Raw genomic sequence first — 120,102 nt, forward strand, 5'->3', positions numbered from 1 at the left:
AGAATTCAACTTTAAAAATCACTTTGTAGAGTTGTGGTTAGCATGAATTAAAGTTCACATCATATTTGGTTTAGTTCAATCCACCACGTGTCTGCATTTTGGTGACTGAGAATGGGTGGAATGGTTTTCCGTTAAAGGTGACATTTTTTCTAAGACATTTCTTTCTAAAAACAAAAATAATAGCGTAAAAGTATTGGGATATGGTAACTACGATTGTTTGGAAGATATTAAGGTGCATCTAAGTCATCATATTAACTTCTTTTTACCCCGTCGCCAATGCATTTAATCGTACTCTTTTAAGATTTGGTTGTTCAAACATCAACCCTCCTTTTAGCCTTTCAATTGTTTCTACAAAAATTTAGTGCATTAATGATAACAATAAACCACCCTATCTTGCCCATTCAACCTTTGCCATCAAGTTCTGTTGTTGTTCTTAACATTGACACCTTGGAATTCTAAAAAATTTAGCAACTTGAATAATGTGTATATTTGGATAAACTTTTTTATAAGAATATTTAGAAAAGAAAAAAAATCTTCATAAATTAAAATTACTTTATACACAAGTTAAAAATTAAAAAAGCTATGTAAGAGAATCTCTACAGATTAGTTTATATATAAATTAATTTTAATTTATGGAGTTACTTATTTCCTTTTTTCATATTTTTTTATTCTAAAAGTCCCTATGAAGAAGTTTTCTTTAACATACTCCATCTTGAAAGAGAACTTGTTTTTATTCATTTTAAACTGGGTCCAAATTCTTGAAAGAAACTTTTAACTATTTAGGAATAAGAAGATAAAGTGGTCTCTGTTTATAGCCTAACATGTTATGGAATCTAAACTTGGATTTATTCAAAAGACTTCATCTAAACTTTAAAAAAAGAAATAGAGCACACAAGAATTTATTTATAAACTAATATCGATTAATGTGCTTTAAGTATTAGATATGCGTTATTTAGTATAATAATTACATCATAAAAAATAAAGCGGTATTTAGTATAATAGTTACATTAAAAAAAAGAAAGAAAGAAAGATAGACTAGGAATAAGTTATGACAAAAGAAACTCCGACTTACTTCTATCTTTATTTTTAATTTTTTAATCTATTGTATAAAATATATATTATAATTAATTTGGAGTTAGATTGTTGAATGAAATGTAATTCGGTAGCATGAAATTAGGAAGGGTTTAGGGTTTAGGGTTTAGCAGAGAATCAGAAATTGTGTTTTGAATGAAGCGATTGCCTTTCTCGCTTAACGAAACTTTTTTGTTTCTTTTCTTACTTTGTTCTCTCATCTTGCTTCTTCTACACCAATTTCCCCTCGAATCTATGCCAACGCAGACCCAAGTTCAAGGACCAAGAGAATTCAAAGATGGCAACAGAACATAAACAACAGATGTTGAAGATCTCTTTTTCTTCATTTTAATTATTAGCCAGTACACCCATAACCGACCGACTTGCTTTCTTTTAAGAAATTCGGCTAATTTATCAGTTTGTACCACTTTCATTGCCTTCCATGTCTCATACAATCAGATGTTTGCGCCACTTAATTGACGTATTCTATAACATTCCAGCTGCTTCCAACCAAGTTTTAAATCGGTATACACATAAAAGTGACTTCTAAATTTAGTAAACGTGGTCGTTCTGACTTGGCCTAATTCTTAGGCTCTACACAAATATTACAATAAATCAATAATTAGCGCACATTATTAAGTTTACTTTCATTGAAATAGTATTATGAAACAAATATTAATCTACTTCAACATAAATTCAATTATTTTAATAAAAAATCAATTATTCAAACTTGCATTTACACACCAAGTCATTCAAAAGACCAAAAAGAATATCAACTTTGGCATTCTTAACGCTCGGTAAAAAGATTTCAGCTTTACCAATCACAAATGAAACAGCTTTCTCGCAATGCGCAAAATCACCTCACTATTTTGCAGCAAAATAGTAAATACATAATTCAATTTACAAGGATAGAAGAGAAGGGAGGGAAGGTGAAGAATCCCTCTACACAATAGAGAAAATTGCACATGCTTCCTAGTTACTAATCCAGGAGCAAGTATATAACGAAACTGTACAGTGTACTATACAAGTATAGGCTTGGGTATACTGCGTCACGTAAAAATGTCTTACTGTTCTACTATAGAAGCTGATCCTGCTTACCATTGAAGTCAGATGACGGAGGAGTTCTGGAAGTAGTGGATTGTGGTGGCGCAGTAAGGGCATAAGTGAGTCTCGACGATGATGAATTTTCTATAAGACCAGCAATGCCAGCAGCTGCAGATTGAGCATTTGAAGGGAGGAATAGGTCATGCTTCTGGTCTTTGTAAGCACTCCAAACCTGGAAAGCAGGAGGGAAAATGATTGTAGAAGGTAAAAACTAAGATATGGATAGTAGTATGCTTGCAACAGGAAGCAGCAAAATGCAGAAACAATGTTTCAGCTGCCGAGAGGCAAAAGCCAAAAACTAAAACAACCATGTTATATTGCTAGTAAAAAATGTGTTGAGACTTACATCAGAATTATTCAATAATTCTCGCACTTTAGTGCAATGGGCCCCTTCAGTAGCAAAGGCATGCAAGACCTGATTAAGGAGATGAGTAACTTGTCAAAAACAATTGTTGAACCATCAACAGAATATTGGGACAAATTCATTAATACAGAATATTTTTGTCGAGAAACAACCACAGCTGCAAGTACCTTCTTCAATGTTTGCCAAATTGGGAAAAATTACTAACGAAAAAGAAATAAAATCCCGGCAGAAAGAAATACAAAATATAAACTCGAGTACATGCATCAATTATTAATTTAAAGAGCAAAATGTCATAATTAAGAAACTAAAACATAATCGTTGATTTTATGGAAACTCATACTATTACTAACAAAATGTGAATTGGTTAAAAACCACTAAAACACTGGGTGCGGTTTTACTTGGTAAGTAGACTGGAACATACAAGAAGACATTTTTTAAGTTAAAGAAAATACTTGTAATGAAGAAAATATGCAAAAGAGAGCCTCAAACTAAAGAGGAAGAATAAAATTGACTCAGATTACAACCTCAATTGCAAGCACCCTGCCAATAGATGCTTCAGATTCATTCCACTTCATCTGAGAACAAAAGCCATTCCTTCCACCAGCCCTCCAATCAAGAAGACCAAGAAGAACTTCAACCAGACCAACTCTGCATTGTTTGCAAAATTTATTTTAGTATTGAGTTCGTGAATCAGTCCCACAAACATACAAGATAGTCTTCAAGCATGTAGTTGTTACAAAGCAACTATTGTGTGGCTCCAAAGCCATTCATGACCTTCCTAATATGTAGTAGGTAAATTCATTTTTCTACATTTCCCCAGTTATAGACCATCCAAACATCTTTCAACAGTCTCATTACAAGGAAAATAGTAAAAATTCAAAATCAAACAGACAGATACAGCACAAAAACAAAAATTTCAAGACCATAAGGTTAACTTCAAAAATATCACTCAATCTATATAATTTTTTTTTTAATTTTACATGACACTTTAATCCAAGAACCTATTATTTTTTTGGTTAAAATCGTGTTCTTGTAAAATTCCTAAACTATTAAATACTAGCTTTAAAATTTTTTGTATTATTTTGTCCTCTAAAATTTAAATATATTTCTTAGGAACCTCTAAAATTTACACATTTTTTAAGTCCTTGTTAGTGTAAAATTAATAGATGAAAATATTATGAGGACGACAGTCTTAACATAGTTTTAATTAAACATCTAACCAAAATCACATTTCACTGTACCATTTACATGTTAGAACCGTCATCCATATGAATTTCTGTTTATTTCAATAACTAATAAAAACCTAAAAAATATGTTCAAAATTTTAGAGACCAAAATAATACAAAAAAAATGTGGGACACATTTAATGTATTCGAAATTTTACAGGACAAAAAATGTATTTTACCCAATTATTTTTTATTCACATCTTTTTCTATTTTGATATGTAAATATAGATAGAAAAGGATGTTAATTAGTCAGTCACGGTTAGTTTCACAGCTATTGGCTAGCTGCCTGTAGATAAGGCGTACTGTTGTATTTTAGACTAAGACTGAATGATAATGACAGAAGTGCATTGCAAATTTGATCTCTGTTTCTCTCTTCTTTCCCTTCATCCTCTCTGTTCTGTTTTCTTCTGTCTTCCCCTCTTTCTTTTTCTTTCCCTACTAAATTCTATCATATTTCCGTTAAGTGAAAAGTGAGAGAGAGCACTAATGGATGCGAGGGTAATTGAATAAAATGCAGTTATGTTCCTATAGAGAAAATAATGAGGGTGTCATACATTTGATACAGGTGAGATGGTTAAAATGAAAAAAAAAAAAAAAAGATAGAGTTATTGGTGATAGGAAAGTACCGACCAAATTCAAAGGAAAGTTGAACATGTTGGTATATGCTATATTCTATGGTAGTAAATGTTGGGCTTTAAAGGTATAACAAGAGAAAAAGGTGAGAAAAACAAAAATGAATATTAAGATGAATGTGTACTAATACAAAAAGGACACAATACAAACTATTGTATACAAAGTGGTGATTCTACGAACAACAATGGAAGAAAAGACGGAAAATTGTATAAGATGGTTTTGACACATTGATAGGAACTTGGGTATTATGTGGTGCCCAAGTTCCACATTGAGTAGTATGGAATACTATGTGGAGTAGTTAAGTGTCTTTCCCCCCTTAATGGCTAACTTTTGAGGGTGAGTTCCATAAGTGTTTGGATATTTTTCAAGTGTTATCAGAAATGGTTGTAGATGTATCGGAAAAGGCTACCTAGACGTTGGCTGGTGTGCTATGATAGGAATTCAGAATTATAGTATCAAAGTCCCACATCAAGTAGTATGTGATGCTCGATAGAGTATATAAGTGTTTGGTTATCCCCTTAATAACTAGCTAACTTTTGAAGGTAGGTTCCCCAAGTGCTTAGGTACTAATCTTGATAAAAACTATATTGCATTGTGTTGGACATCGATTAGAGATATGTACAAATTATAATATATAAGTGGGGTGCAAATCTCTTTTACCGATCTGGTTTGGTGAGATTGTGTTACTTGAAATCCACTTTCTAAGATAGTATCAAAACCTACCCTAGCAAGGTTTGTTGGACCTATCATGTTACCCACTATCGAGCCTGCTCTATTCTCACACTCGAGATGTCCCATCCTTGACATAAGGGAGTATGTTGAAGGTCTAAAAAATATGTTCAAATTATAATATATATCAAGCTGATTTGTGAGGACGAGTTAGTCTTACCCTTTTTTAAGACATGGTTTTTAGTCTTGTAAAAAAGAAATGGGAGACCAAGCAAGAATTCATGGTGAATAATATATCTGACTAATTTGTCTTTAACCTAGTGAGATTGTGGGATTCATGTAGCGAACTGCTGATATCTGCAATTATATTTCTGTAAAATTAAGGGGCATTTAGTAATCTTTAATTTCTGATCCAATTTTCAAACTCTTCATTTCTGATTCAATTTTCAAACTCTTCATCACGCATCACTATCATGACTGAACTTCAATTCTACCAGAAACAAGAGGAAGTCAAAGGCATAACCCATGTTTCTATAAAAGGAAATAGTAAGGCCTTATAATTGAAATTGATGTGATGAGTTTCTCTTTCACTTGCATCTTGTTGAAGTTGTCTGCAACTAATGCAATTTTCTATCATGAATTTGGATCTCAAAGTCATAAAATATTGAATCAGTTAAAAGTAAATTAATTTCAATTATACAAGGTACTCACTTCAGTCCTTGTGCAACAAGAGCATCTCTGGCTCGGTTACCAGCAACCACAACACGTTTTAGAGTCTCAAGAGCTAAAATACTTCCACCTTGCCACCCTATAGCTTTCATCAGCAGTGGAACAACCTGGAAGAAGAAATTTAAATATTTTTGTTTGTTTGGTCAAATACAGTTAAAAAGTAGGTCAGTGAAAATTATATTTATGTATATAGGAAACACCAGCAACAAAAGCATTCTAACATTATCAAAAAGAATCTAAAACCCTCTTTAAAGCATGAGACTGAATATGTAAACTTTACAAATACTTTTTTCCATACTCACAAGCTAAGTCACTCAATATCAACTTCAGTTGATTGGTATGTCCTCCCCACATTATGTAAAGCTAAGTCACTCCATACAAGACCACACATTTGCCATTGAGTGACTAGGGAAGTTCAAAACTAGGATTGGAAGCTAATAAACTGTTGAAAAAGGTCAATAGTTGCTTCTTTGGTGAACCAAGATAACAATTCACACACTATCCCCAGAGAGATTCTGGGGATACAGGTATTAGAGAGGGATGATCCCTGAGATGAACAAAGGAAATTCTGACAGACAAGCAAGTGTCTTGGTAATCACATTATCTACAGCAGAAAATTGCATAAGCAGCATAAAAGAATGTAAATTGCATATTAGCAGATTCACATAGAACTTGTCTTGTCAGATACCTGAGGTGTTCCGACACTCGTTGCAGCCATAGCTTCAGCACAGGTGGTACTAGCTGCAAGTTGATGCAAGACACGCAAACAACTCAGGCGCACCCGTTCCTGAGGTGTTTGTGTGTTCTCTGCTGATTCAATGTCTGGGTCAAATGTTTGTTCTGCATGTCTCTCATTGTTTACCTCACCCGATGACATTGTTTCTCTCCTTCCCTCAAATGCAACAGCAGCAACTAGTTTCGGTACATATCCAAGATACCCAACGTGATCTGCTAGTGCAGGGTGCACACGCAATAAGGAAACTAGTGCGGCAGACAGAAGCAAAGGAAGCTCTGGATCAACAACCTGTGCTTCATAATGTGTGGCAGCAATGGATGACAAATACTGATCCAGTAGACCTTCCAAGAACCTTTTAGGGTTTCTAAGAGGGAATTTGGGATCTTTCAAAAACAGCCGAACATAGATGCCACCAACCTGCAACGGCACAAAATTTTAGTTCATCTATGAGAATATAAATTATTCATCATACCATGTTATAAAAACAACAAATTTAAATATCACATATATTACACAATACCTGTGGCTCGTCTCTCATTTCCTGCTGTCCAGATGCCTGCTCAGGTACATCCCAATCAACAACACGTCCTTTCATCTGCTCACGGTATAGCTCTGATGACATAGTGGAAATTTGTGCAGACAAGGAAGCTGCCATTGCTGGCGTCCATACAAGTTCTGGTGTTTCTGTAGTCTGCTCAAGGGCAACTACAACAGCTTCACCAGGTCCATCCTTAATTACTGATACAAGGCCGTCAGGGAGAAACCTTGCAAGTGTTATAGCAACTCTTGGTCCATGCATTGGTTGGCCAACAAGCTTTCCCAACAAGGAAGCTGCCATAGCTCTTTGCTGGAGTGGAATTTCTTCTGCATGGAATTATGAATATTGTCAATACAAAAAATTCAGAAAATAAAATATAGAGGTGAGAATAATAAAAAAGACCAACTAAGGAGTACATGTCTCCTACCCTTCAAAGGCAAGAGCAATTCAAGAATGTAGACAACACCACCATGCTTGGCAACAGCCCAGGCAAGTTCGGGTGTGCTTGCCAATGCATAGAGAACATGGAGGGACCCTTCACGACAACTTCGGGCTGAGTGAAGCATTTGTAACAAAAGCAGAAGACTAGACCCATCCGCAACCATGGCTTGCAAACAAGGAGCATGTGCAGTTAAGAGTGACAACACTGCTAGGCAAAGTTGAGGAATATTACAGACTGATGCTTCAGGCACAGAAAAGCATTCAAAAAGTGGCAGTAACTTGTCTTTATTAGAAAATATGGATGCCAAAATGGGATTATTAGTCAGAAGGTTCTGCAGAAAATAAACAAGATTAGTCAGACATGTCAACCAAAAAAGCATTTCACTACAAAATAAAATAGTAAGAATTAACCTGAAGGGAGGTCAACGCAGAATGCAGACTTTTAATCAGCTCAAACTCTTCCTTTCCCACAGATTGTTCTTCAGACATTGTGCCAGAATTATCATGAGCATGCTGCTCTTTCACGGATTCATCAACAGCCTCAAGTGTATCCTCGGAAGTCTTAGAGGTATCTTCAACATTATGATAGGCATCTTCAACAATATGATTGGCATCTTCAACATTATGATTGGCATCTTCAACATTACGATTGGCATCTTCAACATTATGACTGGCAACTTCACATTGATTGTGCACAAGATAAGAAATAAAATCAATCAGAGCAAGGCAAAAAGTTTCTGGTTCACTAATTTCAAAGTCCGGTTGATCATTGTAGACTCTCAAGTAAACATTTCCAATGAATAATTCTCTGGATAGTGCTTTATAGACAAAATTGTGTGAATCCTTAATATCGTATGAGCCATCTGGACCTTGAGCTGAACGTTGCTGATCCACAAATTTTAGCAACTCTGCTCGCGTTGAAGAGTTCCAGATAATCTGCAGAGTGTTCAAAGATAGTATCAACAAGCAAATACAACCAAGAGACAGCTTAATTTCGTTTTTGTAAATTTGAAGCATTAATATTCTAAACCAACAAAATGGCCAATTATTTGCGACAAATTCATGGATTATATCATTGAACACCACAGGCAGTCAGTAGGTAGAATCTATTAAATTTCCAGGAAAACTAGTGACTAAAAGAAACAACAAATAACCATATAAACAAATTAGAAAACTCTTGGGAGCCTAGCCAAGATGTCAGAATTCATAAATAGCATTTTTTTTATTAAAAAAAATTGTATCACTGTATATACCATTAGGGAGGACAACAGGACAGGGCGGATGCGAGTTTGACTATCTCATCCCCATCACCGAAATAAAAATTCATCCTCATCCCTAACAGGTATGAATTTTTTGTTTCATCCTCATTCCTATCGGGAAACGGGTATATACCCGTACCCGCACTGTATCTACCCCCTTAGTGTTTCAAAATTAATTAAAAATATATAAAAAATAAAAATCACAGCGAAAGAAACATAATATTATCAAGTATTCAATGTCAAAAGCAACCACATTTTCTTTTCTCCAATGTCAAATATCAAGAAAGAAATTATAATTGTATAAAAGGATCAAATAACAATTGGATAAAGGTCAAATAATTATAAAATAAAAAGTAAACAAATCGATCAAATGTATGACAGAAATATGTTATGAAACTAAGGACCAAAGAAAAATTAATATAAGTTTTTGAAGTTATCTAATAAATTAAATGTGTTTTAGTAATTTAAAAAGGAGACGGGTATGAGGACGCGAATGGGTACGGGGACGGAGACGGGGCAAATAATGGACGGGTTCATTTGTAATCCCTATATACCATACAACAGCCAGGTACATTTTCCATTTGTGCCTTTTCTTCTTTTGGGGGAAAGGGGTGTCATTCACTAACCATTTAAGTCAGTAACAATGTGGTACAGATATTTTACCAACTTTAGGTTACATAATTTTGAATTTTAATTACTGTCGTGAACTAGCAAAGCCGCAAGATCAAAATGAGTTGAAGGCTCTAAAAATTTGCTGAATCAGTTTTAGTATAAAAACTTTATTTCTAATGTGCAAGGCTTTTCCAGAAAGCCCATGTCATTTTCCCTGTGCCATAGATCTCTACAGCCCATTGTTTTCTCAAAAAAAAATTAAGCTCTTATTTAATCTGAAGATCTTTTTACCAAAATGACAAGGTTTTTCCTTTTTCTTTTTTATCTTCAGCTCAAAATCTGCTGATTTTTTCAACACATCACAGGCAGCAACCAGATAGGTCGCATGTGGTGGCATCACCTGTGGCTTGACTGCAGCAGCTATGATTACTGAACCAGAAAGTTGTGTTTTGGGTTGCAGCTTGTAGTTTAGGATTTTTAATTTTCGGTTGGGTTGTATGGACACAACCCTTTGAAAAATAACTATTGGGTTTGGATTGGGTCAGGACACAGAACAGTTTTCAAAACAAGGAAATTGGGGTTGCATGGGACTCGGGTCGGGTTGAGCTGACCCGTGACTTTATCTTCTTCCTCAGGTTGAGCCGATTTCCACTATGACCATTCCACAACACCATTCTGTGATGTCGAAAGCTGCCATGATGCATTGCCACAAAAAACTCATTCACCACGGCCATGCTGTGGCAGCCCGTGACAAATCTGTCACTATTGCACCTTTATGGCCGTTTTTCCATAACACTGAATAATCTTTTGACTGATTTAGAAATGAATAAAAACTAAATCCTAGCCACTATTTCCTACTAATGACTCTCCATATAGCTTCTTGTCAAACAGATTAGTCACTTAAATTACATTCCAAACCAATAATCTGTGCAATGGAATCAGACATTAATTGAAACCTTTACAGAGCAAAACAAGAAAATAAGTGTCATGCCATCATCAAAACATTTCTTCCGTACACAATTAAGGATTATGAGAAAATAATACCTCTGGTGATTCCAGGTTTGCATTTAATTTGGACAGTAAATCTTTGGGCATTTGGTCTTTTAACATGCTAGAGAGCTTGGGAGTTAGCAAAACTCGGAGGGCATCAGCCGATGCCTGATTGTAGGGTGTTGCACTCTCATCACTACACAGACCACTTAGTCTTGACAAGGCCAGAGATGCTCTTATGGCATGCATGTTTTTGGCAATTTGAACACTAGCTCCAACACCATGTGATTCTGTTGCATCAGATTCTTCTGCAGTTGAGTCGTACTGAAGCAACAATGGCAAAAGGTACCTACCATGAACCATATTAAACAGATGAATCCAAACTTATTTTCAAATATAACTAAATAGGATAAATTATATTTTTTCGGTGCCATAAATAATTGATGTCAATATATAAAATTTAGAGCTCATTAGCAAACAAAAAACTCAAGAAGTCAATACTTCAGGGTTTAACTGAGTTTAAATTATAATACTAGGTTAGAGTCAGATGGTATTATTAGTAGGTAAATTCTGTTTCCTTATGCCTACTATAACAAGATGTAGAGCTTTACTAGATGATGTCAACTTTCACTTAATGCTCAGTGCAGCCCATTTAGTGAGGTATTAGATCAACACGAACAAAAGTCAGATTCCAAACAGATTATCACAGACGGGAATAACTCCCCAATTTAAGGGAACCTAGTGTTGAGAAAACGCTATATGTCACGCCTTATTTGCTGATGTAAGTTTCATGCATTCGGGAGAAGAGTATTGTTCCCATGCCTTAGCAGGTAAACCTATTACTGGCAACAATTATGAGTGAGACCAATAACTATAGTTTGGCTAATCATTTACAGGGAGTATTCCTCTTAATCCTTCCTTTCTTTCCCTTGTCAGTAGTTCCCACATCATTGTCCCATCCTTGTTTGCCTAGCTCAGCTACGAAGTTCAATGTTGTTTGTTCTATTACATGGGAACAACATGAAATATAAGGTTTAGGTGATGGAATCCTACTTTAGAAGGAGATTGAAAGAGTGAGGAATGTCTCTAGAGATGCCGGTTAAAAAAAAGAAAATCTGATACAAACCGGCTACAGTTTGAGAAAGTCAGGAAATTACTAGTTTCTATAAGGATCTCCAAACTGAGACACTAGTAAGAAAATTACTGTTTCAGAAATTTCTGAGAACCAGAGTTGGAAAGCACTTATAACAGCCAACACATGTAACAAACACTACTTAAATATGCACTTATTGAAGATACTTATCCTATTTACTCTCTAGACTCATCCTCCTCTGAACTTGAAATTGATATAAAATAATTTTCTCAATAAAACAATAATTGAAGAGGCATACCATAAGACACCAGCCTTCAATAAAGCATCTTGCAATTCAGAGGAAATAGAAACATTGGCAATAGTCTGTATAGCAGCATCAACTGCTGCAGGTACAAGTTCAAATTCGGTGCAGTGCACAATGTCCTCAACTAATCCAGAAAACTCAAGTATCTCAGCTCTGGCAGCCTCAAATTGACTAAGAACTGAAAATGTTCGCATGATGTTTGTAACAATGATGGCAGATGGTTCATTTCCAGGAGTAGTTGGCTGAACGACACCCATGCAACGGGAAAGAAGAGTTGCAAGAAGATGTACCCCTCCATCTCTTACCAGCTCTTCACCATTCAATTTAGAAGATGCACATCTAACCATATGAAAATTCAAGGAAAGAACAAAGGTTACCAGATGTTTAAATCTAATAGCATTATGGTTCTTACAAAGTGGTATAGGCTTAACTCAACCCCCACTTCGTAAGAATGGTGAACCCTAACAAAAAGAACAGGGAACTCTTACGTCAGCCAGACCAGCTCTGACGCAGCAACAAGGAGAGGTGCTCTATCTGAAGAGAGAAAATTGTTATCATCCTTGTCCACAGTAACAGCACTCAGCAACATCGGATAGCCAGCATATTTGAATGGCTCCAATACATCTCCATGTCTTCTGTATAAAATACATTGCCCCTTCAACAAAAGTAGCAATCTCCACGGCTGCGGACCTTGCAACCCTTGCATGGTAGCCTATGTTCACAAAATGTATAATTTAACAAATTATGAAAGGCATAAATATAAACCAATTCATTGTAATGGAGGGTATATTCATGAACCAATAAATCATACTGAAAATGAATGAGCATTATGATTTTGATGGACCATTTTTGTGCTTGTATATAACATTGTCAGCTTGAACGAATGATTTTCTAGTGGCGGCTTACTAGAACATTAAAATATATAAGCTAAATAAACATGCATAAATACATATTTTCCCTATCAGGATTTTAAGTCAATAACATACCCAAGAAAAATCACAATTCCATTGCCAACTCTAGATAAAAAAGCAAATATACAGATTCCAGATTTTATTGAACAAGATACTTGATTTCAGAATTTATTGCTTAAGACAGCACTGCTCTTCATAATTTTTCTGCTGAGATACTTATAGAAGTATGGAAACCGTTACTTAGAAAACTAGAAAGAACCATGCTGCTTTAGTGACACTTGTTGAAACAAGATTCCAAAGAAGCCTGAGTATGACATGGAAACATTTAACTACCTGGAGACGTTCATAGGCCTTTTGTATGGCAAGAAACTTATCCCTCCCTTCTGGATTTTTGTCAGGATGATATTTCATAGCAAGTTTCCGATATTGTCGCTTTAATTTTTCTTCATCAATGTTCTCAATCTGCTTTGATAAGCTAGATGCTTCATCTGCAATCTCCGAAGAATTTCTTTTATTTACATAGTCACTAGATATATCCTCAAAGGATATTTCAAGGATCTTGCAAGCTTCTTCTTCAGATAAATCCATAGGCTTTCTAGTCAACTCTTCACGCCACATTACAAGTAATGACTGAAGAAACTCTACATGTTCAACAATTGGCCAATTTGGAAAACGAATATCATCACATAGGTTCCTGAGGTAATATCGGTGACACCACATTTCATCTCTCAATTCTGGGTATGTCACTGGAGGCATGGGGGCATAGTCATACAAAACATGGCAATGCTGTGACAATTTTTGTGGAAAATCGCCAAGATGCTGCAAAACCTGATGAAGAGCAAAGGAGAATCAAATCAATTCCACTATGGGAATGAACCAAGTGAATATATACTCTTGTAAAATTAAGGAAAAATAAAATTCATCAAAGTGGCTACTACAAAGTTTATATTACCTGACGAATTAGATTTTCTGCCCTCATTTTGTGAGTCCATATTATCTCTGGGGTGTCAGAATCTGAAACCATTGCAGCAGCAAATGCTGCTGGACCACTACGCTCCAGTACATACAGCAAAGATTCAGGGAGAAGTCCACCAAGAACACTACGTTTTGCTAAAGGCAATGAAGTTGAAACTGCAGCCTCCTCCCCACCATGAAATGCTTGATGGACATGGGTGACAGAAAAGAGTTGCCCAATTGAAAGTAGATTAGATCCAGGATATGCCAGTGCAAAATAAAATGCACCAGTGCTGTACAGACGGATCATAGCTTTTGGATTCCGGGTAACAATGGCCTTAAGCAATGCAGCAGCTGCCTCAACAATACTTGGTTCCCCAGAAAGAATGGCCTATCCCCACCCCCCACCCCACCAAATGAAAAAATGGAAATAATATAATACTTGAATTTGTTTAGAAGTTGGAACCGTAGAATAACAACGGAAATCTTTCCTATTTTCATCATATTGTTCTCTCCTAGAAATCTTTCTGGAGAAGGTCGTCCAAACAGAAAAATATGTAAGTCACAACACCAATATTCTCCGACACAGCTGGTTAACAAAGGTACAGTTCCTACAATTACCTGTGCAATATGTGGAAAGCAGCGTGGACTTGACAAGATTCGTTTTACTCTAGGAGTTGGAGTAACAATCTCTCCAGCATCATCTAAATCTGAATGTGCCGACACCATGCTATGCAATATGGACAAAGCTGTCTCCCCAACCTGAATATAAGCAAAATAAAATTAAAGTGAATGTCAAAAAACTGTTTTTGATACAACTAATTATCCTCTCTTCACTTTAGGTTGATTTCCAAATGGGTTTACAGTTATCAACAATTCAACATAACAGAACCTTAACATTGGTAGCCAATCTCAACAGTTCCCCAAAACAATCAAGTAATTCAGATAAAACAAATGAGAACATGTCTAGATTAACAAAAAATAAGGTTGAGAAAAAAAATTACAGACCACTCCACAAAAAATGGGAAGAAAAAAACAATAGCTACAGAAAACATCACAACAGCAATTATTACTGATATTATCTTCCAGCTTCAACAAGATTCTACCTGAGGCGGGGTAAGGACAGGAACTCTAAGGGCAAGCGCCCAACGAAGTTCACGGATATCCCGCAGCTTCTTCCAATCTAGCATCCCAGAAGCCCAAAACCTTGTCGTCCAATCAATAGCCTTCTTGGACCACAACCTTCTAATACCATCCTTTTCCATGGGTCCAATTTGAGCACCATCTTTTTCAATATACATCCATTCCTTAAGGGGTTCCATAAAAGCACTAGCAGCAATTAAATTTGATTGCAAGGGAATAGATGTCCTCTCTGAAGTTTCATGGACCACAGTAAGCAGATCAACAGCTAATACGCAGCCTCCAACTAGGACACAAGCCTCCACATTTGATAAAACCTTCATCAATGCCTGAAATTCAGTAAATCATAGTTAATTTAAATTTTCAAACCATAGAATTGAAAAAACCGCAATGTTCACATAAGTGTTTATAAAACTTAATTCCATTTAGAATAATCATTAAGCCAATGACCATTGCAACTGCTACAAATTGCAACTAGCAGCAATGAAGGTCAAAATTCAAAATGTATATATTCTTTTAAATCAACTAGCTACCAACATTTTGATACTCTTGAAGCAAAAATATTAGGATGAACATCGACTAGAACTATGACACAAAAGAAAAGCAAATTAACCCTTCCTCCCCCTGACAGAGAAGACAGAGCTAGGAAAAGTAACTTATATTTACAAACCTTCAGAAGTAAAAGAAGTCGGTGCCTCAAAGCTCTGTCATCTGTCCTGTCCAAGAGAACAGTAATGTGAGATGTGCCTTCAAAAGGGCCTACAGTCATGTAATGCTGCTCATATACAATTGTCATCGCTCTAGCACAAAGCTCTCTCACTGATGACCCACCACCTCCACCAAAACCATCTAATCTACCCATGTCACACCAATCATCAGACGCACCTAATTCATCAGGAACAGCTCCATCTACAGTAAGCCCAGTGTCTGCATCACACAAAAATCGATGGTAAAGTGCCCTGAAGAAAGCAACAGGATCACGCAATGGGAAGTCTTGTGCCCTGCCAGCACTGCCACTCTCAAGCAGTAATCGCAGATAATATTGCCCCACACAAACTTCTTTTGACAAGCTAGGGTAACGAACAGAAAATTCAGTGTAGTTCCAAGATATTTGTGGTACACTCTCAACCCCTGATACCATTTCCAAGGTAGTGCCCCCCGGAACAATATCTTCAGTACGCTCTTTCTCAACATCTAGTTTATGAACTTCAGCTTTCAGAGATTCTCTCAACTCTTGCCTGGTACGCTCATTCCAAATCAAGTCTGCACGATTGTGATCAAGATCAAAAGCTCTCCAAAATTCAGGCCAATTACATAGAAGCCGACCAGATCCTACAGGGGTGTTCTCTACAACAACTTGAGCAGGAGCAGGAATGCCTTCATTCTGCAAACCAACTGCATTGCTGTCAGGATCAACTGAATTTTGAAATTCAGATTCTGGTGCTTCATTTGAGTTTGCTGACACTGCATTAGCTGAAGCCAGAAGAGTTGAATGTCCATTTTGCACATCTACTGTAGAAGATCCATTGTTCAAATGTTCACTAGTATGAACTACTGAAGATTGAATATTTGAAGCCTGTCCAGAACTTGGGTCCATACCAGTTTTATGAAAGTTGTCTAAGCCTCTCACAACAGTACCCAATGTTTGCCTAGCTGAATCAGAAGCATCAAAGTTATTAGCTAAAGGGAAAGGTTGTTCATGAGAAATAAGTCCTCTCCCAATGCGTCCTTTTCTGTGCTGAAGTAAACGTCTTTTTCTTTTTCCAATTGATGACTCTTCTTGATTTGTGTCTTCGGATAGAACTTCATCAGCACGTGTGTGCAAGTAAGCAACAAGACCAGGAGGCAGAATTCGGGACAATAGCTCCAAAGCTGGTTGATAGGAATCTGCCCACAGAGCAACAAGCTGTCGACTAACTTCACGCCTCTCACCAGCTGGATGGAAAAATGCATGCAGTAAATGCCTCAACAAAGCACCATCACGCAGAGAAGCATCTCGCATGGACTCTGCAGCTATAGCATCTTCTTCTGCAATTGACCGCATTATCATTGCCACTGTTTCTCTAACACTTTCAGCAGGGTGACCAAACAGTGCAAACAAGCGACGCTTCAACCCTGCAACTTGGCGTAACAATTCAACAAAAACAGTATATTGGGTAGTCTCACCATGTGGATCACAAATCATAGCCTCAAGCACTTCAACAACAGTCATTGACAGTAAAGGGGATACTGACGTGGGCTTTAATCTATTGACGAGAATGATGATATAATTATGATTAGCAAACAAAACTGACTTTGTATGCATAATTGTGGCATGCCACTCCCCTTTAGAATCTGTTACATTTGCATCACCAGGCCCACCACCAATGAGTACAGCTACAAGCCCTGCAGCCTCAGAAGCAACACCCTCAGAACCATTTCTGAGTAAACCCATTATCCTTCCAACTGCTGCCGGAAAAGACATCACGTGTGATGCTGCACTTCTTGAGGCAAGTAGTCTACGTAAACATCCAATAAAACCCATCACAGTTGCTGCAGCTTTTGGTGAAGGGGGTGGCAACGGAGGAGATTCTGGAGGAAGATTTGGGGCAGCAGGAAGCATAGTGATCAAGGCCATCAAAGTAACCTCTGGTACTTCAATATTTGGAAGTACACCACTATAAGGTATACAGGCATTGAACTCTCTTATTCTACGCCATAGTTTAGCCCTTGATCCAGGAATAGAACCACCTTCAGCAACGGCATCTTTGGCTGCAGCTGCCAAATGCTTCAAATGAATTGATGCACTTTCTGCATCAGTAACAGGCTTTTGTTGACCATGTAGCAAAAACACTCTCCCACAGGGAGGATCAATACGATGACCAGGCATTGTCAGTCTTGGCAATACAGGTATGGCACATTGACCCTGTAAAAGAACACCAGCTGAAATCAAAGATACACTAGGACACTCCATTCCACAATATTTCATTTTTAAAATAAGATTAACTCATCAGGAACAGGTCAACATTGATATTATGATATAACACAAGTATTATAGGGTATCAAACATGCAATCATACAACAGTTGCCAACCAAGATGAGACACATCTACCTACTTCAGTTTGCAAAGCATCACGAACTGCTGCAAGTAAGCTATCACGAGATGTGCTTGCATAAACCTACAATTCACACAATATGCATGAGAAAAAAAATAGCATAATAAATCACAAACTAGAATAGCACAACAAAAGCTTACATGGATGGGGCATCCATCACTAAATTCAATTGCAAACATCTGGGGCTCTTCAGCAAACCGAACAAGAGCACTTACTGAAGATAATGGACGAACAGTAACAGCCTGCAAACATCTAGTAAAAATTCTCAACATTTGACATAACCCAACATGAAACTATTGATAAAGAAACAAATACACATTCATTGAAGATGCATGCACCGTTCAAGCTTAATATATCCTCTTTAATATCTGTTTTACCTCCAACAATGATACTGTTTGCTTGCTGTTACCAGAACAAGTTGAGACTGCATTTTTTTTTCTTTGTAAAAAAATGTTTTTTCTAACTAAGAGGAATGTTTCAAATATGCACACACACAACTACTGAATAATTTTCCGGAAAATATAAAGAAATTCAAACACTTTTCTCAGAAGAAAATAGTTATAAAATAAAAGCACTTTATTTCAAAGTTTATCCAAATGCACCCTGAATATGTGGGTTTATAGAAAACAAGACATAAATCAGGGTGGTCAAAAACTCCAAAGACCCATAGTACAAAGCAAAACCTTCAACTGTAATCATGTCATTCAAGAATTATTTGAAACAATATTTTAGGAAACAATCATTTATCAAAGCCTAATGTCACATGCAAGAAATTACATAAGCATGTATCAATGCCTGTAATATAATAATAGATTTGCATCTACAAATGCAACATCATATTCACAAGTTGACTTAATACGTCACTTACTTCATAATTCTCCGGGCGCCTTTCAACGAGTGAAACCTTTGTAAGAATGAGCTGACGAGATACAGAATCACCATGCTCCCCTAGTCCTCCTTTAGGGCCAACTCCTAAGCTCAACCCTGGAACATTTAGAGTTCCATGGGCAGCAGAACGCAACCTTGTTACAGACCAACCCCCCAATGGGGTATCTTCTGCTCCAACTGCCTCCTTCTCTGAATTACATTTATTTGTTCAATAAATTCACAGCAGATAAACAACGAACTTGAAAGTGAAAGTAACAGAAACAAGGTAATGACTAGTTACCCCGTTGTTTTATATATTCAGAAACAGAGAGATTTTGAGAACTCTCCACAGACAAGGACAGCCCAACCGTGGATTTGGCAGCTTTTGTCTGCAATAAAATTTATGCACTGTTATTACAGTTGATATTAAAACAGGAAGTACAATAATCCTTTGTTATCTAGAAAGCATAACTAAAGCAACTTTACAAATGCTGCTTTGTTTAAGTTCCAAAAGGCAAGCTAATTTAAAGTACCAATATCAAGCAGAATAACTATTTAAGCTTAGACAAAGCCACCCATACCAAATTTGAGATAATAGCTGATGTTGTGCAACCAGAAGCAGCTTGAAAAGCTTTAGACTTTCTTCCATATAAGGGGCAAAGAACAAATCCGCTACCTTGATCAATGTTTTTCTTCCCAAAAGGACAAGAGAGAAGAATAATTGCAGGTGAATCCATGTCTCTAAAATCCAAGCACCAGCGAAGATCACCCGAATTTGTATCAATAAGCTCAACACCAACATAGGTTACTTTCAATTTCTGTGAAAGCCACCAGTCATACAAGATAATAAGTTTAGCTACTCACCACCCTCTTTTTTTGCACAACTAAGTTGATCACACAATTAGGCAACAGTTTTGTTAAACAAAGATTTAAAAAGAATAAAAATAAAATAATCTCCACAATATAAAATATTAAGGTAGTGTTTCAATTAAGGATTTCATTGTTATAAATTGCTTCAATTAAATGATTAATTATACTTTTTTTTCCATACGTAACCAATAACTACAAAATCAAATATCTTGGAATTGGAGTTTAAGGTCTAATTGAACCCCAGAAACTTATGAAGTGCCCAAGCCCTATAAGCACTACTTTGATATCTCTAATTGAGATAGGATCTCAATTGCCCAAGAGCCCCATCACGGTGGCAGCACTCTACAACAGTTAACTCGGCCTTTCTGGTTAGCCCTTCTGTAGGTAGCCCTGTCCGTCCTTGGGGTGATCACAATTAATGTGACTTTCTAACTAAATATTAAGTACTTGGTATTATAATTTCAACACAGTCTATGGAAATACAGTTTAAGAAGGTAAAAAAAGGAAATATTGATAAGTTTTACCATTAACACAACCATTGTAAACTTGTATGTTATATTGCTATTGGATAGGGAAAATAGGTGTGGGAGAGAAAGAAAGAGAGATGCAAGAGAGACAGAACTTTATGGGTGAGTCTGTGGTAAAACCATAGAAGAGAAAAAAGAAATTTCTAAATTCTGTTGTTTTAGGTATTATTTGAAATCCCTTCATTTCGCTTGAAAAAAATCCCGTGTAGAATTTTCATCATTTCAAAATTCGTGGGTTTTGACATCCAATAAATAAAATGTTTACGGGTTAAACAATTTACTTTATCCCTATAGCTGTTCTCACTTTTAAGTTTTAGTTCCTGTGCAAGAAAACTACAAGTTTTAATCTCTGCAATGATTTTGTGCGGTGATTTATCACTGCAAAAAGTCTTTTAGTGGTTTTACATGACCAGGAAGTTTTCTCTGATCCTAGCAATAAGGACCAAACCTCAACTTTTATGCACATGCAGGGACAAAAACTTGCAATTTTCTTGTATATGGATTAAAAACTTAAAATGGGGATTACAAGGACCAAATAAATAGTTTAACCTTTTTTATGGGATTCATCTTTTCTAAAGCGAGGTAAAATAAGGAATCTCAAACGTCCATGAAATATCAATCATCTTTATTACATGCCCGTGCATAACAAATGGTAAATGTGTAAGATTACATTACTATATCCTTCCCCGCTTTAAAAAGTGTCATATGAGTGGTATTTTAAAGTCAACTCGTTAGAATACGTTGTCTTAAATGAAATTTATTGAAAAGTTGCTGTGTGCTTTGAGCTGTATCTAATTCCTAGATATGTCTTTTCTTATTCTCTTCTCTTCCCACTCATACATTGTATCTGATATCCTAAGAGAGGGAAACTCAATCTCTCAAATTCATTCTTCTTCTTTTTTGTATTTTTCTCAGGTCAATTAAAAGTTAAATACCTCTTTAAAAACTCCCTATCGAAACAAACTTCACACACTTATTTTCTCTTGATCAGCATGAGACAAAAGAAAGACACAAATGCGCATACACACAATTCATCACGCACAACAAATTATGAACAGAGCACAACAACTAATAAACAGCGCCACACACACTTAACCATCGTAATGCAAGCATGAATCCCACGATCAAAATGCATAAATGTCCACAGTCTTTACTTACATGCCAGATGAAGTTCACAGAAAATCAATCATCAAAAACATAAATTCAATCACAACAAAAAAAAAAAGCAATGGTGGAGCGGCCTGACTTACAAAAGGAACCCACTGAGACGCTCGTCGCCGAAGATGAAGCACCGGGAACTCAGCCACCGGCGCCAACCGATTCCAGCGTATCCGATGCAACTCCGTCAAAATACTCGCCCTGTACCGCGACGAGAACTTCATGGATTTGAATTTTCCGCGTCCATCGGTCCTCACGCTGAGATTGAACTCATTCGAATTCTCATCGCGGCCGAGAATAGGCGCGGCACCCTCGAAATCCGTCGCTACATCGTAGGAGTTGGTGACAGAGAGCGTGGAAGGATCGAGAGTTAGAACGGAAACGGTGGAAATGCAGAGTATCCGCTTGTAGCGCCCGCGCCAGGAGTGCTTGACGACCATGTAGCGCGCCAAGTACTCAGGCTCTTCGAGCGGCGGAGGAGCAGAACTGACTGCGGCGGAAGCGGCAGCTGCGTTTTCCATGACGGGCGGCGGACGAAGCTGGACAGGGCGATTGAGATCGGATGCGTAACGGCTCACGGATTCGACCTGGGGCAGATAAGCAAGGGTGTGGACACGCGGCGCATTGTGGAAGCGGAGGAAGAACCAGAGTCCCTGCTGCGACGATGAAGGTGCCGCCGCCGCCGCCGGGCTTCCGAGAGGCCGAGAGTTATTCGCCCCCAGCTCTGAGACTTAAGAGAGGTGTGGATTACATTCAATTTTGGTTGGATCGAATGGAACCCTAACTACGGCGATTTGTTCATCCAATGTGAGGTTTGGATTGGAGTTCCGATGGAGAAGGGAAGGGTTAGGTTTGCAGAAATCAGAGAGTGGAAATGGAATCGTCGCAACGCAAGAGATCGATGTAGAGTGCCAGAAATTACGAGAGAGAGGGCAGCAAGAATAGGCCTGGACACAACGCACCGTCTCACACTGATCAATATGACGTGTCCATTTCTTATTCGCTATCACTCCTCCACCTCCTTACAATTAATTTATACACTCAAACAATTAAATGAAAAACACTTTCCTTCTCTGTGCTTTTGTAACTAATAAATAAATATAATTAATGTCATAACACTCTTTTTCTCTTCATTTTTTCCCTCTATCACCACAAAATCTAATTTTGTACGAAAAATACAATTGGTATTGTTCCAATAATTGCTCATATTAAATAGATTAATTTTAAAGCAGAAACATAAGCTGCACCTGTAGTTTATATTTTTTAAATTTTATTATGTTCTTATAAATATTGTATTGTAAATTTATAATAATTATAATTTTATTAAACTAATATACAACGTAGATTTACAAATATCATTACAAATTTTATTTAACGAATAAATATTAGAGTTTGTCACATTTTAAACAATTACTTTTTGTTTTATTTTTAATAAGTCTCTTTCTATTTGTAACAGATAACAAGGAAGGTAAAAGTGTTTAACAAAAACTTTAATTAAATTGCAGGCAGTCAAACAATATTAAATTTAAATATACACAACGTAAAATGAAATAACAATAAATACATTATCATTTCAAATTTATGAAAGGGATTCATTCAAATCATTATCAAATTAAAAAACATTTCGATGATTACATCAAATTTTCTTAGTTTTGTTCAGTTTGCACTTATGCATGATTATAAAACAACTTATCAATATATCATTGAGATAAGTGATATTGAATGTAATTGTTTTTACGTGTAATTTTATATTCTAACTTCGTGGATGAAAAAAAATAAAACTTAGAGAATCATATTAAGAGATGAATAGTTATTTTTTTTTAGCAAACATTAATCATCAATAAAGGTTTTGAATATTTTACATCTATGATAAAAAAAAAATAGTAAATAATTAATATGAATTTAACTGGTTAATTCAACTTTGTTAATATTTTTGTTTTTTTATCATTGACGGAGTTGTATAATTAAATTACTCCCTTGACTTTAAGATAAATAATGAGAATAACTAATTTTGTTAGATTCTAAAACTAGAGATGCAAGTTCATAATGTCCCATTGGTTAGGTGTGGGATTGCGGTTGCAAATTCTATTTGAAGTCTTTGCGGAGTGGAGGAAGAAACTAGTTTTCATATGTTATTCGAGTGCAGATTTGTTTGGTTATTATGGAATCATTGTTGTGTATGGTTAGGTGTGCAGGGTGTGTTTCATAATGTCCTATTGTTAAATTTTTTCTGGTTTAGGATGAGCAGTGCGCCGACTTCGATGGATGAGGTTTGGGAAGGGATTTGGATTGCAGTAGTTAATGAGGTATGGAGGCATAGGAATAAGGTTATCTTTAAAGGGAAGTAGTAGATGTACTGGAGGCTTTCGCGTTGGTCGAACTAAATACTTGGTTTTGGGTTTCATCCAAGTCACAGTCTGTGTTTTTTTTCTTTTCTGATTGGTGCTTATATCCGATAGTTTGTATTAGGATGATCTTATGAGATCTTAGTACGTCATGTGTCTTTCTTTGGGTTAAGTTAGGAGTGTCTTGTATAGCCATACTTGAGAGTATGTCTACTGGGTGTGATTAAAGTTATCACTATGTATAAGGGTTGAACCACCCCTAGAGTGATTCATATTTATTTATTTATTATTGCTAATAAAAAAAACTAGAGATGCAAGAATAATTAATTAATTGATTTTAGAGTGATTAACATTGAGACGTTAATTTGACTCATAGTTTATCAATTAAAATTTATTTTTCACATACATCATTAAAAAAAAATGGCAATGTGTGGCGGATCATGTGGGCCTATCAAAAAATGCGGGTGGACGCCCTTATGTAACTCGCTGACCTGCTTAGACTCGTCCTGCATCATAATTCGCAGTCCGCACGAGCCAATAACGGAACATGCAAGGTTATTTCGTTGATCCGCATAAATAAAAAAATTATTATTACTTTTTTTAAAAAAAATACTTCACTCAATAATTTCACATAAATAAATAAATAAAAAATTGTTTTTAAAAAATTGAATTTATTGTACTAAAAATGAAATATTTATTTTAATCATTTAAATGAGTTAATATTTAGAGTGACAATAAATTTAGTTTTAATTAAAGTGTTCTATTTATAATTTGTTAACAATAATAAAATAAATAAGAAATTTCAATAAGATACTTTTTAAAAATTTAGTCATCTTCATTAAAATATTGTGTAGTAAAACTTTGATTATTTTTACATACATATAAAGGAGATGCAAAACAAAACTTTAATTATTTTTAATCAAGCCTTTTAATAACCCTCATACTTCAATTCATATTTTTATCTTAATTGAATGAATTGAAACATGCATAAAATTTTGATTTTTCAACAAGAGAAATAGTTTTTTTTACAATTAATGAAATTTTATTTTATTTTTTAAAAATATTTTCCTTATACGAACAAGCATGCAAGTCCGCGGACTAGCTTTTATATGGGACGGGCCAGTGAAATGAACCTGCATTTCTTGCACGAGCAGACCAAACACAGGGCGAACCTTCGCAGAACAAACCAACCCACATTACCATTTGTATAAATTCAAAATTTGATATCTAAACAAAATCAATATAATATATACTTGTCAAAATATATTAAATGTAAGTAATGTTATCACTTTCTTGATATTGTTATTTTTTATATAAAACTTAACCTACAAAATCAAAGTAATGTACTACATGTATAATTTAAAGGTTGGACTAAATAAAATTACATTTTGTGCTGTTAGTGATGGTGTAATAGCTTATCGGCATCATTTGATCCCTACGTATGGATTTGCATCGCGTAATAATAAAACTGATTGCTACTTTAGAAAAACAATGGAAATACATAAAATGAAATAATTTAATAAATTTAAAAATTACAAAATCACAAAATATTTAAGACGAGTATTTATTGAGTTCTTAGAAAATTATTCCATATCCAACAAAGATGAATTTATTTGACTTAATTGGATTTTTTTATTTTTTTTACTATTTTAAATTTAGTTTAAAACTAGTTTTTTTATCTAATCTAGTTTGATTTGAAATCAGTTTTAAATTTTAAGTTAGTTTTCAAATTATTTATAAAACTATAAGTCAATTTAAAAACATGTCATAGTCATGATTGTCTCAATGATATCACACTATCACACATTAATAAGTATCTCTAAGTTGAGATCAAGTTGACTAAGTCCTAATTGAATTGATCACGTCTTAATTGAAAGTTAATTACCAACATCTCAATGTTGAACCAACAAATAACTTATGAGAAAGATTTATCTTATTAAATAATGTTTCAACCATAACCATGTTTTTAGTTTATTGGTGTTCAAAGAACATACATGTTTATTTTGCCTTTGTGAAAAGTATCTTTTATGCTATTGATAATTCAAAATCTTTTTAGGATATGCATTCAAAAGCATATACATAATATTACTAGAGTATCATGCAAAGGAATGCTAGCACTCATATATGGCCACGACCATACTATATCTGGTTTCACTTTTCTATCTTTGTTTTTTAAATGAAAATTCATATTCACGGGTAACAAATATCAACTAATTATAATAAATAGTAAAGATGGTCAAATGGTAAATAAGTTAGAAAATTAATGATTAGATAAAAGTTAATATAGGTTTTATAGGTTACCTAATTAATTAAGGGTTTTTTAATAATTTAAAATGGAGTTGAGTATGCAAACAAAATTATATATTGAGATGAATATGGGACGAGATCAGGTAAATGTGTACAAATTTATCTGCATTTACTTATCATTTTAAAAAATCAATTATTATCTATATTATTATCGTACACAGTTAATATGACAAATTCTCATCAAAATCAATCGATACATATAAAAAAAAACAAGTTATTTAAGTTACATATGAGATGTTACCAATTTCGAAATTTCAAATAAGATCAACCTATTCTTTTATTTTATCAACAAATAAAGAAGTTAATAAAATGTATTGAATGTCATTCAATTGAGTTAAAGTGAGATGTTTTCTTTATACACCAAGATTTTGAGGCAAACTCTTGAAAGCTCATACAAAACACTTCGAATGTGTCCAGAAGACTCTACTGTGAATGTTGGTGAATTCCTTAAAGATAATTATTTAAATAATATAATAATTTTATAATATGTAAAATATTTTAACTTTTTTTCTCTCTATGGTTTCACATTCTATTTATTTTCGGGTGTTTTAAAGTCTAAAGAGGTCAATAATAATAAAAATATATACTATTACAATACTTATGATAAGCTTAGGATAAGTTAAGAATGACTAAAAAAATAGTTATCCTCTTTTGTTAGTTAATACAAATTATAAACTAGAGGTATTTTCAGTGATAGATAAATCAACATAAATTTTTTTTTTTTAAGTAGTGCTATTTTACTAGTTATAATTTATTTTATTAATTTATGTTGTTTTTATAGGGTTGAACTCCTTATGATGTTCGTTCTGGTCCAAGATCTTCAATTTTTTTAGGTTTTCGATCTTTTCAAATGGTACCTACAATTATACTCTAAAATTCAAGTCAACTTAGATCCAAATAAAGGATATTATTTTAGAATTAGAATTGTATTACCTTTTACCTTAAGATGCTCACTTATTTATAGTAGGAATGACAAAGCGGGGCGACTTGCTGAGAAAAACGCTAGTCGGGTTACCTATTTCAACTCGTTGGTCCGCTTAGGCTCGTCCCGCATAACCCACAACCCGTGTGGGGCAAGTGTGGGGTGAGGCGGGCTGACCCGCAAAACCTGCATAACTTATAAATCTATCTTTTTTTTTTCTGCACTCCCATATTTTGTTCATTAAGCTTCATATTCTAAAAAGTTATAAAATTACCCATTTCAAATTATACAATATAGAATACAAATTTGTATTTTGGATTGTGTAATGAAATATTGTACAATGTGAAACACATGTTTTAACTTCCAGATTCTATAACCCATGAAGTCTCTTACATTCTATAAATTTTACTCATATATTATTACCTAATTCATCTAAATAAATTATTGTGTTGTGAGAATAAATTTGTGAGATCATTTACCTAATTCATCTAAATAAATAAAAAATTAAATTTATTCAAAAAATTTATTTATTTTTTTCATTAATTTTTTTTTAAAAAAGTATTTTTTATGCGGACCAACTCTTATACAGGTGGGCCAAACACACGACATACCTATGCGGGGTGGGTCAACCCGCATTGTTATCCCTAATATATACGGGTAATATTGTGTCTTTGGCGGTAGGGACAATTAAATTGGGCCCAAATGGAGCTCAAATGTTTCTTAATAACAATTTACGAGTGTTTATTGTGTAATGATCCCTAATAATGTTGTTAATTATTTTGCATTGTTCCGTTCATGAGAAGCGTCAATATGTTTATGTCTTGAGCATTCTACAATTTAGTAGTACACTTACCCCAAGCTTGAGTGTAACGAAGAGTTTAAATTTGAAAGTTCATTTGTTTGGTTAATCGATATGTAGTTGCCTGACCAATGATGTTATATGATATGGTTTATCGATATTTTGTTTTGAAAGAAAAAATTGTTTCTTTATCCTACCGATATTGTTACATGATCAACTTCTCGACATTTAGTGTACACATGCTAACTAGATAATTAACTAATAAATGTTTTCAAAATTGTTTTTATAGTGAAATTTGTATTCATATTCTTTCTTAAGAAACAAAGTTAAATGTCATTTGGTAGAGAGGTCAACATAACAATTCAATTTATTTATTTTTGTTAAAAATATAATTGAAACTTAAAAGTTATATATAATTTGTTCTAACTAAGATTTTTTTATTATTACAGATTGATTTGAATCTTCTATTTATAATAGATTTAATTAAGTTTTAAGTTTTTTTATTTCTATTTTTTTTGTTTTTTTTGTTTAATTATTTTAACTAAATGATGTGATTGTTTGGATATTAAAAAATGTGAGATATTGTGATTGATGTAAAATGATATTGTGATTAGTGTAAAATGACAAATAATTTTATTATTTTAAAAAAAAATACGTTGGATAACAAGAACAATCCCATCAATAATTAGAAAGATAGTTTATTGGTGGGTGTAAATGATAATGTAAACCTTAAATCCTAAACTCTAAAAGTATAACAATCTCATCATCTAACAGATTTTCAATAAAAACAATAAAAATATAATCTTCATTTATATTAATTACGATATATTTTTATATTAATTACAAAATCTCATATCTTAAAACATAAAAATAAAAAAAAATTATATTAATTATAAAATCTCATATCCTAAAACATAAAGATAAGAATCAATATTACAGGATAACAATTCTCGTCAACATAACAATTACCTCATAATGAGAGTAACACAATTGAAAAATCAAGATTTCGAACTAAAATAATAATCATCTCATCATATAAAAAATCAGAGTGACACAATTAAATAAATATTCCTTAGATCAAGAAAATTTATTAAAGATTTAATTCAAAATATCTATAACATTTATTAAGAGGGTCGTCCCATACCATGCTTGCATATTTGGGACACATGGGCGAGGCTAAACTAACAAGTAATATAATAAAGACAATTTCTTCCTGCATCATATCAATTTTTAAAAAATCTAAAATAATAAAAATAATTAAAAAATAAAAAATATTCCAAATAAAAAAATCTGAAACATAAAATTGAAAATGCATTTTGAATAAATATTTCCAGAATTCAAAATGTGTTCTGGATATTTAAATCCAGAATATTTTCCGATCAGGAAGTTTACAACTTTTTTTTAAGGTTATTTTCATTATTTTTTAAGGATATTTTTATCATTTTCAATACCATATGTTGCTTTGGAATTGATATTGTGCGAGAGAAAAGTGCGATAAAGGGAGAGAAAAACTTCATAAAAGAAGAGAAGTGTGTAATGGCGTAGTTGGTGGAAAGTTGTACTTGCAAAAAGTTTTTTTTATTTAATTTCTTTTATAAAATACATTAAAAAAGAATTTATGAACTTTTCAAGTAGATTGACCGTACAAATTTTTTTAGAACTATTAAATGGTAACAAATTAAAAAAAGCTACTTGTTATAAAAAAAGATTAAATATTGAGTAGTTTTAATAATTAAAAATAAAAATAATATTCCATATATCCGGACTATAATCTTGATAAAATACTCAAAATATAAAATGGGAAAAGATTTTATTATAATCAAAGTCCCTGGATTTACACTGGCATTTAAAAATAAAGGTGTTGGATCAAAAGTGTTCCGAGAACAAGTAAATGCATTGAAATTGGAAAGAAAAATAAGTATTGGATAGTGACTGTAGAACCACCCGTTCTTGCTTGACTAAGTTCCAAGAGTTTCTGAACGAACACCTTTTGATATCAAATTCTTACAAATATCTGATCATATGGTTGACCATCACCCCAACTTAGTGTGGGTTATGGTCATTTTAACCCATACATACACTGATCGGAGGGGATGAAATCTTAAGCCAACAAAGATATAGATAAAGCAATAAGACCAAGGAAGAACAAAAACAAAAACATACACTGATAAAATACTTCTATTTCCCCACAAAAGATAAAATTAGACAAAACTTACTCAAAGTCAAATTAACTAAAGCCGCTCCAATGTTTATTTTGCATTTGCAAATGAACAAAGAGCATATGCTCATATATATGATATAGAAAGATAGCAAATGGAAAGGACCAAAGGAAAATTAAACACCAAAAGAGAAGATACAATAACTTTGACGGCCTGTTTACCGCACTGGCTGCTGATTGTAGTGACCTTTCTCTTTTTTCTTGGCTGCAGCCAGCTTTGCACTCCTTGCAGCAGCCTCATTGGCGGCAGCACGTGCGGCAGCATCCATCTCCTTGCTTGATTTTTTCTTCTTCATTGAAGCAACTTTCTTAAGTCTCTCTTTAACATCAATTGCAGAGTTGTCCTCAGTCTTCTCTGTTTCAGGAGTTTCAGATGTTGTATTTCCAGCCTCCACACCATCAGGCTGGTCTTGTGATTCCTTCTGTTCCTTTAAAGATTTGTCCTTCTTCTTTTTCTTTTTAGCATTTTTGCTTTCCCCAGTAGCATTCTCCTTCTTTTCCACAGAACCATTGATATCCTCTTCTTTCTTCTCAGCACCTAAATTTTTGAAGACCAGAAAAAATTTCCAAATAAGGAAGATTCAGTTAGCTACATAGTTTTACCCGAGATAACTAATATATTTAAGGATTACTTTACTTGTTATAGATGAATACAATTAAAAACACATTAACATTACCATGGGAATCATCTTGGCTAGAGGGTTCCTTTGGCGAGTATCCTAGGCCTAGCTCAGCCAAAGCAGCTTCAAGTTCTTCAAGCCCCTTTTTCTTTAATTCCTTCTTTGAAAGTTGCCTTTCAGCTTCTTTTGTAACCACTGATGGTTCAGCAGGCTTCTGAGGAACAGGCTCGATTTCTTCTGGCACTTCTAAGTCATTTTCATGTTCATCCTCGGCATCATCATCAGCATCATCGAGACCTTCTGACTCACTCTCAATTTCCTGGTTTCAAGTATTCATCAACTATACCAGTTAGTGGAAACGTAACCAATGAAACCATCAGGAGAGATAACATTTTAAGTGAGAGAATTACAGCGAAGACTAATTTATTGATTGATTTAAAAAATAGCTAACAGTCAGGATTTTTCAACAACAATAGTAAGCTCATCTACATGTTAGATAATTTTATTCAGTACCTTATTTCCAGACATAGCTAATGAATGATTATTTGTCACGAGAGTAAAAGAGTACAAAGGTCCATATTTAAGTTTGACCGTTGTTGTCATAAAATGTACATCTTTATACGTTTTCCCTCTTTTTGCAGGAGTTTAGATCATCATTAGACATTTATACCATTTAAATATTGTTTCCTTCTGAAAAAGAAAAATACGAGAAGACCGTTCCTATTTCTTTAAAAGTGAAGGCAGAAAAAAATAACACATGAAAAAGTATAAAAAACTTCGTTGCTGTAACAGTATAATAACCCTCCATTCTTTGTTGATTTGATTATAGTTGTGCAACAGTTCTTAATACTTTTCCATGTATCTGATCTTGTGTTTAGCTTCTGTATATATGATTTATGTAATACAAGATCACACACACACGAAGATATAAAGTGGTTCCTTATAATTCCCATGTGTCTGATCTTGCTTTTAGCTGCGGTACATATGGTTTGTGTTAACAACTTCATAATTGCAAGTAAACAAGACTCCAATCATGAAACCATTAACATAAATAATATATATAGCAGTTAAAGCACAAAATCAGACACATGGGGAAGTATATAGATCCACTGCACCGGTAAATCAAATCAGCAAAGGTATAGACTAAGCTGTTAATTGCAAGTAAACAAAACCCCAATCATAAAGTAGTTAACACAAATCATATATACAGCAGCTAAAAAAAGAACAGACACATGGGGAAGTATAAAGAACTGCAGTGCCATTATAATCAAATCAGCAACCCCACAAAGACAAAGGGGAAGTATAAACAATTGCACAATAATGAAATTGTTAACATAAATCACACAGACAGACTATCCAAATATTATCACGAAGCTAGACAACTAAAAAAATTATGAAATTATCAACAAAACTCATACGAATTAACATACATCTATATAAATATAAGAAAACTAGGTAATAATTGTTAATTATTATCGAGATGCTAGACAACCGGATAATCATGATCAACACAGACAAGACAAATAGATAAGTACACAGCTTTCCAGCAAATCAATCAATAGTCAACAACTTTCATGCAAATCTTTCTCCCCCAATATATAAAGCCACCCAATACTAAACACCACATGCAAACCAAGTTCAAATAAAAGTAACAGAGAAATACAAGGACCCTGATGAAGCACCTTGCACTCCCCTGTGCCACATTCATAGTAAATGAAACATTTCAACTCAGATTAATTTTCATCGATGTTTGTGTGTGTGTATGTATAAGCATTACTCAACCATCTATCTCTAAATAGTTATACAGATAGATAGGTAAACAAATTTTTTGTTGTAGCAGTTGTGTCCACGCAACACAACCAATCCAGTCTGGTCAAACACAAACAACAATCCGTGCCAGAAACTACAGGATTCACAAAACACTCCGAGCAATTGGGATAATACGACTTAATAACCACTAAATAATCATCAACATTATTTTAAAGAACGAATAACTAAATGCAATCAATCTACATGTAGATAGATAGACACGAGCACAAACAACAATCCACAGCAAGGTTAAAGACAAACAACAACAATCCAACCCAGTAACTAAACTATTAACAAAAAAACATTCGGATTAACTAGGATTATAGACAGAGATAACTAACAAACAATAAAAAACATTAATTAGAAAAAAAGAACTTAAAAAGTCTACAAGGAGTTTCAAGAAAAAGTCGGGGCAGTAATTAAAACCTCAGTAATGGCATCATCGTTTTGAGTAACGGTCTCGGAAGCAGGCGAAGCAGCCCAAACGGATTCAAGAGGAGCGGTGGTGGCGTAATAGTCGTCATCATCCTCGTCGTCAACATCAGCCCAGGACTTAGAAGTGAGCGGCGCGGGGGCCCAGAAAACGTCCTTCTTCTGAGGGTCTTGGGCCTTGGACGGACCCTGCTCCTTGTCGGACTTCTTCTTCTTCTTCTTCAAGCTGCCAAGCGCGGCGAAGACGTTCGTGCTGCTTATGACGGGCGCCTCATCCCTCCTGCTCCCTCCACCCGCCATTCCCAATCCAACTCACAGTAAGCGCCGGGCAAAGATCGAAAACGCAAAAAAAATGAAAAGCAGAAAATTCTAGGGTTTTGCGGCGGTGTGATCTGAGATGAATGTGAAGAAAACGGAGCGTTTAAGAGTGGCGAAGGAAGAGGATAACGCAGAAGGTAAAAAACAGTGAGTTGAGGAGGTGGAAGGTGAGAGGCGGGGATCAACAACAAATATGGATGATGATGATGTATCTAGGACTGAGACTGTTCGCATAGGATTAACATTACCACTTCCATACATAGATACATACACATACATTTCTTTGGGATTTTATAGGGCCCCGATTCCGTGCGCGTGTTTTTTCGGGTGCGGTAGGGTCCGTGTGGATGTGGTACACTGCTTCTAATCTACACACGTGTCACCAACCTTCCGCAATGAATCATCACATGATCAACACACGTTTCCTTTAAGTATCTTTTCTAATAAATTCAAAAATCTTTTTTTAATTAAAGTATGATGGTTACGGTTTTTTTTAAACATGTAAAAATTGCCTTTGTATCAAACTATTTAATCATTTTTTTTTCTTTTATCTTCTAGTTTCTTATACTAGAAACTCATAGTAACGGTCGATTTTATAGTGAAGATAATGTAGAAATCAATTTTTCTTAAATCAAATCAGATTTTGATAGAGATGTTGGACTTTGAATTCTCATAAGATTATTAAAATATTTTGTTATTTTTTATTCTTATGAATGCTATATTATGTCATCTTTTTTATCAGAACTTCACTAAAATATGTTTACTTCTATTATAATTTTATATCTAATCATTTTTAATTGATTAACAATATAATTTCTGTTATGAATTTATCAAAATTATTTTATTAATAATTAAAAGTCTTCAGAGCTGCCAAATAAAACTCAATTTATATAACTGGAGGAAAGGAAACACATGGTGTATATCCATATTTTATTATATTAAAATAATATATAATTTTATAAGAGTTATTTTAAAAGTATATATGCAATAAATATTTTTAAATGGAAAATTTATTAATTTCTTCTTGAAAAGATTGTACAGTTAATATTTGATTAGATAAATAGTTGTTTTATTTATTAAAAAAAAAATATTCTATAAAAAATATATTTTATATAATGATATGATTATATAAATAATAATTAACTATTTATCTTTTTTAAAATAGAATTTTATTGAGGTTAATTGTCATAAAAGAATATGTTTCCCAAGTATTTAGTTGGTTGGAATGAACTTTTGAAGTAGAATTTTGAATTTGAACACTTTAAAATAAATACGAAGAAAAGTAAGTTTATCTTAAAATGTTTTAAATTAACTTTTTTAATTATCACATATTTTGTATTTTAAAAGTATTTTTTTGCAGTAGAAACATTTATATCATTTTTTTTTATAAATCTTAGCAAATGAAATATAAAAATTATATGAAATTTTTATAATTATTAGATGGGATAAGATGATTAGGGTCTAGTAAACTAACCTATTAACAGTCATCAATTTATTAAAACAAAGTAACATTTTTAGTCAGTTTTGTTCCTGTCATGCACCACCAGCAAGTAGATATTAAAAATAATTCATTTAGATAATAATAAAAAATTATAATTTAAATAATTTCTATATTTATTGTGTTATTTGAAAATGTATAATTACTAATAATTATAAATTAAATTTTAATTATCAATTATAATTTAAGTAATATAATAAGTGAAAATAACTATTACTTCTATTTATCTAATAAGAAAACATTAAGTAATTAATCACTACTTAGGAAATATTCATGTTATTAAGTGTTATTTAAAAATAAAGCTTAGTTTACCCCACAAATTGTGTCTTGTTCAAAGAAATAAATAAGCATATTACGTTAGAAAACTGCTTTAATTGATATAACTGCTAAATATACGTCCTTAAATAAATGGGCATTAAATAATTAAAAGAAAAAAAGTGAATGCATTGAATTTTTATTATTTGTTAGAAAGATAAATATAAAAGAGAGAAATATTTGTTTAAAAAAAACTTGAAAAGAAATGGAAGACAAAATTACTTTTTTATTAAATTATATGTTTGTAGTCATTGAAATTTGTGATAAATCTAATTTCGTTTTATAAATATAAAAAAGTTGACTATATAAAAGAGAGAGATTTATTTACTAATAGTCACTCCCACAAAAAAGTCATTAAAAATCATATTTAGAAAGTACTTGAAAAAACAACTTCAATCAAATTCATTACACCATTTCATAATTTAAAAGAATATTACTAAACTAATTTTATTATGAAAATAAGTTTTACTATATTATTAATTATAATTTATATTTTCTTAAAGTAATTAAATTTTATTAAACATTTTAGTACTTTTATTTTCTTAAATTATATATAGTTTTTATTTAGACAAGTCACTTTATTTAAGTGAGTTCATCTAATAAGTATTAATTGCATTTTATTTTTATTTATTTAAAACAAATATTTATTTATTTCTCAATTTAAACTTCTATCCTGTTGAAATTCTTTTCTAAGATTTTGATTGCGTGTAATTTTCGCATATCGTGTGGTGGAATATTAGTTTTTTTAATTTATAATGTTAATTTTTTTTTATTTAAACTACATAAAAGATGATCCAACAAATACTACAAATATTACAATAATTAATTATTTTTATAAAATTGAAATAGGTAACAAGTAAAAATAAATAAATTACAATAAAAAATTAAATATAAAAGAAATTAATAAGCTATCACGTAAAATCAAATTAATATATATATGTGTGTATGAGTGAAAGTTTGGTTATTGGAGAGCCAAATTTTCACATTCCTTTTCATTTCTGGCACAAAAAATCTATTGGAATTCAGTTCATGAGGGGTCCAATTCTCACTTGTGAAAAGTAAAATCTTACCTTCTATATACACCCTCACTCAAATTACAGAGAAGCTCAAATTATACTAAGGTGCAAATTTCATCTTAGAAATTAATTTTGTAATATTAAATTAGATTTGAAAAAAATCTTAAAATAAATTATTCTGAAAAGTTTTACCAATAATTTTTTGTTAGTTAAACCAATTTATAAAGTTAATAAAACAAACTACTAGTTTAGTTAAGCTAATAAGCTTATAAAACATACCTATATTGAGTTTCATTGGGGGTATTTTGATGCCTAAAAGTTGAGTAATAAAGTTCATCTTTTGTATCTCTTTTTTTAATGATCTTTGATGGACCACACAAGATACAATATAGAAAAATATGCAAAATTATAAATCCAGACATTGATGGTTTTATGTTGTTGTTCCAATGGTGAACATGACATTACTTGTCATTCACCAAAATATGACTAGTTTGTAGATGGGTGAAGGAAAAATACTAGATTTATGGTTGTTGTGACACAACAACGTCACATTGAGTTCAATTATTCTTGACATGTTGTCATTCAAGTTATGTATATCCCACTATTTGTTGTAGTTTTTTTAGGTTTAGTAATAAAGATTACAAAAAGAAGGATATTCAAGTCTAGACAATACAAATGGTGGATCTGGGGAAACATTTTTTTAAAGAGGTTTATCAGAGTAAAAAATTCACAATAACTAAAAAGTATTCACGACAAATCAATATTTTCTAGACATTTTTACTTTTTGTTTTGTGCATCTCTCTTCCTATTACTATAGATTATTATTACTTTACACATCACAATAAATCTAAAGTGAGGAAGAGAGATAATTTCAAACAGGTTATTAATTTGATTTTCTTCCCCCAACCTACTTGATTAGTGTTTTTTTAAATACACTAATTTTAAATACAGCGTATTAATTCAATTAAATTGAATGTATTCAAGGTCTCCAACTGAATGTAATTATGTGAGGTCATCGATCCCATAAGATCTTGAAAGCTTATTAACCTTATTGATTTATGTCCGAGTCTAAGAAATTGTAAAATCATGGACCGATCTTATAACCAGAGAAAAAGAATTTAGTGAAGAAATTAATGAAGATCTCGTCTTTGATGCGTATGCGAATAAAGTCTTCTTAATACACAATAAAGACTAGGAAATAGAAGGGATGAAGAAAATACGAGAATTATGAGAATTATGGTGATTGATACGTATGCGAATAAAGTCTTCTTAATACACAATAAAGACTAGGAAATAGAAGGGATGAAGACTCACTATAAGTGGGAAAGGCGACCAATCAAGAAGGACACACTCTAATTAAACTTATGCTCTAGTTATGAGTCATCTTTCTTGATGAGAACAATATATGTAACAAACAATAATCAAGCTATATGACCTGTTCAATTCTTTTGTAAAATACATTTCAGTCCATTATCTCAGCCACACTGAAATACAATGAAATAATAATAATAAATAATAATAATAATAATTCCCTGAGCATTTGAAAACATTCTTATCTGATGAGGGAAGAAGCATTTCCCGTTTATCGATTTTGAAGTTAAATGGGAAATAAACTCAGAAATTCATGATGAAGCAGAATTGTCAAAAGTCGTTCCTACATGCTGAATGACAAAACCGTAGATCTTTCTCTTCAATTTCTCAATCTTCTCTGTAAGTGAATCATCCCCTTTGGAAACCACACGGTCCAGCCATGCATTCACACGCTTCAAGTGCGACAAAACAACAGCAATGGAGCCACCATCCAGGGGCAATGTTTTTTTCCCATCAGCTGCACACTCTCCAAACACTTTAAATCCTGCATCAAGGGACTCCTCAACAAACCGTAGAAACCACATCTGCATTTCAGATAGCAATTTTGCTCCAAGCTCTACTGTCTCTTTCATTCCACTACCTCTTGTCCACACACTGGCACTCATACTGGATGGTGGTGATGAAGGAACCTTCACATGGTTCTTAGCTGCACCCAGAGAGTGCCTTTTTGACAAGCTTTTCTGCAGTGTTGATGGTGGGTCAGCGGTGGTGCCAGTAAGAAGGGATACTATCTGTAGATCAGTGGCCAAGGCAGCTTCGACCCAGAGAGTGAGTGATTTTGACTGTTCTGTCGGAATGCTGTTGTCATCAGGCGTCTCTGAATAATATCTGTTCGCAACAGCTTCAGCCATCGCAGTTGATTTCAAAACATCATCGTAGATAGTGAAAAATCTGTCTATGGTTGGCAAAGGATTTCTAGCCTGGCACACTGAGCACAGGTCTGAAAACATGCTGATAGGTCGAAGGAACAAAAACAAACGCATCATTTATGTTAGCCATCAAGGAGAAACAAAAACAAACGCATCATATATGCAAAAGGAAAAATATGAATTGAAATCCTTGAAAAGAAAATAGAATTTTAAATTGTAGGTTTAAATATTGAAACTTCCGATAGAATTCAAAAGTTTGGAATATTGTAGGCTCTTTTCAAGTACAAAATTGAGGTAAAAGTGGAATTGTTACCTTAAATTTCTTATAATACATTCAGTAGCATTGGCCTCCTCTAATGCTTCAGCAGCAGCAGCAGAGGCAAGAACCTTTCTTTGCATTGCTTCCTGCATTGGGTTGATAAAAAGGGACTTGGACTTATTATATCAAATCAACCGAGCCTCTTCATCAAAAATATAAAAATTAACTGACTCTGTTCTAGCCCCTTTCCTATCATGAAGAAATATACCTATCTATTCTTTTGGCTTGTTTTTGTTGGATGAAAATATCCTATTGTTGTGGACTAAAAATTATGTTAAGAAACCTGTAGTCTGGATGCTAACACTTGTGAAACAGATTATAATATGCGAAAAGCATAATTCCATATATTAGTATGTGAAAAATATTGCTGCTGCCCTTGGTTTTTGTCGTACTACTCACTGTCACCACACTGCATTTTACTTTAGAAGGGTACAAAATCTATTACTTCTTGGGACAAAATTTAGGTGCAGTTAACTAGATATCTTCAAAAGACTGTTATCTAATTAGTATTGAAAAGTAATCAGTTCAATAGAAGTGTTAGCTGGTTACCAATGGAAGCTCAGAGCTGTGGCAAAAAGCATTAGAGTTTTCTCCTTATTATGTTTAATTCTAGATTATATCATATGATAACGACAACGCAGTAGTAAATTGTCAAAACCCATACCTTTCCGAGTTTTGCAAGGTTCCCAGACACAGCATCTATTGGAACACTTCCATCGGTCCATTTCTTTTCATGAATGGTGATACCCATAGCTGCAAAATTGGATTTGTCTCCAAGGACACAACTCTGAGGAGATAAAGCTTTAGTTTTCTCATTGCTGGAAGAATAATTGCTACCCGGTTTATGACCACTCACATCACTCAAACGCCTTGACATCGCAGCCTGCAAAATTATATCAGTATTAGGGTCAAAACCAAACATATACCAAGTGAGGTTTATTGTTCCTAAAACAAGAAAAACAATTGCAATTGACCTCTTCATAAGCTCGATCACAAGCAATTACGTTCTAAGTTAACACTTTCTACATTTGATTCGTCTCAATTTCATTTACCTGAGTACGCAAAATTGCTTGCGCGTCAACCTTACACTTAGAACCACTCTTTTCTTTGTGTTCAGGTTCAACAGGAGTGACCGGCGGTTGCTCATCCCAATTCTTCCTCGCACTCTTGGACCCGACCAGCGCATCGGAGACCTTCGAGATCCCGGCGACAATGGTGGCCATCTTCTTCTTTGCGGCGGAGTCCACCACCACCGGCGAGACCTTGAGCCCGCCAGACAACCTCCTCCCGGGAGAAAGCGACGCCCGCCGCGGACTAGGTGACGGCTGCTTCCTCCCGTTCGGAGAAGCCTGCCGGTACCTCGACGGCACAACAATCGCCGGCTCCCTGGACACCTTCCGATTATCCTCACGCGCCGAAACGAGGCTGGGAACCACGCACTTGGACGGCACGGGAGACGCGGACCTCTTCCCCTTACCGGCGGGAGAGGGATCCCGCTCAGCCGCAACAACAGCGGTCTTGTTCCTGGACGCCGAATACGACCTCTTGGCAGTGGCCGGGGAGGAGAATCTCTGCGGAGGCAAGTTGTCGCGAGGCGCGAGAGGCTCTCGGGAGACGCGTTCTTTGTCTTTAGGTTTCTGTTCTTTGTGTTTAGGTTCTTCGGGGCTAGGGTTAGTATTTCGGGGTTGGGTGGGGTCGGGGTTGGAGAGGTAGAGGGAGAGCGGGTCGTGGTCGGAGTCAGGGAGGGGTTGGATGAGAAAGTGACGCGTGGTGGGGGAGATGCGAGCGACGAGGGGCTCAGGGGTGCCTAGGAAGGGGTGGCGGCCGGCGAGGGGGCGGATGGCGGAGACGGAGGGGAGGGGGGAGTCGAATTGGAAACGGTCGACGTGGACGAACTGGCCTAGCTGGAGGCGGTTGGAGAGGATGAGGTCGGTGTCGGGGTGGGAGAGGAGGACGTAGGTGGAGTTGAGGGAGTCGGAGAGGTTGAGGTAGAAGCCTTGGTTGGACCAGAGGTCAGAGCCTGCGAGGGCGGGGACAATTCCGATGACCTGGAGGAGCGGGGAACGGTGGTCGCCGGTGACGCGGGTGTTGGTGTTCATGGCCTGAAGCATTTTGAGGAGAATGCCTGGGGTGAGAGAAGCCATTGGTGTTGGTCTGAGAGTGATTGAGATGAAGCCGTTACAGGGTGGTTTTGTATGCGCTGTGTGATGCCTCTTTGAATTCAAATATTTGTCCCGTTACTCGTGATTCTCTTCTCTCTTCTCTACTTACTATTATCACGCCATTCTTTTTTTTTTTAATTAGGATGCCCTACCCCACTCCACTCCTATTCACGTTTCAACGTTTCTTTCACTTTTCAAATTATCTCCTCTATAATTTTATGTGCTTTTTATTCTTAAATTGCGTCGATCTCTACAATTATATATTTTTTTGCTTGTATATATATAAATTGTAATCAAAATAAATGAGCAGTGAAAGATTGAAACTGCACTTTCTGCTGTTATCAATAGTAAGATGAGCTCTATGTTTGGTGCAAATTTAATTTAGCTAATATTGTTGGTAGGATGGACTATGATTCTCTTGAATTTTATAAAAAAAAAATTTGTAATTTTATCTCGAATTTACTAGAGAACGGATGATTTTAAAAAAATAATAAAAATGAGTAAATTGTATTTTAGGGACACAATTTTATTCTTATAAAATCATCATTCAACAAGGACTTTTATGGAAGCAACTAAGTAATACTCTGTCTCATGTTCAAATCTTGAACATGCATTGGTTGTGTGGTTTAAATTTTTTTGGCCATGATGGTCTTCAATCTCTACCATTGCCTTGACCTGAGCATTGGAGAGAACTTCCACATCCATGAAGAGTGGAACAAGTTCCCTGTGGTGCTCATTAGGATGAACCTGATACCATTGCAGCAATAGTGGAGTATGGTAATTTCATTACTGTTGCTACTTATTATAGACATCCTGAACTTATTAACCATTTTGTAAAGGTATTAGGAAGCACAATAATTGGCTCGAATAGAAAATTCTTCTTTTTATATATATACTCTTTTTTTTCTTTGTTGGATAATTGGATTGGATAATTGGATTGTAATATTAAGAAGTTGTCCTAGCTACGAAAGACTTTGTAATTATATTGAAGTTGTTATATATATATATGACTCTTCCTCTTGCAAGAAAAATCGATTATTGGTGAAGTCGTTATGTATTAGGACGATTTTAGTTAATTAACAACATTTTTTAGTTAATCAAAGTCACGCTCAGTGAGAACGATTTTATTAGAATTTTTTTTAACAAAAATCATGACGACTTTAATATTACTCAATAGCTTCCGTCAAAGTTGTCTTATTGAATGTGGACTCTAGAATAGTGAAGTTGTGCCCAGAAATATGAATAACCCAATTTTGTAATATTTTTCAAAACTACTTATTTTCGTAAATTTGATATAAAAATTACACAATTTAGGTAAATTTTCCATGATTCTCCATATGCAAATTATTTCTTTGGGATGTTAACCAAAATAGTGCAATTTTGCACCAATATTATTAAAATGAGTAAAAAATGGACAAGTCGTGATTGAGAAACATGACTTCAATATTCTAAAACCATCATACACGAAGATGACTTCCCTTTCATTTTAAAATTTTCACTAAAATCATCATTTGTCCTCAAAAGTTTAATTTAAAAAATGTTGTGAATAAATCATGTTTACTAGATACGACTTTGATTAACCTTAAAATGTTGTTAAGTTTTTTTTTTATAAAAGTGAAGTCATAAGGAATATGACGAATTAAGGATAAAAAAATACACAAAAGTCATGCATGATTGTGTAGACTTTTGTGTATTTATTTTATACTAAAGAACTTTAGTTCAATTGTTTTTATTTAGTCTAAAATGAAAAAAATTCCTTTTAAAAAGTTGGATAAAAAATTATAGAGGCATAAATTATAAATATTTTATTGTTTAACTTATTTAATTAAATGTGAATAATTAAAAAATAAAATGTAGGTTCTGAAATGACATGTAGATTACTCAAAGTTGTGCTTAGTAAGCACAACTTCTTCACAACATTTTTTAAACAAATTTCGTTAAGAGAATTGACAACGGAATGTTTAAAACAAAATAGAAGTGATTTTGCATATGATAACTTTATAAGAATGAACTTGTCCTCCTCAAACACCTTTTTATGTAAGTTTTTTCAAATCTATCCATTTAAAAAAAAATGGTGCACATTTGCACCATTTTTGTAAAATTTCCTACTTCTTTAAGCAGGCCCAATAACCAGCTTAAAGATAATTTGGGGGCAATATTCTTTTGATTTTCACAAATTTTACTTTTGTATATTTTCTTTTGTTAAGTTCAAATATGTCTAACCTGAATGTGTGTAGAGAGTTACATCTTGATTACATTGATATACGTGTAAACTTTCATTTTCAAATTTCCTTTTACAAATAAAGAAAATACATAATTTTTTACTTATCTTATATTTACCTCTTTCCACACATTTTATGGCGTGTTAAGATTGGGGAAATTTTAGTTTCTTTAGCAAGTATTTTTTTTTCGCTTTGTTTTGCTCTTTCTCTTTATTTTATCTTTGTAAGGTTTTAAGATATTGTCTTAAAAATAATATTTTCTATTTTTACATTTGATCTAACTTAGAATTTGTGATTCATAAAAAATAAGACAAAATACAAAAAGGTGAATATATCTTTCAAATACTTCTTTTTATTGGCTTTGTGCTCACTGTATTCATCACGGTTTGACTTGTTCACATGTTTAACCAGCACTTTAGAAGCCAAAAAATGTAATGGGATCCATGTATCACAAGCTATAGGTAATTCAGACTTCACTTTGTAGTTTTCTGCTACCTGTTTTAGCAACCGCACATGAAACACCAGGTGAATCTGAGTAGTCCCTGCACCTTTTCTGAGTCCATTGCCACCCCTTCTTCAGATACAGTGTGTCTAAGGTATTCTGCACTCAAAGATTGAACCTTTTTTTGTTTTCAAACAAGAATGATGACTGGGCTTGAGTATCCATTATCCCATAATTCTTAGACCTGCCTCTCTATTTCATCCTTCTGGCCCTTGACTCTGTAACAAGTTTATACTGTGAGACTTGGCCCATAAAACCTCCTCAAAATTTACCAAGAAGTGTTTCTAATTCTTCCTAAGATACCCAGAATCATGGCATATGCTCAAACTCTTTTAAGGGTTACTTTAAGCCTACATTTTTTTTATGCTAGCCAAATTTGCAGAACATGTAACTAAATAACATGATATGGTAATGTTACAGAAATAAAGGCACAAGTAGAGTCTCATCGTTATCGTTATTGGTTGTCTCAATTTAATTCAGATGTAAAAAACTATGCCAACATGATATAAAACATGGTAGTAAAACTGAACTCTTTTTTTTAAACTTAAAATTTACTGTTTTTATTGCATAGGTAGAAATTGCTTCAAATGTTCTTTTAAGCTAACATTTTTTATCATCCAATATGAATGTGTTCAAGCGGAAAAGAGATATTAGGGTGTGCAACTTTTTTTAAAAGGCACTTTAACCAACTTTTATAAAAGCAATTTTTCTTATTTTTTTTATCAAATTGAAGTTCTTTAATTCTTTAAAAGGTTTTTTCTCTCTCGAATATGGCCAACCCCATTTCTCTTTTTAAGAAGATAAATAAAAAGAATTGATCCAACAGTTGATAAGAAAATCCTATGTTTCTTTCTTTTCAATATAACCATATCACAGAGGTTAACAGCACAGGAGAATCCAAATCCTTTAAAATGAAAATAATATTAATTAAAATGTGCCCAAAATTATCTTACAATCAGATAAACAAATGTATCTAACAAGGAATGCAATTTTTTTTTCAAGAATATACAGTAAAAAAACTGGAGGGGCACATTCTTGAAGTGCTCCTTGGCTTAATGAGTAAACTATAAAAAAATTACAAATAAATATATACTGAAAGCTTTCATCAGGATGGTTGTTAGCCTTCCATGCCGCAGTAAAGAAGAGCCAAAAGAGATCATTATTGGGAACTGACAACCCTTTTCTGATGGATCATCATCTGTTACTGTAGCCAAACCAGTGAAATCACAGTCCCAGTCCTGTTGGCTATTTACTTGATAATACATATTAAAGGCATAAGAAGCATTCCCTAGGAGAGTTAGAGTGTTACAAGAAGAACCATACCCCAAAGCAGTACAATCTGATTGGCTACAAGCATAGTCAATGCTAGCAGCCAATAAGTGTAGATCTTTCACTTCTGGATCCAAGATACACCACCGTTTTTCCATGTATTTTACACCCTCCACTGGGACCAGACCCTTATTCTGTTCAAGTCCTGCCAAATCCAATTCATACTTTGGTTTGCCATCAAACTCAAAAATCCCCCAGTGCCTCTCAAAGTTGCCAGGAGCAATACTTTTGGCATTCTCATCAATCAGGCTGAATAGATAAATGTCAAGTATACCTTTCCTTTTAGGAGTACCATTTCCACTCAGTGCATGCTTAAGCAAACCCATGTTGAACCTTTTTGCATTCTGGACATTGGCATTCTTATCACCATCAGTTGGCCACCCAACTTCTCCAACTATAACATCCATATCAGGAAATCCTGACTTCTCTAAGGCCCAGAGAAGAGTGTCCAAATTTGCATCAAACACATTGGTGTAAACTGAATTGCCATCTATAAGAGGCCTGTTATTTCCGTCAAAAAATGCAAAATCAAAAGGGAAATGATCATTTCCATAGAGACTGAGGAAAGGGTAGATATTGACAGTGAAAGGTGCATTGTTTGCATACAAGAATTGGACTATTTCAATGGTCTGGTCTCGTACTTCAGGCCTGAAGTCACCAGCTGATGGCACTTGGTTTGAGTCTGGGGAGTAGTAAGCATCAGCATTGAAGGGAACAGTGACTTTGATTTGTGAACCAAAGCCCCAACTATTGAGAGCTATCTGTATGTTCTTAAGAGCGGGCAGGGTTGTCTGTAGATAGGAGCCATTATATTCCTTAAGGAAAGGTTCATTACCCACTGCAATATACCTGCATCACAAGCATAGTGCAGAGTAGTGTTAAAATTTGACTTGAACATACACACAGCAGAATCTCATATATTGAACATTACATAATGTCATTTAAACTCCTTAATTGAGGCACTGTAGCATGCTTCTAATTGATCAACTTTCCTTGGAACACTAGTCTTATTCTAATACTTCAATAAGCTAAATAGATAGAGATTATGATATGCATTGGAAGAAGTTTGATAAACTCCTGAAAAGTGAAATCAGTTGCTACATAACTGAGTAATAGCGGCTTCCGTGAAAATTTTGGGATACTATAAAAAATTGGACCAAGAAAATGAAACACTGACCAGTAGCATCTCCAATGAAAGAATAAAAATATAATAAACAAAACCGAAAAAATGCAAGATGCCATGGAAGAATGGAGAAAGGGGCATGGATGAGTCAAATAGTGGAAAATTGGAGAGCAAGAGACTATCGTTTGAGGAAAAGAAACACAAATAATGCAATCATGAATGTTGTATATACTCATAGGACTACTTAACTTGATATTTAGTCCACCAGGGTACATGTAAGTAGTGACATTTTCATAAACCCAAGAATCTGCAACCTGAGGATTCTTACTCATATCCTCCAACATGTTGTTGGGTATTGCCAACATTACTTCAATATCAGTCCCCATCAGAGCTGCCATAATCCACTCTTCAGCATCAAACAGCTTCAGTTTATTAACACCGTTTTCTTGAAGCATCTTGACCACCTTACTTGGTGGAAGCTTGTGAGTAGCCATGGTTCCCCAGTTGACTCCAACCCCTGAGCCACATGAGGCCATGGTTAAGAAGACAAGAAGAAATGCCACCAAGTTCCCAACACATGGTGCCTTTTCTTGTTCCATTTTATGGCTTTTTTTTTTCTATATTCTGGCCTTGAAACTAGCAAAGATTCAAGAAAAGTGACAGAACAGAACCCAAACAAATGGGAGAAAAAGAAAGGGGAAGGTATGAGTCTTTGGTCAGGAATTTATAGACTAGGAGAGGTTTCTTTGTGAGTGCGTGTGGTTCAGTGCCTTCACAGAGAAGGTAAAACAAGGACTAGATCCTTGAGTTTTTTACAATAACATAAAATGGAACAAAGATTCGTTCCTTAATTCAGTAATAATGCCAGCATGTGTTGCATTAGTGTTAAGCCTTAGCTCATCATCGTAATCATAATCATATAATAGTACAAGACTAAAAGGAGTTTTGTTAAAGCCAATCAAGTGGCTCTCCTTAAGCATGCATACGAAATCACTCACATCACAGGGCATTTGGGCCATTAGATAAATTAAATGCTGTTTAGAGGGGCAATATTCTATGAGGTTTACTCTTTCTCTCTAAGGAGAAAATCCAATCATTGATTAGAAAAATAAATCATTAACTTTGAGTTTATGCACACACTCTCAAATCCTACAAAATACATGTGCTTTTTAAGATAACTATTATAAAAAAAATATTAAACTCATCATATATAATAGTTTGGCATTGGATGACAATATCATTATGTGTAACTTCTTTTCTCATTAATATTTATGAATATGAATATATACAATAAATTGTGTGAATATTAAAATTAATCATTTTTTTCATTTAGTATAAAGTTAGGTTGATTTAGTCAAGGAGTTGGAACAAGTGATTAATGTATTGAAACTTAATTCAAGGCATACAAACATAGTGTAAGTTTTTTTATTCTTGAGGGAACTTATCTTGAGTTTCTGATAGAAGTATATAAGTCTGAAGTGAAATCTTTAAGAGACTAATGGTCATATATTCTCAAATAGCAATTTGTTCTCAGAATGAAAAAACGTGTTGGAAATTTTAAAATCTCCATATTCTCAAACTATAAGAAATGTAAAGAATCAAGCTCTGATGCTCTAAAGAAAAGGCAATCAAGAAGTATTCTCTTTGCCATAAAGAAAGTTATATGGAGAATAATCAGATCACAGAGCTATTTTCTTATAATTTAGGAAGTGATTATGTTCAGAATATTCACAGAGCTACTTTCCTATAGTTTAGAAATATTCTAAGAGGTTTACAACATTCTCTCTGGTGTGATGCTCAAGTGACTAACCATAAGGCATGTGGTTTTGGTTTTTGTTGAACAGATGAATACTTATTGACAGAGATGCTTTTATCAAAATGAAGTTTGATAACATTAATAAGGAAAAAGAGATGCTTTTCTCTATGTTTTTTGAGCAGTTTTCTATTTGATATAAGTGTTCTGTAGCGTAGTGAAGTATAGTGTTGTTGGTCATGCAAAATGGGCACAGAAGACACTTTGGTTGTGGACAACGCATTGACTAGTAATTGACTAGAATAGAATAGAGACAGGGTCGTCAATTCTATTACTTTCCACCTTCAATTTACGTGTACTCTTAATCCTATTATCCTTTGGGTGTATCTTTTTAGTAAAGGATGCATAAGCATATCCTTTTGCTTTAACAAAAGGAGAGTACGTCTAAGGACTCCATTTTGTATTACAAAGAGCAACACCACTTCCCAAATCTAGAAAATTAAATAGTCAAAAGTTAACCTCCCATGAGCATTCTAGTTTTCCAAATATTGTTTTATGATTAAGACCTTCAAAATTATGGACATAGCCTTTTTTTTTTTATGATAAAGACCTTCCTCCAAAAATGAGTTATATGATGAAAGAGCCTCTATCTAAAATTGTCAATCCTTCACTTAGGGCGGGAGGGACAGACTCTCTAGTCTAACTTGCTGGCCTGCTTACCCATCTTGCATAATCCGCAGTTCGTGCAAAGTGCACGACGGGCTGACCCGCATAACTTGAAAATCTAGAAAAAAAAATTTCACTCCCATATTTTTTTCATGCAGCTTCATTTCACATTCCATAATTTTTACTTACATCTTATCACGCACGCGTCGTGAGAATAATATTGTGAGATAGTTATCTAATGCATCTAAATAAAAAAAAGAATCAAATTTATTCAAAAATTTTATTTAAATTCTTTTATTAATTTTAAAAAAATGTATTTCTTATGCGCGCTTACTCACAGGCTCGTGGGTCAACCCTTATGCGGGACGAGCTACTAAAATCAGCCCGTATATTCTATGCGGGACGGCCAAATGGGGAATGAGTCAGTCTGTATTGTTGTCTCCTTCACCAGATTATAACTGAAAAGAGAATTTTTTTTTTATTGAAATGGAACAATTTTAAAATTATATTAATCAAATCACAGTTATAAACTAGTATCTTTCCTCAATAATAAGTTGTTAATTTAACATTTTCAATTTAAAATCTACCTAAATCAAAATCTACCACTCCTTAATTAACTTAAGTAGATACATCTCTTGTCCTGTCATCAAATAAAGACATATTCGTTGTACATTAATGGCTTTTACATCACTTAGACTGTTGTAATATTACTATTTATCTTGATGCAACCATAACTCATTTGATTATAGCTAGAAAAGTTGTCTACAATTGTAATAAATTGAAATTACATTATGCTATACTTATTCATTATTAAAATAATTTGACTTTCAATATAATAATTATAGAAAATGATAATGTACAGTTATGAATGAATCAATATACAACAACAGATTTCATTAAATAAAAACAAATAGTTAATATTTTCACAACTCTTTATGATGTAACATTGAACAACAACAGCATACAAACTCCTTCGCTAAAACTGTGCATCAGTACACTTTATTGAGTAGCAAATTTTTTTGGACGAACTGATTACAAATAAAAGACATAGTTTATTCTTGTTGGCTAAATGGAAAGCTGATAAGCAAAAGCATGCATTTGACGGAAATCTAGGGAGGGCAATAGTACACTATTTGACAAAAAGTTTTCATAACACAGGATTTTTACTCTTAATATATTTGTTAATGTTAGGCTAAGAGATGATACTTCTTTTCAATGTGACGCAGTATTTGTCAGTTCCAACTTCCAACCAATTAACGATTGTTTGCAGAGGAAGCACCAAATTTGCATTGGAGCTTCATATTAAACAAAATAAGCAGATAAACTGCTCAAAAACTTGTCCACTTGTCCATTGTAATCCACTAAGTTCTTCAACCCTTTTTATCCTTTCTTTTTATCACTTTACTTACCAACCAATCAGAACCACCATTTTCAGGAAACCCTTGACCTTGTTCGAAATCTAATCCACGATTGAAGCAGAGGTTTCTTTTGGAGCTCACTAAAGGATTTTCCTAATCAGTAACAGATTACGAAATATGGGTATCACGAAGTAAATTGACTCCCCAAAATATTTTCTACACATAATTAGTAATCAAAGTGACTGTGCTTGAGGGACCCAGATATATATACCATCGTCGTATTTAATTATATATATTCCTTTTTGCCGAAAGAAGGGGACATGATATCATTTAAGATTTGCATACTCTGGTACCCATCCCCCTTTTTTCGGTTTTCTGATAAAAAGTAATATTAAAAGTAAATTATCAGATATTTCTTATGAGATGAAGACACCCCAAGATCTAGATCGATTGAAACAGTGACGTTCTTAGATGAATACAACTTAGCAAACTGTTATATTTGCATACATTTGTATAGTAGATATTGGTAGAATAATGCACACAATGCATGGTACAATAGTATTACTGCTCATGTGTATAATTCGAAAGAAAGTACCAAACGGCACATTTTGCTTTGAAACCCTAAGTATGGTAATACGATGCATCTCAAGAATAATGAATATCTATCTATAGTTCCAATAAATATGGCTTATTCCTTCCTGTTAAAATTTGTCATATTTCGGTATGCTTGCTTTTTGAGTCAGATAGAACGTCGCACTGAATCCATCAATGCACCTTGTCAAACCCTGAAAACTAAGGTAGTATTCTACAAAGCTATCTCTCTTCAGCATCACCAAGGACCGTGTTATTGACCATCTTTAACGCATCCTCCTGGCAACCTGAAGCTTAAACAAAACATTGCCTGCACAGTAAATAAAAAGCAAAAACCTTAAGTAGGTAACTATACAAGTTCTGGTGTTCTACAAACAAACTACAGGAATGAGTTACAGTTACCCAAACGATCAACAACCTGATATAGAATTATTCATACCTTGTTTGGAGCCACGTCCCTAACCCTATGAAACTTTGAATCTTGTATAGGAGCGTTTAAAGCAGATTCAGCCACCTGAAAGATATAGTTCAATTAACTATCCGAACAGATAAAATACATACATTCTATCATTATTGTCCATATCCAAGTAGCTAACCAAAATCTAGATACATAAGCCATCAAGATGGATGGAGGGTATTTAATACCAAAAAACAGTAAAGTCGTTGATATTCTAACCTTGACATAGAAAAAAGAGGAAAACATGAAATGCTTGTAGCAAAGTGAACTCACAGCTATGATAGTATCCGGAGTTTCAGTCGCTCTAATGAAGCAATAGCAGTGAATCCATGGTAAACATCCTTTCCAATATTTCTTCTGGATTAATCCCCTGAATGCATCTGGCAGGCCATTATCTCAAGTCAGATATCTGTCTATAAATCTTAAAACGGTAATAAATTATGTATAAAAAAGGTCTTGCAAAAGAATCTGCATTTATTCAATCACATAGTAGAGCATAAACAAAAGGCTAAGAAATAATGTCATTAATGAATATTGGTTTAGATTATGATAGCTGGCTCATAAGAAGAATTAAGTTAAGCCTCAGACTGATAGTCAATGGATCCATCCGACACAAAAAAAAAGAATATAAAAAGAACTCTCACTAAAATTGATTGTAAAAATATGCATGTAAAAAAATATCAATCTACATCCACTTAAAACAGTAAATCTGTTCACCAGCCTAGGAGGTGGAAGACAATTTGCCAGTTATTTCAATTTACTAAGCAAAGGAACATGTTTGAATACTCCTAATCCTATTTACATAGAGAAAAATAAGAGTCTCACCTAAGGCAATAAAGGCTACAAGATTTGTACAAAAAGAATAGGCTATATTATATCAAATGATGTTGTACCTAGAAACTGAACAGCAGATGCAGGCAGGTTCATTATTATGTGATCAATGTGTTCCCAAGTTTTTGTGACAGACATTTCAGAGCCTCTCATTCTCTTGTTTGTGCTTCCTTTTCTCCCAACACTTTCAAGCATGCCAGTTTCATGAGCCTCTACATCCCCTGTCAAATGAAAGCAACTGTAATTTTACTTACAAAACTTACAAAGATTATTGTTATCAATACTTTAATTGTTTCCTTAGAAGATGCGGACTATTAAACAAAAAAGGTTGTCTTTTAAATCTTTTACAAGCTAGAAGACGATCAAGTAACAGCTACATTTAGTGACAGCCTGATTTGATACTGCAGTTTGTGGAATACCTTCACGATAACTAGAAGATCTTTTACCAGCAATTACAGATGTAGCAGTGTGCGTAGTTGAACCCTTGACATCCCCTAAACCACTATTACTGTCTTTTGTATCAACTACAATGGGAATATTAGTATTAACTACTACGCAACATGTTTCCATATCATAATTAAGATACTTTTAGTTATTTACCATAAAGATATTACCAGTTGGCAACTCATTTTCAGAATTTGATTCAGCATTGTCTTGTACCCTGCATGTGTGGCAAGTATCCAAAATGGGCACTTCGGATGAGTGTGCTGATGTAACCTCAGTATTTGGCACTTCCATCAACTGGGACACGAACTTTCTAGCATCCATGTTGTAAGCATAAATTCGATCATCAACCTTATTGATTTTGGCATTAATCCTCAGATAGTGAATGCTATCTGGATTTAAATCATTTGCATAGACTATGCATCCTTTCTGTGCTGCAGGAATGGCAAAAGGACCTATACCGGCAAACATGTCACAAATGGTCTCCCCAGCTTGGAACATTGACACTAACCTTTTGTGTTCATGTTCCAATCTCGAATTCCAATAAACCAAACTGTAATCAAGCCTAAAAGTGGCACCATATTGCTTCACCTCTGTGATCATAGTATGGTCTCCTGCTAAAATTTCAAACTCTGGCACACGAAATTCATTTGTAATGGTTCCAACTTTATTGACAATAGTTTTGATTCTAGGATAATTTTTCTGCATAAACAGTGAAAACATAATAATTAATAGGAAGAACAAGTATAATACAGCATGCTTAAATGTAAATCATGAACGAATCTTCAAATGGACATCTTTGTAACAATTGCAAAGGGCGTACTATTGAAACAAATACAGACATCAATGCAATATCTTAGTCTGTAGAATAACATCATTCATTTTTGCTTCAAACATACATGAACCAACACAGAAATATGCATGCCAGAAACATAGTACTAAAATGAGGAAGCTGCATCAAATAGATCCAACAGGAACTCAAATTAGACAGAAGATTGGGAGACCAAGCTCCTTAAAGTAGAGCTAGTCCCCTTTGTTAAGACTGAAAGTGCGGGAATAAAAAAATAGCAAGGGAATTCTAGAGATGCATAGAATAACCTAACCCACCCAAAGCCTCTCCATTCACTTCAATCTAGCCTACCTCACCCAGATCCTTCCTTCCCCTGTTCTCTCAGTCACCTCCTTTTGCCATAATACACCTTGCCAAGTAGGCAAGGTTGTTATAGCACTTTATAGTCCAAATTCCTCTCTGCTCCTTCTGACATTGCCCTAAAAGTAGCAGTGATATGAAGCCATATATGCCACAGCAATAGTTATGTTATATACCAGAACAGACAACGGTCTAATTCTGACTATTCCAACCAAAAATGAATTAAAAAAACAGAATTCAGTAAGACAATCATTGCATCTTCATATCTGACAAATAAACAAGACTATGCAAAAAATATATATTGAAACTGAGACTTGAAGTCTTAAACCTTAGTGTAGTCACACATACATCATAAATAACCTTCGCGATAACATCTTTGTAGGGAAGTAATTCATCGTGTAGGTTTAAATGGGCAATTTGACCTGTATACGTAGAACAGCTGTTAGTTTACCTGGTATCAGTGGCTGATCAAACAAATTCAATTGTGAAAGAAAATGAACACTGCTCCCATCAGAAACATAATTAAGGAATTAACAAAGCATGTGTACTGAGGGGATGAAAAAATGAAAGTTACATTTGTAGCATTTAAAAAGGTCAAACAACTAAATACTTAACTATTGTTTCAAAGGATGAAGGCACCTCCACTCCAGTAGGCAATATCTGCTTCAGCACATGATCTACAAACACAAAATTTGTTGTACAGTTGTAAATGATTTAGGATGGGGGAAAGCACACTATAGGAAATAAAAGAATCATTAAAAAATGTTTCTAACTAATGTAATACCAACGTAGCACAGCAATATCACTTTGTTAAATAATAGGATAGCTATATTTTTCCACTTAATATATTTTTATAAGAATAAAATGTAATTTTTTTATCAAAATTATGATACTCCTGCGTAAAGAGGCATTTTAAACAACTACTCCATCAATATAAAAAATTTCATGATGAAAGGCAGCCTCTGCAGTATGGTTTAACAGCACATTTCACTCACTCACCTGCACTCCAATAAGAATACCCTAGTGTCATCGAATAGGGCACAACTTCAATCTTACACAAGCCATTGAGCTCATCAACCTTTTGTTTTGGAATATCAGATAAATCTGCCCCACAACATTCAAAACAAGTAATAGATAAGAATTTCTGTGGCAAGAATATAGAAGCAAAAGTTCATACACACCTTCATTCTGAACTTTGTCGGAGAATATAAGGTAACGGTTTTTGTCACAGGTAGGGTCCTCAATGATAGGTTTGACTCGGGGCTTGTCAAATAAGTAACTACACAATCAATAAAGAAGAAGTTAAAAACAAAAGCAAATGATAGAAGGAATGGGTAGAGCAAGGTACCAACCCATTGAGGATTCGAGTGGCAACCTTGCAATGTTGGCAAGGAATTCGAAGAGCCCATAATTTGAATTGCACATCAAACTTGCTCTCGTCAAGATGTGATTCTGATAGCTTCTCACAGTCAGCAACTGCATCATTATCACCAGAAAGCAAGTTGTCGTGTAAAGGAGCTCGAGAAGCTACCTTGTCAGGATTGTTCTCAGCTTCCCCATTCTTTACACAATTCATTTTAAGAGCTCCACTGCCCACTAGTCTATTTGCAAAACCTAGAAGTTAAAACATTCATCAGAATAAGACAACATCACCACCAAAATTACACTCTTTTGTGGGTATCACTTCTTATTTAATGAGCCTCGCTCAGGTTTTGTAGTTTCCAATAAATTTAACCAATAGGAAATGGTGTCAGCATTCTAGAAAAATGCATCAATATCAAAAAGGAAAAAATGAAAAAACAATGTATGTTTTAGAAAGGAAGAGAGAGAGATTAACACATCTAAAGATTGATTTAGTTGCAACTTCCACACATTCAATGTGTGCTCAATGAATTCAATCCCTAAACCCTAAAGCATAAACTCTAACTCATAAACCCTAACCTAAATCATAAACTCTAAACCCTAGATTCTAAATCTTAAACCATAAATCCTAAACCCTAAACAATTTAGTCATTTTGCAGGTCAACAGCAGGTGAAATGATGGAAAAAACAAAAATGACAGCCCTAATCATCCTCCAATGGGTTTAAAAGCCCTCACACAGCACAGCCTACCTAAAAACTAAGCTGCTCATATCTGCAAAATGATTATTTAAACTCAACAAAGACTAAATCGTGACAATGAAATTGAAAGATTTTCAGCACACTCCAAGTGGTTTATACATGCCGAGACAGATCCATACCACTTCCTATATTCTCGTATACCCAAAATTAATGAGGCGGCCCCAAAATAATTTCCAACCAAATGAATGCTGTGCCAAGGATCCTTTTCGGTTTCAATGCAAAAGTCGACTTTGTAAAACAATAATCCTATAAAAAGTTATTCATAAAAAATTATTGTATACACTGCCAGCGCCAACAATGTGAAGACTAGCATCGTTCACATCTTGAAATGGACAAGAAACCTATTTATTTAATTTGACATTAAATTCAAAATATACTTTGGTGGATGGTAAGACAATTTCCATTCAATAAGACATATAGCTAAATACTGTATCAACCCATTTACTGCATCTTCTCTCATTCAACCTCAGTCACTGATTCATTCTTTGTCCAGTACCCATAACCAGTACCTTGCAGTTTTTCATCCATAAAGCAGCAACTAAGCAGCACACCAGTTTCAGACCTTACTCGAGGCCATTAGCAATGCAGTCTTCAACCGCAAAAATCCCAACAAAATTTTCGAAAACCTAACAACTATCACAATTCTTACGATGAGACAGAGTCACCACCAAATTTACACAACAACAAAGACAATGGTTATAACTTAATAGACACATTGTAAAAAGAAAAGACATGTACTTTTGCTGTTGTTGGAATAAGCAGAGTGGAGAAGGAGAAGTACCTTGGCAGAGGAAGCAGTTGAAACTGTAAAGCAAGTAGGAATTGAAAGAGAAAAAACTGAAAGGTTAGGGTTTTTATAAAAATATCTAAAAGGGGTAAAAAAAAGTAAATAAAAAATAATTTATGAGTCTTGATCCACTTCACCAGTGTTTTCCTCCCAACCCTATTCACTATATCTCCCTCTGCTTGCATTAACTTTTATTAAATAAATAAAAAAATTATTATTTAATAATAATATTAATTAGTAATTCTACAACTTCTTAGTCTCCTTATTTAAAAAATTATGCAATTTTTAAATGATTGAAAATAGGATATATCACTATCACTTTCTTTTTCTCATCCAATTCTTTCAAAATTGTCCTAAACAATTATCCATTTTAAATTATTTTATAAGTTAATTAATTAAAAAAGTACACTTATTTCTCTTAATATTATCCAACATTGCATTCATATTTTAAAATAAATATTTACCTTTCTTATATTTAAAAAAAAAATTACACTTGGTCTAGTCTTTTAACAGGACACTTTTCTCTTTTATATTTTTAATAAAATGGTGATCTAAAAATATAAGAAATACGGTTATTTATTTTAAAACTAATAATATAAAAATGTGAATTTTTAACCTAAAAGAAAATGTGAATGTCATTTTAAAAAAATTTAAAATGTTAATTGTTTTATAATATCTATTCTTATTGATAAGAAATTTTATAAATATACGAGAAATAAATAGGAAACTCACTTAATAATTTTATTCTATATGAAAAATAAATATGAATTATTTGTATATGGGCATGAATGTCCATCTAAATCGAATATTATAATCTTTAAAAAAAATCACTTTTCTACTCTTACAATTTGTTTACTTTGATTTATTTAATTTATTACAAATTTATAATTCAAACAATTTTTCAACAAAGTTTTACATATTTTTTATCTTGAAATTTAATTATTTTCTGATATATTTTTTACAGACAAATTATTATTTATGACCTCGATATACTTGTCATTAAAATAATCATCATTTACGTTCTTTCTGATGTGTTTATTTTCATAATGTTATCCTTTCTTGTTACATTTTTTTTTCTTCCACTATATTACAATTTTTAGTATATATAATTTAGTCACTTTAGTTTTTATTTTCTCACTGCATGAATGCGTTTATTGTACAAACAGTAAATTAAACAATCTATCTTTTACCTTTTTAATAATATTATTTTGACAATACAAGAAAATACTAACACAACTAGACACGACAGTGACTATATTTTATTTGTTAATTTTTTGTATACATCTTACTTTCAATAGAATAAAATCATCATTTTATTTTACTTTTCTTTACTTGTGAATTGGTGAACTTTTTTTTAAGTGATGACCAAATTTTATCTTATGTTTTTAAATAAAATTACATAATTTGTATGTATGTTGAATTTTGGTTCGGTTGGTTGGTTCACACTTATTTTTTAACCTTTCATACTAGTTTAGCTTACTCTCCCTTTCTTGTTCTCGTTCTTTCACTCCAGTCAAGCTTTCATTTCATAGGTTCTCGGTCGAGAGGACACTTGTCAAAGGTGGTCTAACGCTTAAGTAAGTATTCGGTGTAGGCTCTCGGTCGGGAGGACATCTATAAAAGATGTTCCAACTCTTAAGTAAGGACTCAGTATTAAGTGTTTGATGTAAATAATGCGCGATAATAATGTACATTTTTTCTTAGAAATTATGACTATTTTGTATGCTTATTATGAACCTATTATTATTGGGGCAGATTAAATTTTGGATTGTGATTAATAGGCTATTACCTAACTTTTTTCGTACGGTTTAGGTTTGTTAATATCCTCTCGATCTTAATATATTTTGAACATGTCGGTCGATCGCCAGAATTGGATACCGAAACTTTTAGGTCTCGTTCGGTTCGATTGATACATTATTTTGATATTGATTCTTTTTAGTTAAACTTACTTATGTTATATTTTGATTAGTATGGTTAATATTTTTTTCTCACTTTCTTATCCATGTAGATGAAAGAGTTTCTCTAACTAGTATTGAAAAAAAAAACAATTATAATGAACTTTGGCTAACAGTTTTCTCAATTATTATTAGATAAAAACATTTAATTTTTTAAATTTTATATAATTCAATTACTTTTTTATAATTATATTTTCTATAAATATATTGTTCACGAGCAAGAATTTAAAGGTATAAAACACTTATTTGGATCATGATTTTACACAGAAGATAAAGAAATGATATACTCATGAAAAGTAAATATCATATCCCCTTGAAATAAGGAGAACTTCATGGATGGAAAGTCGATTTACCAATGTGGTTTTTCCAATTTTGTCTTTTTTTTTTGTTTTGCATGCACTTGGGCACAATGGTTATTTTTAGAGAACCATGCATGATTTCATATTCTTTTGATGCATTTTTCACTTCTTTTTTTTTACATTTTTCATTAATAAAAATTATACTTAATTAAAAATATTAACTATTACATAAATTTAACTAACACAAATATTTGAATAAAATAAAATAATAATATTTAATAAAATTAATAATAAAATGAAATTTTAGTATAAATATATATAGTTATTTACGATAAAAAAAATTATTATTATTATAAATGTAATAATACTATTTACATTCAATACAAAAATATTTTCTAATTATAATTTTAAAATTTATGAATATTTAAATTATTTATTTATATATTTACAATTGTTTACGTATATTCGTAATTTTACATGTAAATATTAGGTATAATTATTTTTTTGGTTTGGGGTAAATACTCAATTTAATATAATGGCTTTTAAAAAAAAAATCAATTTGGTTTCAAGGTTTTTTTAAAATATTCAATTTGCTCTCTCTCATTAAATTTCCACCAACAGTGTTAATTGTTGATGACGTGCGCACAATGACATTGGTCTGCACACGTGGAATAAACAAAGTTTTAGGGTTTGGAAATTGGAAAAAAAATATTGAAGGAGAGGGAGGCAGACACATCGACGACTGTGTTAGTGGAACCAAGGGAGGGGTGTGACTAAGGTCTAAAAGGGCTATAATGTTTTGTTTATTATTAGAATTATTTTGAGTTCAGAAGTAGAATGGTGGTTGCTTATGTATGGTCTTTGGCACTTGTTAAAGAATTGAATACTCCATCTCGTGATTCAAAAAACCTTTATTTTCCTTCACAGTACTCAACTTTCTTCTTCACCCAATGCATGTCTTGCTTATAGAAACATCATTGGTCTTACTGACACAATTCTCAATACACTGTCATGAGATTTCTATTCTCAATACACTGTCTTGAGATTTCTATTCTCAGGACACCTGTTAAAGAATTGAATACTCCATCTCGTGATTCGAAAGACCTTTATTTTCCTTCACAGTACTCAACTTTTTTCTTCACCCAATGCATGTCTTGCTTATGGAAACATCATTGGTCTTGCTGACACAATTCTCAATACACTGTCCTGAGATTTTTATTCTCAATACACTGTCCTGAGATTTATATTCTGAGGACACCTGTTAAAGAATTGAATACTCCATCTTGTGATTCGAAAGACATTTATTTTCCTTCACAGTACTCAACTTTCTTCTTCACCCAATGCATGTCTTGCTTGTGGAAACATCATTGGTTTTACTGACACAATTCTCAATACACTGTCCTGAAATTTCTATTATCACTACTGTAGCTATTTTTCTTGGAAGCATGTTTTGGAACCTTGGCTCCAAAACGTAAGATCAAACAAGATACTTTGACACGTCAATCTCATTTGTTTTTTGTTTCCTCAAACATGAAATTTTCCCATCAATTATTGTACTGAAAAGCAATAAGATATTTTCAATACCGTGGGCTACATGTATGTTGTTGTTCTCCTTCATATTAAGAATTCTAATGCAGTGGCGCCTCCACCTCCCTCAATCTTATTTTCCCAATTTTCAAACCCTAAAATTTCGTTGGTGGAAACTTAACCAAAGAAACCATTTTTTTTTAAAAAAAAACATGGGACCAAATTGATTGTGTTTATAAATCACTATATTAAATTAAATATTACCCCAAATCTATGAAACAAAAATGTAAATTATACATAAATTATTTTTTGTCAAGTAACTTATTTTTTTTTTTAAATTAATTATTCAACTATATTGGAAATAACTTACATAATTTTAATACATCAAAGTTAAAAAAAAATACATCATATTTGTTTATTATTTTGTATAAAAATAAATGATAAATTTGTAATTTTGCATTTTACATGTTTATAAAAAATCAAAATACTCTCATAAACCCTAAACCCTAATCAAAATACTTAAAGACTTTAATAAATTTTATTAAAAAATTCACTTTAAGTCTAAATCAAATTACATCACTTTCTTGGCACTTTTTTTTCTTAAATTCTTACATTCACTCCTCAAATTTCTTACATTTCCCATCCTCAATTCAAACTCAAGTTAAAAACATTTCAAAGATAAGAAAAAAAAACATTTAAATTCACCTTTCATTCCACTCTTGAGAGCAAATCGTGAAACAAAGAGTGAGTCTTGGAGACAGCGAGGCTGTCGAAAGTCCAAACCCGTTACTGGTAAGACTTACCGCCCTCTTTTTCTATGTGCTGTTCTTCCCTCAGTTTCATTTCTTTTATTTTTCTCTCTCCTTTTTTTAAAATCTTTTTACCCGTTTAGATCTCTTTATCAATCCTACCCTTCACAAACCCCTATTTCAATTCTACTCACTCCCAACCGTTTCCATAGCAAAGGTACTTCTCTCTCTCTCCTCTTTTTATTTTGTTTTGTCTTTTCATTTTCTTGTTAAATTTCTTTCTCCTATTTATAGACCCATTTTAACAAGAAATAAAAAAACTGTACTTTTTCACTAATTTGTCTGTGAAGTCATAGGACCATTATCTTTGTTGTGTAATTTTGGTGGTGACGCTGTCTTACTGTAAGGAAATGTGGTAGCTGCTAGGTTTCCGAATAAATTGCAATGGGTAGTGGAGCTCGTGAAACGAATCGTTTAACAAATGGGGAAGCTGAGAACAGTCTTCACAAACAGGTTTCTCCTGCTCCTGCTGCACTCGACAACTCGCTTTCTGATGCCAGTAATGCAGTTACCGACCCTGATGTTGTATGTGTCTGTTCTATTGTGTACCAGTATTTTTATGAAGTTTTTGTTATTGCTTCTTAGGACAGTGTATTTTACATTGAACATCTTGTGCTTTGTGTGACTGACTGTCGTTTGTTTAGCCTGCTAAGAGGGCCAGGCTGCAGAAGGAATTGACCTTTCAGGATATGTATCAAAATGATGGCGTGTTTGACGAGGATGACGAGGATGACAGTGATTGGGAGCCGTTTCAGTTACCCAAGTGTGTGGAATTTGAAATAAAAAAGTGGTGCTGCAGAAATTGTACTATGACTAACTTGGATTGCTATGACTGTTGCGATGTATGTTTACGATTTACCTTTCTTTTGTATCTTATGCCATTCCTTGTCATGAGTTTCTTTCTGATGTGTAGGAATGTGTTTGATTTGATGATAAACTATAAACTAGTCGTCCTATCAATGCTACGGATCACTCTGTCTTGGTGAATAATTTAGTGTTATCTTCTACATGCAGATATGTGGGGAGCACAGGGAGTCTAAAATCCTCAGCCATGGGTTTTTTGCATCTCCTTTAGCTCAAGACGAGGATCTGATTGAAGTCCATGGAGATGTAAAAGGACTGAAAGGTGTATATGCATACTTGGCTAATAAGTCTGTGATGATTATAATTGAATCCAAATGTTGTTTGCTCTATATGTTGCTTTGGTACCATAAATAATGTTGATTTGGCAAGGAATCTTGTCGAGCTGTCCTTTTTCAATTTTGTTTATGATTTCCTTTATGGCCGGTCATTATAAGCTGTCATAGCCAAGTGTTTTATTATTACTTTTGAAACTTCATCTGCTGTCATTATTTGTAATCATTTAGCTTTGGGAACCTTGGGTTAAATCAATAGCACTCGCAAAAAATATATGTTATTAAGAAAAGACTGAATTGATTATAATATTTAAAAAAAACCTTTATATAGGAAGAACCTATAGATCATAGATGAAAACATATGGTTGGTTTCCCTTAGCTATACCTGGCCCTGCCTGTTCAAGGTAATGTGAAGAAAAGGATGCTGAAAGACATAAAATAAAATTAACATAAGACACTAATTGAATTTAAAGTCATAACCTTTTGTTAGTATTATTGAAAACATTAATTCAAGAACAAAATTATAGTTTATGAAAATCTGCACTACAGTTTCTAGTTTAATTCTTTATCTTTTTCGTAGGTTTTAAAAATAGAGATGTGTGTAGGAAACCCAAAGTCCTAGGGAGCTTGGTGTACGAATGGAGTGTCTATGACAAAATAAATTTATACAGGCTGGGTATCAGTATTATAAACTCACAATAAGGGTGATATTTCTAACTAGAACGGTTGTTTCTGTAGATTTACCTAATGGCATGAAGTGGTAGTCTGTCATTCTAATTTATAAGTCCATATTTTGATTCTTATGATATGATTATTTTATATGGTTGTACGAGTTTTCCCAGTCTAATGTGATATTAAGCTCCAAATTTATTTAAGTTTGATCTATATCTCTGTAGATGTTGGCTCACAGGAATCAGTGGCAAATAGTTCTACGGCAATTGGCTTTGATGAGAGAATGTTGTTGCATGCAGAAGTATGGTTCAGCTTATATTTTATTTCCTTTTTTACCCCATTTCAAAATGGATGCTAAGCTTTATTTGTAACCTACTAGCTCATATAGATCGTGTCAATTTGGTTTACTATCCAATAAAAAAGGCATACAAATTATTTTATTTTCAACAAACTCCAGTGCTTCCATGTTTTATGTTCTGAATACGTCAAACTGGAAGAGAGGATTTTCAGTGCTCATCCTACTCTAGGAATGTTATAGACAAATGTATTTGTGTTGTGACACTGCAAACTTACGGTGATACTATGTTGAAGTAGGGCCTTTTTCTTTCCAAGGATCTACTTTCATATTTTGAAAACATTTAATTGCTGTTAATATGTATTTTTAATTATATGTGCAGTATTATTTGTGTCCTTTTTAATGCTGCCTACTGTTTTCCGATTTAGTTAAAAACTTCAAGTACACTCATATGTTCTTCTCATATTACATACAATCTTTTAAATTTGTATATGATCTGTTTCTAGTAAGCTTTTACATGTTTCAAGATTACACTGCTTCCATTTTAGTTTTAATCATTCTGAATTGCTTTGAAAAATGTTTCTACTTCCTTTTCTATTGAAGTGGTATATTGTATTCATATCTTGATAGCTTTAGGGTTTGTCTGGACGAGGTTCTCCATTAGTTCTTCTAGGAGAGAAAAATAAGAAGAAAAAAAATGAAATTAACTTCTCTGTAAGCTAAAATTAGTATGTGCATGAGTTAAAAAAATGAAAGTTTAGATAAACTAAATGAGAGAGTTTCTACTAATTAGCTATGTATAAGCTAGTTTTAGCTTATGAAGAAGTTAATTTTAATTTTTCCTCTTATTTTTCACTTCTAAAAGAAGCTAATGGAGACGTTGGTATAAACAAGCCCTTAGAAAACATTGATTCTAGTGTCTGAATTTATGCTATTAATGTGTTCTATATACAAGTGCGTCATTGATTTCTTATTATGCACATATAATGTCAGGAAAGGGCTCCTCCACTTAGTTTCTATTTTTTCTTTTGGTAATTGATGGACTGCAAATCACTTTGTATATAAGATAAATACGTTGTTGTCAACACATTTGGTGTGCAGCATCTCTTCCTCTCCTTAGTTCTCTGTCTATTCCTGCACTATTCATAATCATCTACTTAGAATTGCAAGGGTTTGTTTATCTATGGCAGGCAACACAAACCATATCTGATTAAGAGTAGGGGAAGTAAGAGGGAAAACAATTTCTGGGACAAATACTCCTATCAGACAATAATTTTGCTTGCTTAATGAAGATTATGCACCCTTCAATGAAAATTCTATTCATCTGCTATTTAAACAATTATCTGAATCTTCATCATGGAAACTGTCGTACTGAAATCTATGGTCTACAGACTGCAATGCCGTGTGCAAAAGTTTCAGCACTGTAGGATTATTATTATTGTATTTTGGCAATACTATTGTGTCTTATTGTTAAAATAGGTATTAAATATAGGTAGAAAGTAGTTGTATTGAAAAACTGCTATATGCTGTACGTATGAGCTGTATTTATTTTTGTACCTAGGACTCTAGTTTTGATCTTTGCTCTTCCCTCTACGCATTATAATTCTATCAATATAAATATATAAATATGAGAACATATGAGGGGAGTGATCAAGCACTCTCAAATATAGTCTCTTTTATTTATCTCAACTCTCTTAATTGTGATGATTGCAGGTGGTTTTTATACTTCGTAATGCGTGTCTGTTTCTGTGATAATATTTTGTTTGGTGTTTTTTGGGTTATTCGTAGGTTGAAAAGAAATCACCTCCACATCCTGAGAGGCCAGATCGTCTTCAAGCCATTGCTGCTAGTCTTGCTAGAGCCGGTATTTATCTATTCTAAATATTTGCTGCAATCATTCATTTTTCTTGATCAACAATATTTACAGTTTAGTACTCCCACTGATTTCATTTCAATTTATTCTTGTATTTGATAGTGTTGTTGATCATCATGCAGGCATATTTCCTGGAAAATGCTATTCAATTCCTTCTAGGGAAATCACACCAGAAGAACTTATTACGGTAATGGATCTTTAATGAATATGTTCATGGGCACATACATTTACTTTTTTAACAAAGAATATGTGACTAGGGCTGCAAACAAATGCTGGTAATGGATTTCTATGTATCTTTGATGAATATGTACATGGGCACATACATGTGTATTGCCTATGCAATTACTTTTTTAATGAAGAATATGTGAGATACACTAGGGCTGCAAACAAATGCTGTTCAATTACTAGACATAATTGTTAATGGTATATGCTTACTATTGTTTGATAGGGTGTATTAATGGATAAACTTTGTATTCAAACATAATATATGGCTCCTTGCCCCTCCATTTCCTTTATCAGTTTATCTAAGAAGTAACTCTTGAATCTTTACCCAATCTTATCCTTTACGGTATTGGAATTGAAGGTTCATTCTTTGGAGCATATTGAGTCTGTGGAGGTTACAACTGAATCACTCTCTAGGTGCATTAATCTCTCTGTTTCTCTCTAATGCATATTTTGTTTCTTTATTTTTTGCTTTGATGTTGATGTCATTTTAGAGTGATAACTAACACTCTGTACTTTTGCTTAAAATTTTTTGTCAACTATAAAATCGTGAGTGAGACTCATTAAATAAGAAGTGGGACCCACAACATTGTGTTCCCTAATAAATTTCAGTGGATAGTAGTATGCTAGAAGACTTTGTTAGCATTTCTCTTTTTTAATACAAGTACTCTAGTTGGTCCTCTTTGGTGATTTTTATCCCTAAGCAGAAATCTCCTCTATCATGTACCATTACTTGGACCCTGTTCCTGTAATTGGAATAATAAATAATTTATGATTCCATTCAATCCTTTAGTGTAAAGATGCTTAATGCTTTTTGAACTATGTTGACAGGATTCATTATGATTAACGTCTCTATGTGATTGCAGTTATTTCACTCCAGACACATATGCCAATCAGCATTCAGCACTTGCTGCTAGGTTGGCCGCTGGATTATGTGCTGATCTGGCATCAGCAATTGTTTCTGGACGTGCCAAAAATGGATTTGCCTTGGTGTGAACCATTGAGTTGCCTCTGATAACTACCGTCATTAGTTGCTATTAAAGGTAGGTATAAATTACTTATTAACTTTATTTTTGTTCTATAAATCAGGTTAGGCCTCCTGGTCATCATGCTGGTGTAAGACAGGCAATGGGGTTCTGCCTTCACAATAATGCTGCTGTGGCAGCATTGGCTGCTCAAGCTGCAGGGGCTAAGAGGGTGCTAATTTTAGATTGGGTAATGTTGCCACTCATGCCTTTATGAAGTTATGTGTTTTTCCAAAATCCGTTTTGAATGGGGCCTAATTGTTATTAAATGAAGAGTTGATTGAGCTTCATGATTATTAATTTACTACAGGACGTTCATCATGGAAATGGAACACAAGAAATATTTGAACAGAACAAATCGGTGAGCTGTTTAATATTAAATTCTGTTTTCTTTTTCCACCACTTTTGTGGATGAAATTTAGCTATGTGCTAATCTTACTCTTTTTCTTTTTTGATCTTTTAAAGGCACTAAGCCAATAACCTTTTCATGATTTTACTGGTGCTAACTAGTTTTTTTCTTACCTGTAGGTCTTGTATATATCATTGCATAGACATGAGGGTGGAAAGTTTTATCCTGGTACTGGAGCTGCTGAAGAGGTACATGACTGCCGGCAAATTTTCAAATTAAACTGATGCTGCTGGCCAACTTAGCCAGGTGCTTTTTGGTCTGGTAGTGGGAATATTTTCTTTCATGGTAAAGAGTTTTTTAATAATAAACCAAAATAGATGAAGATAAGTATTGCATTGAGTGATGTAACTTTGCTAATCTCAATGAAATTAGAATCTAGACTGAGTATTTTGACTTTGTCATGCTCCTGCAGATATATAGATTTGAATTGGTTTTATCGAGTTCAGCATATTTTCCATTGTAAAATTTTTGAAGATCATCTGGGAATGTGCCTTTTCTTTAGTAATGTTGATATTTTATGGATGTTATTGCTGTGTGCTTTTGATCAAGTGGTTTTTTAGCGTGCCTCTGTATTGTTCTGTGCGCTTGGTTGCAGCATATTTTTACTTGGGTGTAAAATGCCTATATAAAATTCCTCATTTAAATCCATTTAAATTTTCAGGTAGGCAGTATGGGCGCTGAAGGGTACTGTGTGAATATTCCATGGAGCCGAGGAGGAGTTGGTGACAATGACTACAATTTTGCATTTCAGCATGTTGTTCTTCCTATAGGTTAGCATACATTGTGTGATATTGGAATTTATTTCATTTGATTTTTGGAATATGGATTGATTAATAATTTCAGAACAGCGCCTCTTAGAATATCTTGGAAAATGGTGGATGACATCAAGTATCAGTTATGTTAATATAATAATAATTAATGTACTGGAACCTATTTGGTAAGCGTTATATCAATATTTGAACTATTTGTTAATAGGTTATATGTGATCAATAATATGCTTTTGGTTATGATCTAATTTGCCTGGTATGCTGCTGTGGAAGATTGATTCTTGTTGGTAACTGGAATGGATTTTAAAGTTACTTAGGAATGAGAATAATATTAGCTTGTAGCATTCGTGTATCTTAAGAAGTGGCATTGTAGAATATGATATTCTAATCTTCCCACCCTCCGGGGTTGTATCTTTTAAAATATACAATATTCTCTAAAACATTAATAATGAATTGCGTTTCTTTTCAGCTTCTGAGTTTAATCCAGATTTTACCATAGTATCTGCTGGATTTGATGCTGCAAGAGGTGATCCCCTAGGATGTTGCGATGTAAGAGTTTTACTAACACAATCTTTATTTTTTATTTTTTAAATTTTATGAATTTATTAACTGGATTAGAATCACTCGCTGGACTGTGCAATAAATTACATAAAATTGCCGTATAAAAAACTTTAAACCTGTTTTACTGTTTGATGATGGGTTAAAAAATTTTCTATACTTAATTAAATTAACCAATTTTGACTATAGTAAATCAGTATTTTATGAGGTATACAATGAAACTTTCATCAATGATGCAGATTACTCCCTCTGGCTATGCACACATGACGCATATGTTGAATGGCCTCTCTGGTGGAAAATTGCTTGTTATTCTTGAGGGGGGGTATGTAGTTCACGCCTTTCATACTTATTGTATTGGGCTCTATTCTAGTTGATTTACATACATTTTACTGCAGCTATAATCTTCGATCTATATCATCTTCTGCAACTGCAGTAATCAAGGTGAATTCTCTTGCCCTTCTTCATGATCTGTAGTGATATCCCTGTTTGGGTTGTGCCTCCTCTTTCATTAATTTTATTGCACCCTTCAGGATGAAGGGTGGTGTATTTGGCTGGTCATTCTTAATTTCTAATGGATGTATTCAATCTGTTGCATGGTTGTGACATGTGAGACTGATATATCATAGCTTATTTCTCCTTGATATATTTTGATTTCTTACTTGGGTTCAACTGGAACAGGTATTACTGGGTGAGAGTCCTGGATGTGAACTGGAAAATAGTTTCCCTTCCAAAGCTGGCCTGGTAACCGTTCTGGAAGTCCTCAAAATTCAGATGAAGTTTTGGCCTTCCCTGGGTCCGATTTTTGTGAATTTGGAGTCACAATGGCGGATGTACTGTTTTGAAAAAAAAAGTAAGGAACTTTCTTTGGTTTATTTATTGAATTTCACAACCTTATTTCTTTTGGATCTTGTTTTATTTTTTTATATATTTGGACTAGTTGGGCATTGATGGGATTTACTTGTGGGGATGGGGGAGTATCTCATTGTCTGCTCTACTAATATACTGTGCGCCCTGGCAGAGTTTAGAATTGAATATTTTTAGAGAAGCATCTATTCTAAATTGGTGATTATTATTATTATTATTAATGTTTTGTAGGAAAACAGATTAAGAAACGACGCCGACTTCTGGTTCCAATGTGGTGGAGGTGGGGACGAAAAAGTTCCTTGTTCTATTTCATGAACGGCCATCTTCATGAAAAATCAAAGTGATTATGCTGAGGTGATGATTTTTGTAAGCACAGGAAATGCGTAGTAGTTATCAGGGTGTTTGTATATTCTATCTTAGTGACATCTTTGATCGAGCAAAGTGCGGAAGGGTGAGATGAATCCCAAAAAAAGAGGGAGAGTGCAAGTGTAGAGGATAAAATTTCCCAGTTCCTTATTTGAACATTGAATTTTGATAGTTACCAAATGGGAATGATGAGAATTAACATTTTCTGATTCAACTAAAAAAACTCATGGTAAAAACTGAAAAACTAACGATAAAAACTGAAATATATGTGGTGGTCGGTCTCATCCTTTATTTTCATTGTCTGTTTAAAATCTTAGAAATTCTGAACTTGTTTGTATGATAGCCAATATTTGCCATTTATGTTTTCGTCCTATGTTTTGTTGGCTTCAATAGAAGTATAGTTGATAACCGGATCTATTTTAACTTGGGTTAATGCTTCAATCTTGAGGCCTTCTATTTTTGGTTATTTATATAGCCATCTAAGTAAAGAGATCTTCATCCAGTGATTCATATTGTCTAGAGAAGCATAACCTTCACTTTGAACGTTTCATTTTTCAACTGGGTTTGGGCTTGAAAATGAATGTTCTGCTTGAAATTTTGGGTTGGGACAATGGGAAATCTGGTTCAATTCGTCTTTTGCACTCTCCTATCTCAGGTGCAATAGGAAAACAAAGGTTCCGGTAGTTGTGACATCTTAGGTGTTAAGTTGTATTGGGTCGTTGTGAACTTGATACTGTTTCGGAACAGCTGCAGTGGAAGCAAACAAATTGTTGTCTATCTTGTTTGACACCTATTTGATGAAGTGAACTTTATTAAGCTGTATATGTGGATCTTGTCCGAAATAATTTGGGATTCCAGTTCAGGATTCCTTGTCTAATTTGCATTGAACAAGAAGATGGAGATGGAATGGAAGTAATAGCAAACATAGACGTAGACATAAAGCCATTAATTCCTCCCTCCCCAGAATTCACATACATTCATTGTGTTTGAGTTATTATGAATTCACATACATTGTACGTGTTAGTTAAATATGTTTTTGGTCTCTGTATTATAATGTGTTAAAAAAATTATTAAAATAAATTCTTGTGAATTGTATTATAAATAGTTTTCTTACAACAGAACTCAAGAGGTCTAGATCTTGAATTAGGGATTAAGTTCTAGATCTTGAATTAGGGACGATAATATCGCGTAATTGTAGAAGGGTGAAAATCATATTTATGAATTTAAATTCTTTTCATAAGGTCAACTCACTTATTTACTTTTAATCAATTTTGTGCTGTGAAGGATTTTTCTTCAAAATTTACTACTTCAGATGTAGTTATGTTTGTGATGTTAGAACTGTTGCTGGGTGAAGATTTTTTGTATATTTAATTAAATTATACACCAGAAATCCGCTTAGAATAAGTGATAAATTGCATGGTTATATTAGAAGTAGAAGAGTTGTTGATATCAATCTGCATGTTTGAGTTGTTTCCACAGTGGCTCTGTATTAGCCTTTCTATTAATCTACAATTGCAATAGTTTAATCATTAAAAAGCAGAATAAATAATAAATTCAAAGCAAACAAAAATAAATGTGATTTCTCTCCTCCACACTTATCTATGTTTAGATGGAGAGAGAAAAAATAATAGGGGAGAGAAGATTTTTTTTCAGAAGTTCGAACTACTTTTTTTGGTTGAGAAAAAAATTTGAGAAGAAAGAGATTTTTAAGAAATATTTCCACCTTTTCTGATAAAGTTAGAACTATCATAATCCTCACCATAAAAAAATCATAACAAACAAGACCTTTTTAAGTCTAATCTACGAAGAAAACTTTCACTAAATGACTTAGTCTAACCATCTTGAAAATGTCTCCAGTTTTAATAAGATTGTCTTTTTGTACCAAGATCAATGATAAATAATAGTTAGCATACTTCTTATAATTATTTGCACTAAAATAAGAAAAAGAAAACAAAAAGAAAAGATAATATGAAATAATACATTTAATTATTGTTCTAAAATTTTAATTTTTGGCTACCATATATCTTTAAATAAATATCACAAATTACATAATTAATTTTTTTTAAATAGTCTTAAAATTAGGATAATTTTAAAGTTCTATTATTGTTTTTAATATTTTTGACTAATGAAAATGGATAATATAAATGGATTTACGTTATAATTTGGATGAACTATATACAAAGAAACGATGTTTGATGAGAGAGAGAGAGAGATGGTATAAGGGGTCCATAATAGGATGAATTTGAATAAAATGGTGGTGAGTAAGTAAAATAAATGGGCAAAAAATATCAAGTTAATACCTTAGAAGCTCAAATACAATCTAAGTAACATTTCATAAAAAATGTTAGAAGTTAGTAACACAAATTACCTTATCAAATAATTATATGATATAGCAAACTTTTAACTTAGTTAAACAGAATAAAAATTAGCTTGTTTTACAGAAGAATTACGGTGCTTCAAATATAATTCAATGGTCTGATAAAGCAAAATATCTTTAATACATAGCAAAGATACAAAATACATTATTAGTAATAGAAACATTAAAAATAAAACCCCCAAATTTAATACTTATTTTTTTTATCAGCAATAACAAATAAATAATTGGAACTTAAATGCTTAATTAAATAACGAATTAGAAGTTTTTATATTTACTTCTGAACTGTGTTAGTGAATTGCATGTTCCTACCAATACTATCACAGTTTGCTCTTTGCCAACACAAATTCCCAGTCACTGTTCCATTCTCATTCATTTTCCTGCGTCTCTACCTTCTCCTTTTCCCTTTCTTTTGTCACCCAAAAACTTGAATAATAAGAAAACTGCCCAAAAATAAGAATTTCAAGGTTACAGAAATCTGTTTAAAGAATTTGTAGGTCACTGAAAGAGGGTGAAGAAGGGTATTGAGAAGCTTAATAACAAAGACAAGTTCATTTACTTCAAGTCCTTGCCTTGGTATTTTAAAGCCACTTCTATCACTGTATACACCACAAGGCAATTCTTAGCATTACATCCACCACCTCACAGGAACAGTGGCAAGATCAACTAACTCTATACTGGCATATAAACTAAGTAGTAAGTAGTAGTACCATTGGATTCATTCAGCAATTTCCTTGCTTAAACTAGAGTAGAACTTAAAAACACAATATTTATGACTTTCCACATAAAGGACTTTAATTCCATACTAAAAAGAGAAAAAAAAACTAACTACAAGTAACAAAAAAAGGGTTGTTATTGATGCATTGGTGGAGGTGCCATTGGGTAAGCAAGAGGAAGAACATAAGGTGGATGAGGATGAGCATGGGGGTGGGGATGGGGATGGGGATGAGGGTGGGGTCCAGGAGGAAGCATGACAGGAGTTCCAACTGCAGAGGCCATATGCCCTGGAGGAGCAGCCACAGGATGACCAACTGGTGTTCCATACATGCCTAAACCAGGTGGTATATGACCCTGGACTCTATGCTTCAGGGATTGTCCTACACCCATTGTACTTGAAGAAACTGTGCTACTATGCTGCCCTGTAATTGGTGCCTGACTACTAGCCACATCTCCATTGTTCACACTAGTTATATCATGGATACTAGACCTCCTTCTGTCCCTATTCATAGAATTCAACCTTATGAAGTACTTCTGTGCATGGCTTGCCACTTGTGTGGGAGTCCTAGATATCACAAAGTTCCTTGAAATGCTTCTCCAATCTCCTTTTCCAAACTTGTCTAGACCAAGTAAAAATAACCTGAAAAACAAAACAACCAGAAAACTTGTTAATTACCTCTTAACTGGATTCCCATATAAGCAAATTTGTACACATAGCTCACTGGAGTGAATTCTGCTTGAATCAGATAGAATTAATTTGACTGAATCAGATAGAATTAATTTGACTGAATCATATATGGAATAGATTAAGTAAGATGAATTAGTTACTATGAGAGTTGAAGAGTTATAGTAAATGTAATTGGAAAGTACCTGTGCTCCTCCTCAGTCCAGGGAATTCCTTTTCTCCTTTCTTGTTCTGATGACCTTGACAAGCCTCCTTTGCCACTACTGTGAGTGGTGGAGTCATGGCCTAATCCAGAAAAACCACTTCCATAATTACAATTTGATCTTTTATCTGAACTTGTGGCCTTGGAAGATCCATGGAAGTCCTTATTTGAAGATGTGGTTTCCTCATAAGCATAGTTGGGGAATGGTACGTGACCTGCCTCTATTGCACTTACATCCTCTACTAGAACCTGGTAATGCTGCTTCACTTCTTCCATGCTCTTGCTGGGAACTGCTGAAGCAATTTTCTCCCATTGCTCTTTTGAGGCTTCCTCAATCCAATGCATAGCTATGGCATTCTCAAATGCTTTTTCTTCCTCATAGCTCCAAAGGGTTCCACTTGATGACATGGTGGCTCTTGGTTGGATTTGCAATTATGGTTCAGCTTTGGAGGATGGGAATGGTGAAATTGGTAGTAGATGGGTGTGTAAGTCATTTTTTGGTGTGTGGATTTTGTCTCTATTGAACAAAGTAGCAGAAGGGGTGCGCAGGATAAGGAGAAGAATCATAATGTGTGTAGGATACGAAGTAAAGTGGTATCAAACAATCCATTTCAAGAGGACCACACTCTGTAATTGAAGGGATGTGTTATTTGTCATCTTCATTCATATAATTTTTTTCCTGTTTGCATATTACTACACAAACAACTCTCTCTCTCTCTCTTTCTCAGTTACAGTGACCACAAAATGTAAGTCAGTATGTGTAATATATTTACACCTTACAAATATTACAATCATTTTTTTTATATCTTTTTGCTTAGTGTGCATATGCAGAAAAAAAGAAAGAATGTTGGAATGATTTTTAATTATCTAAAATGAAAATAGCATAAAAATGGTGTAAATTTTTGAATGTGTAACTGCATTTTTCTGAATAAGTATATAGTAGGCCCAGTAGAATTTTCCGTAATACAACCATAATAAAATGGAATCTCGACCATGCCAATGAATAGACCTCTGGGCATAAAGACAAGTTCATTAAGGTATGGCTTCTTTTTCCCTTGTTATTCAATCATTTAAGCAGAACTTGTGATTTTCCAACACGTCTAAATTTTTCTTGTCACTTGTTCCTATTTAATTACCCTTTTGAATTAAATTAACACTGTTTTTGGTTGGTTTATCTGACACCACTGCATATATTAAAACAATTATAGGAGACAGGAGTATACGTTTCAACCTAGAATTCTCCATCAAAAAGGGTTTTTACCAGAGTTTTGAAATTGAAATAAAATATGATATCATGCTGCCCTAATGGAAGGTTCACAAATACATGACACATGCCAGTACACCCAACAGAATTATAGTATTTGTCTGATTGAAAGAGAGAAAAGAAGAGACGTGGCGAATTTTCAACGTCTGCTGTGGGATAATATGAACCACATTTGTTAGTTTCCTTTTCTCAAAGAGCTATTCATTCATTCACATTATGAGAACTAGAACAATACCATCCACATCCACGCACTCATTTTATAAAGTGAACGCTTTTCACATCAAAATATATCATCTATAGTTTCAAGTTGCAGCTGGGAATAGTACAATACAGCGTCAAGTTGCACCATATCAACCCAAACTTCTACAACACTATTCTCCCCTTATCCCACTTTTCCATAACGGGAATTTTTAATTTTTATAGAATCCTCCTTCATCTTCTATGTGTTTGATTAAAGTTGTCGTTCTATCAATTATCTTGCAATTTTATATAAACATCAAATTAGGGAATTGATGCACATAGAAAAAAAATCAGAGATTTTAGTTTGTAATTTCCCTTTAGCGTGTAACTTAGAAGTGACATCCTTCAGATACGTCTAAAAGGAGCACAATTTTAGGGCAAGCAACAAAACATTTGCTCATGATTAAGACCTGCTGATGTTACCATATAACTACTCACTTAGCATATAAGTATCTCACTTCTCTGGTATAATAAAACTTTTACCACATATTGTTTCCAGAGGCAGAGCTCAGTTAGTTATCTATGAGAATGTTCTAAAAGATTGGTCTTGTATATATTTAATACGTCCATTGTTATCAGTTGAACAATTTTATAATTTCGTACAATTAAGTTCAATCAGTTTCTACGACTTTTTGTTTTTTTTATATTTTTTTTCAATTAGTTTCTACATATATTTAATATTCTCATGTTCAAACTTTTACTTCTTTACTTCAATAAAACATGTTATATTCACATTGTGGATATTATCCAGAGAAAATTCATACTGGATCTGTGTTGAGTATGAAAACTTGTCCCACTAATATCAGTCATGATATCACAAATGAAATTAACTATTAACATTATGGACTGTAGGACAAAAAAATTAGTTGAGTAAAATAGCATATATATTAGAAGTTTAGATTTTCACTCATTTTTATTTCCAGTGAGGTAAACAAATTTTTTTTTTTTACTTCTAAGGGAAGCACCATTCCCCCTCTAAAATTGGTAGGTTCCACTGAGTTGCGTTTGGTAGAGGGTTGTGATTTTGGTTGGAGCTCGTGACCCTAAAATGGTAAGCATAAACTAAATGCGGTGCAACCAACCTTGACCGATGGACAAAGTGTCCACATCCTAAAAATTTCATGTACCACTGAGCTTCAGCTTTCTTTTCATGAACATATGAATCAGAGTCCTAATCCTTAGTCACGCCATATAATTACAATAGGATGTAGCAAATTCAGCATTGAAGTGACAAGTAGATGCCATGGTTGACACATGTTATAATAATCATAATTAATAATTATGATGATAATAATCATCATAATAAATCATTCTTATCATTATCACTCTATACTGGACTGAAACTCTTATTGGTTCACATTATTTTTTGGACAATCTTTAAAATATAAAATAAAATCAAAGTCAGTTTTTTAATCATTAAAAACAGAAAAAGTGCTCTCAGATTACACAGGCATCAACTTCCAACTTTAGACTCAACTCAGTTTTTTTCTACTACACAGTCCTTGTTCTATTTGATCTAATATTACTATTTATTGTTTCAGACGTACATGGTGAAACTTCATACTTGATAATATGTCTAAGTATGTCCAATGGTTAAGTTTTCAAAGGGGGAGAGTTAGACAGATTCCACCTTGATAAGCTTTTAAAAGTGTCAAAGCATTTCTCAGAAAGTGCCTAATCAGACATAAATTCTGCACATTATACTTGCCGCAGTATTATTAATATCATTGTATCAATATTGTGTTGCTAAATAAATAATGTTGCAAAGTAACTTGCAAATAACAATTTGAAACTGCCAGTGCAAGATACCATCCATGTAAATGAATCTTGACAAGTTTAGAGACAATCCATTGTATATATTTGAGAGTTTTGGAATTGAAGAGAGCGTGGAATAATTTACAGAAGTGAATAACCGAAGGCTACAATGAACTGAATAATTTACAGTATGGTCGTTCATAATTGAAACAATATGAAGCCACAATTATCACCGACAAAGGAAAACATACAACTTGGCAAGTTTCAAATAAATCATTTTCCATTTGTTTGTCAAGAGCCAAGTTCATATGTCTGCTTCTTGAAGGGGATTTGATCAATCAAATTGCGGTAACCGCACAGCTGTTTATTTGAAGAAAAGTGATAATCAGCAAAAATGTTCTATTGAACGATTTGCTTGCTCACAAAGGAATTCGGGATGTCTGCAAAAAAGTCTTACCCTTTGATGTGTCAAAGGTTACAGAAGTTCCCTCAGACAGAGGCAATGACTTCAAGGGTGTCTTTCAGAACCCCAAGAATACATGTCCCCAGCTTTTTCGATGGGATGCCCTGTCAATTCAATTCACAATACGTTGGAGAAGGGATGCCCTTTCTGGATTTGAAAGCATGAGTTGTTGCATGTCTTTTGTAAGCGCATTGAAAACTGCTTGAAGATCTCTCATTAGTTTCTCATAAGTTGCAGTAGAATCAATACCTCCATTTCCAGGTTGCTGCAACTGATAATTGCATTTGATTGAGATATAAAAGCACTTTGTATGTTTGATCTACAGCTAAAACAATCCTATGTTTTACGCATATAATATCCTGCACCACAGTATGCAATAAATAATAATGTGCTTGAGGCTAGTAATGGCGTGCCTAACCTATGAAGAAAAAAAAATGTAAGTTTTCTTGAGTTTTTTGAAGGAAAATACAGGAGAGATCTTTGTACATGGACCACAAGTCAACTGCATAACTGAATTTGACAACACAATCCAAAAACCTTAAGACAATAAGTTTGTTGATTTTTCTTACTTATATAATGTTTAACTTGCCTATTTCTACATAATGTTAGACTCCAAACTCACTTGAACTCTAACAATCTCTCCCTCAAACATGAGGTTTTTTCACATAACGTCGAAACTCATACTCGAACTCCAACAATATTTGATGCATAATATTTTCTTTTTGACAAACTAAATAAGTGACACAAACAACAAACATTGTCGTGGATGACTGCTTCCCCGGAATCTCCAAGATAAAATAAGACATATTTAGTTTTCATAACTTCTGTGTTGAGAATGGTCTTGGTATATTCAATTTGATCATTTACCTCGTTGGATCCAAAACTACAAATAAGTTGCTGGTAGAAAAAGGGTTCAAGTTCTAATAAAACACTACCAAAACTTGTGACATAATACATTAGATTAGATACTTACTCTTTAGCAAATAAAAATATCAATTAAAATAAATGTAGACGTCTATTCATGTGGGGAAAGTACCAAAAGAAAGGAACAGTTGGTTATAAACAAAACTGGAGGACCCTAAGAGGGTAGGTTATCACCTGTAATTCTCTATGTAAAAGTTTCTCTATAACATTGAAGGAATCCACAATTTCCAACTCAGACATTTTAGATACAAGCTGTCTTATATCAGTTTTCATTCTTGCATGCCTCCACAATCTATCTTGTTCCCGTTCAGCTACAGCACGCCTCCTCTGAAACCAAGGCATGAAGTTGGGTCCATTCAGGAACCGCCTGATAAGAACATTCATACGAACCATAGAGACCAAAAATCTAATAAGTGAAGTCTGAGGAACTAACATTTTAGTGGAAGGTCACTCTGTAAAAGACTATTAATACTAAGAGGTAGGTAGAAAAAGATAATAAAAAAAATATTGCAAATAAAATTCATTACTTGTAGAAGTTGAGCCAGTTAGACTTCATTCTCTTCAAAATGAACTTCCCTGGACCTCTGGTTGATAAACTTGAAAGAAATTCATCAGCACTATATCGAGGCAAAGAAGGAGGATCAACATAAGGAGAAGATCCTTCCAATGGAGCTGTAATCCTAAAATATGGACCAAAAGGGGCCAAAAAATTAGTTGTCAGCTCCAAGAAATGTCGCCGTAATATCTCATTGTTAACAACTGACATTGATTCCTCAACTCTTGGTGACATGCCAGCATCTACGAGCCTATTTAAAATAGAGGTGTCGGGCTTTGTTGTGGCAGAATATGTAGTCCAAATGGCTTCTTTATGTTCTGTCAAGAGACAAAGAGGACCATCTTTCCGTAGCTTGATTGCATTCAATAAACTCGAAGGAGAAAACTTCTGTAGGGAGAGTTGTTGAAGCCCACCATCAGGTCTACTAGAAACTCTGCCAGTAGAAGACCTAATTGAAAGGGCAACCCTATTTGAACTAGGATGGAGACTTCCAACTGAAACAATGTGGGGGATGTTACGGAGAGCCTTAAGGAAGAAAAGATTTGTCACCCCCAAAACCATCGGGGGAAAGGTTTCCCCTTCCCGAATCGAGTTCAAGTGTGAAAACTCAGGATTATGAATGGTAAAATAAGGCCTGAAGTCAACACTGCAAAGTAATGGTGCAATCAAACTCACAAGACTGGCAACGGCCTCACAACACTGGGAAGGGGTTGGTGCAATGATAAGAATTGGTTCACCAATGACTAACAACTCCCATAACAACCAAAGCTGCAATAAAATGCCACGGAAAGCACCAAAAATATCTGCATCATGAAAAAGGCCCTGCGGAATAGACTGATTATTAGGAAGTAAAGGTGCCACAGGAGAAGCAGACTCCTCAAAAGATAATCCATTTTCCATGGGCAAGCTGTGTGCAGGTGGCAAGTTTACTTTAAGCATTTCATTCCCAACAGGAAGATCCATTAGCTTCCCAGGAACAGGAGCAGACCATGCTGAAACATAAGCAGCAATATGCTCCAGTGCTATCTTACCAATGTCAAAATACAAGGGACCTATAATTTGTAACAAAGGAATAAACACACTTGAATAAGGACTATGGGACAAAATGACCACAGAATTCTGCTCCCCTCCTCGCTTTAGCCTCTCATCGTGTCTCTGTCTATTAAAGACAAAACCATACATGTATTTAGAAACATTAACACTGCTTGTACTGGATAATTCTTTACCAACATTATTTTTATCTATGGATTTTGGAGAAAAGTCCTTGTCAACTTCAGTTATCTCAGGATGTGTGGCATTGATGGATTGAGATTTGAAGTGCCTACGAAATCGGAAAAAGAAGATACAATCATGAATGCTTGAGCGGTTTTGTTGCTGTGAAATAGAATCTGGAAACGAACTATATGCAATCTCCAGCTCCTCATCATTCGTAAGACAGCCAGGCGGATAACATACTTCTACAAGCTGGCCTTGTTCAAGATCAAACCTAATAGCACAAAAACCAACTATCCATCTCTTTAAAGACTCAGGATCAAGACTGGGAAGAAGCTCTTCTTTGACTTTAAAGGAAGGAGACCTACTCATATCCGATAAAAACACTAATAATGCATACTTTCATTGATCAAAATGCCATTAACACCACCTCTGGCAACTATTTCCAGCTAGAAAACCAGCAGCATCTTCATTGGTCAAAGAAGTTCAATTCAATTTTACAGATAACTCATAAGCCTGACAAACAAATACAAAGACACGCATTAAATTTGCTCATATATATGATTCGGTTTGGGGGATCAACAACAACAAAGAAGTATGAAGTGTGCCTCATCGCATAGAAGAAACCAAAAAAGAAAAATAGCACATAGCAACTATAACACGTGAAAGCTCTCCTCTGGAACACTGCAAATTCAGCAAGTCCAGCTCAAACAACCATGCTCAACTACTTGTGTTACTTTGACTAAGAACCAAACAAGTTTTCAGAACAAAAGCTTAAGCAGGATCTAGAATTACAGTTCCCTTCATTTCCTTGGCAATTAAAACTAGTAATCAAAATCACTGTATGAGTGCCACAACTTCAATTTCAACAAGATCCATCAAATGGGTACCTGAATATAGGAGTCAAGAACCAAAACGCAGTTCTAGCAGGAAACCATCTGGATCAGCAACAAAAGAAAACTAAATTGATCGAAAATCTCTCAGAAAATCAAACAAAGTTGGTAGCTTTAGGCCTCGTACTTGGTCCAAGTAGTAACTATGGCTCCAAATTCAACAACTTTCTGTGCTCACGGCAATGGGTATCCAAATCAATGAACTATGATAGAAAAAAATGAGTTCCTGAAGAGAAAGGAGATATCTGCAACAAATTTTTTATTTGTTGTTAAATATGTGGAAATAGTACTGAAAGTTGTGTACGTATTTGAAATTGAAAATACTCCTTCATCCAAATATCTGATTTTAAGATTAAATTATGAGTGAGAGGTTTCTCTGTTTCTGCGAACCGCAATTTGGAGTTGCAAGTTTGAAAGGCAAAATATAGTTTAAATATAAAAAAAAACTATATATTGAAAGAAGTTTTTATGCAGTAAATTAATGCAACAGAATCATTTGAAAAGTTTTTAGTACGTTTTTATAATTTATAAGTTATAATTTTATGTTTGAACTTATGAACTATAATTAAGTTAAATTAGTCTATTAGTCTCATAATTATTCCATTTTTCTAATAGTTCTCTTGTGTAGTATTTTTTTTTAAATTGAGTTCTTAGATAAGCAATTTTGTTATGAATTTTTGAAATCCTTAAAATTGTCACATTATATTTTTAATGATTTCAAAACTGCTACAAATTAATCTTTACATTTTTGTTTAAAAATATAATTAAAAACTAATTGAAGAATTTACTAAGTTAAATTTGTTCCGGTTAAAAAGTCTCGTTTAAGATTTAAGAAAACCTAATAATAAGAACATTAATTTGTAAAATTAAATATCCCATTCATCCATAAGCTAGGTAGATAATTAATAGTTGATTCAAGATGGTAATGACATAACACTTACAAAGACTTGTACAATAGTTAAGTCTAAGAGTTTTTTTTTTCTCACTTCCATCAATATAAAATTTTCATTTTCCAATCTTAAAACTTGTCGCATGGAAAAGTTCGAAAGTTAAAATGTGTCTTTTTAGATTATACTTTTTATATTAAAAAAGTTTTTAAATTGTGTAATTTATAAAATATTTTTAATTTTTAAATTATATAATTTAAAAGTCATTTTTACGTGAAAAAAAATTGGATTCAATAATTTAGAAGATTTGTTTATAAAAAAACTTTTAGAATGTGTGATTAGAAGTGTTTTTCAAATTATTTAATTTGAAAGTTATTTCTTTTATTAAAAAATATTTTTAGACTTAGAAAATTATTTTTTGAATTGTATAATCTGAAAGTAATTGTTAAGGATCGGAAGGATTTTCATTAAAATACATTGATTTTTTTTGTATTGTTAAGGATCAGAAGGATCTTCATTAAAATACATTGATTTTTTCTAAGCAGAAAAAGTATGAAAAGTAAAAAAGGTAAAACTAAAAGAAATTATAAGTGAAGAGATTTTTTTTAACAGCAATTACAACTAAAGAGCTAACATTAAAAGAAGATGAAAAAGAATAACATTTTCGTCTTTTACAATATTGCGGAGATGCACGAAGAAATATAAGCAAAATCATCTGCTTCTAAAAAAAATAATTGGAATTGGTTAATAATATAATAGTAGAAGTTTAAATTAATCGTAAAAGCTTTTTTAGACTACTAATTTCAATACATATTTAAACAATAGGTTTGAATTTGAAATTTAAATCATAAACGGATATACTTCAAACAAAAGTTCCTTAAATTTTCTCTTTTTCTTCAATTAAATGAATCAATTTATTCAACTCCTAAACATCATTTAGTTTTTCCCAAATTCAAATATTTTCTTCATTACGAGTTTGATATCTTATTGTAAAATAATAAACATTAATCAATTTTGTACTGAATACTCAAAAACTTTTAAATAACAAATAAAGAAGTTATATGTATAGGTCATGTTATTTTTAACTTAATATATTTATTATTAACATTATAAATTTGTTTCAATATTTAAATTTAACAAATAATAATTTTTTTTTAGATATTTTTCATCAATTACTCTTTTATAGTATTTATTTTTTCATTGTATCATTTTTTTAATTAGTGTTATTATTTACGAGGTTCGAACACTCCTCTTTAATGGTGTGTCCGTGCTGGACACGTATCGAACACCGATACTCGTATGACACTTGTAGGACACGTATGAGTGAAGTGTCCAATTTAAAAATATTTGTTATATTTCTAACAATTCTAGCACGAGTCTAACAAATTTTAAAAAATAAAAATCTATTAATTTTCTAAAAACTCAAAGTTATTGTATAAATTTTTATTATGATTATAAAAATAAAAAATAAATCATTTTGAACCAGCCATGAAAAACATGTTTCTGCTAAAAAAAAGAATGAATCATACTTGTGCACATAAATCTTTATTGTCAATTTATATAATTCATAATTATATAATATATAGATTCATGTCCTACATTTTAAAGATTATACGTATTTCCGTGTCCGTGTTTGTCATATCAATATCCATCTCAATGTCTATGCTACATAGGTTATTATTATTGTTCATTTACAAATTATGCTTTTGATTTTATTAGATTTTTTTTAGATTAATAAATAATAATTTGTAACCTTACCAAAATATCATATCTATTCTCTAATATTTGAATTTAAAAAAATAAAATTTTTAATTTTAAACATTTTTTCTTCAATTGTCCTTTTAAAGTATTTTATTGTTTTATTCTATCATGTTTTTTTTAATTATTATTATTATTACTCATTTATAAATTATGTTATTGGTTTTATTAGAATCTGAAAATTTTATGATGTGTTCACTATCAATTATTAAGATCTCTTCGGATATTTGAATTTAAACAATAAATAAATTTATTTCTAAATATTTTACATCAACTAATATTTTATAATATTTAATTATTTCATCATATCATATTTTTTAATTATTATTATTATATATACTATTAGTTTTTTGCTTGGTTTTAGTTTTCAAAATTGTAATTAACTTTTTTATTTAAATAAATCTCATGTGATAGTTTCTTTTACAGAAAAAAAATAGTTGGAATTTGTTAATAATATAGGGAACAGAAAAGTTTTGTTAACACAACAGTAAATAACAAATATTTGACACTATTTATAATAATATAATAATATTTTTAAATTAAAAAATATAATAAAAATAAATAAAATATTAATTTATCAATATGTGAAATGTATGTTTTTAGGATGTTAATATAATGGGAATGGGTTGGTAGAAGTTTAAATTGTTCGACTAACATATCAAATAACTCCTCAGAAAATAAATTGTGTCACTGCATGGGATCCTGTAGGTTAAATTTTTAAACACTGACAAATTTAAAACAAATATCCTTGAGGGCTTCCAAAAGTGAAAAATTAAATTAAAATAAAATAAACTTATATAGAACTAAAAATCAAATTTTGAATAAACTAATAAAAAAAGTATTGCAAATTAATATATCTCTAATTAATTTCAATTTATGAAATAATTTATTTTCTTTTAAAAGCGTTTATGGAGAAATTTCTCCAAACTAAACTTAATAACATTTTAAATCATTAATTTTCTTCTAATTTTATATTTTAAATTATATCTAACATTATACTTATATTCTTTTTCAAATATTTCATTAGCTTTTGATATTATAGTTTCTCTCGTTGTTAATATAAGATTCATCAATTACTATTATGCGAATAGTGAGTATAAGATTCTCAATGTTTTTACTCAAGACAAATCCAAAACTCTTCAATGTATTTCACTTACTACTTACTACATCCAGAAAAATGCCCATAACCAAAGATGTTTTCTTGTGAAGTTATTAAAAATTCCAAGCCACACTTTTAATTTGGTTCTCAAAAACAGAACAGGAAGAAGTTTCTTTTCTGATTGAAGCAACTAAGAAAAGAAGATTGATGATGAAATATATAACTTTCTACATCATTACAATTCTTTTAGCTTCTGCGAATTAAAGTTACAATCATTTGGAGATATCAATATATTGTTTCATAATAGTTATCATATTACCTTTATTTCTATTTTGAAACGTTTTGAGGCACGAATTTGAGCTTAGAAAATGATTTAAAAGGAAAGAATAGGTAGGTGGTCAGCTTTAACACGCTGACAGACCAAGGAGCCGAAGAGACTATAATTCGACAAGGATCACACTAATTTGTAAAACCTGTAAAAAGCTACAGTATATATATACAAATTACAGAAGGGGTGAAGGCAAAACAAATCAAATTAAAAAGTGTGATGCTCTATTCTTCTTCCTAGCCTTTTGATGTTGTATTAGACAGTCAACAAATTGGCGTCGAATATTATCACCGCCAAAACTGTACTAAGTATTCACTCTGTTAAAACATGTTCTCTAGCCCCTTTCTCTGTGGTCTCATAACACAAAAACTTGATCAAGTTAACTCTAAACATCATATACAGGCAGACGCTCAGCAATTGAGTCACGGCAAATCGGGCACTTCTTACACTTCTTTGAGCAAGTGCTGCAATACATGGAAATCAAGCATAAGGACAAAACTATTTTGACCAAGAAAATAATAGATAAATAAACTATAATGTAATGATGCATTAAGTGGTCTCATTGACCATCACATATTTGATCTCACCTGCAAAGGACGCGATGCCTACATGGGAGCAAGACAACGTTAATCTCTCCCTCAAAACAAATTCTGCATAACACTTTCTCCTGTTGCACACAAGATATGAACATAAAATTGGTTAAATGAAACTTCAATTAATTTAACCATGTCATAGCAATTGGAAACTTCGTTTTAACCAGTTGAATGGACTATAACCCATATTGATAATTGTTGTCACCAAAGCAAAACAATGTGCGAGCTTAGCTATCATATTGGTGCGACTAATACAACCACATAATAGCTGCTCCACTTTTATGACATAGTAATGACAGTATATTGGATTATTACGATCACAGGCTATTCATAGTTCCACTGTATTTAATAGACTAACAGACATTGATTTACAACATCAGAAGTCAGAACAGGGTCCATGCATAAACAATATTCTAACCAAATGATACCCCATTTATCATTGCCCTTGTGGATGGCCTTTACATACATCATATAAGGAACTTTGGGAAATACACAGCATAAGTGCATGACTAACTATATTACTCATTTAAGGTTAGTGCTTTTACATTTTGAAGTCTTTCATACTCCTGTTGGCTGAATTTTGTAATTTCAGTCTGTTCACCAAGAGCTGCCTGGAGTCTCCAAACCTGTCATTCGAAAACTATAAGCCTCCAAATGAAGGAAATCAGAGTTACTGACTTATTGAGAATTTATGTGCCTAATATTGAACATTGAACATAAGGAAGTGAGACCAAAGCAGATTATTTCAATCATTATACACAAGGTCATATTCGTCTATAAACGTAGACCTGAATATACTCCACTATAAATTTATATCTACAGAATTGTCATCACCTCCTCAGCAAGTTCCTTTCTTGGCATTTTCTTAACAATCTCAGGAGGATAACCACAAAACGTATTGTACCTGTTTCAGTATGAAGCCAAATGTAGAAAGATCATTAGAAACAACTACAAGATGAACATATAGCAATAAAATTGATAATCACGAGAAGAGGTAAAAAGGATGTCTTCATATAGTACTTTTGTATTGTAAACAAGCTATAATGTCAAACAGAAACCTACTATTTTGGTACTTAAAGATAAAACATCAGCTCAATTTGATTCCCTTATGTTAATTGAATCACTTGAGCACTTAATTTATTCCTTTTTAAAAATCTGGTCTTTCCATTAGAATTCCATACACCCTGAAAATGAATGCCAGAACTTAAAAAAAATGAATTAAAACAAGAACAAACTCTGACCAATAATACTTCAATGGAAATTGAGAAAATGGGTATGTGCGTATCATTGAAAGACCAAAATGACATCTTTCTGAAAATTAAACATTAAAAAAAAGCAAGCCGCGTGTATTGTGAAGAGACATTGCAGGGAATATGTATGAGACAGCATATAACATTCTTTGATGGTACACACCAAGGTTGTATAAAATGAATGATGCTTACCCAGATGCTCCCTCATGGTATATTCGTGCTTGTTCTTCCCGACTCCCTTCGTCAATTGACCACCAACCTAATAATCTGATTGCATCAATTGTCAGAATTTAGATGAAGTACCAGTACAGTACACACAAATGGTAATTCAACAAGATCACAGCTTCCCTTTTAAAAACTGACTTCAAATTAGATTTCTTACCTCTTACCAAAATAGTGGTAAAAATAATGATACGTATTCAGATTACTCCCTTGAGGTTTGAGATATTATGCTCAGTTTGTGCACTGAACTAACCAGAGCATCTTTATGAAATATTTGAGCCCAATATATATTGGATTCGGCAAAAATAATAATAGATGAAAGGCATACATTCAATCTGTGAACCAAACCAATAAGAACATCTAGTTGGTTTGCAAATTCCACATGAAATGTCCCAAATTAGGAAGTGTAGAACAATATGTTGCTTCTATTGGTTCAGCGCATGCAATATTGTATCTACCTATTAGAGTATTTTTACTCTATCTGTATTTTTTACTGTTTCTATTATGTCCAGCAGTAGTATAGCTTTATCCTTTTATTGTTTTGTTATAACAGATGTGACAGCTGTTCTTATCTTGTGACAGCTCTACTTAACTAATTTTCTGTTATCACTTTGCACAACCTTGGACTCAAAGTGCTTAAAGAATCACTCTTTGAATTTCTTATTGTTAACATATAACTAAGCTTCTTTGATCCAAATTTAACTGAAATAGCTCAGGGATAAGACGTGGTAATCAAGTATTTGTTTAATTTGAGAAAAAGCAGGGGATTAAGGAATTTTGTATCACATGTGCAGTACATTGATTGTTAAAATTAGTTATAAATTGGAAAGAGCTCAGAATTAAGTGATAACAGAATAAAGCTCAGGGGAACAGAATGACAAAAATGAAATCAGAAACAACAGAGTTTTAATCTAATGTTTCCCTAACAATGATAGCAATAAAAGAAAATCAATTACCTGGAACCATGATGCAAGAACCCAAAGCAATCATGAACTCTTGAAGAAAATCTAAAATAAATTCCTCCACCAGCTCCACTTCGTAGGAGAAGCACAAGTTTCTCCGCTAATTTAGATCCAGATAACAGTACTCCAGCTCCTTGAAGTAGGAAAAGGGGAGAGAAAAGAACTGGAAGTGGTATATATGCAGCAGAAGCAGGTGTTCCCTGAAATGGAAAACAGCTCAGAACTCCGAAAAATATTCCTAAGGCTGACCAAGCACACAATTCAGTATCATATACCTCTAGATGCATACAGAGAAGAATCTGGAACACAATAAGTGGTACTTTCATGAAATGCCCCCCTATGTCTTGCACGCTACAGATTCTCCCCTGGAGTAGATTTTCATCTGTAGAAACCACTAAACCACTGTTCCAGTCAAGATATCTAATAGTAGTTGAAGATGAACTACTGGCTTCTCTTGAATTTCTATGAATTACAGGATTGGACCACTTTGTACATACAAGGAAAGAAAAGCATTCGGCAATACTGCAAAACAAGAGATCATAAAACCTTATACAAAACATTCATAGCAGCATTCTAACAAACACCAACTTAATTATCAAAATGCATTTGTTAGCACTCAAGACAAAAAAACTCACGCAAAATTAATAAACAGGTCCCACCAGCCCAGAGCACCTACATCACCTGTATTAGACAAGAAAAAATGAAGCCATATTATTTATTTGTATAACTAGAGTCTATATCGCCATGGAAAGCATTGAAGAAGAAAATAACGAAACATACTGTGCCATATACAGCAGAATAAGTATAAGACAAATTCCAAAAGGAATCATGAGATTAAACATTGATATCATGAGATGAAAAAAATAATAGTGACAATTTATAAACAATAAGTAAAGGGGGCTAGCATATAACAACATTTAGAGGAAAAATAGTTACCACTCAGTTTTAGGAGTGTGAAGACTGTAGCAGCAATGAAGAACACCATAGAAATTGCAACCCAAAAGTGCTACCAAAACAATAACAAAAGTGTAACAAGGCTTTAGCAATTTCAGGTTATAAAATATTTTAATGATAAAAGAGACAATTAAAGATCACAATTGAAGTGACATAACAAACATTACAAGATTTCGCCTTGACTCAAGCATAAATTGCAATGAAAATATTTCCTAATTTTAGTATTCCTTAACTATTTGGTGCATGTCGCAATTAGAGTACTCCACTGAATTTTTGTGGCATGACAAAGATATCCCCACATGTAAACTAAAACATAACAAAACCCTTTCTGCTAAACAAATTTAGAGTGCTAAAAAGTAGGATAACTGCAACAATTTATAACACTCAACTACAAATAAGAAGTTTTTCAAAAAGGCAATAGCAGTTTCTCCACAGCACAATAAAATCAAATATTAATAGGGAAGAGCATGAATACAGGGTTAAACGGTGATGGAATTGATGCTAAATTCACCTCAATTTCACTCTTCAGACAATAATTTGAAAACCCACAACTTTCACACATAGTTTCCTGAATCCTTTCCTGGTGCATTTTTACTGTAGCATGTATACTTAGATGAATCAGAAATACTGTCACTTTCCCCCATATAAATTATCACATAGTCAATGACAAACTGTTGAAAGCTTGAGCAACATTAAGAAGGAACCTTGAAGGCATGAGCACGTTAAGTAGGAAACTCTTTGTTTCCTATTTTTTGAAAACTCTTTTTCTATTTTTTTTATAAAAAAAATGTTTAGCAAGAGTAGTTGTTGAAAATTATTTTAAAAAAATAGAACTCTTTTCAGTTTTTTAAATAAAATAAAAAACAAAATATTTTTAAGTTGTTTTAGTTTTCTGTTTTCAGTTATCTATTACTCGTGTTCTTCCTTGCACTGTTCCCTCTTCTTCCCCCACTTCTACTGTATAAAAATAGTTTCTGAAATTGTGGTGTTAACTGTTTTAAACAAAAAAACATCAAACACAACTTAAGATTCCTTTGATTTGTATTTTTTTTAGTAGTTAGCTACATTAGAGAACCCAACAAAGCACATGAAAAATATACTGATATTTTGGTCATTTAGAAGAAGAAAACACTGCAGCTTATGCCTATTTTTTCTACGAAAAATTTATTTAAATCCTTACAGGAAGAGTTTCCCATATTGCCTCGTCACTCATGTTTTCTTCATCCCCTGGCATTAGAGCCTTACACATCCTGCACATAAAATACAACATAGTTGGTTACAAAGGACAGATGAATAATTGATGAATATGAGACCCCACAATGAACGAATTATGCTGAAGGGGTTCACATTAATCTCACCAGAACAAAGCATACCACATAATAACAAACCCAAATGTGCACATCAATAATTAAGATTTAAAAATTCCAAAGTAAAATAATATAAAGAAATTCATTTAAGTAACTAGTCTACCAGATGTAAAGATTTAAGAAAATTACTCATGTAACCATTGATAAGTCTAAACTTTAGAGAACGACCCAAAAAGAGACTATGGTCTATTGGAGCTACCCTAAAAAAGTTACCTGAAATTGTCAATGAGAATAATGATTTCAAATGTTAGCAAGGGAAGAAACACTATCTTTAGATCAACTGCTGCATAGCCAAGATCTGTGCAAGAACAAATACATAAGTATAATTGAAGATTTTGCATAAATGTCACCACAGAAATTTAAGTTCTCTATTGCAACAAAATTCTTTCATTTACAGACGGTGAAATGCCCACATTCCTATAGTTGGAACTTGTGAGCTCCAAACTAACTGTATGAACAAATTGTAACTGAAATACATATTTATTGAATACATGAAAATAATTGGAAATTCTAGTTAAGCAACAATGAAAGCATACCATATAAGCTCTCAAGATATATACAAAGGAGCAATTCAAATGCAATAAGCAATGGCGTTGCAACGACGGCATGGCACGGTGCCCACTGTCACAAATAAAAATTCAGTATAGCATATACTCATGTTAACATTGTCATGGAAAGAAAACAATAATAGTAGACAAGAAAAGGAAAACAAGGAGCACCTTAGTTTGAGTTTATATCTTTGATAGCAAAAGAATAATACAATATTCATGGTTTCAAAGTCAAATGGCTGAATACTCACCTACTATGAGTAAACTAAAACTGAAACAAGAACTGACTTAAATTTCAGTTAAAAATGGCGATGGCATACATTTCGATTACGTGGAGCAGATGGTGCAGGTAATGAAAACCTTCCTCGAGCCACAACACCATGGAACATCCAAAGAGGTAAAAATATTACCCTGTATATTAAAGGTAAATCAGTCATCAACAGTCACCATCTTCTCAGAACCTTATATACACCACATCTTTACAATCATAAAATTTCCATATTAATAAACTTCCCAGCACACCATGGCATACATTTCAGGACACCCTAACCATTTTTATTCTTTTATTTATATTTTTGCTAAAATATGATGAGTTTTAATGGACTTGCACCAAACCAACAACATAATATGTTCTTACACCACATTTAATAATTTTGGTATTACACAGTAATCATTTTAATGGAATTCCATAATACTTTCCAGATATTATTAATTTTGTGAAGCACAAAATAACCCCATGATATGAAGCCACTTTACGTTTCACAACCTATGGAGTCTTCTAACCACTCAACCTAACGGTGGGGCACCACTTTCATTTGCCAGGTACTCGTTTTGGCAACTTACTAACTAACATGCAGGCATCATCCCAACACCAATTGAAGCAGAAGCTTGCACACTCCCTGATTATCTTGATCTACCAATTGTTATTTCACAATACTGAAAACTACTTATTTCCAGTCTAGGCCATTACTTTAGTTCACAATCATCTTCACCCAATCTCCATTCTACCTGCTTAAACACATTCTACACCAAAATAAATATGGAGAAAGGAAACAAACTAACACTGCCAATAACCCCCAAGCACCACCTTTCAGATAGCAATTATACCATTACAAAAACGGGTTCTACAGCGCTAATTCTTAGCATAAATCTTGCAAACACATTCAATCGTTAAAAAAACTAGAAAAAACTTTACACTACAGAACTTCCTCCCATGTGTAAAACCACATCTTTTCTCCAAATCAGTTAATAGTAATACTACCACCCTATACTCTTAACAAAACATTCAACCATGCAAATTTTAGGTCGATTATCTGAAGGCAAAACCACAATTTAGTAATGATTATCTCAGAACAAACATACAAGGCATTATTGCATTAGAGCCCAAACCTCAAATCTCCAAAAGGAATAATAATAATTACAACAGTAATCATAATAACAATAATAACAGTAATCATAATAATAATAACAATAATAATAATAATATAAGTTGGAAAATCGAAATTGAAGCGAGAATTGAAAGGGTAGAATAGAAGGGGAGAAAAACTAACCACCAAGAACAAGGGAGATTGTGATCGAGCTTGAGAACGAGGAAGAGAGTGAAACACAAGAGGAAGGTGTGCGCAGCCAGGGCCTGTACTGAGTTCAACACCCTGCGCCAGCTCATCTTCCCAAACTCCTTCCCTTTCCTTTTTGATCGGTTGATATCTTAAAACAAAAACCAAATCCCAATCCCAAAACCAACAACAAACAAAACAAACCTCACAGAATTTATGCAAGCACTTGTAACAAAGAAAAGAAAGAGCCCTAGCTTTGTTTGCGATGAAAGGAATTTCGTGAGTGAGTGAGGCACAGTACACTAAAAGGTTGAATTTCTAAGTTGGAAGATGAAAACCAAAAAACCAACCCTTCTTCCTTTGGCTCACGATTACAATAGTAAAGCAACTCTTCATCTTCGATTCAATATTCATTCATTATAACCTTTTTCTTTAATATCTGCACACATTACATTCCATATATAATATTATAATAATATTTACCTTATTTAAATAAATCGTCATTAATACTATGATGACTATAATGAATTAATGAACATAAAGCAAAAACCACTCACTCTCTCTCTTCCTTCTTTTCATTTTGCGCTTCTTTTCTTCCATTTCTTCCATTAGTATTTCCTGATATTTTTTATATATATTCTTATTTTTTAATTATTTAAAATATAATATCTTAAATATAATGATTGTTGATTGATTTATTTTAATAAATTTTGTATCAAAAGTATGATAGGAATGTAAAAACATATTTGAATTGGGAAGAAAATATGAGAGGAGGTGAGTGTGAAGCAATGAGTATTCTGTAATTCCAGAAGGACACGCTAAGTAAAGTATATTATTATAAGAAATGCTTAGGTTTTGTAATTTTCAATAATTATGATGCAAAAGACAAAAGCAGGTTCTGTTCTATCCATCCAAAAACATGATAAAATATTATATCTGACAGAGTGGTTGAAAATGCAATGGAAGAGGTCAAATGAGACAAAATGGTTGGAAATGCAATGGAAGAGGTCAAATGAGACAAAAATTCATGATATCAACAATGTCACAATTTCATGACCCACAACCTTTCCTTCTAATGTTCTTCTTTTTTATTTTTTCTTAATTAATCCATTCATAATCATTGTTAAGATACTAATAGGAATTTGTTCACTCTGTTTCAAATAGTTTTTGTTTTTAATTTTGTATATTTTTATTTTAAAATTATCTGTTTTTTAACTCTTTTATATAAAGTGTATTTTTTTATTCTTGTGTGGCTTCTCTCGTACATATAATAACATGTTTTATTGTAGTTACTTTATACCTAATATCATTGGAAATAGGGTATAAAATGCCTTTGACTAACCCCTTAAGATCATATATATTTTGTAATTTTCTTTATTATAGTATTTTAAAGTTCGTTCAAATTATGGTTTGAAAAAAAAAGAGTCTATTCTTCTATATTTTTTTTCAAATCATAAGTCTACATATTCTAGTTACATTTAGATAATCTGTTTGTTTAATATTATATTTAAAACATGATTAAAAATTCCTTCAAAAAAACATGTAGTACTCACGAAGTTGCATTTTTTAAATTCAAGAACAATAAAATATTATTTTGTTAAAAAAATATGAATTAAACAACACAAAATTTACTTGTCCTGGGTTTTTTAATAAATTGGTAAAGGAAAAAAAGAGTAAGGAAGTGCAAGACAAGAGTATTAACTTTAATATTTATTACATTAAGAAAGAACTTTCTATTCAAGTTGTTATATTAACAAAAAATATTAAAATACAACTACCTTTTATGTTGGATATTATAATAGTGAAATGGTATCACACAACTCAAATTAGAAATAAAAGTAGGAATTAACGTATTCTATATAATGTGAACAACTCCTAAAATATAAAGTGTTGAATTATAATTAATTTAAAGAGAAAAGGACAGACCAATTTACATAATTTGTGATTATTTAAGGTAAAGAAAATTTCGTATACCAAAATTAGGTTTGTGTATAAAATACTTTAACATTTTTTAATGTTAACATAGTGAATTGCGATAAAAAAAAAATTAATAAAATGAGAAAGAATAAGACTAAAGATAGAGGATAGAGAAGAAGAAGAAAAAAGGGAAAAAGGATGACTAGAAAAGACACTCAGAGGACATAAAAAGGAGGTAGCAGATAATTGAGAGAAAAGAAAAATAGACAAAGAAGAGTAAAAAATAAGAGGCAGAATATAATTTATTTTTTTAAGAAAGAGTTTGAAATATGTTAAATAATTAAAATATACACATTTATAGATTTTTTATTTTAAATTTTTCTTTGCAAATAATATATTTTAGCATAAATTATTTTAATTTTCTAAAAAACAATTTAGTTTATCAAAGTTCTTCAACCAAATATTAATAATGGAAATGAAAATTATGTTTATTGAGTGTGTTTAGATTACGAGTTCATTTAACAGAGTGAAAAGAAAAGAAAATGAAAGAAAACAAAAGTGAAAATTGAAGTTATTTAAATTAAGGGAAAGAGAATAAAACTTAAAGTGAACTAAAGGAATAAAGGAAAAGATTGTGAGTGATTTGATGTAATAAATTAAAATTAAATTTTTAATTGATGAAATTTTAATATTGTTATTTTGTCTTTGCGTTAAAAACAAAATTAAAATGAATGTTAATAAATTATTTATAAATATTTATCTACACTTGATTAATGTATTATTCATGTTATGATATAAAAATTCAAATAATTACAAATTACCAAACATCACTAATACATGTAAAAATATAGTCGAATTGAACTAATTGAAATAAAAATAAAATGAATTCCTTTATTTAAGAAACTCTTGGAAATCATAATTTTTTTATTATAAGTCATAATTTGGATGTATCTTCGTGAAACTTCTTTTGACATTAATGTTCAAACTTTTTAATTCCTTCTTAGAAATGTTGAATTCACTCTTTAAAATTGTAATTCCTTCTTAAAAGCATTTAAGCACTGTGGTAGATTGGGGCTCTAGTATAATATCTGCAATATATTAGTGGGTCTTTATTATTAGAATATTGTTCATATTATTTCACATACTATGTTTCCAAACATCATTGACATTAACCACATTCAATTTTTTCAAGGTTTTTTCATTAGAAAAATGTGACCAACCTAAGTGGATAGATGTATAGTTAAGTATACACCATAGTGAGTCATGATGCATGTAATAAGAATAATATATGGAAGAAACACCTTATTATCCTTGCATTTTATCATGGGTTCCTTGATGCATTTTATCATGGGTTCCTTGATGTGATGAGCTCAATTAATCAAAATGCTAAGAAATCTTTAATTTTTATTTTTTAAAACTTTAACTCTTTTTTTCTATTTTTTATTTAAGTTTTAGCGAAAAAAATTAAATAACATAAAGAAAGTGAATATTATTTTATTAAAAATGAGTGATAATAATTTACTAAAAATATGTTTATTTTAAAGTCAAACAAGACGTGAGTGCGGCGATGTAATAAAATATTAATGCATATAGAAATACAACAGGAAACCATAGGGAAGGATTTAGTCCCTCAATGGGAAATGCGTTTAACAGTAATTAATTGGTTTAGCACAATAAACAAGTACCTAAATGATTGTAGCGTTTGGTCATGTGATGACGAAGATCAAGATTTATTATTGTTGAAAATTAACAAATCGCAATCACTCCCCTGTCCCTTTGAACAACCAAGAATAGTGACAAGTGAGTAATGATTTGAGTGTAGATCAAGATAAGAGGCACTTCTATGGAAAATCACAAATAAATATCCACCACGTCTTACCACAGTGGCATATAAGTAGGAACATATATTATTAGGCCACCATGAAAAAGACATACCTGCTCAAAAGCTTTTTATCGCCAGCCATTCTTTCTTTGGTTATTTTGCTTCCAAAATGAATATCTTGACAACAACAAGCAGATTATTTGCTTTAAAAATCAATATAATAATACCTCGAAAACAAGTAGCAGATTTTTTTGGACCGGACAAGAGATATTTTTGTCAAGTTGGAATTTCAAAAGCTGCACTCACCTTATTTCTGACTTCTTTTTCAACCGCAAATGGTAAAATTAGAGACATAGCAAACAAGCATTGAATACGATCAAATAGCTTTTAAATATATAGGCTCCCAAGAAGCAAGTCCATATGGTCTTCAATTTTTTTGAAAACTACCATTAAAAGCAAACTAGATTAGAATATACAGCTCTCCTTTCCGGCAGGGCTATGCCAGAAAATTTAACCTTCCCTACAGTCAGTATATAAATTTACAAAACACCCTGGCACTCTTCTGGTTTTTACCTAACCCATTCAACACATGTACACAGCAAGAAGCTCTTCAAAATTCACAAGATGCATGGGTACCAACTACTTTTCTCGAACTACAAGAATTGTTGCAGCCAATTACAGTTTTCGGCATCCTTCTCCAAAGTATCTGTTAACTTCCTTACTTCTTGCAACACTTGCATTTTGTCCATGGTCTCTAGTGGCAAAGCAACAAATGCTTCGAGAAATTGCCGAGCCCTTGCAGACCCTCGAGCCATGTCATCGGATTCAAAAACTCTCTTACGTTTAGAACCCACCTGCAAATTATAATTGCATATTTTTAATGCTGGATTCCAATGCCGCAGGTTTACTGTTGCCAATACCGAGGCTACTATTTCTGATTTTCTTTTTTCAAATTCAGACAAGTGTGAAAAAACGTTTCCAACATGTTAAGAATAAAATACAGCAAGAAATTAAAAGTGGCTCAGCAAACAGAGGCACGCACGAGACAGTGATATCCTCGAAGAAGAGGGTTAGAGTTAAGTGCATGTGCAAGTGATATGTTCCCTCCATGGAATTTAAGATAAATCCTTATTTTCCAATCTATTTATTCTGAGAAATAATATGTTCATATCACAGAAAAAAGAAAAAATTGCAATAAGCTATACCTCCTGTGTAGTATCAGTTAAGGACGCTCCAGGGAGAGAAAAATCTTCTAATTCTGCCGCCTTCTCCCTAGCTAGGGTAACAACACTTTCAGGGAAGTTAGCAAACTCGGCAACATGAATACCAAAACTCTGATCACAAGCTCCAGGTTCAACCTAAGAAGTAGAAACGTGTGAAAAAAATGAGTTGATGTAAATGCAGATTCCTATTTGACTACAGTTTCCAAACTTGATGGCCAGACATGTTGAGAAGGAATGTTGTAAGCTCATTGCCACAAAAATGTAATCCAAAAATTGGTTAATAATCAACAAGAACAAGAATCCTGCAAGATTTATGAATGGATGTTGCATTTGGGATAGAGTTCCATAATAAACAATACCAAGGCTTTTCCTGGTAACAGAAAACATAGGTAAATGGTGTGACATTTAATTTCTTCACACTACCTTTTTAGAAAACTGGGTAGGTCTATTTTTTCCTTTCCAGAAGTTCAGGGCTAATGAAAACATGACTCTGGCTGGTTGTTGATTGATTATTCTGATTCCAGAATAATGGTCAATTGTTTGTGCGAAGAAATGTATCACTGGCAAGGGATAAGAGGATTTTTTTCATTATAACCCTAAGTCTACTTATAGTTTAATGTTCCTTATTTCAATATTTTTAGTTTGCGCCTTTAAAGCTTCTTATATCCTTAATTTCTTAGTAATATCACCTTGTAAAGCAAAGTATAAATGAAACCTCATGAAAAGATCGGTGAAATCTAGAAATTAAAATAATTGTAGCAAGAATATCTCTTGTAAGAATTCTTGACTTAATTTTCAATAGAAATTTGAGAAATCTGAAAATCAAACCGTGAAGGTATGATTATATCAACAGTCTTTATTTCATGTTTTAGCGTTTAATTATCGAATTTTCATAAAAAACTTGCTTTCCTCAACCTACTAAAGCAGGATAAAACAATGAAAAGGTGATTATGGTCTTCAGATGATAGCATTACGTAGGCATAGTTCTTCAAAGAAAAATAACACATTTCAATCCAGAAAAAAAGTGCAAGATGAACCCTGTGAGATTTGCTTGAAGCCTCTAATGTCATTGGTTTTTTCTTTTCAATTTGTGATGATTTATAACTAAAATAGAAGCTCTACTACTTACTTAAATAACATCTCCTGAATTATTAGAAATAGTTGAAAAATTAAAATATTAAGGTTTTTGTTGCTTATACCTTTTTATTAAAGAACAAGCACTTTTAAACTAATCATGATTACTTTTTGGATAAGTTTGTCACAAGAAAAGCAAATATACCGTGAAAGAAAGAAAGAAAAAAACAGTTTTAGTTCTTTACTTCTGGGGAGAAAAAACTCCAAATAGGCTTTCATAAAAGTGCTTCCCCCCTATGAGGAACACTAGTCATAAAGCTGACAGGAAAAGGGTAACTTGTTATGTGAAAAGAATGTTTGGAATGTATTTACCTTGTATAGCATAGTTAGCTTTCGAGTTGACGAGTCAATAAGAGCACTAACATGATAGTTTGCCACGCCAACAATTTGCTTCTCTGGATTGTTGTTTACATTTTCAAGGGCTAAAGCAGTCAGTTCGTGAAAGTGGGTGGCAAACAAAGTAGGTGCTTTGATAACTTCAACAATATGCTCACAAATGGCCCAAGCTAGACCTGTATATAAAAAAAACTTGTTTAAACTTTCAATATACTGAAAAGTTTAAGGGCTTTGAATTACCATCCTGGGTTAAACCACTGTTTATTACACTAATGCACACACCACTGAATCCTTTTGCAGAATGAAATTCTCATCAATCCATAACTATTTTTTATCATTATATTTAACAAGCGTATACCAATACCAATGTATGAATTCGTTTCAAATCCACATGAAATGTTGAGGAGAGGATACTTCATTGGATAGAAGCTTTTAATGCAACACTGTATTCTATCAGGAGCCCAATAACGGGGAGATAATAGCCCCAAAGAACTTGATAATGATAGGCTTTAATACTATCTTCGTAAATGGATTTATTTCTAACTTAACCTCATAAAAGCAACTTGTACGGTAAGAATTGCACCCTACTTATATATTATAATATGACCTTATTCCTAGTCGATGTGAGATTTTCAACACTTAATTACGTTTTTAATCCCCAAAATCTAGGATAAATCTAATTTTGACCCCCCAATTTAAATAAGTATATTTTTAGTCTCTCAAATTTTAAAAATATAGTTTTAGTCCCTAGACACTCAATTTGATAACTAAAATGATCTTTTAAGAAATTGTTTTTAGTCCTTGAAATTTAGTATTGAGGGACTCAAATCATATTTTTCAAAATTGAGGGATTAAAATTAACTTCTCTAAATTGGGGGACCAAAATTGGATTTACCCAAAATTTCAGAGACTAAAATCATAAATAAAACAAAAAGGATTTTGTTACAATGTAAAAATGATTGGTTTACTCGAATATCTAACGTGGCTAAGCCATACATAGAAAGTGTCATAAAAAAATACTAAATCCATTTTTTAACCTTTAAGCTGTACTTTTATTCTATATTTGATTACACATACAACTCTGATTAACCTTCAACATTTGAACAGCATAGAACACATGAATAGTCACTTTGTAAAAAGGCAGAATTAACATAGCAAAGATTTAATGAGCTTAATATCTCAGACCATATAAAGGGTGCAGTTCCTTAATTTAAATGCAACTCCGAGAATCCTCGAGAAAACAAAGTTGCAACCATGCTATCAAATATACTTTTTGGTCTAGTCAAGCTTCAGCTAACAAGTTGTATCAGAGTATCCTTGCCATCAGCTATAGCTATTAACTTAGTAGTAAGCACGGACAAGCACATAAAAGACAAGGACTCTATGGCAGCAGAGAATTCCAACGCCAATAAATTTCAAAAAAATGGTTTAACTATATACATTACTAAGCGACTTAACACAGGAAAAAGCAATATTAAGAATTAAGATAGAAGATGAGATTTACAACTTTTTTAATTTTATTTTTCATCTCAGATATAAGAAGCCATAGAACAGGTCACTAAGAAAGCACAACATGAGTAACCTGTTTGTTCAACATATATTTGAAATTACGATTGACATTTAAAGATATTGCAACACCAACATAAATAAGAAAGAGTAAGACAAACCAAATCCATCATTAGTTGATGTCCCACGCCCCAACTCATCAATGATTATCAAGGACTTTTCAGTGGCTCCTTTTAATATTGACGCAGTTTCAAGCATTTCTTGCATGAAGGTAGAAACACCACGTAGCTGGGGAGAATTAAAAGAACTCAGAATTCAAATTAGGGATAACAGTACAATAGATTTACTAAGCATCAAACAGTAACTTAAAAATTGTAGTTTTATATATAAGCCTAAAAAATAACAGAATGCCATTCTAGATGGGCACTGAAAAAAGTGATGATTTTTGGCAGTTGGTAATGTGCCCTTACAGACACCTACAATTTTTACCATGTTTAGGCAACTCCAAATCCCATTAAAGATGTTACTTATTCTAATAACAGAAATTAAAAGCAACAGAAAAAAGGTTTAAGTTTAGTATAAGCTTCATACAGTTTCAGAGATAGGTGTTGGAGATATGCAACTAACAAGGGCAAATAATGCACTATAGGACTCACTTGGCAGTCACCAGCACCCACACGGGCAAAAATACAATCACGAACAGATATGCTAGCTTTGTCACAAGGAACAAATGAACCAACTTGTGCCATCAAAATATTCACACCCACCTATATAGAGAAAAAAACTTTGTTAATCAAATCTCAAACTGTGGGTGGTAGCAAGAATGCTCATGAGTCATTCTGAATTAGGATGTCTACACAAACACCAGTGCAAAAGTAGAAGGATGAGGTCCAACAATAAAATCCACATGACAATTAAATGGTGATTAAATTTTCCATTAAAATGATTAAAATGGTATAGAAGATAAGCACCTGCCGGATGAATGTTGATTTACCACCCATGTTAGGTCCCGTTATTATTTGAAACCAAGTTTTTCCTCTGACCTGGATTGTTACAAAAAGCAAAATAAAAAGAATACACTTACAAGTTCCTAATTTAAATGAAGAAATGCGTATGGCTTTCCATGGATCTCATTAACACTTACAAGCTTACAGTCATTTGGTATAAAATTCACCCAGTCTTGGGCTTCCACACAAGGGTGTCTACAGCCTTCTAAAATTATATCTCCTTCGTCCTATTAAAGTCAAAATGAAAACAGTGATTGTCATTCCGAAAATGATATCTCCAACCTAAACAGGGGATAAATAGAGAAGGGAGGCAAATGCAAGAAAAAAAGAATGTGATTATTGTGAAAACAAAATTAAGTACCGATGTAGTGATATCAGGCCTTGTGTAGGGAGTAGGCGAACTAGAAGCCAAATCAGCAAAGCTTAGTAATACATCCAATTCAGAAATTATTTCCGCTAAAGACTCAAACACCTGCAAAACAAAAATTTCTTCAATTTAGAGCAGAAGAAACAAATACTCTTAAGACATAACAAGTGTGTTTGAATTAGCTTATATTGTATTTAATACAGCTTTATTGAAAGCTTATTGAAGTAGTCTCAAACACAACAAAACTATTTGGTTTTACATATGTACTCACCTCAGAAAAAGTTGTCGCAGTTTGAACTACCTTATCAACTAACTTCTTTTGACAACTTTTGTACTCCTCAAGAATTTGCAGATATTTATCCCCTAGTTTTTTGAGCTTCGTGTTGGTAAATTTCACCCCATCTTTACGGGTTTCCAGTACAATAAACTGGGTATTGAGCTTCTTCCTTATCTTTGGCTCTTCCTTCTTTGTGATTCTGAAAACATGTCCAAATTGTGTGCCCTTGTCTAATTTTAATGCCTTATCTATAGGCAGATCAAGATCATCAGCAGTTTGTCTATGCAAGTTTTGTATTTGGAACTCTAGTAATTCTTGCTGTGCCTTTAGGTTAGCTAGTGTAGAGTCATAGCTTGCAGAAATCATGTATTCCCTGTTCTCCAGTTGATCAAGGTCAACAGAAGCTTCTACAAGCCCAGTGAATTTGTTCAGGTGCTCATCATCAGTCCATAACTCAAGAGGTTCCAAATACCTACTCCTCATCACTGAAGAAAATTGCCCATCATATATTTCCAAAGCACTTTTAATGTAAGGTAGTCTAATACTTGACTGCAATCACAAGATAATAATGGAGTTAACAACAGGCCGTATCATTTGCCATGCAAACAGTTCTATATAATCAACAATATGGTTAGGTGGATGTAATTTCTATGTAGTTAAATGACAACAACAATGACAAAAATAAAAATAAATTTACCAAAAGGGTAAGAACCAAAATTCTTGAGTCACAAAACAAGTACAAGTCCAATAGTAAGATAGTCATAACATATGTAAAATTCCACACTTTATCAAAACCTAACAGTAAATATAGACAATACTCTACCTGATAAAGTTTAACAATATGTTGCAGACCAGCTCGTCGCTTCTGCAGATTGTGTATCAGTCGCTCAATGTCTGATATTCTTTTCAGATGCTGCCTCAGATCATGGCGAAGCACAGTGTCCTCTACAAAAGCTTGTACTATGTCCAGTCTAGTGTTAATTTCTGCCACATCTACTAACGGCTGTTTAAGCCAGATGTGCAATAACCGTTTTCCCATTCCAGCAGTACAAGTCCTATTCAGAAGACCAAACAAACTGAAATTTTTGTTTGCATCAGTTTTGCTTTCTAGGACATTAAGTGCTCTCATGGCTGCAGAATCTAACCTCATATAGCTGTCAAGATTGTACCTACGAAGGGTATAGTTTTCATAATTGCTTTCATCTGCCAGTAACTCTGCATAAGATAGTAATGCCCCCAGAGCACCAGTTGCAAATTCAAATCCAGACACGAAATCTCGAACTGGTTCAATAGGACCTTTAACAAGCCTGCCAAGATCCTGCACCAGATCCCTGGCTTTAAATTCAGATTTCTTTTTCTCAGTTAACATTACACCACATTTAGTCAACATATCACGCAACATTCTGTTTTCAGTAGATTTGGCACACTCTATGGGCAGAAGACACTCTTTACAGCCAAGTGCAACCAATGCTGACTCCACATTTGTGAAGTGACTGTCATCAAGGAAATCAGCCATACCAAGTACTCTCTTAGTTAGATCAACAAATCCTAACCCAATGGTGCAACCATTTTCACGGAAGTTAAGTGACAAAGCAACAATAACAGGGGAATCTTGCATTTCACTGTTAGCAAACAGAACTTCTTCAAAACTACCAATATTACCAGGCGTTCCACTTTTGACCAGCCTCCAATTAGAACCACTACCTTCATAGAGCTCAAGAGAGTGGACTGTTCTATCCAAAAGGAGATCCCGAGCAATTGTTTCAAACATGTTCTTGCTGACACTAACACTGGAAAGAGCATTTGATCCATTGCCCAGTTGTCTCATGGCAGTAGTAGTGTGGTAGTAGGTCTTTGCAATAAAAGTTGCATTGTCGCCATGGGCAGTATAATAGTCCTGAATAATTTTAAAAGCACATTTAATCCAATTATGATCATCATAATGCATAAAAAGAAGAAAATAAAGCTAAAGAAACTTGTTGATATAAGAAAATTATATTTAACAAGAAACCATTTTAAAACTTTATAACAAAAATTGAAGAAACTCTTCAAAAGATGAAAATAAGTTGCAGCAAGATGGTTGGTAAACCAGAAAAAATAGATATTAATTTCCCTAGAAGAAGTAGTTTTGGGTTAATGAGCTTTAAGCATCTTATTTAAACAATCCACAAACAATATCTAACCAATATATCTTTATATTCTAGCACATATTAAACAGTAATTAACAGGACTACGTGAGCCTTAAAACTTAAGACCTATATCTACACAAAGTACTTCAGGATTAAAAATTATAAAAATCTTCTAAAATATTGCTGAGATGAACAAAGTCCTTTTATATAATATTATTCTTCTTTGAGAAACCTATATAAGAGAAAATGTGAAAACTAAAGAGATTATGACATTTCAGAGATCATGAGCTGCTTCTCAAAATATCAACAGGACATGCCTGTATGGAAATTGTACCACTTGGCATCTATGGAGCAGAGTAATTCAAAACTTAATAACGAAAAAGACCAATTTCATCTATAAAACTTACCCTGCGATCAAAAAGCCGTACAGCCCTTGGATCCTGTTACAGAAAAAAAAATGTGAATAAACCTAAACATGGAAATGTAACCATACCAATTTACAACGTGTCAAACCAGCATCAATTAAAGGGACAAAAAATGAATTGCATAGATACACACCCACATAATCGGTTTTAAGAATGAGAAAACAAAAAAAAAAGCTAAACAACGTGTCAAATAATAGTTGTTGAAAACAACAAATGTTAAGTTTGCACTACTACGAAATAAGTTAGGGAAGGATTGACACCACTGTAAAATTTCATAAACTATAAATAACTTGGTGTAGAAAATTATTGTGATGGGTCTAAACATCTTCTGACAAAATACGGTAGCTGCTTCTCTAAATTTAGAAAAAAAACAAACAATAAAAAGTATATGACGAATTAGTTGATATTTAACTTCTTTCAGAAGTGTATAAATCATGCATTACATCTGTAGTCTCTTTAATGCGAGAAAAAACAACAGTAAATGACGCAGTCTTGTAATGCTAATAACACTCTAGCAACAGAGCCAAGTCCGATTCCGAGAAAGACCATGGAACGAAACGAGAAAGGAAAAATGTTAAAATACTTACATCAGGTAGGGTTTTGAAAAATGATAAAAACCCTTGCGCTTGCTTAGGATCTAGCAACAGCGAGGAAAGAAAACGAGGAATGCGGTTAGCAAACTTCAAATAATCACCAATAACAAAAAAAGTATTGGCATATAAATAAAGTTAAGATATTGGAAAGTTTTCTCTTCTTTAAAATGGCGAATTACATTACAGGATACCTAATTTGAGGTCGGGGAGTTTATTGGTTAGGTCGTGGAAGTTTTCAGCCATTGCTGAAAGAGGTTTAGTTTCAGAGAGAAACTGTGTCTGAACCTGTGCTGGGATTTGTGAAGTGGTGGTACGAACTGTGAGAAGGCGCGTGTTTGTACATGAGTGAGGGAGTGGAAGCGTTTCTACTTTCTGTGGTGTTGGTGGCGGGAAATACTCGCGGGCTTTTCTGAGGCCCGCGGTTGAAGTGAAGCCCGTGACTTCAAATCTGGGTAACTATAGCCAAACCCGGTCCAAAAGGTTATTTGAGGTTTATCACACTTTTTTATTTGTCATTTCTTTAGAAAAAATAGTATTTTAATTTATAATTAATTTTGATTCAGTCTATTTTCTAATTCTCTGTTTTTAAAAATTGTCCAATGTTCAATGGGGGTGAAGATAACAAAATGGTCAATGGTCAATTCATCTGATTTGTTCTCTCCTCTCTCTAGGCCACCTATAGTCAAAGACAGTCAGAGATGAGTTTTTCTTTTAATTTTTTTTTAAAAAAATAATATATATGTATATATATTAAAAAAACACATTATGTAAATATTTGTCGAATCTTTAATAAATTAACATTTTAAATAAAATATTACTGTATACTGTATTATTAATTACTTACTTATACATGAAATTAATTTATAAAAGTTCATAATTTAAATAATAATAATACATTTTTATATTTTTAAATAATACAATACAAAAAATTATAATGTTTTATTCTTAATTATAATAAATTTTATAAAATTTTAACTTATCGTCCCACCATATTAGCAAGCTCAAAATATCAATTCATTTTTATATTACTTCAATTTTATTATAGAGAAAACCTGAGGAGAATTTCACGTTTTTGTTTATTTTCTTTTAAAAAAATTATTTTATTTGCACATACAAACTTTAGTTTATTTTCTTTTAAGTCTAACTGTTTTAATAATAATATAATAATAATAATATGTGTAAAGTTTAGGTAACTACCACTACAAGAAAAATTGCTTTTAGAAACTAAATTTTTGGTTTCTAAAATGATAAAAATAGTCACTAACTTAATTAGAGACTAATTTAGAAACTAATAGCACTAAGTGGCTAAAATCATGGTCGCTAATTTTAGATACCAATTTAGAATCTAATTTAGAAACCAATTTAGTTACCATTAAATAAAAACCAACTTAGTGACCAAATATATAGAAACTAATTTAGTGACCAATTATATAGAAACCAAATTAACAACCAATTTCATTGAAACCAATTTAGTGACCAAAATATATAGAAACTCATTTAGTGACCAAATATATAAATACCAAAAAAATGGTCACAATATTGGTTTCTAAATAATGTAATTTATTATAAAATATTATTTTATTTATTTAACTACTTATTCTTTCATATTTTATATTTATTTGTAGATTCAAGTTCACTAATTTTAAAAGTTCATCAACTCAAAGCAATTATTTTCAGAATCAAAATATAGTTATAAATGAGAAAATTTTCAATTTTTTTTTTCAAATTTTACAAAAGAACTTTTTTATGAATTATGAATGTGAACTAAGATTGTGGTAGAAACTAGAAAATAATCACATAAACTCAAGATACTCGCCGTAGTTTAAAATCTACTTTCAACTTTTGTTAATATCCATGAGTTATATGTACAAGAAAGTTTAGTCTATTCCTATCTTGATTGAATTTACATTTTTTGTGCCTACTTGCAGCTCACAAGCTTCTGGGCTGGAACAAATCAAGGACGGTCTTGGAAGCTAGAACTGAAAGATTGTTACAAATCAATAAGAAACAAACGCAAACAATGGATAAAGGAATGAAAGAATGAAAATTGAAACACAAGATGAGTGCAGAATTGTAAATCATTGATTGTTTATTAACTTACCTTCTCAAATGATACTAGCTCAACCTCATAATACAAAGTGGAGTTAGAAGGAACACAACAAGTTCTTGTTGAGACTCTGATGAGCCAAAACCATACTCGGGCGCAACAGTTAACAATGTCACCTCACCCTTCTTCATAATCAAAATAGCTTTGTCAAACCCATCAATTGCTTGTTATGCTCAATCCTAAAACACTCACATTAGCTAGCTTAATAAATAATTTAGTGGGAATCGGAAAAAACATTGAGACATTTTTTCAAGTTACCCTTATCAGTTTTGAATTCAAACAGCTCCCCTTCATCATCATGACCCTTCTTCAAAAACAAAGTACCATCTTGTAGCTTACCAATTACTTTCACTACAAGAATGCAAAAACAGGTAAGGAAACATCAGAACCATGTTTTAAATCCATACAATGACAAGGTTATCATCCACATTAAGAATTACAAGCATTTACACTTAAATTCATCAGCAGACAACTTACATTGAGGCTTCACACTTAAAATCACTTTCTCTCCCTTCTTCATGGTTTTAACGGTGCAAATACTGATGTTATGAGGTTGGGCGAGAACTATGGAAACCTACAAAATGATTTATGTTTGGAAAATAAAAATCAGCACATCATTAAGATTTTATTTGGATAAAGTTCTCCATGAGTACTTATAGGAAGATAAAATAAGAAAGAAAAGCATAATAAGTAAGCAAAAATCAAATTATTCTTAATCTAATTTGTAAAATTTTTCTTGTACTAGCTTCTATAAAAATGATTCAGGCATAAACTAATTTTCTGGAGAAGTTTATCTAAATAGGTCCAAATGATAAAGCAATTTAAACAAAAACTGAATATGAAAGTCCACTTACTTATCCCAAAAGGAATTCTTTGGAAAAATATTTGGGTACTTCTCTACTGGCTACAATTAAATACAGAATTTCAGCAGTTAACCTTCTCAAAAAACCAGAATACTTTCAATTCAAAACATTTCATCTTATAAACATATGATAATTCAAGGTTTTATGCAAGATTTATCTTATACTCCAGATGGCTAAGAATATGAATAGTACCTGAGCCAAATAGCCTCTCAATAAATGGCCAATTATTAAACCAATCACAACATGACTTGTTGTGGAAATGCAGTTCTAAGAATTAACAATGTAAAAGAGTTAGTGATGCTTACAGTTGACAGTCCTAGAGCTTGGTGTTCTTCTCTAAAAAGTTCAATGGCATAGGCTTGTTAAATAAAGTAGTTAGACAAGAAAATGTAGAAATGAAAGTTTGAAAGAGAATGAAGTTATAATCAACACATGCATTCAAAATTTGTATCCAAGTACTGGTGGAAAAAACAAGAAAGTGTGAAATAGTAGGAGTTAAAGATATGATACCCTCACTGGTCCTAGAAAACCATTGAAACATCCGAGAAGAAATCTCGTAAGAATAGCCATCCAAAAACTTTTGCTAAGGCCAAATAGTGTGTTGAAAATGACACTGAAATGAAGTAAGCATTGATAATTATGGGAATCTTCAAAGCTAAGCATGCAGTTCATTGACATGTATACTTGCACTAAAATGATCCCTGCAAGTATTACGGGTTTTCGACCAATGCGATCAACTATAGCTCCCCACAACAAAGATGTCAAACATCTGCCAAGCATGAATACAGAACCTACCACGTTTTTATCAATATGTAATTAGGTATACAGGCAAAGATTTCCCCAATCGAAACTCTAGTATGAGAATCATTAAACTTGCTAAAAATAAAATCAAAATAAAAAAACCATACCTAATTGTGCGAACAACTTGAAGCCTGTGACACTGAAGATCATATTGCGTTTGAGCACCGTCACCGACAATATTCCGAGTCGCAAGCACGAGATATAGAGATTGAGAATGATTTACCTGAGCTTGAGCAAGGAAAGAGACAGTGAGATGAACCAATTGGACGAGATTGAGAACGAGAACGGCAGTGATAAAGAATAACGAAACTGAGAGTGAAGTAGATGAAGGAGACAGTGTGGAGAAGAAGAATGAGACTTACCTGGATTTGAACAAAGAACAAGATAGTGAGACGAACCAATTGAATGAGACTGAGAGTGAAATCAAGAACAAGCAATACTGAGAAAGAGGAACGAGATTGAGATTGAGAGTGAATAAGAAGGAAACAGATAGTGGAGTGAAGGAAGGTTGCAACGGAAGAAGAAGAAGAAGAGAGGAAAAAAATATTTATCAAGTAGAATTTTAGAAAAAGTATTTTTTTCTAAAAAAATATATAAAAAACATTTAAATATATACAAACTTAAATAAACTAAATTTAGTAATAATTTCTTGCAAATTATTATTGAAATAAAATTTATAAATATTTTATAAGAAAAATAATTCTAAATAAATTAGTAAAATGTACTTATTTCTAATAGCGTTAGAAATTCAAACTGCAGAATATTTTCTCATATTTAAAAAAATTAAATAAGTTTTTAAAAATTATGTATATCTATTTAAATTAATTCATAATTTTTTTTAATTTAAAAAATATTTTGAATTTATAATTAATTTAATTTTATGTTTAAATAAAATTAAAAGATTAAAATACTATTTTAAATTAATATTAATTATTTTAATATTATACTAAAAATAATAGTTTAGTAAATTTATTCATATTAATTTAAAATATTTTATAAATTAAAAATTAATAATTAATTTTATAAAATTTAATTATTCTAAAATTAGTATCTAGATTTAAATAATAGTGACTAAAAATTTAAGTATCTAAATTATATGATGATTAGAAACTAAAAAATTAGTTTCTAATTTTATTATTTTTAGAGACCAAAAATTAGTTTCTAAATTAAATTAAAAGTGACTAAAAAAATGGTTTCCAATTACATCTTAACAAGAGACTAAAAAAATAGTCTCTAAAAAATCCTTTATTTTTATTTTTATCATTAGCTACCAAAAATATAGTATTTAATTATATTAAATTTTTATTAATAATAGATACTTTTTAGTAACCAATAATTTTTAGTTTATAAAATAGTATCTAAATTGGTTTCTATAGAAACTATTTTTTTTTAGTTTCTAAATTAGTTACTATTACAACATTTTCTTGTAGTGTACTTTATGGAATTGTGTAAAATTTTGGATTTAACCAAACCATTACTACATTTTATTAACATGTTTTGGTCTCTAATTAATAATCTAGATTATAACATCACTTTCATTGATTGTAATTGTGTAGAGACGCTTTTAAGCAAAGTGATTATATACGAATGTATTTTTAGTCTCGCAAAGTGATTACATATATAATGTTTGTATGGCATTTTGTAATTTAAAAACATGAAAATAACTTTCACTCTTAAAGTGGCTTTAACTATTTCATGATTCTTCTTTTTAAAAATAATGTCATCGTAATCGATCAATCTTTCGTGGCTTTAACTATTTCATTTACATTTTCTCAAACATATATTTTGTTTAAACTTTTTCAATTTTAAATAATCATTCACTCTGAAAGATATATTAATTATCTCTCATAATATTTCAAACTTATTATTTTCTCGATATACATGTTTGTTTTCAAGTTTTGTGGATTTTTCATACATTTTTACATTCTATATTTAATCAAATATAGAATCAATTTATCATATACCTTGACAATTTGTTATTTCACATAATGAGAACAAAATAAAAATTTTATATTTATCTAATATAAAAAGGACAAAATGAATACAAAATTTAACATTAAAACGGAGATGAATATAATCCAATTCACTCCTATGATTATTATCCTATTCGTATTTATTGTTGTGAAGTGCATATAAATGCTACAAATTATTCATAGTAATTTTATCTAGTTTGATTGTTGCATAAGGGAAATATTTATTACCTCAACTTATAAATACTATATATATAGTATTAGTGTATTTTTTATGTATCCAGAAGTTGAGCTTAAACTATATGTATGTATGTATGCAGTTTATATTAAATATTTTAAAAAAATATTGTTTATCATTTTTACATATTCTTCCATTAAATATAATGCATTCCATCTACATAAGTTATAGTATAAAATTCATTTTATAAAATAATATTATAAAATTAAGTTAAACTTAAATTTCGCATTATTATAAGTAATTTTTAATTATTATAAGTAAAAGATGGATTTTATTTTTTATTACATTTGATACGAGAAAGTTGGTATGAATCACATATAAAAAAATAGAAAAAAATAAATGTAATGCAAAATTATTTTTATAGTTTTTTTTTTTGGTATATAAGTCTAACTTTAATTACAAAATGGTTAAATTTAAACCTTAATTAAAAAAAACAAGTTAAAGTAATGTTTGATTATTGTGTTAGTATTGAAAGGACTGATTAATATAATTAACTATAACTGTTTTTTAAGTGTTAATTTTAGAGCTGCTAATTAATTATTTTATAGCTTTTAGTTGATTAGTTTATAATATTTAATACTAGTATACATGCAAATTTAATTTATAACATTAAATTTTATGACAACCTTAAAAAAATGGAAAATATTAGATTGAAGTAAATCACTTGTAATTAATTCACTTCTTTTCTTTTATAGGTATATATTTTGGTGGATCTTTATTTTTGTTTAAAATTACTTATTTTTTTTATTAACAATAAACAATTAAATTAAATCGTTTCATTTAAAAGGTGATATATATCTAAAATCTACGGATTAATCATCTACTTCCTTTCCTAACACTAATAATTGAATAATAAAACAATGCACTACCATTAAATCGAATACATAAATATCAAGAATTTAAGACACTATACAAAAAAACTCACATATTCAACTTTACATGTAATAAGAATTAAGTGAAATTTTGATATTTTTTTGAAAACATGAGATTTAAGTGGAAACTTGATGAGCATGGGTGTATGTGACAGAATTGAGGTTGGTACTTGTGATATGGGATTTGAACCTAGAAAATAATGTATGCATGTGACAGTAGAGTCCACTATGGTATCAGTGTGATGCAGATATGGAGTTTGATAATTTGGGATGATGACAATGATGAGTATAACTACACAGGATTCACGAGTCATAAGGTGACAGTCTATAAGATCCGCTTATTAATTTTGAATCCATGCATGTCTGAAAAAGGAATTCAGCTGTGTTCTTTTTAGCGCCTTTGAAGGGTAAAGAAAGTTTATAGCCTTGTACTAACCTTCTCTCAGTTAGCTACTACCTACATGTCCATGGATATAGCTCCTCATATTCATTCACATCATATATAACAGTACTTCCAGATAAGAACCCTACTACTTGGGTACACAGAACTATACTCTCTCAAGCATTTATTACAGTGGACATGATAGGAAAAAGGTTAGAATGGCAGAAAATGAACATTAGTAGAAATATTTGGAAAAAAAATTGATAAAATTTACTGTACAATTTTTTATATATTTTTGTTTATTTCTTTTGGATCAATTACTTTTAAATTTCACTTTATTGTTTACCCACTTTATTTTTCTTTTCTTTACCTACCAAGGGCAAAGGAAATGTCTCTACGAAATTAAATTGGAAAATATGCCCAGTTTTGTTATTATGGAAAACAAATATGTTTATATGCTTTCAGCTAGAGTTGTTTAAAAATAAATTAAGTAAATCCATATCCACAAAGTACGAATTCAAAGTCGTCAAAAATATGAAGTTATATGTAAAAAAAAAATGTTTAATCTAAGAAGGGAGTTTAAAAAGGTGTTTAACAATTATAATTTTGTACCAGAGTGAAAAGAAGGTGGAAAAGACTATATGCATAAGCCCTAATATTTTCATAGGCATTCTATGCTTATTATCTCTCTACCTTTACTCTATTTTATTAACAGCTTAATATTCTCAACACTAGATTTTTAAAGTTTATCTATATTTGTTTATTGTGTTATTACTTCTAACATGTAATATTTTCTTTTTTTTCTATGACCATGTATACTTGGAAATATTTTTGTCCTTTTTGTTAAATTGTACATCATAACTTTAACCTATTTACACATAGGATAAAAAAAAAGGATAAATATAAATGCGCGCCTCCTGTCGTTTTGGGTGGAAGAAAAAGCTAAAAAAAGACAAAAGTAGAGAAAAAAAATGATAAAATGACTAATAATGTGATAAGAATTAATAAAAAAAAGAAATGTACTTATATGAAAAAAATATAGTATCGAAAGTGTTTTGCAAAGGTTAGTATGGTATCCTTTGTCATGATATCCCCTTTAGTTTATCTCAACAGGTTCCTTTTTAGGACATTTATCGTTGTTGTTTTGATAAGTGTGGGTTTTACATCAATGTTACAATAGTTTTATCTTCTTAAGATCATTTTGGTCTTGTTGGTATAGTTTGGAGATTAAGATAGTATATTTATTTTTTATAAGTGTTTAATTTTTTTGATAAGGTTTGGAACACTTTTAAATACTAGAGACTAATTTTATTAATTTTTTTATAAAAATATATATATATTTTTATATTATTAAAAATATTAAATAAAAACTAATTTTAGAGACTAAAAATAATAAGTTGATATGTTGACTTAAAAATTATAATTATTAATAGAATGTTGATAATTTTCTCATCTAAAGGACGGCATATATAAATAAATATGTGTGTTAATTATTATATCAATACTTAATATCATTCTTAATAGTCTTAATTAAACTATGTGTTGTAAATGATTTTATATAAAAACAAGGTTATAATTATTAATCAATATTGATAGGATAAATCTTGATATTTATAGATAATGAGTTTAAATTTAACTTATTTTTTAAAATTGGACTTATAAAATTATAATTACTTCCATTAATATATTATAAATTAATTTTATCAATGTGAGAGATCTTTAATCATATTACTCCTTAAAAATCCTTCCATCTTAGTAGGAGATAGATGAATACAAAAAATGTATTAATTAACTATTCTTTTGCTATAATTGTTATATAATATTTTATTAATTTTTTTTATTAAGTAGATGTATTTAATGAATAGTGTTCTCAAGAGATAATTTTCCATACTTGAATTTCTTTATTTCTTAGAAGCAATTCATCTATTTATTGTGCATAACACCAATAACCCTTTGTTATTTTTAAAAGGGATAGTTTATTTTTTTAGGTCATATCAATAATTTCTTCAATTCAATTTAAAGTTCACTTGTACAAGATTAGGACAATTTCATGACAGAAACAAAAAAAAAAATTATACTTAATTTCATTGTAAGACTTCTGATGGTGCAGCAGAAACAAAAAAAGAAGTGTAGCTGAAACAAGTATTAATTTGTCCTTGAAAAACATGACACAGCTAAAACAGATATGGGAAATTGGTAATGTTAAAGTGTAGATGCTATCTAGAGTAGACCTGTGACTAGCTATCACACTTTCCCTCAATTAGCATGTTTCTGAAGCTGTGCAGCTTAACTCATGCTTAAACGAAAAAAGGTAACAAAACAAAAGATATATATGAACCTGATTGATTAGTCAGCTACCCTACACTGTTACAGACCTATATATATATATATACACATACTTACATACATACCTTTATGTTAGAAGGGACGAGGATGCCATATATATATATATATATAGATATATCATACACCACACAAACCAAGGTAACTTCATAACACTATAAGATGAAGTAGGACTCTCCATTCTGGTAAATGTGGATTCACAACACTGCACATAACACACTGTTACAAACTGTGTAAGTTGTAGTTGTGTAGACACTAGAGAGTAGAGAGCTCACTGTTCCTTTACGTGCCAAGAACTAGCTTAGCCCCTAATACAGTAATAGGCAAGCTCCTACTTATAAACCCTATTGAATAGTAATCAGTTGGCAACGTAAGCAGGAATTTGGTAACAAGATCGAACAAGTATCACCCTTCATCATCATGCCTATAAATGAAATCTTTCTTCTGACAGATTTGTTCCATTCTTTTTGATTTCACTATCAAAATCTGTAGACATTCAATAATGCTTTCAAATACCTTTTGTTTGTATATATCTACAACTGATATGATCCACCATTTTCTCTTTACTGCTGCTCAGAGATAAAATTTTCCATGGCTCCCTGGATCTCAGGTTAGTTACCTTTCAAAATTTATCTATTCACCAACACAGGAAGAGATTTATGATTTATGTATATGTTGAATGGTAATCTTTATTGCACTACCAATTGCATTTTCCAGACTGCAGAACTAATTGCATTCTGCTGTTGAAAACAAAGAGCCACATATCAGACCTTCATTTTCAAGGTGAGTTGCTGCTGCACTTTTCCCAGCAATCTTATTTGTTTTCCAGTTCCCATTTTTTTTTCTGTTGTTGTGGTTTTATAATAAGTTTGAATTTGAATGCTTTGTATTCGTTATCATATTGGGTGTTAGAAACTGTCATTTTATTATGAAAAAGGTCAAAATAACAGCAGTTTTCATATTTTGATCATTTGAAGCGTGTTATGAGAAATCCTACACCCACAGTGAAAAATATCATTTTTATTTTGACAATAAATGTCCTGATACGTAAAAAATTAGAAAGTATAGTTCATAAATACTTAAGAATCCAACGAACAATAAAATTATCTCCCTCTTTGAAAGTTAAGCAAATACTTTATAGTTGAACTCAGTCTTATCTTTTGTTTGATCTTTACGAAAGGAGAGAATGTGAATAGTGTGCACTATTTATAGTAGGTATGTTAGTGTGATTTATTAATTTATAGGGGCAAGTCAGAAAAAGGTAGTCAAACATGGCGATAACCTTTACTTGTCTGGTTTGAATAAGTCTGAAGGAGGGATTATGGATCTCAAATGCTCATAACTGAGCAATGCAATTTGTGTCATTAGTTTTCAGTTACTTAGTTTATCTGCTAATGATATGGTTTGGTATTCTTGCAGCATGTTTGGTTTAATTCTTATATGGTTTTGACTTAATAATATTTTGTCATTCATATTTCTTATACCATAATACCAACTAAATTATTTTATGCAATATAATTTAGTCCCTTTTGATAAAGTATAATAACTTTATATGATATAATACTTATCCGTAGTATGATGGTAGCAATTTTCTGAAAAAAACATTTATGTAATTCATAATCATCATTATTGATGATGATATTAGAAAAAGAAACACGTAAGAAACAAATTTGACGGAAAGCAGTTGTACGGTTTTGACCAACAAAGAAAAGAATAACAATTTGAGCATTTATTTTGATTAATATAATCCAAAAAACTTTCGTACAAACCATCACAACTTGATGTGTTGCAAAAAAAATAAAATCGTACAAACCCATCAATTAGAGTTAGAGAAGTGGACAAAAATTAAGCTACATTATTTATTTATAACTTTTGTTAAGAAAAATCATATTTTATAACAATTCATTTCAATATTAATACAAATATTGTATCGCAAAACCATTTTATGTCTTCTAACCGAATATCAAAATAATAAATTTATTTTTGTTGCATCTTCGTTTGATTAAAGTTATCTTTCTTTATAAGCAAAAAATACGTAGATATATAAATTAAAATGGCTTTTATAAATTAATTTATGTATAAATCTTTTTTTTTCTTTTATAGAAATAGTTATAGAGATAAAGAAATCCCTGATATCTAAACTTGTATTTTATAACTAATCGTCTTCTGTAATCTCTATTTACAGAGTCAAATATTTTTATGACCATGTTGATTTTTTTTATCGACAGAATATAATAAAATAATTTTTTTTGTAAGTAGATTTTTTCTCTTGCTTTATTCACGTCTTGTAAGTACAATATTTATTGGCTTAATCCAGAATTCACGTCTATAAATTTCTTAAATATACCTTTTTACCATAAAAAAAACACCATTTTTTTTGTAAGCAAGCAGAGCAATTCATGTTAACTGGTATGAAAGGTACCAAAATTATATACAACTAGTAAAATAATAATAATAATTTACTAAGAGTTATTACGTTATATTTAGCTGTTATATGAATAAATTCTACATCAGCAGCACAAAAGTAGACCATAACGGGCCAAAAACACCACACTTTAAGAAGGAACACATTTTAATGTCACTTTATCTATACCAAACTTAATTTGCTATATTACATTTTTTATCAGAGAAAAAAATTATATAATTAGAGCAGCTAGATGTTCCAATCAATTTTCAAGAAAAAAAAAATCTACAAAAGAGATAAAAGAGACAAAGATAATAAACACATTCGTTACCCTAATAATATTTCTAATTGACTTAATTAATAGTGTTATTGTCAAATATTGACGTTTAAATCCTTCTAAATCTATTTGTTAATCTAATACTATAATTTGTACAACGTTATTTTTTTTAATTTTTTTTCACCAAGTTGTCAACGTTATGAACTAGTCTTTATAGGGCACCAAACATTGAGAGTACTCAAATCAAAGAATATGACTTTTTTTTTTCAATAATAATAAAAAAATAATCATAGTTGTGTTATATTTTCATGATTTTTTTAACAAAAATAATTTTTTTAAACAACAAAAATAAATAAATAATTAGAAGATTTTAAGAATATTTATACTTTTATAAAAAAAAAGCGGATTTTAGACCACCTACTTCCCTATAATGTTACAATCCCTCCAAAACCTTTCCTACTTTCATCTTCTTATAAAACAAAACGTGTTTCTACTCGGAAACTAATATATTGAACAATGAACATTTGCAATGAAACACCAACATTCAAAACACCTACAACATTCAAAACATCTGAATGCATTGTCAAAAAAATTTTATCAATAAAAAATAAAATAAAATAATGTAACACATTTAAAGAATGGTCAAAACCTTATATAAAAAAATATATTACTAGCATAACCCACAATCGAATCTTGTAGCCCAATGAATAATAAAATAAGAGCCCATTAATGACAAAACAGTTGTGTATTGTCATAGTAACATGTTTATTCTAAAAAAGTGTCTTATATGTTAATTCAATATATAATTTTGTTTTAAAATTGTTTAATTTCAAGTAAATAAATTAATAAATATAGCATTAAAAAGCACACACGTGGGCAAAATAAAAGAAAGCATCCTAAAACTTTAAAATATTTCAAATCAATATGAAGCATAAAAAAATGAACAGTGTCTTCTGTTCGAATTTTTAAAATGTTACTCTGTTAAATATTCATGATAATAACCATGTCGTGTAATAATAAGTTTTGCTAATGGTTTCTTTTTTTTGTAAAGATCTTGCCGATTACTTTTAATAAAATATTTTATTTAAATCTCATTTTTTCTAAAATACTTGTGTTTTTATGGGATTGGAATATACTATCATTTAGATTTTTTTTATATACTATCATTTAGATTAACAAAGACACGTGATATTAGTAAACTTATTTTTTTACACACAATGTGCATTTAATTAAAAAATGGTCTTATAGTATAAATTTGAATTTCTAATTTGAAGAGTGATTTTTTTTTTCATTTATTTATTTATTTATATTGTTGATGTGTTTTTAATCCGCCTTTGTTTTTAATTTTATTCATTTTTTCTGCAAAAAAAAAACGCAAGAAAAAAAAACATCTGGACACCACTCATCCAAAACTGTTCTTAATTTTTTTAAAAACTTATAATAAAATTTAAATTACAGTCAAATAAAATAAATATTTATCCTCTATGGTACATATGATATATACTATTTTTGTTGAGGTAAAAATTATATCAATAATTGAATCCCTATATACAGTTGAAAAAAGAACTCGCAGAAAATGTTGTTTCGTCTCTGTGCTTAAAATATAGTGAGAAAACAGGTTTCACATGGTGGTAGAAAAGTGAATATAAGAAATGAATGGATATGTATTACAGAGTTAAAGTTTGTTTTTGACATAAGATAAACGTAAGAAGAAAAATGAGTTAGGTTTTGAATTTTACTTTTGTAAAAAATGAAGGGATCTCTCTGAATGGAATGTCTATTCAGTGCTTTGGTTATTGGTGCAGCAATGGAATCACAGTCCATTATTTTGTATTTGTTTCACTTTAATTATGACTAGTGAGATAGGTATTAAATATCATGCACACTAGAAAGAAGGAAAATGGAGAATTAGAAATGAAAGTAGAGGAAGTATATATCTAGGCATGTGACTTTCACTCCCCTTTATGGGGCTTCCCTTGATTTGAAGGTATGGGTATCTTAAGAAGGGCACAAACCAAAAGATGACAGAAAGGGTGATGAGAAGAGACTGAGAGTTAGATAAGGTGCAGAAAATAAAGGCACACTTGTCTGGGACTTGCTGCAATTATTTTGTTGCCCTAATAATAACCTTTAAGCCTAAAAGAAAATGTCATTTTCTGTCACACAAGGACGCACTGCCTGTTACTATTTGAGCCCTTATTTGGTGTTTTCCTTGGGTAATCATTCCAAGCTACTCCATTATCTTCCATTTTCCATAGCCATTAGGGTTTCTCTCTCAGGCCTCAATGTCTTGCACTCACTCTTCAATTTCCCTACCTACCTAGGGCTTCTCATCACAATTCCTATCAGAACAACCATCACTCTCTTCTGCCTCACCATATCTGCAAATCTTAGGGATTTGCTGTTGCTTTGCTATTATACCTCATTTCTGGATCCGGGTATATTCCTCTTCCTTAATTTAGTTATCTTCTTTCTCTCCCTCTCTCAGTCAGATTTGTTCCTTGCAGATAAAATAAACCTTATTAAAGTGATCAAAAAATAAAACCCCAGAAAGGGTTTCAAGGATGCATATATATGGAGTTCAAAACCATACTTTTCTTGTAGAAAAGAAGACAACATTTTGAACATTTCAGTGATTTCTGTGAGATTTTTATACTATTTTTGCTGCTGAAAGAGAACTATTACTTCCACTGCTGTAGCTGAAACAAATGGGTGTATGGATCTGGCAAGAAAGTTGCTGACTTAGCATTTGGAAGAGCTGCAGTATGCTTATCTGTTCTCTAGTCTCTAGGGCTTCTCACAGCCTTCCTTTCTCTTTGCTCGCATGAATCTGTTCTTCTTTTTCTTCTTGATAAAAATAACACAAAACAAAGAAAATGCTCTCATGGGATTCATGATTCTTAACCTCTTATTGATTTTCTTGGGATTCATGACTGAAAGGAAGACATGAACAGAAAATTTTAAGAAGATTATCAGAGAAGACTGGGATTTCTGTCTTCTAATTACCACTCTCCATTGAAAGCTGATAACAGGGAAAATGAAAAAAAAAATTAAATTTGTAATAATATTTTTTGTTTTGCCTAGTTTATTATTTTCAATGGAAAATATTCAAGTTTTGAAACAAAATGTTATAAAAAAGCGTAGTGCATTAAAATTATTATTTTCTAGTTGTTTTTGTTAGAGATAATCTGTTATATATCCGTTTTATATGTTTTGAATTTGAGAGTTTTTCGAGGCAATAAAAACTCCAGTGAACTCTTAACATGATTTTTTTTTTAATTTTTAATTAATATTGAGAAACAATACTTTTTTGTTTGTTTGTTTTAACACAATTTTGCGCGTGCGTAGATTCAATTTTATATGGAGAAGAAAGAACACAACTTATTTAAAAAGTGTATTTTCTTCTGTTTGTTTGGTCTGTTTGTTGTGATAGCTTTATGATGTTGGGTGGTTAGGGACAAGATTTAGTCAAAACTTTATACAATTTTATTTTTTTAATTTCTGATAAAAAAATACAACTTTATTTTTATGTTCAACCAAATGTGTTTTCAAACTGGTCAAAAAATTGAAACTCAAAA

At 32.3% G+C, this 120,102-nt stretch overlaps 11 protein-coding genes across 26 annotated transcripts; 1 reads left to right on the forward strand and 10 right to left on the reverse strand.

Moving 5' to 3' along the window:
* Positions 1-1,908: 1,908 nt before the first annotated feature.
* On the reverse strand, positions 1,909-22,360 carry LOC137807641 (dnaJ homolog subfamily C GRV2). 2 transcript variants are annotated; one of them, XM_068608370.1, is made up of 22 exons: positions 21,384-22,360; positions 19,318-19,554; positions 19,038-19,125; positions 18,738-18,946; positions 18,010-18,111; positions 17,870-17,932; positions 15,445-17,679; positions 14,741-15,103; positions 14,256-14,396; positions 13,633-14,025; positions 13,014-13,508; positions 12,258-12,481; positions 11,764-12,108; positions 10,427-10,721; positions 7,923-8,447; positions 7,498-7,843; positions 7,053-7,396; positions 6,485-6,949; positions 5,779-5,903; positions 3,064-3,187; positions 2,522-2,590; positions 1,909-2,347 (listed from the first exon to the last, which is right to left on the reverse strand). In XM_068608370.1, exons 1-22 carry the CDS (start codon positions 21,810-21,812, stop codon positions 2,147-2,149), a joined length of 7,818 nt encoding a protein of 2,605 aa, XP_068464471.1. In that variant the 5' UTR covers positions 21,813-22,360; the 3' UTR covers positions 1,909-2,146. The 2 variants fall into 2 exon arrangements, with proteins under 2 accessions (XP_068464471.1, XP_068464472.1); XM_068608371.1 differs by having other exon boundaries at positions 18,010-18,121; positions 21,384-22,261.
* Positions 22,361-29,824: 7,464 nt separating this feature from the next.
* Positions 29,825-33,336, reverse strand: LOC137807640 (uncharacterized). The gene is made up of 3 exons (XM_068608369.1): positions 32,738-33,336; positions 30,560-30,821; positions 29,825-30,420 (listed from the first exon to the last, which is right to left on the reverse strand). The coding sequence occupies exons 1-3, from the start codon at positions 33,041-33,043 to the stop codon at positions 30,041-30,043; spliced, it is 948 nt and encodes a 315-aa protein (XP_068464470.1). The 5' UTR covers positions 33,044-33,336; the 3' UTR covers positions 29,825-30,040.
* A 3,960-nt stretch (positions 33,337-37,296) lies between these two features.
* On the reverse strand, positions 37,297-40,751 carry LOC137807642 (uncharacterized). The gene is made up of 4 exons (XM_068608372.1): positions 39,502-40,751; positions 39,114-39,332; positions 38,444-38,535; positions 37,297-38,212 (listed from the first exon to the last, which is right to left on the reverse strand). The coding sequence occupies exons 1-4, from the start codon at positions 40,591-40,593 to the stop codon at positions 37,513-37,515; spliced, it is 2,103 nt and encodes a 700-aa protein (XP_068464473.1). The 5' UTR covers positions 40,594-40,751; the 3' UTR covers positions 37,297-37,512.
* A 3,489-nt stretch (positions 40,752-44,240) lies between these two features.
* On the reverse strand, positions 44,241-46,600 carry LOC137807643 (glucan endo-1,3-beta-glucosidase 8-like). The gene is made up of 2 exons (XM_068608373.1): positions 46,037-46,600; positions 44,241-45,513 (listed from the first exon to the last, which is right to left on the reverse strand). The coding sequence occupies exons 1-2, from the start codon at positions 46,384-46,386 to the stop codon at positions 44,400-44,402; spliced, it is 1,464 nt and encodes a 487-aa protein (XP_068464474.1). The 5' UTR covers positions 46,387-46,600; the 3' UTR covers positions 44,241-44,399.
* A 3,406-nt stretch (positions 46,601-50,006) lies between these two features.
* Positions 50,007-56,071, reverse strand: LOC137807644 (tRNA (guanine(37)-N1)-methyltransferase 2). Of its 5 annotated transcripts, none has more exons than XM_068608377.1 (12): positions 55,940-56,071; positions 54,413-54,651; positions 54,219-54,316; positions 54,037-54,141; positions 53,652-53,714; positions 53,386-53,459; positions 52,058-52,589; positions 51,863-51,967; positions 51,506-51,664; positions 50,886-50,992; positions 50,595-50,669; positions 50,007-50,465 (listed from the first exon to the last, which is right to left on the reverse strand). In XM_068608377.1, the coding sequence occupies exons 2-12, from the start codon at positions 54,520-54,522 to the stop codon at positions 50,409-50,411; spliced, it is 1,485 nt and encodes a 494-aa protein (XP_068464478.1). In that variant the 5' UTR covers positions 54,523-54,651; positions 55,940-56,071; the 3' UTR covers positions 50,007-50,408. The 5 variants fall into 5 exon arrangements, with proteins under 5 accessions (XP_068464478.1, XP_068464476.1, XP_068464475.1 ...); XM_068608375.1 differs by having other exon boundaries at positions 54,390-54,651; XM_068608374.1 differs by lacking the exon at positions 55,940-56,071 and adding an exon at positions 55,668-55,797 and having other exon boundaries at positions 54,390-54,651.
* Positions 56,072-60,391: 4,320 nt separating this feature from the next.
* Positions 60,392-68,923, forward strand: LOC137807645 (histone deacetylase 15). Of its 4 annotated transcripts, none has more exons than XM_068608381.1 (19): positions 60,392-60,518; positions 60,619-60,692; positions 60,883-61,060; positions 61,180-61,377; positions 61,550-61,661; positions 62,568-62,644; positions 64,427-64,502; positions 64,634-64,698; positions 65,095-65,150; positions 65,600-65,723; positions 65,823-65,948; positions 66,069-66,119; positions 66,287-66,355; positions 66,829-66,937; positions 67,404-67,483; positions 67,732-67,814; positions 67,888-67,933; positions 68,171-68,342; positions 68,588-68,923. In XM_068608381.1, exons 3-19 carry the CDS (start codon positions 60,920-60,922, stop codon positions 68,698-68,700), a joined length of 1,698 nt encoding a protein of 565 aa, XP_068464482.1. In that variant the 5' UTR covers positions 60,392-60,518; positions 60,619-60,692; positions 60,883-60,919; the 3' UTR covers positions 68,701-68,923. The 4 variants fall into 4 exon arrangements, with proteins under 4 accessions (XP_068464482.1, XP_068464483.1, XP_068464480.1 ...); XM_068608382.1 differs by having other exon boundaries at positions 60,902-61,060; XM_068608379.1 differs by having other exon boundaries at positions 60,393-60,518; positions 60,895-61,060.
* Positions 68,924-71,620: 2,697 nt separating this feature from the next.
* Positions 71,621-73,435, reverse strand: LOC137807646 (transcription factor SRM1-like). Its single transcript, XM_068608383.1, has 2 exons — positions 72,684-73,435; positions 71,621-72,453 (listed from the first exon to the last, which is right to left on the reverse strand). The coding sequence occupies exons 1-2, from the start codon at positions 73,106-73,108 to the stop codon at positions 71,949-71,951; spliced, it is 930 nt and encodes a 309-aa protein (XP_068464484.1). The 5' UTR covers positions 73,109-73,435; the 3' UTR covers positions 71,621-71,948.
* A 2,604-nt stretch (positions 73,436-76,039) lies between these two features.
* On the reverse strand, positions 76,040-80,413 carry LOC137807647 (uncharacterized). Of its 8 annotated transcripts, XR_011080566.1 has the most exons (6): positions 80,135-80,377; positions 80,005-80,052; positions 77,874-79,630; positions 77,521-77,713; positions 76,417-76,693; positions 76,040-76,319 (listed from the first exon to the last, which is right to left on the reverse strand). XR_011080566.1 is itself a non-coding variant. In XM_068608385.1 (5 exons), the coding sequence occupies exons 3-5, from the start codon at positions 79,484-79,486 to the stop codon at positions 76,535-76,537; spliced, it is 1,965 nt and encodes a 654-aa protein (XP_068464486.1). In that variant the 5' UTR covers positions 79,487-79,630; positions 80,005-80,052; positions 80,135-80,377; the 3' UTR covers positions 76,040-76,534. The 8 variants fall into 8 exon arrangements, 3 of the variants coding, with proteins under 3 accessions (XP_068464486.1, XP_068464485.1, XP_068464487.1); XR_011080568.1 differs by having other exon boundaries at positions 77,521-77,673; positions 80,005-80,413; XR_011080565.1 differs by having other exon boundaries at positions 80,005-80,411.
* A 3,781-nt stretch (positions 80,414-84,194) lies between these two features.
* On the reverse strand, positions 84,195-92,151 carry LOC137807649 (uncharacterized). Its single transcript, XM_068608388.1, has 15 exons — positions 92,089-92,151; positions 91,526-91,970; positions 90,296-90,386; positions 89,964-90,048; positions 89,641-89,725; positions 89,241-89,310; positions 88,043-88,112; positions 87,742-87,787; positions 87,382-87,628; positions 87,101-87,306; positions 86,115-86,189; positions 85,507-85,576; positions 85,218-85,298; positions 84,667-84,746; positions 84,195-84,543 (listed from the first exon to the last, which is right to left on the reverse strand). The coding sequence occupies exons 2-15, from the start codon at positions 91,639-91,641 to the stop codon at positions 84,465-84,467; spliced, it is 1,401 nt and encodes a 466-aa protein (XP_068464489.1). The 5' UTR covers positions 91,642-91,970; positions 92,089-92,151; the 3' UTR covers positions 84,195-84,464.
* A 3,485-nt stretch (positions 92,152-95,636) lies between these two features.
* Positions 95,637-104,778, reverse strand: LOC137807650 (DNA mismatch repair protein MSH2). Its single transcript, XM_068608389.1, has 13 exons — positions 104,459-104,778; positions 104,262-104,311; positions 103,657-103,689; positions 101,944-103,017; positions 101,115-101,669; positions 100,838-100,948; positions 100,614-100,703; positions 100,441-100,512; positions 100,126-100,236; positions 99,631-99,757; positions 97,940-98,139; positions 96,476-96,628; positions 95,637-96,124 (listed from the first exon to the last, which is right to left on the reverse strand). Exons 1-13 carry the CDS (start codon positions 104,508-104,510, stop codon positions 95,924-95,926), a joined length of 2,829 nt encoding a protein of 942 aa, XP_068464490.1. The 5' UTR covers positions 104,511-104,778; the 3' UTR covers positions 95,637-95,923.
* Positions 104,779-106,085: 1,307 nt separating this feature from the next.
* Positions 106,086-109,955, reverse strand: LOC137805629 (uncharacterized). Its single transcript, XM_068605569.1, has 8 exons — positions 109,920-109,955; positions 108,401-108,619; positions 108,146-108,261; positions 107,748-108,006; positions 106,852-106,948; positions 106,633-106,725; positions 106,369-106,553; positions 106,086-106,246 (listed from the first exon to the last, which is right to left on the reverse strand). Exons 1-7 carry the CDS (start codon positions 109,953-109,955, stop codon positions 106,531-106,533), a joined length of 843 nt encoding a protein of 280 aa, XP_068461670.1. The 3' UTR covers positions 106,086-106,246; positions 106,369-106,530.
* Positions 109,956-120,102: the final 10,147 nt, after the last annotated feature.

This window comes from Phaseolus vulgaris, chromosome 3, assembly GCF_000499845.2.
Source record: "Phaseolus vulgaris cultivar G19833 chromosome 3, P. vulgaris v2.0, whole genome shotgun sequence".
Lineage (NCBI taxonomy): Eukaryota > Viridiplantae > Streptophyta > Magnoliopsida > Fabales > Fabaceae > Phaseolus > Phaseolus vulgaris.

Bases quoted from the DNA above. Each gene is read 5' to 3' on its own strand.
- LOC137807642 (XM_068608372.1), bottom strand. From the start codon at position 40,593: ATGGCTTCTCTCACCCCAGGCATTCTCCTCAAAATGCTTCAGGCCATG. The intron at 38,536-39,113 runs GTATGGGTTTTG...AACCCAATGCAG, and splicing joins ACCTTGCAAAACTCGGAAAG to GAAGCAATGCAAAGAAAGGT. The intron at 38,213-38,443 runs GTAACAATTCCA...TCGACCTATCAG, and splicing joins TGTATTATAAGAAATTTAAG to CATGTTTTCAGACCTGTGCT.
- LOC137807641 (XM_068608370.1), bottom strand. From the start codon at position 21,812: ATGGAAAACGCAGCTGCCGCTTCCGCCGCAGTCAGTTCTGCTCCTCCG. The intron at 19,126-19,317 runs GTATGGGTGGCT...ATTTTATTGCAG, and splicing joins CAGCTATTATCTCAAATTTG to ACAAAAGCTGCCAAATCCAC. The intron at 12,482-13,013 runs GTAGTTAAATGT...TTGTGAACATAG, and splicing joins AGGCCTATGAACGTCTCCAG to GCTACCATGCAAGGGTTGCA.
- LOC137807640 (XM_068608369.1), bottom strand. From the start codon at position 33,043: ATGGCGGGTGGAGGGAGCAGGAGGGATGAGGCGCCCGTCATAAGCAGC. The intron at 30,822-32,737 runs GTTTTAATTACT...ACTTGAAACCAG, and splicing joins ACGATGATGCCATTACTGAG to GAAATTGAGAGTGAGTCAGA. The intron at 30,421-30,559 runs GTAATGTTAATG...TCAAAAATTTAG, and splicing joins TAGCCAAGATGATTCCCATG to GTGCTGAGAAGAAAGAAGAG.
- LOC137807647 (XM_068608384.1), bottom strand. From the start codon at position 79,486: ATGAGTAGGTCTCCTTCCTTTAAAGTCAAAGAAGAGCTTCTTCCCAGT. The intron at 77,714-77,873 runs GTAATGAATTTT...TGTTCTTATCAG, and splicing joins AACTGGCTCAACTTCTACAA to GCGGTTCCTGAATGGACCCA. The intron at 76,694-77,520 runs GTGATAACCTAC...TGCAATTATCAG, and splicing joins TTTTACATAGAGAATTACAG to TTGCAGCAACCTGGAAATGG.
- LOC137807645 (XM_068608381.1), top strand. From the start codon at position 60,920: ATGGGTAGTGGAGCTCGTGAAACGAATCGTTTAACAAATGGGGAAGCT. The intron at 65,949-66,068 runs GTAATGTTGCCA...AATTTACTACAG, and splicing joins GGGTGCTAATTTTAGATTGG to GACGTTCATCATGGAAATGG. The intron at 66,356-66,828 runs GTACATGACTGC...TTAAATTTTCAG, and splicing joins GTACTGGAGCTGCTGAAGAG to GTAGGCAGTATGGGCGCTGA.
- LOC137807643 (XM_068608373.1), bottom strand. From the start codon at position 46,386: ATGGAACAAGAAAAGGCACCATGTGTTGGGAACTTGGTGGCATTTCTT. The intron at 45,514-46,036 runs GTTAAGTAGTCC...CTTGTGATGCAG, and splicing joins CCTGGTGGACTAAATATCAA to GTATATTGCAGTGGGTAATG.
- LOC137807646 (XM_068608383.1), bottom strand. From the start codon at position 73,108: ATGTCATCAAGTGGAACCCTTTGGAGCTATGAGGAAGAAAAAGCATTT. The intron at 72,454-72,683 runs GTACTTTCCAAT...TTTGTTTTTCAG, and splicing joins TGGACTGAGGAGGAGCACAG to GTTATTTTTACTTGGTCTAG.
- LOC137807649 (XM_068608388.1), bottom strand. From the start codon at position 91,641: ATGAGCTGGCGCAGGGTGTTGAACTCAGTACAGGCCCTGGCTGCGCAC. The intron at 88,113-89,240 runs GTAAGGATTTAA...TTGTTTTGGTAG, and splicing joins CAATATGGGAAACTCTTCCT to CACTTTTGGGTTGCAATTTC. The intron at 87,788-88,042 runs GTAACTATTTTT...TGTCTAATACAG, and splicing joins CACACTCCTAAAACTGAGTG to GTGATGTAGGTGCTCTGGGC.
- LOC137805629 (XM_068605569.1), bottom strand. From the start codon at position 109,955: ATGTATGAAAAATCCACAAAACTTGAAAACAAACAT. The intron at 106,726-106,851 runs GTAAGTTGTCTG...GCATTCTTGTAG, and splicing joins TTTAAGTGTGAAGCCTCAAT to TGAAAGTAATTGGTAAGCTA. The intron at 106,554-106,632 runs GTAACTTGAAAA...TGAGTGTTTTAG, and splicing joins TGAATTCAAAACTGATAAGG to GATTGAGCATAACAAGCAAT.
- LOC137807650 (XM_068608389.1), bottom strand. From the start codon at position 104,510: ATGGCTGAAAACTTCCACGACCTAACCAATAAACTCCCCGACCTCAAA. The intron at 104,312-104,458 runs GTATCCTGTAAT...CGCTGTTGCTAG, and splicing joins ACTCCCCGACCTCAAATTAG to ATCCTAAGCAAGCGCAAGGG. The intron at 100,237-100,440 runs GTGCTTATCTTC...TTCTCTATATAG, and splicing joins AATCAACATTCATCCGGCAG to GTGGGTGTGAATATTTTGAT.
- LOC137807644 (XM_068608374.1), bottom strand. The intron at 54,142-54,218 runs GTGTGTATGAAC...GTTGTGGGGCAG, and splicing joins CGACAAAGTTCAGAATGAAG to ATTTATCTGATATTCCAAAA. The intron at 53,460-53,651 runs TTAAGTATTTAG...CTACGTATACAG, and splicing joins TTCATCCTTTGAAACAATAG to GTCAAATTGCCCATTTAAAC.